Raw genomic sequence first — 143,534 nt, 5'->3', positions numbered from 1 at the left:
CTGCCTCGTCATTCCCCTTCTCCTACTCTCCTTTGTCTTTCTCTTGCATTCATCACAATCTAGCACATTAAATAATATATTCATTGATCTTATTTAATGTTTATTACCTGCCCTCCCCCAATAAAATGTGAGATCTGTTAGAGAAGGGATCATTGGTCATTTTGATCTCTGATGTGTCCCAAGTGCCTTAAATAGCACTTTTACATGGTGTTATGTACTAAATATAATGCATATTCTTTCAATGAGTAAACATGAAATGTCCCATGACTTCCCTTCTAATTCACACCAGGTGAGAACAGACAAGGTCTAACCAACTCCCCAAGCTTGACTTAGGAGGCAGATTAACAGGGTGTCATCTAGTCCAAAGTGGCAAACTCAACTCATGATGACTTAACAAGGGACGCCAGGGTGGCTCAGGTGGTGAAGCGTCTGACTTCAGCTCAGGTCATGATCTCAGGGTCCTGGAATCGAGCCCCACGTCCTGCTCAGCGGGGAGCCTGTGTCTCCTTCTCCCTCTGCCCCACCCTCCAGCTAATGCTCTCTCTGTGTCAAATAAATAAATAAAATCTTTTTAAAAAAAAAAAGATGACTTAACAAGAAAACCTCTTTGTTGGCTCATGTAACTGAAAAATCTAAGAGTAACTGGCTGAAGGCTTGGCTGGATTCAGATGAACAAATTGAGGCTGTCACCGCTAGATCCTGCCAGCGCTGGCTTGAACCTCAGTGAGGCTGTTCATGCGTGATCCCAACAACTTCAGGCCAACTCCCTCCTTGCTCAAGCCCACGAGGGAGTTACTCTTTAAATAACCCTAAAGTCCCTCGCAGGGCCTGGCTTAAATCAGGTGAACAGCATCCCCTAAGCCCCCACCCCGAGCCAATTGTCATGCTCAGGGAATGGAATACAGGCCTGGAGCGCTAGAGTCAGCTTGAACCACATGGAGTCAGATGGAGAACAAGCTGTGATCAGTAGGGGCCACAGCTGCTGAGCAGGCATGGGCTGCTGTCCACACCTATGCATAACAGCCCCCGGGCAGTCTGGTCAATCCCAGGGCTGAAAGCATGAACCTGAAGAATGACCCGTCTTGCCCAGAAAAAAAAAAAAAAAACCAGAGCTCCCCTCTCACCAACCCAGGCTCCATCCAGATAAGAGGTATATGAGATAGTCAAGATGTCAAATATCCCCTTAGGCAGAGTCTGGCCTCACTTGTGATGGGACTTTCTATGCATTCTCCTGACTTACCCTCCACCAGCCTCCAAAACCAGAACCCATTAAGTCGAAACTAAGGAGGGTCACAAACATCACCATCATGCAACATCATTCTAGAAGTGCAAGACCATGCAATCAGACATGAGAACAGAATACAGAGTTTAAACATTCAATAAGAGTTGATGGTATTCGTATATGATACCATTACAGACTTAGAACACTCAAGAGAACGGACTGAAGAAAAAAAAAAAAAAGGAAACACAGCAAGGTTATTCAGTGAGCTATAAAATTTATATCCAAAATTTATATCCCAAAATTCTGTCCTATAATTTGTTACAGGAAATAGAAACAATGCCAGCTAGATTATGCAATTAAAAAAAAACTATATCATTCACCAAAAAAAGGCCAAAATTTTTTTAGCTGGGAATAAACTATATGAAAAAGAAATTATTAACATGAAAGAAGGCTTGACTGATTGGACATATCTTATTCTTGAACACAATATTGATACAAAGTCTAAAGATGTTCTACCAGATTCCAGAGTAGCCCCCCAAAATTCGCATCCTCCCCGAAACCTCAGAATGTGACTTTATTTGGAAATAAGATCGTTGCGGTTATAGCTAGTGAAGATGAAGTCATGCTAGAGTAGGGTGGATCCTTAATATGAAACAACTGGTGTCCTCATAAGAAGAGGGCAAGAGACACAGAGATGCACCCAGTAAGAACACCATGTGACAGTCGAGGCAGAAATTGGAGTGATGTATCTACAAGTCAAGAAATGCCAGGAATTGCCAGTAACCACCAAAAACTAAGAGAAATACATGGAACAGATTCTCCTCTAGAGACTTGAGAAAGGACAGTGCCTGCTGACATCTTGGTATTGGACTTTGGGCCCCAGGACTGCAAGGGAATAAATTTCTGTTGTTCTGAGCCACATAGTTTGTAGTGATTGGTTAGCACCGTCCTAGGAAACTAACGCAAATATCCATTCTCCCGCATAGTAACTTGAAGCTTAACCCAATCCCAGTCAAGGTCCCAACAGGATCCGGTTAGGCTCCAGGTGGGGTTGGGTGTGCTTTCCTTTTTTTGGTTGTTTGTTGGTTGGTTTTTGTTTAGGGTAGTGTTGTGGGTTTTTTTAAGATTTTATTTATTTATTTGACACAGAGATAGAGCACAGGCGGGGGAGAGGGGGTAGCAGGCAGAGGGAGAAGCAGACTCCCTGCTCAGCAGGGAGCCCCATGCAGGACTTGATCCCAGGACCCTGGGATCATGACCTGAACTGAAGACAGACGCAGGGTAGTATTTTGCTTTATTTTTTCTTCACCTTGTTTTTGGAAGGGAAGATATTTAAAAGTCAGCCCAGGGATGTCTGGGTGGCTCAGATGGTTAAGTGTCTGCCTCCAGTTCAGATCAGGATCTCAGGGTCTCCAGACAAAGTCCCACATGGGGCTCCCTGTTCAATGGGAAGTCTGCCTCTCCCTCTGCCTGCGCTCCTCCCCCACTTGTGCTCTCTCTCTCAAATAAATAAATAAAATCTAAAAAAAATACAATAAAATGAATAAATTAACTAATAAAAGTGGGTCCACAGACACAAACTCACAAATACAGGGGTTAAACCGATGGCTGTCAGAGGAAAAGGGAGGGGGGATGGGAAAAGTGGATGGCGGGGTAGTGGGAGCGGCAGGCTTCCAGTTACAGAATGAATGGGTCACAGGAATGAAAGGTACAGCATAGGGGACATCATTAATGTAATACTGTTCTATGATGACAGATGGCAGCCACACTTGAAACACAGCAAGGACTGGACTCAGGTCCCCTCAACCCTGACCACAAGAACAGCAACAACAGAAGCTATAGCTCATGTCTGTTGGGTAGTACATTGCGCAGAAATGCAGAGGGATGGGGCTTACTGAGAGGAAGATGCTTACTACGAAGATTGGCAAAGCCTGGACCAAACCAGTGTATGCCCAGAGGGACCCCAGCACTGAACTTTCACCGACTTTCCCCTCATTATCATACTAAAACTCACACCCAGGGGTGGAGATTTTACATGCAAATGAAATACGATGTATGAAGAAGCATGTTCTGTCAACTGCACCTGCGCACCCACTTCCTGGGCTTCCCCGCCCCACCCCGCCCTTCATGCTTATACGTCACTCCTTTCCTGCCTCAATGCCTTTAAAACGTCCCCTCACAATTGTTTGGGGAGCCAGCGCAACGCCTTTGTCTCCCTTCAGCTGCACCTGTTGCTCCAATAAAACCTTGTCTGGGCTTCTATATTTGAGGTCCAGCCTAGTTACTACAGCTGCTGGGTCCAAGGACCCCAATCCAGTAATACACTTAAACTGAACACAGCATAACATAGACACGTTATAGAATATGGTGTCAAATCACTCTATTGCACACCTGAAACTAATGCGATATTGGCTATCAACTACACTTCCATTTTTAAATAAAATAACATAAAAGCTGGGGAGGCAGGGATGGGGGGGGAGTCAATCTATCAGAATAGAAATTAAGTTTTACCCAGGAAATTCTTGAAAAGCGAAAGTAACAAAGCAGGACCAACACAGGCTCTCAGGGATGTGAGGAACCTGTGTGGGATACCGCTACCAAGAGAGAGGGCGGGAGACAGAGGAGGAAAGGCATAAATAGTCCAAAGTACAGGTAGGATGTACATTTACAGTTCAGTCAGCAAATCCAGATCATTCAAGAAAAGGCACTGAGACACCTGGAAAGGGGACGAGCTAAAGATAATACAAACAAAAATTAATGCCTAGCAGAGCAGTACTCCTTTCGTTAAAATGAAGTCCTTATGGGTCAAACATTTAAAGATAAATGATTAAAACAGAAATGTCCAATTCAAGATGGTGAGCCATATTCATTTCATACCTCCTAGTTTCCAAAGAGTTAAGAAATGGCAGGAGAAAACAGCATTTTCAAATGTGTAAGTGCCCCCCAACAACAAAATAGAGAAAAGGAGACTGATGCTCTTGGTGGACCCTATAGGTTGAGGAATTTCTGGGAAACAAGAAGGCAAGGGGGCTCCCACTTGCAAGAGAAATCAGAACAGAACCATGACACAGTGAGGGGAGAATTTATTTTCTCTCCAAACCTCCAGGGTGCTTCTTGCAAGGGGATCCCCAACACTCAAATTTGTAGGAGACCCAAGTCCAAGGATTCTCAGAAGGGGTGCCAGGGTGGCTCATTTGGTTATGGATCTGATTCTTGATCTCAGCTCAGATCATGATCTCAGGGTCATGAGATTGAGCCCTGCATTACTTTAAAAAAAAAAAAAAAAGGATTCTCAGAGATAAAAGCCACTGTTCTAATAAGAAAAAAATACCACTAATCAAATAAAATTTTCTTGCCATCTTCTAAGCCATTTTCCACTTGCGAAGATTTTACAGAACTGAAGCACACTCAGGAATTTCTAAAACCCAAAGGCCTTTTGTCCAAACAAACTAATGGAGAAGACCTACTATGTCCTACGAGACACCAGGTAAACCACCGTAGGGCTCCCTGAGTATATACTCAAGCCCCACCATGTACTGCACACCACGTTATGCCCCCAGCTCTTTCCAAGAGGGAAATAAACAATCAGGGAGGATGCAGGGTTGCCCTGACACCCCACAAAAGACAGATCCAAGGACGCCAGACTGAAGTCAGACAAGGCCCAAATTCCCTTCTCCTCTCTTCCTACACACATACTTTTCAGAGAGTTTGTAAGCTTTTGATTAGCTCTCCTCCCAGACCTTCCCCCGCAAGGAGCATTTCTGCAAAAATGGAATCATCATCCTGACAACATCGCTGAGTCTGGCCGAGTCCTGCTGATGTTCCTGCAGGCTGGCGTGTGCTTTGAGTTGGTTCCAGAAGTTGTGAGGGATTTTTCACTTATTGCTTCCTCGGCCCCTTTCGGGCGACCTGCAGAAACAGAGCTAGCCTCCAGATGGGAGTCAAACACGCTGCCCTTTGCTGCACTGTTGGAGACGGGCTTTCCATGTTCTGGAGAAATGGGAGGCCAGACTCCCCTTCCCGGTCCTTGTCCCATGGGCAGCAGGCTAAGGAATACACACAGTTGGTCGCCACAGCAGAAACAGCCACAGCAGACAAACCTGGAGACGTCATCCCCCCTTGTTGTTAAAATTAAAGCAATATCAAAGTTTCATTTCACACCCACTGAGTTAGCAAAGGGAAGGAAGGTTGTGTGACAGGCCGGATTCCAGCAAGAGTGTAATGAGCCAGGCCCACTCCCACACACAGACCTATTGAGCCTAACCGTCCCCAAGGCCAGAGCCTGGGACTGGGATGCTCCCCATGTCCCTCATCTACTCAGGTCATCTCTGTTGCTTGCAACTGCAGAGTTCTGACTGCCACGGGGACCCAACACAGAGATGTTTGGTACATCCTTACAAAACCAGACACAGCCTCAGCTTATCACACAGGGTTTACTGAACTTTCTGATAATAACATTAATAATGGCATATTAGCACAACAGAAAGGAATGGGGCCTTAAAATGATAGAAAGACTAGCGACATCTGAGTGGCTCAGTTGGTGAAGCGTCTGCCTCCAGCTCAAGTCATGATCTCAGAGTCCTGGAATCCAGTCCTGCCATTGGGCTCCCTGCTCAGTGGGAAGCCTGCTTCTCCCTCTGCCTCTGTTGCTCTCCCTGCTCATACTCTCTCTCTCTCTAATAATAAAAAAAATATTTTAAAAAATAATAAAATAGGGATGGAGCAAGATGACAGAGGAGTAGGAGAGTTTTAAATATCATCAGGTCCAAAATGTTCAGCTAGATAGTTATCAAACCGTTCTGAACACCTACAAACTCAACAGGAGATGGAAGAGAAGAAGAGCAGCAATTCTAGGAAGAGAAGAGTGACAACTTTCTGGAAGGTAGGACGTGTGGAGAAGTGTGTCCAAGGCGATACTCGGGAAGATAGACTGCAGGGGGAGGGGCCGGCTCCCAGCAAGCGCTGGAGCAGCGGAGCACAAAATCAGAACTTTTAGAAGTCTGCTCCACTGAGGGACATCACTCCAAAGGCTAGGTGAGGGGTGGAACCCTTGGGGGGGCAATGTGGTCTCAGGACCCCTGGGGTCACAGAAAGACCAGGGGTGCCAAGTGTGGCAGAACTCCCAGGTTTCAGAGCAGGGAAGCCAGCGGCAAAGATGGAGTCAAGGGGGGGCTTTCACCTCAGAGTTACCTTAACCCGTGATCTGATGCAGAGTCAGGCCACTGCTCTTCAAGCAGAAACCCACAAGTAGCAGATCTGGGGAGACCGCCCTGGAAGAATGGAAGGAATCTGCTGGGTTTGGAGACTCCAAATGGGGCCATGTGCCAGAGACAGAAACACTTGGTCACAGGCTGGGTGGGCTTGGAGCAAGGCCAGAGACCAGGGAGACGGGAGTGATTGAGCTCTTTTCTCCGAGGGCGCACTGAGGAGTGGGGCCCTGAGCTCTCGGCTGGAGATTAGGAGGCCGCCATCTTCGTTCCATCCTCCAGAGCTCTACGAAAAGTGCTCAGGGAACAAAAGGTCCAAACCTGTTCAGATTGCTTAGCCCAGCCCCTGGCAAGGGTGGGGCAATTCCACCTCGGGCAAACACATTTGAGAATAACTGGCAGCACTCCCCTCCCCCAGAAGATCAGCAAGAACATCCAGCCAAGACCACGTTCACCGATCAATGAGAACTACAGAACTTTAGAGCTATTGGAATGTAGCGCATAGATTCAGGGCTTTTCCCTCCTGATTCTTAAGTCTTTCGAAGTTAAATTTTTTTAATTTTATTTTTTTCTTCTATTTTTAAAATTTTTCCTCTTTCTTATTTTAACTATTTTATCTTATCAATACCTTTTTAAAAAATCTTTTTTGATTTTCACTGTTATACTCATATTCTATCCTTCATTGTATTTAACCTTATTTTTTGTATACATATGGGTTTTTCTTTCTTTAAAATTTTAGGATACAGTTTTTTCTAACAGATTAAAATATGCCCTTAATCTAGCACATGACTTCGTTATACTCTCCAGCCAGATCATATTCTTTCCCCCTTTATTTTCTTTTTTCAACCAACTTCTTATCTTATCAATTTCTTTGTTAGAATCTTTTTTAATCTTCATCTTTACAGTCATATTCCATTATTCCATCCCTTCATTACATCCTTTCATCATGTTTACCCTTATTTTTGTATATATATAAGTTTTTCTTTCTTGATAATTTTGGGAGGCAGTTTGTTCTAACAGACCAAGATACACCCCAAGTCACATGTATAGCTCTGTTCTATTCACCACATATATTTTTTCCCTTCCCCCTTCTCCTTTCTTCTTCCCCCAGTTTTGGGTCTCTCCTGATTTGGTTAGTGTATATTTTTCTGGGGTCGTGGCTACACTGTTAGTGTTTTGTTCTTTCATTTATCTATTTTTTTTTTAGATTTTATTTATCCATTTGACAGACAGAGATCACAAGTAGGCAGAGAGGCAGGCAGAGAGAGAGGAGGAAGCAGGCTCCTCTCTGAGCAGAGAGCCTGATGATCCCAGGACCCTGAGCCAAAGGAAGAGGCTTTAACCCATGGAGCCACCCAGATGCCCCTCTCATTCATCTATTTTTATCTGGATAAAAATGACAAGGTGAAAAACTCACCTCAAAAAAAAAAAAAAAAAGAACAAGAGGCAGTACCAAAGGCTAGAGACCTAAGCAATATGGACATTAGTAACATGTCAGAACTAGAGTGCAGAATGACAATTATGAAGGTGCTAGCCAGGCTCAAAAAAAAGCATGGAAGATAATTAAGAATCCCTTTCTGGAGAAATAGAAGAACTACAATCAAACCAAGTTGAAATAAAAAAGCTGTTAATGAGGTGCGATAAAAAATGAAGGCTCTGGGCGCCTGGGTGGCTCAGCTGGTTAAGCAATTGCCTTCGGCTCAGGTCATGATCCCAGAGTCCCAGGATTGAGTCCTGCATCGGGCTCCCAGCTCCAGGGGGAGTCTGCTTCTCCCTCTGAACTTCTCTTCTCTCATGCTCTCTCTCACTGTCTCGCTCTCTTAAATAAATAAATAAATAAATAAATAAATGGAGGCTCTTACTGCTAGGATTACTGAGGCAGAAGAGACAATTAGTGATATAGAACACCAAATGATGGAGAGTAAAGAAGATGAGAAAAAGAGAGAGAAACAACTACTGGACCATGAGGGGAGAATTCAAGAGATGTGATACTGTAAGACAAAACAATATTAGAATAATTGGGATCCAAGAAGGAGAAGAAAGAGAGAGGGAGGCAGAGGGTATATTGGAGCAAATTATAGCAGAGCATTTCCCTAATTTGGCAAAGGGAACAGGTATCAAAATCCAGGAGGCACAGAGAACCCCCCTTAAAATCAATAAAATTAGTTCCACACCCTGTCATCTAATAGTAAAACTTACAAGTATCAGTGAAAAAGAGAAAATCCTGAAAGCAACTTGGGACAAGAGGCCTGTAACATACAATGGTAGAAATATTAGATTGGCAACAGATCTATCCACAGAGACCTTGCAGGCCAGAAAAGACTGACACGATATATTCAGAGCACTGAAAGAAAAATATGCAGCCCAGAATACTATACCCAACTAGGCTTTCACTGAAAATAGAAGGAGAGATAAAAAGCTTCCAGGACAAATAAAAACAAAAAGAATTTGCAAGCACCAAACCAGCTCTACAGGAAATATTGAAAGGGGTCCTCTAAGAGAAGAGAGAGGCTGAAATAACAGACCAGAAAGGAACAGACACAGTATACAGTAACAGTCACCTTACAGGCAATATGGCACTAAATTCACATCTTTTAATAATTACCCTGAATGTAAATGGGCTAAATCCCCCAATCAAAAGACATAAGGTATCAGAATGGATAAGAAAACAAGACCCATCGATATGCCACCGGCAGGAAACTCACTTTAGACCCAAAGACACCTCCAGATTTAAAGTGAGGGGGTGGAAAATCATTTACCATGCTAACGGACATCAAAAGAAAGCTGGGGTGGCAATCCTTATATCAGATAAATTAGATTTTGAGCCAGAGACTATTATAAGTGATGAGGAAAGACACTATATTATACTTAAAGGATTTTTCCTACAAGAAGATTTAACATTTTTAAATATCTACGCCCCTAACATGGGAGCAGCCAATTATATAAACCAATTAATAACAAAATCAAAGAAACATGTTGACAATAATACAATAATAGTAGGGGATTTTAACACCCCCCTCACTGAAATGGACAGATCATCTAAGCAAAAGATCAACAAGGAAATAAAGGCTTTATTTTTTTTTTAAAGATTTTATTCATTTATTTGACAGGCAGAGATCACAAGTAGGCAGAGAGGCAGGCAGAGAGAGAGAGAGAGAGAGGAGGAAGCAGGCTCCCCGCCAAGCAGGGAGCCCGATGTGGGACTCGATCCCAGGACCCCGAGATCATGACCTGAGCTGAAGGCAGCGGCTTAACCCACTGAGCCACCCAGGTGCCCCGAAATAAAGGCTTTAAATGACACAGTGGACCAGATGGACATCACAGATATATTCTGAACATTCCATTCCAAAGTAACAGAATACACATTCTTCTGTAGTGCACATAGAACATTCTCCAGAATAGATCACGTCCCGGATCACAAATCAAGTCTCAACTGGTACCAAAAGATTGGGATCATTCTGCGCATATCTTCAGACCACAATGCTCTGAAACTAGAACTCAACCAAAGAGGAAAGTTGGAAAGAACTCAAATACATGGAGGCTAAAGAGCATCCTACTAAAGAATGAATGGGTCAACCAGAAAATTAAAGAAGAATTGAAAAATATCATGGAAACAAGTGAAAATGAAAACACAACTGTTCAAAATCTTTGGAACACAGCAAAGGCAGTCCTGAGAGGAAAATATATAGCAATACAAGCCTTTCTCGAGAAACAAGAAAAGTGTCCAGTACACAACCTAACCCTACACCTAAAGGAGCTGGAGAAAGAACAGCAAAGAATGCATAAACCCAGCAGGAGAAGAGAAATAATAAAGATCAGAGCAGAAATCAATGAAATAGAAACCAAAAGAATAGTAGAACAAATCAACGAAACTAGGAGCTGGTTCTTTGAAAGAATTAACAAGATTGATAATCCCCCCGGCTAGACTTATCAAAAAGAAAAGAGAAAAGACCCAAATTAATAAAATCATGAATGAAAGAGGAGAGATCACAACCAAGACCAAAGAAATACAAACAATTATAAGAACATATTATGAGTCACTATATGCCAGCAAATTAGATAATCTGGAACAAATGGATGCATTTCTAGAGACATATAAACTACCAAAACTGAACGAGGAAGAAATAGAAAACTGAACCAGGAAGAAATAGAAAACCATTTAAAAAAGAAGAAGAAGAAAGAAAAAAACCTGAAATCTTGCCATTTGCGATGACATGGATAGAACTAGAGGGTATCATGCTAAGTGAAATAAGTCAGTCAGAGAAAGACAATTATCATATGGTCTCTCTGATATGAGGAATTTGAGAGGCAGGGCAGGGGGTCTTGTGGGGGTAGGGAGGGAAAAAAATGAAAAAAACGGGACTGGGGAGGGAGACAAACCATAAGAGATTCTTAATCTCTGGAAACAAATTGAGGGTTGCTGAGGTGTGGGAGAAGGGATGGGGTGGTTGGGTGATGGACACTGGGGAGGGTATGTGATATGGTGAGTGCTGTGAAATGTATAAGCCTGATGATTCACAGACCTGTACCCCTGGGGCAAATAATACATTATATGTAAATAAATAAATAATAAAATAATATTTATTCCTTTACAATCTTTCATTTCTACAACGCCCATATCAATCTTCCTCACCATGTTCTTTCATGTTCTCAATGGCCTCAACTACACCATCACTGGGGGCACCTTGCCACTCTGTGTCACAGCCTGCTTCCATGCCAGGCTGTGAGCTTTCCAAACATCAAGACCTCACCATTCCTGTCTGAGTGCCAGGTCACCAGGGTGGGGCTGGCTGGACTGTCACCAAATTGGATGAGTCTGTGTTGACTTCAAAGAAGAATGTCCTTGGGGCGCCTGGGTGGCTCAGTCATTAAGCATCTGCCTTTGGTTCAGGTCATGATCCCAGGGTCCTGGGATCGAACCTCACATCAAGCTCCTTGCTCAATGAAAGAAGCCTGCTTCTCTCTCTCCCACTCCCCCTGCTTGTGTTCCCTCTCTCACTGTCTCTCTCTGTCAAATAAATAAACAAAATCTTCAAAAAAGAAGAAGAAGAGGAAGAGGCAGAAGAAGGAGGAGGAGGAGGAGAGGAAAAATGTCCTTGGGGATACCTGGGTGCCTCAGTTGGTTAAGTGGCTGCCTTTGGCTCGGGTCATGATCCCAGAGTCCTGGGATTAAGTCCCACATTGGGCTCCTTGCTCCAAAGGGAGCCTGTTTCTCCCTCAGTCTGTCTGTGTGTGTTTCTCTCTCTCTGACAAATAAATAAATAAGATCTTTAAGAAAGAAAGAAAGAGAAGAAAAGAGAAGTGAAGTCCTGGTTTTCTCAGGCAGTGCCTGGGAGGCAGAGAGTGGGTGTGGAGAAAGCAGGCATGAAGGAAAGAACTGATAAGGGGGCACATTTCCACCTGTGCACGATGCCCCTTAAGCCTTCCCATGGAACATAGCCCATGCCCCCTACACTTCGTAAATTAGCTGCTCAGGAAACAGCACGTGTAAATTAGCCGCTCAGGAAACAGCACGTGGTTGGCTGGAGGGAACACCACCTTATTAGCTATTCATGAAGTGCCTTTATGTAGCCCTCTTTCTTTCTCCAGAGGTATTTGGCAGGAGGGACTAAACAGATAAGGTCTGAAAGTTAAAACCGGTTCCCACTCACGCTCTCCCGACGTCCTTTGGATGCTATCGCCAGCCATCGGGGTCTGTAATCAACACCCAGGGCTGAACAAAGCCTAGCCAGGCTGCCTCATCAGGGCTCGGGAGGTTTTATGGGATTCCTGTGCTAATTAAAATTCACTCTCCCAGACAGCTGTGATCTTTGGTGTCTTATGTACCTGAAAAATATATCCTGACATTTAAGCCATCCTCGCTGGGATGGTGCTAGGAGCAATCCTAAGCCACAAATTCCAATCAAATGAAAATGCGAGGTTCTGCATTGAGGCTCGGTTTGAAGGGCAAGGACACCCAAACTCCCAAGGTCTGTCATTAATCCATCAGCATCCAGAGGAACAGCCCCTTTCCCTTGTCCTTGGGATGACAAAGCCATCACAATCCTGCCTGCTCTTGAAATCTGAGGCAGTGACGAGAAACCACCTTTTTTGCTTTGGATGATTTGGGATACTATTATGGGCCAGTTGGCATCTGCCCAGCCTACAGCTCAGAAATGCTCCAGGCCACACAAGGTCAGGAAATTGGGTGAGCAGAGTCTCCAGCCCCAAGCCGGCGGTGGCATCTGGCCACCATCTCTGCCCCAGGTCTGGGGGTCCCCAGACAGGATCCAAGAACCATGCATTCTTGCCCAGGGTGGCTCTGAAGCGTGTCTGTAATGTGAGCCCCAAGTATACTTCCCCGTCATGCCTTTGCAGGTACCACGGTTCAACCAGAATGCCCCTCACCAGCCGCCCTTAAGCGAGGATCACCCTCCTCATGGTGTCTCCCTTCACCTGTACCCCACCAACCAAGGAAGATCGCCCACCTCCCTTCTGGGATCCCCTCATCTCTGGCGCACACAGCCATGGTGGGGTCTGCCTGGCCTGTCCCCACATGCAGGGAAGCTGGTGTGGGCTCAGGGATGGGACTGGGATGGGGAGTGCAAAGGGAGGTCTCCCCTGGAGGTTAGGAAGCCCCACCATGGGCATGTGGTCATAGCAGGCTCAGAGAACAGGAGGAGCCTCCACCAGGGAACACTGTCCAAGGAATCATTATCTTTGTTCTTTCTGCTTCCTCTAGGAGATGGCCAGAGAACACATCTTTTGTGGGGGACAGAGCCAAAGGACAAAGGGGACAGGAGGGCTGGACCAGGAATGGAGCAAGAGGTAACCACAGAGGACAGGGATCCTGCGACAGGTGCCTGAGACTGTTGGCGATGCTCAGTTGGCGATGCAACCCCAAGCTGCTTCCCTCTCCATGCTCTGGGTCCCATCTGTCATTTGGCCACTGAGGCATTGTGTCTTGTTAATATTACAAACGTGGGACACCTGGGTGGCTCAGCCCTTAAGCATCTGCGTTCGTCTCAGGTCATGATCCCAGGGTCCTGGGATCGATCCCCACATCAGACTCCCTGCTCTTGCTCGGCCGGAAGCCTGCTTCTCCTTCTCCCACTCCCCTTGCCTGCCTGTATTCCCTCTCTCACTGTGTCTCTCTGCCAAATAAATTTTTAAAATCTTCAAAAAAAAAAAAAAAACCCAGAAGCATGAGATGGGAACATCCCAAGCTGGATGCCCACATCTCTATTGCCCTGGGGCCCCGCAGGCATGTCTGGTGAGGGTGTGCAGGCAGGAGTGGTCGGAGGTGCCCCAGTTGGGTCAACCCCACCAGCTGTATACCTCAGGGACAGCAGGATGAAGCAGTCCAGCTTTTAGGGTGCTCTCTATCTAATATTCTCCTTAACTCTGGGCATTCTGACAGTCGGGAAATTCTGATGCCAGGAAATCCCCCAGCCCCAATCTCCTGTTTTACTCTCTTCCTACTCCTGCGTTTGGGGGCCACCCAAGGCTGTTGGAACCATGATATGCACAAGTCCCTGGCAAGACATTTGCTGGCTTGAACTCTAGGCACCCCATGTGTTTTATTGCTTCGGTAAATTGATTTCCTATCATTTTTTGGAACACGGAAACGCAATCGATTTTTTTGTGTATTGATTATATATCCAGTAACTCGTTAAACCACCTTATTAATTCCAGTTCTCTTCTCTGTTTGTAAATTGGGGAGGGGGATTCTATTTATATAATGATATCATATATCAGACAGTATCAGGTATCAGCCAATCATTGCTATTTTTCTAAGCAGAATCTCTATTTTTCTTTTTGTCTGCACTGTCTGGGACGTCTGGGGCCGTATTGAATGAAAACAGTGCCCTGGGTATCCAGCCTTATTCCTGATTGGCTAAGGATTACCTCTAGCCCATCACCCTTACGTGTAACTCTTGCTGCTGCCCGTTAGTACAGACCCTGTCTTACTCCTAATCTGCCAAGAGCTTAGGGTGTGTGTGTGGGTGTGGGTGTGTGTGTTTTCATCATGAGTGGCTTTTCAATTGTATATAATTATTTTTCTGCCACTATTCAGAATATCATCTGTAGTTTTCTCCCTCTGCCCATTGATGCTTTGGGTCCACTAGTGGACTTTCCAATGTCAGATTAACATTGAGTCCCTGACCTGAACTGTTGATATTCTTATCCATATCGCTTGGATTCACGGTGCTTATCCTCGACTTACAAGGTTTTGTGTTCGTGTTCAGAAGCAGATTGGCCCATAATCGATATTTCTCCTCATTTTCGTTTCTAGTTTTAGTATCTTGGTTATTTTAAGTATTATGAGATGTGCTGAAGAGTAATTCCTCTTTTATGAGCAGAACAGTTTAAGATGATAATGATCTAGGGGCACCTGACTGGCTCAGTCTGTGGAGCACAAAACCCTTGATCTCAGGGTTGTGAGTTCAAGCCCCACACTGGGTGTAGAGATTACTTAAAAAACAAAATCTTGAGGGGGGTGAGGGGTTGGGTGAGCCTGGTGGTGGGTATTAAGGAGAGCACGTATTGCATGGAGCACTGGGTGTGGGGCATAAGCAGTGATTTTTGGAACACTGGGAAAAAAAATAAAATTTAAAAAAATAAATAGAAATAAAATCTAAAAAAAAAAAGATGAATAGCTTAAGGTTTTTTTAAACTTACTTCAGTCTATTGTTTTCTGTATGAAAGATTATTTGCTAATGATTTAGTTCTTTTAAACATTACCGGACTATTCATTCAGGTTTTCTATTTCTCCTTAAGGCAGTCTGTTTAATTCTATTTTCTAGGTGTTTTTAGACGTTTTCGATAGAAGGGCATCAACTCATCCATATTATTTTCCTGCTATCATTTTCATCTTCGCTGTATCTTGCATATGCTGTCTTCTCATTCCTGAACTTTTGTGGGTACCTTCCCTTTCTCCAGCTTTACTGAGATATAATTCACAGTGCATAAAATTCACCATTTACCATACATAGTTCAGTGGTTTTCAGCATAGTCACACAGTCATGCAACCATCACCACCATCCAATTTTATTTTTTTTAAACATTTTATTTATTTATTTGACAGAGAGAGATCACAAGTAGGCAGAGCAGCAGGCAGAGAGAGAGGGGGAAGCAGGTTCCCTGCTGAGCAGAGAGCCTGATGCGGGGCTCGATCCCAGGACCTGGAGATCCCAACCTGAACTGAAGGCAGAGGCTTAACCCACTGAGCCACCCAGGTGCCCCAAACCACCATCCAATTTTAAAACAAGTTCAACATCTTTAAAAGAAACCCCATCCCCTTGGGGCACCTGGGTAGCTCAGTCCGTTAAGTGACTGCCTTCAACTCAGGTCATGATCCTGGGGTCCTGGGATTGAGTCCCACACCTGGCTCCCTGCTCAGTGGAGACCCTGCTTCTCTCTCTCCCACTGCCTGCTGCTCTGCCTACTTTGCTCTCTCCCTCTCTGTCAAATAAATAAATAAAATCTTAAAAAAAAAAAAATGAAAGAAACCCCATCCCCATTCCCCAAAAAGAAACCCCATCCCCATCAAAGTTATTCCCCATTCCCCATGCCCCCTTACTTAAGCATCTGACTCTTGATCTCAGCTCAGAGCTTTATCTCAGGGCTGAGAGTTCAAGCCCCACATTGGGCTCCACACTGGGTGTGGAGCCTACTTAAAAAATTTTTTAAAAAAAAGTCAAAATGACATTAACAGATATAAAATAGGCATCAAAATATACACAGAAAATTCTAACTCCTACCCCTCATCCATAAGCATTTTCTGTTTATTTTTTCTGTATTTCTTTCTGCAAATACCAGGAAATATTATATTTATTCCTGTTTTCCACCATTTCCTTATGGAAAGAAAATATAATTTGCACACCATTCTGCACCTTCTTTTCCACTTATGATATCCTACGGCACATCCTCCTTCCTTTTTACAGTGGTGGTTCATGTTTACATAAGCGGTTCCCTCTTGACAGGCCCTTGGCTCCTTTCCAGTCCTTTTGCCAATACGACAATATCATAGTGTACAACCTCACCCACAGGCCATGTCATACCCGTGCATATCTATCTGTACAACAGAGTCCCAATGGCAGGACAGCCGGGTCAAAAGATAAATGCATTCAAATTTTTCATAGGTGATGCCACGCTGCTCTCCGTAAGGGCTGTTTAATTCTGCATTCTCCACCACCAGAGTGAATTCCTCACCGCCACAACAACTATGTCCTTTCAAATGCTGGGTTGGTGCCAACCGGTTTGTGAAAAATGGTGTCTGGGTGATTTAATGTGGCTCTCTCTTAGGAGTGAGGTGGAGCAACCCTTGAAGTTTAAGGACCATCTGCATTCCTTTCTCTATGAACTACTTCCTCTGCCCATTTTTCTACTGAGCTTTTGGTCTTTTTCATTTTCAAGAAAAAGCTCTATTTAAGTTATCTATTGCTATGGACAATGTTGTGATTTATAATATGTATTTGGTCTTTGTTCCATTTCTGGCACACAGAATTCCCAAAATGTCCCTGAATTTCTTAAGAGATCAGCGAGCATAACAAAGGTGTCTTTTGTTATGTTAATGAGGTGGCTTTTGGCCCCCCCACCTAAGGATGGGGCTGGCTGCAGAGAGAAGCAGCCAGAGGTGAGAATGTTGGACCTTTCAGTCCCACCCCCTGACATCCAGGAAGGGAAGAGGGGTTGGAGATTGAAAACAATCTCACCAGTGGCCAACGACTTAATCAGTCGTGCCTTAAAAACTCAGAACTATGGGGTTCTGAGAACTTCCGGGTTGGTGACCTCATGGAGATTTGAAGAGAGGCGCTCCTGGAGAGCTTGCGGACTCTCCATTCCCCTTCCCCATACCTTGTCTGCTGTGTCTCTTCCACCTGGCTGTTCCTGAGTTCTATGCCTTCCTAACAAGCCAGTGTTTTAGGTAAGTGTTTCTCTGGGTTTTGTGAGCTATTCTAGCAAATTAAACACATCCACAGAGGGGATCGCTGGAACCTCCAATAGATAGCTAGTAGACCAGAAGCACAGGTGATAACCTGAATCTGTCACCAGCCCATGGTGGGGGGAGAGCAATCTTGCAGGACGAGGTCCCTAACCTGTAGGATCTGATGCTCTCTCCAGGGAAACAAGGTCACTTGTCGGGTCGAACTGTAGAACACCCAGCTGCTGTCAGAGAATTGCTTGCTTGGTGGTGTGGGGAAACCATTTATGTTGGAATTAGGGATCAGAACCCTTGATCTGTAACAACCCATTCCAAAGCTTAGTGGCTTAAAAAACAATGATTTATTGCTCCTCTGGATTCTGGGGTCGAATGGTCTCAGCTGGGTAGTTGTCCTGAGAGTGCAACCAGCTGGGCTTATTCTCCTGGCTGCATTCAACTGGCAGCTGGGCTGAGCTGGGCAGTCCAAGGAGACTTCACTCACATGACCATGTGTCTTGGTGCTCTCTGTGTGACCCCTTCAAGGAGCTAGCTTGGGCTTTTTCATGGTATGATCGTGCCAGGGGAAGTCAGCTTTCATGCTTGATGGCTACCTGTCAGGAAGGAGGACACAAGAAGCTGCCAGTCCCCTTAAAAACTAGATTCAGAAGTCATAGAACATCATGTCTATGTTCTATCAGTCATAGAGAATCACAGGCCAGGCCAGACTCAATGGATGGGAAAGAGACTCTACCCCTGGTTGGGAGAAGGGGTGTGGAGTACAAAGAAGGAAGAAATTAGTGGCGGCCATCTCAAGACCATCTGCCATCTAATCTCTTTTAGGCAATTTTTCCCTTTCTGAAATTAGTTAGAAATATTTTTGTCACTGTATCCTTTGCCTTTGGACTTTGTGTATGTGTATGTGTATGTGTATGTGTATAGTGGTTTTTAGCTTTTTATTTTGAAACCATTATGGAATCACAGGAAGTTGCAAGGAGCATATAGAGAGGTCCTCTTGTGACCGTCACCCAGATTCTCCCAAGGATCTCCTCTTACAGAACTACAGGATGACATCAACACCAGGAAAATTGGCATTGGTATGATATGTGTCATTTTATCGCACGTTGAGATTCATGGAACCACCAAGGCAAATCAGAACTTATCCATCACCACAGATGTCTCCCTCTAAAGCTCCTCCTTTGTAGTCATACCCACTGCCCTCTTCCCACCATACTGACCCCTGGCAACCACAAATCTGTCTTCCATCTTCACAGGGTTTGGCCTCCAAAAAGCTAGGTCCAATTCCTAATCCCCAGAACCATTGCTTATGACCTTATTTAGAAAAAGGAACTTTGCAATTGTAATGAAAGATCTTGGGCACCTGGGGGGCTCAGTCGATTAAGCGTCTGCCTTTGGCTCAGGTCATGATCCCAGGGCTCTGGAATCGAGTCCCACATTGCGCTCCCTGCTCAGCAGGGAGTCTGCTCCTCTCTCTTCTTCGGCTCTCCATACCCCGCCAGCTCATGCTTGCTCTCGCAGTCTCTCAAATAAATAAAGTAAAGATTTCAAGATGAGGTCATTCAGGAGTTAAGGTTAGCCCTAAATCTAAGGACAGCATCCTTTTTTAAAAACATATATATTTCACCCACTGGCACAAAAATAGACACATAGATCAATGGAACAGAATAGAAAGCCCAGAAATAAAACCATGTTTGTATAGTCAATTAATTTTGGACAAAAGAGGCAAGAATATGCGATGGGAAAAAGTCTCTTCAACAAATGATGTTGCGGAAACTGGACAGCCACATGCAAAAGAATGAAATTGGACCACCTTCTGATATCATGCACAAAAATGAACTCAAAATGGATTAAAGACCTAAATATGAGACCTGAAACCATAAAACTCCTAAAAGAAAACATGCATAGTAATCTCCTGGACATTGGAGTTAGCAAAATTTTTGTGGCTGTGTCTCTGGACTTGTCACTATGTTTTATTTTAGCTGCTCTGATAGACCATAGTGATATCTCATCACCTTCTTTATTTGCATTTCCATATTGCCTGTGGAAATACATCTTATCTTGTGCTTACTTGCCACCTGTGTATCCTCTTAAGTGAAATGTCTCCCCATCTCTTTTGCCCATTTCCTAACTAAATTGCTCACCACTGAACTTTGAGAGTATATGTTCTAGATACAAATCCTCTGTCAAATACATGGTTTTTAGAAATATTTTATCCCAGTCTATAGCTTGTCCTTTCGTTTTCTTAACAGATTCTTACAGAAAGCAAAGTTTTCAACTTGGTTGAAGTCCAATTTATCTGTCGTATTTTTTTTTAACAGATTGTGCTTTTAGTGCATGTTCAAGAAATCTTTACCAAAAACTATGTCCTGGAGATTTTCTCACGTTATCTTCTAAAATATGAATAGTTTTACACCTAACACTTAAGTCCTCAAGCCATCCTGAGTTAATTTGTATGTAAAGTATAAGATTTAGGTCAAACGGGACGCCTGGGTGGCGCAGTTGGTTGGACGACTGCCTCCGGCTCAGGGCGTGATCCTGGAGTCCCGGGATCGAGTCCCACATCAGGCTCCCAGCTCCATGGGGAGTCTGCTTCGCTCTCTGACCTTCTCCTTGCTCATGCTCTCTCTCACTGTCTCTCTCTCAAATAAATAAAATAAAATCTTAAAAAAAAAAAAAAAGATTTAGGTCAAAGGACGTTTTTTAACATAGGCATGTCCAATTATTCTAGCACCATGTGTTGAAAAAACTATTCTTCATTTAATTGCTTTTGCACCTTTATCAGAAATCAGTTGGCCCTACTTGTTAGGGGCTATTTCTGGATTCTGGATTCTGTTCCATTGATCCCTCCACCATTGATCACCTCCACCCAAGCACCGAATACTTTATTCTTCTTTTTCAAAATTGTTTCAGCTCTTATAGTTCCTCTTCCTTTCCATGTACATTTAAGGATAATCTTGTCTATAAAAAAATAAAATCTGGGGCGCCTGAGTAGCTCGGTCGGTAGAACATACAATTCTTAATGTCGGAGTTGTGAGTTCAAGCTCCACAATGGGTATAGAAATTATATCAGAAAAATAAAATCAAGGGGTGCCTAGGTGGCTCAGTTGGCTAAGCATCTGCCTTCAGCTCAGGTTATGATCTTGGGGTCCCAGGATCAAGCCTCTCATCAGGCTCCCTGCTTAGCAGGGAGTCTGCTTCTCTCTCTGCCTCTGTCCCTCCCCCGTCCTCCACTCCTGCTTGCGCGCTCTCTCTCTCTCTTTCTCAAGTAAATAAAATCTTGTTTTAAATTAAGATTAAAAACAAATAGCGGCGCCTGGGTGGCTCAGTGGGTTAAGCCGCTGCCTTCGGCTCAGGTCATGATCTCAGGGTCCTGGGATCGAGTCCCGCATCGGGCTCTCTGCTCAGCAGGGAGCCTGCTTCCTCCTCTCTCTCTGCCTGCCTCTCTGCCTACTTGTGATCTCTCTCTGTCAAATAAATAAATAAAATCTTTTTAAAAATAAATAAATAAATAAAAGTTTTTAGAAATCTGCTAAGATTTTGATAGCAATTCCGCCAAACCTATATATCAATTTGGGGAGAACTAATATCTTTACTCTGTTGAGTTCCATTTATTTAGATCTTCTTTGATGTCTTTCATTAGCACTGTGTAGTTTTCAGCACATAAATCCTGCATATGTTTTGTTAGATTTACACCTAAGTATTTATTTTTTTAAGGAATTATAAATGGTATTACATTTTAATTTCAGTGCCCATGTGTTCACTACTACGATATAGAAATACAATTGATTTTGTATCCTGTAGCCTTGCTGAAATCACTTTTTTTTTAAAGATTTTATTTATTTATTTGACAGAGAGAGATCACAAGTAGGCAGAGAGGCAGGCAGAGAAAGAGAGGAGGAAGCAGGCTTCCTGCTGAGCAGAGAGCCCGATGCGGGACTCGATCCCAGGACCCTGAGATCATGACCTGAGCCGAAGGCAGCGGCTTAACCCACTGAGCCACCCAGGCGCCCCTGAAATCACTTTTAGCTATGGGTTTTTGTAGATTCCTTGAGATTTTTTTATGTAAGCCCTCCATGTTGTCTACAAATAGAAAGTCTTTTTTTTTTTTTTAAGAAAAAAAGTATTTATTTATTTATTTATTTGACAGAGAGAGAGAGAGGGCACAGTAGGCACAATGAGAGGGAGAAGCAAGTTCTCTGCTGAGCAGAGAGCCTGAGTCAGGGCTCAATCCCAGGACCATGGAATCACGACCCAAACCAAAGGCAGATGCTCAACCAACTGAGCCACCCAGGCAAAGGCTTGTTTGTTCCTTTCCAATGGTACACATTTTCTTTATTTTCTTGAGTCACACAATAGCTAGGATTTCTAGTATTATGTTGAATAGCAATGCTGAGAAAGGATCTCAGGGGGAAAGCAATCTAATCTTTACCATTAAGTATGATGTCAGCTATAGAGTTTTTCAAGATGATCTTTATTGAGTTGAAGAAATTTTCTTCTTATTTCCAGTTACCTGAGAGTTTTTATCATGAGTAGATGTTCAAATTTGTCAAATGCTTTTCCTGTATCAATCAATATGCTCATGCGATTTTTCTTCTTTAGTTTGCTAATATGGCACGTTGCATTAATTGATTTTTTAAAGATTTTCTGTATTTGCTTGACACAGAGAGAGTGTGCATGTGCACAAGCAGGGGGAGTGGCAGGCAGAGGGAGAGGGAGAAGCACACTCCCCGCTGAGCAAGGAGCCTGATGAGGGGCTTGATCTCAGAACCCTGGTATCATGACCTGAGCCGAAGGCAGATGCTTAACCAACTGAGCCCCCCAGGCACCCCACATTAATTATTTTTTTAATCTTTTATTACTTTTCCTATTGGATCCAGAGTTTGGGTGTATTTTTATTTATTTATTTGACATACAGAGATCACAAATAGGCAGAGAGGCAGGCAGAGAGAGGGAGGGGGAGAAGCAGGCCCCCTTGCCCGTTGTGGGGCTCAATCCCAGGATCCTGAGATCATGACCTGAGCCAAAGGCAGAGACTTTAACCCACTGAGCCACCCAGGCGCTCCCATTAATTGGTTTTTGAATGTCGAACCAACCTTGCATCCTGGAACATACCCCACATCGTCATGGTATCTAATTGTTTCCATATATTGCCAAATCCTATTTGCTTTTTGTTTTAATAATTTTAAAAATATCTTATAATTTTATGAGTCAATTATACCTCAATAAACCTGAAATTAAGAAACATAAATGAATTTAAATTAGCAGGGAGAAAAGAATTTTGCATCTATATACATGTGGGATATCTACATTGTATCTAAATTTATGTTATGATAATGATACATTACATATAATATATATTACATATATACACATGTTATTCTGCAGATTTTTAATCTTTTGTCACTTGTCTGGCACTGTCTTTGTCTGGTTTTGTTATTAAGGAAATAGTGGCTTGACTAAATGAATGAGGAAGTGTTCTCTTCTATTTTCTGAAAGAGACTGTGTAAAATTGAAGTTAATTCTTCTTTAAATATTTGGTAGCATTCACCAGTGAAATTGTCTGGTGCTGAAGATTCCTTTCGGGAAAGTTTTTAAATTATGAATTTAATTTCCTTTATAGCAATAGAGCTATTTACATTAACTGTTTCATATTGGATGAGTTGTGGAATTTGTGTTTTCAAGGAATTGGTCCATTTCATCTAAGTTGTCAAATATTCCTGAAAGGAGTTCAGAGTATTTCCTTTTTGTTCTTTCCAATGTTTCTGCCTGGTCTGTCTTATTTCTGATATTAGGAATCCATGTCTTCTCTCTTTTTTCTTGGTCAGCTTTGCCAATCCTTTGTCCATTTTATCCACACGTTCCTAGCTTTTTGTTTCATTGACTTTTACTATCATTTTGTTTTCAATTTCATTCATTTCAGATCTTATCTTTATTATTTCCTTCCTCTGCTTGCTTTGCATTTAGTTTTCTCTTCTTTTTATAGGGTCTTAAGTGAGAACTTGATTATGGATTTAAGACATTCCCCCTCTCTTAATCTAAACATTTAGTGCTATAAGTTGCTTTTTCAGCATGGTTTTCACTGCATTCCATAAATTTTCATGTTATATTTTCATTCTCAATGTATTATTTTATTTCCCTTGAGATTTCTTGGGGCACCTGGGTAAATCAGTCAGTGAAGTGCTTGACTTGATTTTGGCTCAGGTCATGATCTCAGAGATGTGAGATCGAACCCCCATGTGGGGTTCCGTGCTGGGCATGGAGCCTACTTAAGATTCTCCCTCTCCCTCGCACACTCTCCACTCGCACACTCTCTCCTTAAAAAAAGAAAGAGAAAGAGAGGAAGGAAGGAAAGAAGGAAGGAAGGGAGGGGGGAAGGAAGGGAGGGAGGAAGGAAGGAAGATTTCTTCTCTCATCCATGGATTGTTGAGAACTGCTTCGTTTCTGAGCATTTGGAGATTTCCTGTTATATTTCTGTTAGTGATTTCTAGTTTGATCCCAGTATAGTTGGAGAACACACTCTGTATGATTTCAGTTCTTTAACATTTGTTGAGGTCTGTTTTATGGCACCTGATGAGGTCTACGTTCGTGTATGATCTGTTGGTGCTTGAGAAGAACGTGTGCTCCGCTCTGTTGAGTGGAATGTTGTGTACATGTCAAGTCGATCTTAGTACTGTTGATTTTTTTTTGATCTTGGTATTGATGAATTTCTGTCTAATTTGTCTTATTTATTGTTGAGGAGGGGTGTTGAAGTCTCCCACTAGAACTGTGGACTTGTCTATCTCTTCTTTCAATTTTTTTCCCAGTTTCTGCATATTTTATGGTTCTGTTATTTGATGCATACACATTTAAGCCACATATGTCTTCCTGGTAGGAAGGGACTCCTTGATATTGCTGGGTCGGGTTGGGAGTTCAGGCTCCTAACTAAGCCTCTGCAGATACCATCCAGCCCCAAAGAGGAGGGGTGCCTTATTAGTGCTCCCCACAGGTCGCCACGGACACATTGAGGGGATGGTCTCATTCCTGCTGAGTAGTGGTTAAATTCCTGATTGTCCAAGTCTCCTCTGACAGCACCCCAACAAGGAGGCAAGGGGGTGCCCTATTATCACTGAGTGGAGGTGGAGGTCCGGGATCCCACACAGTCTCCACTGACACAGCAGGGTGTGGAGGAGCATTGCTTTGTTTTCTCCCCTCTGGGATCCAAATCCTGGCTCCTCGCTTGGCCTTCTCCGACACCACCCAGTGATGAAGCCATAGATTGGGGTTCCTCATTAGCAAGTGTGGAAGTCTAGGCTCTTCACACAGGCTTTGATGATGAGAGGGTGTCATTTTCCCTGTGGAGTCTGGGTGACACAGAGTGGTTATTGTCTAAAAGTTTTCTGTCTTGGCAGGCTGTCTCTCTCCTGGTCCTTTGGCCACAGACAGCTGGCTTTGTTGAAGGCTTTTGTCGCTCTGCCCTTATCTCTCTACCTTTTATTTGTTTTCCAGGAGTTTTAGTGGTACTTAGGAGGAATAGGGAAAAGTGTATCTCCTCCATCTTTCCAGAAGCAGAATGTTTTCATTCTTAATATAATGAAATTTATCAGACCTACTTTATGGCTTTTCACTTTGACTGATGGAAAGGATGTCCCCATTTCAAGGTCATAAAGAAGTTTGCCATGGGATATTCTAGTAATTTTATTATTTCATTTTCTGAATTCAAGTCTTTGATCTATTTGAGACTTATCTTCTTCAGCATTGAGAGGTATGAATCCAACTTTATATTTTTCCAAATGGCTACCCATGTTTCCCAACAGTTGCTGCTATTTTATGTATAGATATATCTTTGTTGAGAATTATAAACTTCAGTATCATAAAATATTCTTCTTTGGCTCATTTAAGAATTTTTATCTATCTTTTCTATATTCAGAGTACTTCTCTATTTTTTTGCATTTAGCTATTATGCCTTGCTTATTCTTTAATTTTTAACTTCCCTGAATCTTTGTTTTACATTTGTCTCTAGTGTGCAACACAGACTTAGATTTTACTTTGTGATCTGATCTGAAAATCTCTTTTAAAAGAGGAGTTTACCGCATTTACATTTATTGATAGGAAATATGTGTCTTCTTAGTTCTATTATATAATGTACTTACCTATTATGTATACATGAAATTATTTTATTATTGTTCTAATTTTGGCAGGATTTGTATTTTTATTTTACTGATTACTAAATTTATGCATAAGGGGCGCCTGGCTGGCTCGGTTGGAGGAGCCTGTGATCCTTGATCTTGGGGTGGTGAGTTCAAACCCCACGTTGAGTGTAGAGATTACTTAAATTTAAAAAACAATAAAAAATAAATTAAAATTATCTATAAGATTATATGTTAAATCTTTTTCTTTCCCCCTGGCTCTGTAACTCCCCCAGGAGAGACTCATGAGTCAGTCAGTCACATGTCACTGGAGATGCTGGAGAACTGGAATGGGGTCTATTAGCCACAGCCAGACTAACAGGCCATAAACAGTGCTCATAGGTTAAATCTTTATAAAACAACTCTTGCCCTCTCCTTTTTCAAATGTTCATTATTTCCCTACTATGAACAGCGCTGGGAGAGGGGGGAGGGGGTGGTTCTGGCTCCCTCTTTCCTATTCCCTCCCTGTCCTCTACATCCCAATTTAGGACATTCATTTTCTTATTCTTTACCATGGCACACCTAATGCTTTCTTTATCTTTGTTTACCTTTGACTTAAGTGTGCTTAAGTTTGCTCGTTTTAAAAATATCTTTAACTCTTGGGGTGCCTGCATGGCTTGGTCAGTTAAGTGACTGTCTTCGGCTTAGGTCATGATCCCCACATCCTGGGATGGAGCCCTGCATCAGGCTCCCTGCTTAGCGGGGAAATGGGAGTGGGGGGTGGGTAAAAAGATGATGGGGATTAAGGAGAGCACTTGAGAGGAGCACTGGTGATGTCTAGAATGTTGAATCACTTTATTGTACACCTGAAAACAATATTACACTGTATGTTAACTAAACCTGAATCAAGATAAAAAGCTTAATTTAAAAATAAATAAAAAATAAATAAGTAAAATGTTCAAATACCTTTAACTGCATTGCATACAGGGCAACCCGCAAACTTTCTCTGCTTTCTACTTTCTTTTTTTTTTTAATTCCTGCTGTGCTTTTTTAAATTCTACTTTCCCCTTTCCACTCATTTCTTGTAAGATGTCAGGACAGAAGACCTTAGTATTAGCTCTGCAATTATTCCCATCCAGTGCTCACCATCAGACCTTTAGCCAAAATCTCCTGTCATCTCATGCTTCACGAAACTCGTCCTCGAATAGATTCTTAGGCAAGTGCTCAAGGAAACCCTGTGGTGGGTTACTGAATAACACTTGTCTCTAGCCCTCATCCAGTTGAACTTGGCTAGATAAGCCTTGGCTCACATTTTCTCTTATTGGCAATCTTGTGGCTGTTACTCCACTGTCTTCTGACTTCGTGTTGACTTTGAGCGACAGAAAAGTGTGATGCCAACTGATTTCCTTTCCCTCAAATAACATTTTTGCCTAACTGTGCAAGAGTCTTTATCTTGAAAAAGTCTTTTTCTATAGAAAAAGTCCAATCATTTTCTAAGATAGGTATCAGCATTGACATTCTACGTCAGTTTTCCCTGGAACGCATTGCGCTTTCTCAATGTATACAGTAAAATCTGTGTTTCCAGGGAGGCTTTTTTAAATAATTTTTTAAGTGTTTATTCTGACTCACTCCTTTGGATTCTTCCTTATAGAGTCCAATTATGTATCTATTTGGTTTCCCTTACCTGTTTCCTCTACCTATCAATTTCTATTAAAAGATAATTGATTGGAGTGCCTGGGTGGCTCAGTGGGTTAAAGCCTCTGCCTTCGGCTCAGGTCATGATCCCAGGGTCCTGGGATCGAGCCCCACATCGGGCTCTCTGCTCCGTGGGGAGACTGCTTCCTCCTCTCTCTCTGCCTGACTCTCTGCCTACTTGTGATCTCTGTCTGTCAAATAAATAAATAAAATCTTTAAAAAAATAAAATAAAGTCTTTAAAAATATATCTATTAAAAAAAGAATATAGCTTGGGTATACAGAGTGAAGCAGACATATAGCTTCACAATTTATCTATGTTCCAGCAAGTATCAGAATTTCCTTCTTTTTTAAAGATGATACTATTCCACTGTATGAATATACCTACGTTTTGTTGATCCATCCACCCATTGATGAACACTTGGGTTCCTCCCACCTTTTGGCTATTGTGAGTAATCTTTTGCTATGAACATGGGTGCACCTATATCTGTTCAAGTTCTTGCTTTGGATTCTTTGTGTTTATACTCAGAAGGGAAATAGCTGCATCAAATAATACTTCCATTTTTAATTTTTTGAAGAACCATCCTACCGAGTTCCACAGTGGCTGTACCATTTTATATTCCCACCAGCAATGCACAAGGGTTCCATTCCTTCCAACACATTGTTTTCTGGTCTTTTGATCATAGCCATCCTAATGGATGTGAAGTGGTACCGCATTGTGATTTTTATTTGCATTTCCCTAGGATTACTGATATTAAACATCTTTTCATGTGCTTACTGGTCATTTACCTATGTTCTTCAGAGAAATGTCTATTCAAACCCTTTGCCTAATTTTGAATTGAGTTGTGTTTGATTTTTCTGTTATTAGGTTTTAGAAGTTCTCCATATATTCTGGATATCAGTCCTTTATCAGATAGGGGATTTGCAAATATTTCCTCCCATTCCATGGACTACCTTTTCATTTTGTTGATACTATCCTTTGATGTAGGCAGGTTTTTAATTTTGATGGAAATCTAATTTGTCCATTTTTTTTCTTTTGTTCTCTGTTCCTTTGGTGTCATATCCAAAAAAAATCATTGCTAAATCCAATGTCATGAAATTTCCCCTGTGGCTTCATCTGAGAGTTTTATAATTTTAGTTCTTACTTTAGGTCTATTACCCATTTTGACTTAATTTTTGCATATGGTGCTAGATAAGAGTCCACCTTCATTCTTTTGCATGTGAACATTAAGTTTTCTGAGCACCATTTCATAGTACCATTGCAAAGATGTCCCCTCCCCCATTGAATGGCAACACTGTCAAAAACAATTTTTAAGAGTGAAATTAATAATAAAAATATAAAATAAACATAAAATATTTTATTTAACTCACTGATTAATGATGAAATGAATAAGACATTATTCATTTCAATTCAAAGAAGAATTCAAAGAACAGAGACCTATATAGAACATAAAATGAATGTACAAAGAGATATGAAATTGACTTTTTTGCAGTCAAATGCTCTACCACTGAGCTATACCCCCTGAAATTGACTTTTTTGGGTGGGTTATGTATCAGTTTCCTATTGCTGCTATGACAAGTTACCACGACTTTACTGGCCTAAGACAACAGATACATTATCTTAGAGTTCTAACAGTCAGAAGTTTAAAATGTGTTGGCAGGCCTGTGTAGGAACCTCTTGGAAATGCTTGGGGAGAATCCATCCCCTGCCCTTTTCAATTTCTAGAGGCTGCCCTCATTCTTTTGCCTGTGACTGAGCATTTCTACAACCTCACTTCTGTGGTCATAGCTCCTTTCCTAATTCTGACCTTCCTGATCATAGGGACCCTCATGATTACATTGGGCCCTCCTAGATAATTCAAGATAATCTCCTCCTCTCAATACCCTTGATTTAATCACAGCTGCACAATCTCTTTTGCCATGTGAAGTAATGTATTCACAGATTACAGAGATTAGAACTCAGATATCTTGGGAGGACCCTTGATTTTGCCCACCACAATGGGGGAGGGGGCAGTGGTTCCTTCCATCAGAAAGAATTAATTTGCAAAGAAAATTTATCACTTGCATTGCTATAGGTTTCCTGCAGTTTACAAGATCATAAAATAGCACAAAGACAGTGAAAGGAGCAGGACCAGGAAAAAACAATCCAGAAGGTGGTGCTTAGTTTTTCATTACATTCCCGAGTCTTCCATCAAAGACACTCAATAATCTTTTGGATCCATTTCAAAGTCTTTCACAGTTCATCCTGGTATCTTTTTTTTTTTTAAATTTATTTGACAGACAGAGATTACAAGTAGGCAGAGAGGCAGTCAGAGAGAGGAGGAAGCAGGCTCCCCGCCGAGCAGAGAGCCCGATGCGGGGCTCGATCCCAGGACCCTGAGATCATGACCCGAGCTGAAGGCAGCGGCTTTAACCCACCGAGCCACCCAGGTGCCCCCATCCTGGTATCTTTAATTCATTTCATCCCTTTATTTCTGTGTCATGTTCTTTTTGCATTTCTAACCTCTATATGTCTTATTGTGCTTCCTGCTCCATCCTCTTTTGGGCTTCCTTTAGTTTAGAATTCATTTTTTTTTTTAAGATTTATTTGAGAGAGAGAACACACGTATGTGCAGGGGGAGGGGCCGAGGGAGAGGGAGAGGGAATCTCCAGCAGACTCCCCGCTGAGCAAAGAGATCAACATGGGGCTCAATCTCAGGACCCTGAGAGCATAACCTGAGCTGAAATCAAGAATCAGATGCTTATCTGACTGAGCCAGTCAGGGGCCCCTGTTCATTGCTGAAATTGTTTTGTTTTGTTTTGTTTTCTTCTATTTCCTAACCTCTCCTAGTCCCTAATGTCCACCCACTATCCATCCATCTCTTCCTCTTGTCTGGCTATTTCTATCCCAAGGTCCTAAATTATTTCTGCTTTGTGGTCATCGTCAGACCTTCAACTACCTAATGCATTATTATTATCATTATTATTACTACGTTGGAAGATTAGGGTGCAATTACCCCCCCAAAAAAAAAATTTTTCTGATGCATTTTCTTCATCTGCAGAAAAATTCTGTTATTTCTTTTCAGGATTTTTCCTCTGGTGTTCTATATGAATGTGCAATTATACCTATTATGTTACTTATACTTTAAGTGTATTCTATGATCTCAAACCAGCTATTAGCAGGGGAATCCCGGGCATTGGTGGTGTTGCGAGACATGCCTCCAGGCCTCCCTCTTCTGCGGCTATGAAGGGTGGTTTCCTCCACTATAGCCCTGCTGAGCCCAGCCACCAGACTGGAAGGGCTCCTCCCAAGCTCACGAATGCATGAAAATTAAACATACTCCTAGATGACCAACAGGTCCAAAAAGGAATCAAAAGGGAAATCAGGAAATACTCTGAGATGACTGAAGATGAAGACACGATGTACCAACCCTTATGGGAGAGCAGTTAAAATGGTATTTAGAGGGAGATCTATGCAGCAAATGCCTATATTCAGAAAAAGGAAAGATCTCAAATCAATAACCTAACATTCTACCTTAAGACACTAGAATAAACAAGCAAAGTAAGACGAAAAGAGGGTCCTTTCCCAAGCCTTGAACCCCTTCAGCATCCTGGCCCCCTGGTGCCCCCTCAGGTTGCTGGACCTACCTTTCAGGGATGCATTCTCTCCCCAAAGGGGTTCCTTCTAGATGGACCACTTCTGAGCCCCCTCCAGGCCCTTCTCTCCCCTCCTCCCACTGATTTTCAGTCCTATTCACAGCAGTATTTCCTCAGGGAGGGGCCCTCACCTTCCAGGACCTGCCGGTTAGACTCCGCCCCACTCCCCCTTCTGGTCCTGCTGCCCCACTATGACAGCTCTGGGCTGCTGTTAACAAGTAACTCAGTCTTGACCATAGCTCAGGCGATGAGGGTACGAGAAGCTCTCCCAGTGTAAGGGACTTGGCTGGCGGGGGGGTGGGCTGTCCTAGGCTGCACTCACGTGGCTTTCTCACCAAGTACAGAGGATGCTGCCCCTTGCATGCTCAGTACCACCTTATTTTCTGGGGTTTTTGAACCAGGATGCAAAATATTGCAGTCCAGTTTGAATGCTAACCGTCCAGAACTACCATCAGACCCCACAAGTAAAAGCACAGACCTCAACAAGCTTTCTCTGGCTTCAGACACAAGCTGCAAGTTCAGGGGTCCCCAGGCCATCTGCACTTCTGGCCAGATGGTTACAAATTGGGGAGTTCCCACAATCCCCTTAGTTTCAGTAATTCACTCAAGTGCCTCATGGAACTCGGGAAAGTACGAGACTTATAGTTTTATTATAAAGGATACGAATCAGGGGGCGCTTGAGTGGCTCAGTCAGTTAGGTGTCTGCCTTTGGCTCAGGTCATGATCTTAGGGTCCCGGAATGAGCCCCACCTCGGCGGGGCAGGGGAGGGGTTCCAGCTCAGCGGAGAGTCTGCTTCTCCCTCTGCCTGCCGCTCTCCCGGCTTATGCTCTCTCTCTCTCAAAAAAATAAATATAATCTTAAAAAAAAATTTTTGTAAAAAGACCCAGGCAAATGAAGAGACACATAAGGCAAAGTCTGGGAAAGACCCTTTCCCAGACATGGAAAGAGCTTCCATGTCTTCTTCCCAAGCATCAGGACAAAACACCTTCCCTGCACGTAAAGGCATTCACCAACCAAGAATCACCTGAGTTTTTATCCAGGTTTCATGACGTAGACATGGTTGCTTGGACCATTGACCATGTGATTAAATTTAATCTCCACCCCCTCTTCTATCCCGGGGTGGTGCACCTGGGCTGACATCCCCCCGGCTCAAAGCCCTAAGCCTCTAATCACATGGTTGGTCTTCCTGAGTCATCCCGTTAGCATAAACTCAGGTATGGCCCAAGGGCCACCGTGAACAACAGCTCTCCTGCCACTCAGAAAATTCCCAGCACTTAGAAGCTTCATCCTAGGAACCCAAGAACAAAAGCAGACAAATTCTTTATTATAGCACATAAGGACTTTCGGGTAAGTGTGCCCAGAACAGTGGGAGGCTAAAACCTGTCATCAGAGCAGCCAAAGAGACCAAGAAAGAAGGGCCCCAGAAAAAAGAGGATGGCAGACAGGAGGGCTGTTTCCATAAAGAGCTCCCAAGAGAGCTTTCTTGAGACTTGTTCCTCTGGCCTCAGAAGACAAGCCAGAAACGGGCAATTCCGGGTCCAGGAGACAAGTTACTCGTTGGGGAGAATGTTGTTCCTATTTAAAGGGAAGCTCTGAACCTTGTTGCAGGGAAAGGACCAGGTGACCCCCAAGGGTCCCAGAAAATCACAACAGACCTCAACACGCACACACACAGGTGCAGTTAACATAGAGTCTGTGTCACTGCCCCTCGAGGTTTGGTATGTCATGGGTGGTGGGTGGGATGGAGGAGTAGCAGGGAGCCCACCTTCATATACCACAGGATGCAGCATCAAATCGACTCCCAGACATAGTCTGAAAAAGCTGTCTGGGAAGAGCTCACTGCTCATCTTTCCTCCTCACATCTCCTGCCATGGGCTTGGTCTACTTGGTTCTTTTCCATAGCACCAGCCCCTTTGCCTCAATTTCCCATACGCAACCCCCAAATGAGACTCCAGGACAACCCTACTCAGCCAGAAACCCACTAAGGCAAATGTTGAGCAAAGTGCCAGGGACCCCTGGCCTCGGTACTCCACGGCCCAGAGCCAAAGCTTTGACCTCTCCTTCCTCGATATCCCCTGAGACTCCTGTTGGCAGAGCCCTCACTGGAAAGGGGGGCAGGGGTGAGGCAATTCCTCCTGCTTTAGCAGCCAAACCAAGCTTGTCATCGGTCCCTCTGATGCTGACCACTTCTGTCTTCCTGGGCGCTTTGTCTGGACTCGCCCTGCACAGGCTCTCAGGGATTCCGAAAGACAAAACCTGTCTTCTCTCTCCTTATTCCCTGTCTGTCCTATCCCCTGTATGTGGCGTCCCCAGAAGCTGCCCTTCTCTTTCTGTGCCCATGACTTTCACACTGTCCTTAGGTACTCCTGAGACCCATGGCTTCCCATCCCACCCAAACAGTAGACACCCCCACTGCCTATTCCCCGCTCAAGACCTCCTCCCTTCTTCGGATGGAGACTTTTACCCATGGTTGAATTTGGGATGGGAGGAACACATTTTCTACTTAATTCATCCATGACTACTTGAATATTTCACAATTCTGGGACTTTCCCACTATGATGGTCAGTTTTTTGTTCGTTATTTTTTTTTTAAGATTTTATTTATTTATTTGATAGAGAGGTATCACAAGTAGGCAGAGAGGCAGGCAAGGAGAGAGGGAGAAGCGGGCTCCCCGCTGAGCAGAGAGCCCGATGTGGGACTCGATCCTAGGACCCTGAGATCATGATCTGAGCAGAAGGCAGAGGCTCAACCCACTGAGGCACCCCACTTGTTTTTGTTTCTGTTTTTTTTTAAAGATTTTTATTATCTATTTGAGAAAGAGTGAGCGCAAACAGGGGGAGGGGCAGAGGGAGAGGGAGAAGCAGACCTCCTGCTGAGCAGGGAGCCCGATGAGGGGCTCAATCCCAGGACCCTGGGGTTAGGACCCGAAGCAAAGTCAGACGCCCAACAGACGGAGCCACCCCGGCGTCCCTAGGGATGGGTAGCTTTATGCGTCAACTTGGCTAAGTTGTGGTATCCGCTTATTCAACCCCCCCACCAGTCTAGATGTTGCTTTGAGGGTATTCTGTAGACATGATTCATTCCTACAACCAGTCAATGTTAAGGAAGGGAAATTATCCTCAATAATCTGGACGGGCCTTAAAAGCACAACTTTCCCTGAGTCGGGAGAAATCCGGCCCATGGTCTCCAGGGTCAGCTTCTCCCTGATGCTTCCAGCCTGCCCATCCCTACGGCTTCTCCTGCAGATTTCAGACCAGCCTGGGCAGCCTAGAATCATGTAAGCGTTGCAATAAATAGATCAATCTCCTCTCTCTCTCTCTCTGTTTTCTTTTTTTAAAGATTTTATTTATTTATTTGCGAGAGAGAGACAGTGAGAGAGAGCATGAGCGAGGAGAAGGTCAGAGAGCGAAGCAGACTCCCCATGAAGCTGGGAGCCCGATGTGGGACTCGATCCCGGGACTCCAGGATCACGCCCTGAGCCGAAGGCAGTCGTCCAACCAACTGAGCCACCCAGGCGTCCCTCTCTCTCTGTTTTCATGTATAGGCTGATTCTGTTTCCCCGGGAGGCCCTGGCTGATATTCTACCTAACACCATTCATAAACTCAAGATGCCTCCCTCATCGTGCCCACCTCCCAGGGCTCTCCCACCAGGTCCTCATCCTGGGGTACCGCATGGCCTGCCTTGCATCTGCCCATACCAGAAACCTACGGGTCTCCTCCCTCCTGCTCCCAGTCAGCTGACCCATCCTTGAGGGGAGGGGTATCTCTCGAATCCGCACCCAGCCCTTCAGCCTGTGTCCCTATCTCTTCTCCTTCTGGCTTCAGCTCAACTATCTCACGGGGCTCCCTGTCCCTGTGACAGCTTTGTCTTCCCCATCCCACCCGCCAGCCACAGGGTCTCTGAGAAGCCCCCTTCCCCTGTTTAAAGGCCTCCCCCATAGGCAGCATGGCGTCCACCCCCTCCTCCCAGGCTGGTGTGCTCTGCCCGTCTCTCCTCACTCTCACTCCAGCAGCTTCATCCCTAGTTCTGGGCCTGGAATGGGCTTCCCTCTCTCCTCACCTCTGAACCTTGGCTTCAATTTTCCCTCCTCGCCAGTTGTCCAGCTACGTCACCGGTGCAAGGCCAGGTCCTCGGGCCTCAGCTTGCCCCTGGCTGGCTGCTTGCTTTCTCGAATCACCAGCAAACTGAGCTTCCCTCAGAGCCTCCTCCCAGGCCGAAAAAATGCAATTAAGTCCTCAGAAACACTGGCTCAAGAACTAATAGGACGAATGATTTACCCAAGCTTCCCTTCTTCCCTTGTCTTTTTCCTAGTCAGAATGCAAACCAAAGCAATGCGTTTAATTAGTTTGGGGGTTTACCAAAGGGAATTTCCTTGTCTCCGTTCATGACTTAACTGCAGATGATTAGGACAAAGACCATTTCGCCCCTTAAGAAAACGAAATCAATCTTCTTTGACTCCCATGCAGGTTTGAGTGGAGTCTCTCTCTGTTTGTTTCCCAGTGGTCCGGGATACTCCAATCTGTTTGGTGGTTCTTCACGATGTCCAAGAAGAACACGTGACCTCAAGCACCGGGTTCCAACAGCCCCCATCCCTGATGCCTTTGTGACCGTAGCAGATGGAATTTGCTTAGAGCAGCTTCCCTTCCCAAGACAGAGTCCTTGTCCCTGACCTTGAGCCTTTGCCTCCATCCCTGCTGGGGGTTTCCTCTACACATTGACTCCATAGAGAGATCTCTGGTCCTCCACAATCCCCCAGAGGACAGAGCCCAGGGCCTGGTGTCCAATGGGGTCCCTTGTCTGAGGAGCTGGCCAGTCCCAACCTCACAGGAACACCAGCCCCAGCCTGCTGAAGCAGGCAGCACCAGCTGAGAAAAAACACAGATGAACTTGTTCCCCCGTTAGACTTCCTTCTCCACTGGAGATCTGTCCTTTCCCTCCCCTGGCCCTCAATCCCTGGGATCCTGTGATAACGTGTCCTCACTAGAAAACCAGGGACAATGACTAAATCAGCATCTCTGGGCTACAGCAAGGCACAGTCACCTGCACTTAATTAAATAAAGAGATCAGACAAGCGAAGACAGGCAGACCCTGAATTCTAAGAGCCTGGTGCCCATCGCATCAGTAAGGACGATCCCAGGGTCCTTTGGGGAGCGAGCCTCTCTTTCCACCACGGAAGGGTCCTCCCACCACCCTTTGCCCAAAGCTCAGCCTCATCCCCGAGTTCTAGGTTCGCTTCAGAGAGAGAGAGAGTGAAAGAGACGTGCTGTCCCCAGTACTTTTCCACCCTGGCATTCTGAATTCCTGCTCTTCAATCCACTTGGAGACAAAGTCACACTTTTTATAGGCTCAGAACTTGAAGGTCTTCTCACACAGAGACTCATAAAGGGGGGGGTAACAAAAGACATTCGAAAGCTCCAGGAGCCAAGAGGAGCAAAGGGGGCGGCTGCCAACAGCAAAGCAGGTGAGCCAGCACCGAGCTGAGCCAGCGAGCCACCTGGCTGCCTGTCCCCGCGGCCAACTGCCATGGAAACCGCACACAGCATCGCGGCTCCCAGCACCCTTGAGGAGGCAGGCCACGGGGTTTGGCAAGGCCACTCTGTGGGTAGAAAACAGCTAAGCAAAACCTCAGGAGGCTGGCCTTCCTGTCTCGGGTCTGACACCTGCTCTTCTCGGCACTCTGGGACCAGGGGTGGCCTCTCCCTCGAAGGCGGGAAATAATATCACAAGATTGGGGGAGAAGAAACCTTGATTCAAAGACTCCAGCCACTTGGGGAGCTTGAAGTTACTCAGTGTTTCAATTACGGTGTGTTGAATGGTGATGATGAGGACAGCTCTTGAGAAGCCCAGTGGGAAAGTGGCCCCTCACGGCTTCCAGGCAGAGCACATAATAGGGACATGACCCCTCCATGGCTCCTTGTCCGTCCATGTGATGCGACAGACAACAACCAAACGGCAGTATTACACATTTATTCCCACAGCAGGTCTGTGCTCAGAATCAAAAGTCCAGCCTCTAGTCTCCTCCTCATCCAGCACAGGCCCCTAAAATTAACATCTGCCTGGACACGGCTTGCCCTGTCTCCTCCCTCCACTGGGAAACCTCCAGCGGCTGCCCATGGCCTGCGGGAAAAATCCAAACCTCTTGGTGTATAGCCACCCAAGTTCTCCACAATCTGTTCCCTATCTTCCCTCCCACTGCTCAGCAGCTTGGACCTGGCCCCCAGCCACCCGGTGCTCCAACAGCATCCCTTCAACAGTCTGGGTTCCCTTCACCCGTTCCTCACCAGGTGCTCCAGGAAGCAAGAAAAACACACTGTCTACTTAGGGGCAGCTTTCCTTGTGCTAATGCGAACCTGGATAAGACCTGGAAGCAGAGGTAACGCCGCGAGGAGAAGGTTCCTTGGGACCCAAAGACAAGGGAGGATTAGAAAGAGGTGCTCTCGGGCGCCTGGGTGGCTCAGTGGGTTAAGCCGCTGCCTTTGGCTCAGGTCATGATCTCAGGGTCCTGGGATCGAGTCCCGCATCGGGCTCTCTGCTCAGCGGGGAGCCTGCTTCCTCCTCCTCTCTCTCTCTGCCTGCCTCTCTGCCTACTTGTGATCTCTGTCTGTCAAATAAATAAAATTATAAAAAAAAAAAAAGAAAGAGGTGCTCTCAGACATGACTGGAAAGGATAAGGTGGTTTAACCGCTGCAAGGGGACAGCTGACAAAATCTGCCAAAATTATAGATGCTACTATGCTCTGAGGCAGCAATCTTCCTTCTGGAAATCGATTCTGCAAACACCCCAGCCTGCATACAAATGGAAGACGTACAAGATTATTCATTGGGGCATTCGTTGTAATGGCAAAAGATTGGAGACATCCCAAGAGGACCTCAATAAGGAGCTGGTTAATGTCCGATGACATCCACCTAGGGGACTCGAAGGAGCCATGAGAGGCAGCAAAGGATGTCTCTGTGGGCCCACATGAAAAGATCTCCAGGGGGCGCCTGGGCGGCTTAGTCGTTGAGTGCCTGGCTTCCGCTCAGGTCATGGGTCCAGGGTCCTGGGTTCAAGCCCCACATCGGGCTCCCTGCTCAATGGGAAGTCTGCTTCTCCCTCTACCACTCCCCCAGCTTGTGTTCCCTCTCTCTCTGTGTCTCTCTCTGTCAAATAAATAAATAAAATCATTTAAAAAGAAGAAAGAAAGAAAAAGAAAAGATCTCCAGGATATATTGGCACATACATAGCATGGCACCCTTTTTAGGACAGGAAAATTAAAATACATATTCATATACGATTGCATAAGGAAACATTAGAAGTAGAAACAAGAATCTAATACCCAGAGGGTGTGAGCCGAGTTGAAACAGCAGATGAGAATAACTCCTCATTATCTCTTGATTCTTGAACCCTGTAACTTACCTCCCATTCAAAAATTAAAAGTGGTTGGAAAAGGATTATTCCTTCATAAACATGAAACATCTTTAAGTCCAATAACTACCACAATACATAAAGCTGGGGTCCACTGTGACCCATGGAATCTACATCATTTGCCTTTTCTTCCCTGGAGTGAGTGTCCTTGAGGGAAAGCATTTTGTCCTTTTCATCTTTGTGCTTCCAGGAGTGAGTGCATAGTAGGCATTCAGCAAAGAGCTCTTGACTAGATGGCTGCTGTTTTGTGGAAACTGACAGCCACAGAGGAAAAAAAAATGACAAGGCGTCGGGGCACATGATCAGGACTGTTCACTTTATTTAACAAGAATCACCATAGTGATGAGAGGCAAGTGAGAAGAATGGTAGCGTGGTTGCTAACGGCAGCAGCTCCAGGCCGACGGGCCCTGTGAGGCAAAGCCTGGACCATATCTGAACGAGGGGCTCATTGCCGGCTGGAACTTTATGCTTTGGGGGGATTTTATTGTAAAGTTTTATTCATTTTAACAGCAAATGCTGAAAATGTTTAAATATGCATTATCCCTTAAAATGTGTAGCTAAAATACAGAAGACTTGGTTTTCTTGCCATTTTTTCTTTGCTGATTGAAAAAAAAAAACAGGAAATGAAATCTGGTTTATATATAATTTGTCACACATGTAATATATCCAACTTTGTAAGCACTCCAAGTTTTCATTAACTCTGCTGAAATATATTTACATTAAGAAATCTCTCAGCCCTAATGTCGTTAGTTTCAAACTTCCAAACTTAGTTGTTTTGCTAAAAATGCAGATCAGAGCCAGATGGAGGACTGAGCACCCCCATTTGACCTCCCTCCTAACCAAAATCCCATTAAATAACAGAAAATTCTTGCTTAATTAGAAAAGGCAGAAAAGAGAAGGAAAAGGAGAGGGAAAAAAAATTCGTAATGGCATGGGAAAATAAGAGCACCATCATTGAAACATAGTGTTTGCCCCAAGCTAAATCTGAAGGTGTGAATACTTTGTCCAGAGAGGCAAAGCAGAGACTACCCCAGTGACGACTGATCGTCCACGAAGGACAGGTCACCTCTACACTCTCAGAAGAGTAGACACCACCCTACACCAATAGTCATCAGAAGCAGGTATGATCAATAGAATAAGCAAGCCAGCAGGGATTTCTTGATACAAGGATGGCAGATGACCAAGAATCACCCGACATTTGAGAAAATCAACACCACGGTAGAGTAACATCAAACATAACCTAGAAGAATTACAACCAAAGGAAATCAATAGAGAAAATAAAGGTATTCTAATAACTATAATTTCTGTCTCCAGGGAGATAGAAGACTATATTTCATCCATAAAAAATTAATTGTAATTAATCAAAACCAAAGACTAACTTCCAACACTCAATAGTTGGGGTGAATGTCAACCCCAACACAGGTAAGGAGAAATTCATAACATGGAAAATCAAGTAAAGAATTCCCCTTGGCCTGGGGTGCCTGGGTGGCTTAGTGGGTTAAAGCCTCTGCCTTTGGCTCAGGTCCTGATCATCCTGGGTCCTCTCTACTCAGCGGGGAGCCTGCTTCCTCCTCTCTCTCTGCCTGCCTCTCCACCTACTTGTGATCTCTGTCTGTCAAATAAATAAATAAAATCTTAAAAAAAAATAATAATTCCCCTCGGCCTTAGTATGAAACAACAAAGAAATAAAAAACTGTGAGTTGAAAGTCATGAGACGTGGAGGGTAGGCCCAGAAATTCCAATATCTGTATGACAGAAGTTCCAAAGGGGGAAAACAGATAAAATGAGAGTGAAGAAGTACCCAAAGAAAGAATGGGATGGTGAGTGGGGATTCAGAGTTGAAGAAAGACACCAGCCTTCAGACCAATAGGGTTCACTGAATACCAAGTGCAGTGAATGAAAAGTGAAATAAAATTTCAGAAATCTAGACACATCGTGGTAAGGGTTTGGGACACCAGGGATGCCTGGATGGCTCAGTCGTTATAAGTCTCTGCCTTCAGCTCAGGTCATGATCTCAGGGTCTCAGGATCAAGCCCCATGTCAGGCTCCCTGCTCACTGGGGATTCTGCTTCTCCCTCTGTTTCTCCCTTCTGCTCATGCTTTCTTTCTCTCAAATGAATATATAAAATCTTAAAAATAAAGAGTCTGGAATACCATAGATGAGAGGAAAATCCTAGTAACTTCCCAAGACAGAAAATAGATTATCACAAGAGAATGAAAATCAGCTTGACATTGGACATCTCTATCATCAGCCAACCCTGAGCGCTGGAAGATAGTAGAGCAAGTCCTTTAACACTCTGAAAGGCAAAAACAAAACAGAAAACAAATAAACAAAAAACATATTTAACCTAGGATCTAATATCCAGCCAAACTAGCATTCAAGTGAAAATCAAAATAAAGATGTTTTTGAGCGTGGGTAGGTTCATACAACCTGTCACCTGCCCTTAAGAATAGTGGAAGATAGAGGATCCAAGAAATAACAGGGAGGAAAATAGAGTTGATGTATAAGTTTTTTCTTTTTTAAGTTTCATTTTAGTCTGGAATTAAAATCTTAAACATGCTCAATGTGGTAGGGATAATGGGAGCAGCAGGGGAGAAAAGAAGCAAAACCGTGCTCAAGGTCCACACCCTACTGTCCCACTGCAAGAACGGATTTTTTTCGCAAATCACCCCGTTAGAAGTGCCCTACTTCTGAAAATAACTTAATTTGGGATTTTTACTAAACCGCACTTCTTCACTAAATAATTGGACTGGAAAGCCAGTTTCGCTCTTCTAAGTTAATGAAGGTATAAATTTTTGCCTTTGAATTTACTCGAGGGCAAGGGTAAGGTGGGAGCTCATCTTAGAGATCCCTTTCAATTATCACATATCATCTTCAGCACCCTCCAAGCTGCAGGACATCAGGTCATGCATGCAGAGAGCCCCCTGGGGTGGAAGAGAGAACACATATGATCAGGAACCAAGCAGAAAAAGCTGAACCTTGACAGGGTCTCTTAAAAAGACTATCGAGTTGATGTAACATGAAAAATAAGAATTCTTCATATATCAACATATTGAGTTAAACATCAATCTCTTTCATCCATTCGAATCCAATCAAGAAATTTCTTTGAGGGGCGCCTGGGTGGCTCAGTGGGTTGAACCGCTGCCTTTGGCTCGGGTCGTGGTCTCGGGGTCCTGGGATCAAGTCCCGAGTCGGGCTCTCTGCTCAGCGGGGGAGCCTGCTTCCCTTCCTCTCTCTCTGCCTGCCTCTCTGCCTACTTGTGATCTCTCTCTGTCAAATAAATAAATAAATAAAATCTTTAAAAAAAAAAAAAGAAATTTCTTTGAGACAAGAAATAACAAGTGTTGGTGAGCAGGTAGAAAAAAGAGAACCCTCGTGTGCTGTCGGGGGGAATGCAAATTAGCACTGCCATTGTGCAAAACAGTTTGGAGACTCCTCAAAAATTTAGAAATAGAAATACCATATGATCCAGCAATTACGTTTTGGGGGATTATCTGAAGAAAAGAAAAACACTGATTTGCAAAGACATAGGTACCCTCCTGTGTTCATTGCACATGATCTACAACAAACAAGATATGGAAACAACCTAAGTGTTCAATCAGTGAATGAATGGCTAAAGAAAAAGTGGTTAGGGGCACCTGGGTGGCTCAGTGGGTTAAGCCGCTGCCTTCGGCTCAGGTCATGATCCCAGGGTCCTGGGATCGAGCCCCGCATCGGGCTCTCTGCTCACCAGGGAGCCTGCTTCCTCCTCTCTCTCTCTGCCTGCCTCTCTGCCTACTTGTGATCTCTCTCCGTCAAATAAATAAATAAAATCTTTAAAAAAAAGAAAAAGAAAGAAAAAGTGGTTATATAGAGACACACTGAAATATTACTCAGCCATAAAAAAAGAATGAAATCCTGTCATTTGGGACAACATGGGAGGACCTTGAGGGCATACACTAAATGAAATAAGTCCAGCAGAGAAAGGTAAATGCCATATGATCTCACTTATATGAGGAATCTACAAATGAAAAAAAATTAAAATTGAGTCTGTAGATACAGAGAACAGACTGGTGGTTGTCAGAGGCAGGGAAGGTCGGGCGGGGGCAGTTAGCCAAATGGTTGAAGGCGGTCCAAAGATACAAACTTGTAGTTATAAAATAAGTAAGTTCTGGGATATCTGGGTGGCTCAGTTGGTTAAGTGACTGCGTTCGGCTCAGGTTATGATCCTGGAGTCCCAGGAGAGAGCGTTGGGCTCTCTGCTCAGTGGGGAGTCTGCTGCTCCCTCTGACCCTCTGACCCTCTCCCCTCTCGTGCTCTTTCTCATTCTCTCTCAAATAAATAAATGAAATCTTTTTAAAAATAAATAAAATAAAATAAGTAAGTTCTGGGATGTAAGGTACAGCGTCGTGTGACTCTAGTTAATAATACCCTATCATGTATTTGAAAGTTGCTAAGAGAGTAAATTTTCTTTTTTTTTCTTTTCTTAAAAGTTCTCATCATAAGAGGAAAACACACACACAATGTGTGGTGAACGGTGTTAACAGACTCACCATGTTGATTATTTTGCAGTGTATGCAAATATCAAATGATTATGTTGTAGACTTGGAATTGATATAATGTACCTCATTATATCATTATACCTCATTTTTTTAAAAAGAGGGGAAAAGAATCCTCTTTTTAATTTATAACAATGGAAAGCGGAAGTAGGAGTCTGAATTACTGGTCCTGACTCTTCAATCCTCCCTACACCCACATCCTTGCCACACCCTCACTGTGGGGTGGGATGTACTTTCTCATCCCTTGACCCAGCCAATACAGCAGATACAATACAAGCAAAAATCTGAAATGTGTTTGTGTGGTCAAGGGTGCCCTCTCCCAGTTCCCTGCCATCACCCAGTGACGAGCATGTCCCTGCCAATCCTCAGACGAGAATGAAAGACATGAGGAGCCTGTCCTACCCCAGCATGGAGCAGAGCCACACCGGCCAACCTACAAACACACAAGTAGGAAATAAATAGTCGTAATTGTATGTTATTGACAGTTGGGGATGATTTGTTAGCCAGCAAAACTGTGGTGATAGCTAGCTGATACTTGGAAGGACAGGGGGCAGCTGTCACTGTCACAGATACGAGGAGTAATTCCTGAGTCGCTGCCTTATTAACATGGCTTCCCTCGCTGGTAGGTAGAAAATTCCACTCTAGTAAAAGTCACTGCTTCCCGGGAATGCTGTGATGACGTGAGCACTCCTATATGCTGTTGGAGAACGGCTAAACAGGGGCTTTGTAAAGAGCAATTTGGGGATAGCTATCAAGATTCTAAAGAATGTCGGGCTCCTGGGTGGCTCAGTTAAGTGGCCAATTCCTGATTTCAGCTCAGGTCTCCATCTCAGGGCATGAGTTCAAGTCCCACGTGGGGCTCCACCCCAGCATGGAGCCTACTTAAAAAAAAATGTTTTTTAAAAAGATTCTAAAAACTGCTCACATCTACTGACCCAGTTGATTTCATTTCCAAATATTGATCCTAAAAAGGGGAGAAGCAATAAAGCTTCTTAAAACACGATGGCGCCTGTGGGTTAAGCCGCTGCCTTCGGCTCAGGTCATGATCTCAGGGTCCTGAGATCGAGTCCCACATCGGGCTCTCTGCTCAGCAGGGGGCCTGCTTCCCTTCCTCTCTCTCTGCCTACTTCTCTGCCTACTTGTAATCTCTGTCTGTCAAATAAATAAATAAAATCTTTAAAAAAAAAAAAAAAAAACACGATGGCAATGTGGTCTCCAGTAGAAAGAAGCATTGACTGCACACTTACCCTTTGATGGCTTTCACATGCAGTTCTCATTCAATGCTCACAACCTCCTTGTTCGCAGACAAGGATCGAGAGACTGAATCACCTTCCCGAGGCCCTTCAAATACAGACCTCTGACTCCAGGGCCCACGGTCTTAACCTCCATGCTCCGCTACCTAAAATGGCCAAAAGAAGATCCGTGATTCATTCACATTCTGGAATGTTATGCAGCCATTTAAAAATAAAGTACAGAATCGCTAAGCATGATACGCTCTAGTTCCATCCATGTTGTCGCAAATGGCAAGATTTCGTTTCTTTTGATGGCTGCATAGTATTCCATTGTGTATATATACCACATCTTCTTGATCCATTCATCTGTTGATGGACATCTAGGTTCTTTCCATAGTTTGGCTATTGTGGACATTGCTGCTATAAACATTCGGGTGCATGTGCCCCTTTGGATCACTACGTTTGTATCTTTAGGGTGAAAAAATAATGAATACTGTTTTTCTGAAAATAAATAAATTGGAAAAAAAAAAGGAATGGAAAAAAGAAAAATTCCTTTATTCTTTACTTTATCTTCCAGTTATATAACATGCAGATAGCATTTGACAATTAAAACATCTTTATATCTTTTCATTTAAAAAAAATAAAAAATAAAATAAAGTACAGAATCGTTTTTAAATGCTTCAAAATAGATGATATAAAGCTATACAGAAAAAAAAAAAAACCTAGAACACAAATTAACCATCCAAAATCTTTCTTGGAAGAAGGCAGAGGAGAAATACATTGATAAGTGAAAACAAAATAAGCATATATACAATTATGTACACGTGCAAATTAAAACTACAAGGTATTACTACACACCCACTAAGAAGCTCACATTTAAATGACTTGACAAGTACCTGGGTGGCTCAGTTGGTTAAGCATCTGCTTTCGGCTCAGGTCATGGTCCTGGGATCCAGAGGTCAAGAGCCCCCCCAACCCCCCCATCATGGGCGGGCTCCTTGCTCAGCAGAGAGACTGCTTCTCCCTCTCCCTCTGCCTACCCCTACATACCCCGACTTGTGCTCTCCCTCTCTCTCTGTCAAATAAATAGATAAAATATTTTAAAATTTTAAAATAAAATAAAATAGTAAAATAATAAGGCTGTGGAACACCTACATTGTTAGTGGGAGTGTAAATTGATTCTTTGGCAGTTTCTCATAATGTTAAATGTTATGACCCGGCAATTCCCCCCCTAGGGAATGACCCAAGGGAAATGAAAACATGTATCCACACAAGTCTTTGGACCAGAATGTTGATTACAAATTGAAACAACTGGAATGCTCAGCAAGGAACAACAAACCATGGTGTGTTCCTCATTGGAACACCATTCACCAATTTTTTATTATTTTAATTTATTTTATTTTATTAGTGTTCAGTGATTCATTATTTGCATATAACACCCAGTGCTCATTACAACCTGTATCCTCCTTAATACCCACCACCGGACTACCTCATGCCCTCACTCCCTTCCCCTCTGAAACCCTCAGATTGTTTCCTGGAGTCCACAGTTTCTCACAGTTCATCCACCCCTCTGATTTCCTCTCCTTCGGTTTTCCCTTCCTTCCCCTAATGTGCTCCTTGCTATTCCTTATGTTCCACATATGAGTGAAACCACATGATAATTGTCTTTCTCTGATAGACTTATTTCACTTAGCATAATCCCCTCCAGTTCCAACCATGTTGATGCAAAAGTTGGGTATTCATCCTTTCTGATGGCTGAGTAATACTCCATTGTATATATGGACCGCATCTTCTTTATCCATTCATCTGTTGAAGGGCATCTCAGCTCCTTCAAAAGTTTGGTTGTGCACACTGGTGCAACCACTTCAGAAAACAGCATGGAGTTTCCTCAAAAAGTTAAAAATAGAGCTACCCTATGACCCAGAAATGGCACTACTGGGTATTTACCCCAAAGATACAGATGCAATGAAAAGAAGGGGCACATGCACCCCAATGTTCATAGCAGGAGTGTCCACAATAACTGCTCAACAATTTAAAAAGGAATGGTTTACTGAGAAGCACAAAACCAAGGAAGAACCTCCAAAAAGTGTTTTTTAGCCAAAGAAGCCAGATTCAAAAGAGTACATAATTTAAGATATGTTAATATGAAGTTGAAAACCAGAAAGAAAACACACACACACACACACACACACACCCCTTAATATTCCGGAAGAGAACTCTGCATAGTGGTTTCTTGGGGAGGGAAAGCAGATAGAGTGGAAAGAGAAAGGATAGAATTTTCTGGCGGTGATGACAATGTTCTGTATCTAGATCGTGGTGTATGTATCAGATACATAAGTATTTGTCAAAAATCATTGAACCCTACACTGAAGATCAGTGCATTTCGCTGAACTGTACCTCAATTTTTTTAAAAGATTTTATTTATGTATTTGACAGAAAGAAAGAGAGAGAGCAGGAGGGGGAGTGGAAGAGAGGAGCAAGGAACCTGATGTGGGACTCAATCACAGAACCCCGGGATCATGACCTGAGCCAAAGTCAGAGGCTTAACTGACTGAGCCATTGAAGAACCCCTGTTTCTCAATTTTTAAATGCCTATCGGGGCACCTGGGTGGCTCAGTGAGTTAAGCCTCTGCCTTTGGCTCAGGTCATGATCCCAGGGTCCTGGGATCAAGCCCTGCATCAGGCTCTCTGCTGAGCAGGAAGCCTGCTTCTCTTCCTCTCTCTCTGCCTGCCTCTCTGCCTGCTTGTGATCTCTGTCTGTCAAATAAATAAATAAAATCTTTAAAAATAAAAAAAGTAAAAAAATAAAAAACAAATGCCTATCAGTGGAATTGGATACAGTGTCCAGCTAAGCTGAGGGGCAGATAAGCCGATCTGTGGAGCTGGGCAACCCCCAAGACCCAGTGGGCTCTGGGCAGACCAAGCTCTGTGCTCTCACGGACATTCTGGAATGTTCTTCTTGGAGCGTGGGATCTAGCTACATCTCTAGATTTTCTGAGGGCCCACCCACACCCTGGGGAAGAACTTCAGCTGTGCGCACGAGCACAGTCAAACCTGTCCGCCAGATGGTGGGGATGGAGGCCAAGGAAGGCAGGTGAGCAGCAGGGACAGTGAGGCATCAACTGGACAACCAAAGCAGCAGGAGGCTGGCCCAAACCCACCTGGGAAGCTCCTCCTGGAGGAGGAGGAGGAGGCCCTGGGAAGGCAGGGCAGAGAGCCCCCACACTGGGTGCCCTATGCAAGGACTCCCTTCCCACCTTGGCTCGCCAAGGGTCTTATGCAACTCCACGGTCCATTCTGAGAGCTGAATGTGGACCACGAAGGCTTCCTCAGCGCTCTCACAGGAGAGAGATGCACGCGGAGGTCTTGGGTCACTGCAACAGAACTGGCCGTGCCACAGGTGTTAAAGCAGTGGACACCATGGGGACCCACACAGAGCTTTAAAATAGCGTCAGTAGGGTGGCAGGTGGGGACAGAGGCCTTGACCCAGGAAGGCAGGGCGAGCAGAGGTCAAGGCATGAGAGGGGGACGAGAGGTGCCCTCCATACCCCAGGGAGGCGAGAAGGGACCAAGGAGGGAGGACTGAGGGCTGCCGCATGGTGGGGAGGGGCACCTGGACACATACCTTAGCCAGAGCCCTCAAGGTAACAACACAGAGGCAACTGGGATTACTCAGGTAGAGTTCCTGGAAAGCCCTGGAAAAGATAGTAGAAAGAGGCAACCCCGCCGCAGAAGCCTGGGCTGCAGCTCCAGCAGGTGAATGCGTGGTGCCTTAGAGTGGCCCAGTTCACATACAGACTGCACAAGACCGCATTCGGACCCACAGGCTGGTCCAACCTGGGACTCCACGCTTGTATTCAGAAGGCATCAGCGGCGGAGAAAGAGGTGCAGAAACACAACTGAGAGAAAACACGACAAAATGTCAGTAGCAACCGTCTTTAATCTCCTAGCAGTAAGATCACAAGTGATTTTTCCCTTCTCAATACCTGTTGGTTCTTTATAACTTTATAATTTAAAAATATTGAAATGTGGGGCACCTGGGTGGCTCAGTTGGTGAAGCATCTGCCTTCAGCTCAGGTCACAATCTCAGGGTCCCAGGACTGAGCCCCACATGGGGCTCCTTGCTCAGCAGGAAGTCTGCTTCTCTCTCTCCCTCTGCCCCTCCCCCCTGCTCATGCTCTCGATCTCTCTCAGATAAATAAACAAATAATACTTAATTTAAAAATAAGTAAATAGGGCGACTGGATGGCTTAGTCGTTAAGTGTCTGCTTTCGGACAGGGTCCCTGGGTCCTGGGATCGAGTCCCAAATCAGGCTCCCTGCTCTGCAGGCAGCCTACTTCTCCCTCTACTGTTCCTTCTGCTTGTGTTCCTTCTCTTGCTATCTCTCTCTGTCAAATAAATAAATGAAATCTTTAAAAATAAATAAAGATAAGTAAATAAATAAAAACATTGAAATGTATCTGTGGACACATGATCACATATAGAACCACGATGGTCAAACATTTTGCTTCATATAGTCTAGTACATCTATTTACATAGACATCCTAGAGGCATACACTCATACACATACACATCCGCCTCTTGAAAAAGGATTGCAAATCCCCTAAAAATCTTCTATTTATGTGAGTTACAACTATCACTTCTAACTGTATTAGATATTAAAACAGAGGCGATTCCCAATTATTTATTCTTAAATGGCAGTTAAAAAACCCACTGCATGTTAACATAAGTAGCCTTTCCGTGAAAAATAATGGTGTCTTTGGACACCGGAGTGAGGAAGGTGGCATTCTGCTAGCACTTGCGAATCTCTTTAATGCCCAGCTTTAGTGAGACCACTGGATTCTCAGATCCGCTCCATCCTTCAACCTGCTACAATGTCACAGGGAATGTGGTCTCCGGAAAATTCCACTGCACTCTCAAGGGAGAAAGAATGAAAAAGGCAAATGACATCGTCGCGTTGTTATGAAAATAGTTTTGGCCACACTTTGAGAACTGCTAGTATAGAGTGTAATCACATCTTTGGAAAAACAGCCTGAAAAATATCTGAACAAAAGTGTCATGGTGCCCCCTCGTGATCACCTCTGATTATTGCAACTATGGTTACCAACATTGAGTGTATGCGCGTCTGGGTGACTTTTGGAGATGCAGAAGGCCCCAGGTTTCCACAAGCCGTAAGTGGTGGGCCCAACCCTCCGACCCGGGTCTTCTGATCACCGTGGCATTCAATCACCTGTACTGAGATTGCCTCTAGTTTAGAAAAATCCTCAGTATGGTATGATCAAACAATATGTTAAAAGGCAGACAGATTTCTGAATAAAAATAATAAAACATCCACTCTGCTCCATTACACTTGGTGTGTGTGCATATGCTTAGGCTACATGCAGATTTGGAAAGACATGGACTGTCACCTACGGGGCACCAACGAGACGCCCAGCCACGTGCAAGACATTTTCACGTTCAAATATAGACCGAACACATACACGTTCTCAATCTAAAAAGGCAGGTGCACGAAATGCAACTGTTTTTCAACACTCAATTTTAATTTCTAATTCCAATTCCTGTAAGCATAATCTAGTCCTTCCCAGGAACACTCTGCTCCATTCATGGTCACTCAGCACTTCGGGTGGCATCATCCTACCCCATCCTCACCCTTGTCCTTGGGTGGAGCCAGGATTCCGGGAGAGGGATGTCGCTCCCAGTCCGCTCCAGTCTCCTGCACCTGTGCCCACCAGCATCCACTGAAATCCAGCCCACCCCCCAGCCACGGCCACCTGCTGGAAGGGGATACTCTCTGCATACTTTTGTCAACACTGTGAGGACTCCTGAGGTTCTCAAGAGAGAGAGATCCAGGGACACGCAGCTGCTCTGCCCTCCGCAGCCCCTGGGGTCCTTCGACCTTCTGGCCCACCTGCTCTCCAGGCCAAGGGCCCTTCTCAGCACATCCACAGCCCAGCCCTGGGGGTTCTCCAGCCAGCGAGCCCATCTCCCAGATCCTACATCAACCTCCATTCCTCCCCACTCTGTTCCTCATGCAGAAAAAGTCTTAGACAGGAGTGCCTCGGTAGCTCAGTCTGTTAAGCGTCTGCCTTCAGCTCAGGTCATGGTCTCAGGGTCCTAGGATGGAGTCCCGCATTGGGCTCCCTGCTCAATGGGGGATCTGTTCCTCCCTCTGCCTCTGCCCTTCTCCCTCCAACCCCCGTTCATTCTCTCTTTCTTTCTCTCTCTCTCTCAGATAAATAAAATCTTCAAAGAAAAAAAAAAACATACATACATTTACACAGAGTCCTTCAGGATCTGCCCCTCAAGAGTCAAACCCACGTCAAAAAGATCTTGATTTTCAAACTAATGTTCCCTTGGCTGTGAGCTCCTAAAAGCCATTTAGAAACTTGCTGGATTTTTATCCTCCCTGAGTCTAAGATCTCAGGGTCCTCCCTTGGCTGGGCCCAGGAAGAGCCCTGAGAAAGCCTGGGACCACACTGGTGTGAAGGACCCTGTGCCTTGGAGGGGGACACAGGCTCCTGGAGGGGCCGACTTCAGAAAAGAACCAAAAGATAGCATTGAGAGAAGCAGTTGTGATGAGAACCCTGAATGAGATAGATGTACCAATATAGATGGGTATGATCGGGTAGATACACATACAGACATACACATGTCGATCAGAGACAGATTAGATATAAACGTGAAACAACTACATCCCAAAATCGTTGTTTTTTCTTCTTGTTTCTTGGTACTATGTTCTTGACTCTCCGTAAGAGTTCTCCCTACAGAGGTGCCTGGGTGGCTCAGTCAATTAAACATCTGCCTTGAACTCAGGTCGTGATCTCTGGGTGGTGGGCTCCTTACTCTGTGTGGGGGTGGGGGTGTCTGTTTCTTCTTCTCCGTCTGCCCCTCCCCCAACTCAGGCACACGCGCAAGCACTCTCCCTCTCTCTCAAATAAAATCTCTAAAAAAAGAGTTCTCGTTATAATTACTTTCTAAATTTTTATTACCATTTTACCTTTTTCATTTACTTATACACTTTTACATATTTTTATATTTATAGTCTATTTGTATTTCTTTTTATTACAGTTATATATTTTATACACACCGACCCATACATAATAGACATAAGCATACAGTCAGGTTATAAAATTCAGTAGAGGTGGTTAAAAAAAATAATAATAACTGGATGTTGCTAATAACATAACTCATGATCCAAAAGGTCAAAAACAAGAGCTGGGGTGCCTGGGTGGCTCAGTCATTAGACGTATGTCTTCGGCTCAGGTCACGATCCTGGGGTCCTGGAATCAGCCCCGCATCGGGCTCTCTGCACGGTGGGAGGCCTACTTCTCCCTCTCCCACTCCCCCTGCTTGTGTTCCCTCTCTCGCTGTGTCTCTCTCTGTCAAATAAATAAAATCTTCCCAAAAAATTAATTAAAAAAAAAAAAACAAGAGCTAACATTATCCCCATTATCATCCCTGGCACATGCCTTACATTCTCGCCCCCTTGCTTCCTTGAACTCTCTTGATGAAACCCAACTGGGTAAAATCCAACTCTCCCGCAGAAGGGGACTGGGAAAATCACAAGCCACAAGGAACTCACGGGCCTTACTTCTGTCCCTGACCGTGAGCCTGATGAGCTTCCAGAGGCACTTCCTGCCCAGCCCACACCATGCTTCCCTCTTCTGTCCACTACCCCATGTGCAGAAGACCGTTTCCCGTTTCCTCCACCCTCCCCCAGAATCTGGCCTACCTTCTCTACCTCCCACCTGCTACCGGACATCCCCAGCGGGTCCCTCCTCTCCTCTTCAAGGCTCAGCTCGACAACTCTTTCCCTCTCTCCTACATCATCAGTTCTCACTCTATAAGATTATCTTCAACAGCATATAAAAAGGGTGTTATCTCTCCCAACCCAGAAGAACAAATGAGAACATTCCTGGTGGGGCTCCTGGGTGGCTCAGTGGGTTGGGCGTCTGCCTTCAGCTGGGGTGGTGATCTTGGGGTCCTAGATCAAGCCCCGCATCGGGCTCTCTGCTCAGCAGTGAATCAGCCTCTCCCTCTGCCTCTGTGATCCCTCTCCCTCTGTGATCGCTTTCACTCTCTCTAAAATAAATAAAATCTTTAAAAGAAGAAGAAAGAAAGAAAACACCCTTGGCTTGCACCTACTTCCCCCTGCCAGTATCCACCCCATTTCTGGTTTATACTCATCTCTCATCCCTCCCCACTCACCATCTCTCTTTACCTCACTTCAGCCAGACTTTTCGCACACAGAGCTGACCAATTGCTCTTCCCAAGGTTACAGATCATTTTCACCTAGATCCCACGGCCAGTCCTCAGTCACCACCCACTGCCCCATCTTGGCCACTCTTTTCTCCTTGTAACATTTTCCTCTTTGGGTTCATACTATTTCCTGGTCCTCCTTCTGCCTACCGAAACATTCCTTCCCTGGATCCTTTGCTGGCTCCTCCTCTTCTCCATGACTTTCTTTTCCCCTGGGAACTGCTCATCCAGAGCTCCTCCCAGCCCTTCCCGGCAAGGGGAAGACAATATGGGATTGACTCTTGCTGATGAGCCATGAGCAGAAGACACAGGTCACTTCCCAGCAAAGCCTGCCTGCCGCATGACTCTCCAGCTGTCTTTTCTCCTGCTGCAGCAGCATGGAGAAATCTTCATGTTGGCATGCGGGACCAAAACACCAAAGCAGCCTGATCACTGAGTCACTCTATGAAAGACAGATGTCCTGGACATGAGCCCAGATTGGCGTCAGGCTTCCTATGATTGAGCAATAGGCTTTCATGTGTCTGGCCACTGGGATTTGGGGACTATTTGTTACCGAGACAGAACCCTAACCTTTCCTGACCAATACAGTCACCTTATCCAGGATTACAGCTTTTGATACCATGTGTATGCTCATAATGCGCAGGTTTATAGGTCCAGTCAAACTACTAGACTCCAGAGTCTACTAGTCTACTTGACTTGAGCCTAGACTCCAGGCTCAAATACACAACTACTTACTCAACACCCCATCTGAGGTGTGAAACATCTCACACGTAATGGATCCAAAACTGAATTCTTGGTTTTACCCCCATAGCATTTCTCATTTCGGCTGGTGGCAACTCTACCAGACCACAGTTGTCCGAAGGACCAACTTCCACTTTCTCCACCCTGACCCCAGCTATTAGTATAGCTCTCCTCCTAGGAGGGCTCCTACCTCTACCTTTCCTATCTATTTCTGCACACTCTATAGCTGCACAATCTCGTCCTAGCAGCTTCTTGAAAAAGAGCCTTTTACAACTAGGTCAAATCAAGTCATCCTTCATTCTTGAAACCCTATAACAGCCCCCCATTTTAGGTAGAGTAAAACCAAAGTCTTTACTGTATCTTCAAGACCCTACAGGGTCTAGATCTGTTAGTTGTCAGAATCCCCACACTCACTCTGGGCCAGTCACACCAGCTTCCTTGCTCTTCATCCAAAACGTAGGGCATGCTCCTTTCTGAGGACCTTTCTTCTAGAACATTCCTCCTCCAGGTTCTGAAAATGTCATCCCTCACCTTATTTTCTTAAATCTCACTTTCCCAAGAAGCCTACCCTGAACACCTACTTAAAATGACAAAAGGTTCCTGGGCACCTGGGTGGCTCAGTTGGTTAAGCATCTGCCTTTGGCTCAGGTCATGATCCCAGGGTCCTGGGATCAAGCCCCTGCATCAGTCTCCCTGCTCAGCAGGAAGCCTGCTTCTCCTTTTCCCTCTGTCTGTCACTCCCCCTGCTTGTGCACTCACTCTCTCTTCGATAAATAAATAAAATATTAAAAAAGAAGAAGAAAGAAAAGAAAAGGACCAGGAAAGGGAGGTGGATGGAGGGAGAGAAACTAAGAAAGTTTAGAAAGTAAACAATGTATTGCTAAATAACTTAGTAGAAAGCAAATTACGAAATATTTAAAACTGAACTGAAGAGATGTCAAAATTTGTGGGTGCAACTAACAGTACTTGAAAGAAAATGTGTATCTCTACAGACACTTATTGAGAAATAATTAAAAATAAATGAAATAAGCATTCAACCAAAAAAAAAAAAAAACTGGAAGAAGAACAACATACCAAAACCAAGGAAACAAGAAAGGGAAACATAACAAAGAGAATTACAGAGAAAAACATAATAATAGGATATGGACATTGGGGAGGGTATGTGCTATGGTGAGTGCTGTGAAGGGTGCAAACCTGGCGATTCACAGACCTGTACCCCTGGGGCTCATAATACATTATATATTAATAAAAAATCAAAAAAATTTTAAAAACATACTAGGAAAGACTAGTAAAGATGACAGATACTCATAAATTATAAAATGCTAATAACTTTTTTCTTTTTTTTCCAATTTATTTATTTTCAGAAAAACAGTATTCATTATTTTTTTCACCACACCCAGTGCTCCATGCAAGCCGTGCCCTCTATAATACCCACCACCTGGTACCCCAACCTCCCACCCCCCCGCCACTTCAAACCCCTCAGATTGTTTTTCAGAGTCCATAGTCTCTCATGGTTCACCTCCCCTTCCAGTTTACCCAAATTCCCTTCTTCTCTCTAACACCCCTTGTCCTCCATGCTATTTGTTATGCTCCACAAATAAGTGAAACCATATGATAATTGACTGTCTCTGCTTCACTTATTTCACTCAGCATAATCTCTTCCAATCCCGTCCATGTTGCTACAAAAGTTGGATATTCGTCCTTTCTGATGGAGGCATAATACTCCATAGTGTATATGGACCACATCTTCCTTATCCATTCATCCGTTGAAGGGCATCTTGGTTCTTCCCACAGTTTGGCGACCGTGGCCATTGCTGCTATAAACATTGGGGTACAGATGGCCCTTCTTTCCACGACATCTGTGTCTTTGGGGTAAATACCCAGGAGTTAAAATGCTAATAACTTTTAAACCTAAACAAAATGAGACATTCACAGACAAAACTTAAAAGACCAAAATTGTACAAGAAGGAAAGATAATTTGACTAGATTAATAACTGTGTCTTCATTGAGACGGTGGTCAAAGATCTCCCTCCCACCCAAGACTAGACAAAAAGAAAAAAGCCTGGCCCTGGTCCAGTTATTGTACATGTGAATCCTTCCAGACTTTCAAGCAAGAATGAGTTCTCTTATACAAGCCGTGCTCTCGAACTGCACCCAGTATCCACAAGCCCGCAGCGGCTAGCAGCCCTTGAAATGTGGTCAACAGGACTGGGAAAGCAAATTTTTATTTTTAGTTTACCTTCATTAATTTTAAGTTTAACTGAACAATCAATACTGATTTCCACTACTGGGGAAAAAAAATTTTAAGATTTTATTTATTTCTCTGACACAGAGAGAGGGAGAGAGGGGAAAAAAACACGAGTGGGGGGAGGGGCAGAAAGAGAAGTAGAAGCAGGCTCCCCACTGAGCAGGGACAATGAGCTTTATCTAAGGACCCCAGGATCATGACCTGACCCACCCAGGCTCTGCTGGGAAAGATTTTTGATGCTGTTCAGTCCAGTACTTCCTAAGCCTATTCAGTCACGAAGTAAGTTATAATTCACTACTTTTGGTGTGCAGTTCTGTGAGTTTTGATAATATGCATTAGACTGTGTAACCGACATCATGTTTGGGACATAAAATAGTTCTCTAGGGGCACCTGGATGGCTCAGGGGGTTAAAGCCTCTGCCTTCGGCTCAGGTCATGATCCCAGGGTCCTGGGATCAAGCCCACATTGGGCTCTTCGCTCCGCAGGGGGCCTGCTTCCTCCTCCCTCTCTGCCTGCCTTTCTGCCTACTTATGATCTCTGTCTGTCAAATAAATAAATAAAATCTTTAAAAAAAAAAAATAGTTCTCTAGCTCCACAAGTGTCCCTCATACCTCTCCTTTTTAGCCAAATCTTCCCTCCACCCCTCACCCCTGTCAGCAAACGATCTATTCTCTGTCCCCAGAGCTTTGCCTTTTCCAGGATGTCATTATAAACGGAATCCTAAGTATGCAATTTATGGGTGTATTTACTTGAAAATTTTTCCAGATGTTTGAAACAACTCGGGGATGCAGATCTACTTTTTCAACTGTAAATTTAAGAAATATAAATACACATGATGTATTTCCTGTGAAAACAACCAAATTAATGACATTGGTGCACACTAGCATGAACCAACACAAAATTAATTTAAATAAGATACCAGACACAATGGCAAACATATATGCAAATATAAAAATTATTTATAGATTAACCCGTTTGCACAAGGCCACTGTGGAGAGACTTCAACACTCTTTTAAAGGACATAAAAGTGGGCGCCTGGGTGACTCAGTTGGTTAAGTGTCTGCCTTCAGCTCAGTTTATGATCCTGGGGTCCTGGGATCGAGTGTCGTGTTGGGCTCCTTCCTTGGCAAGGAGTCTACTTCTCCCCTTGCTTGTGCCCTCTCTCTCTCTGACAAATAAATAAATGAATCTCTGGACTCCTGGCCTCACAGCCAACTTGCCCGTGGGCTCTTACCCCAAACAGGACACCAAAGGCTTTGAGGACTGAATGATGTGTTAGCCAAGCGACCAGGACCCAGGCCTCTTTAATATATGAAGAACCGGGCCGTTGCGATCAATTTTCAAAAGAAATGGCAAATAATGCCCCAACTTCACAATGACCCAGCTGTTGGATTATTAGAGCTTAAAGCAGTTCTGATTCTTATCCTAGGCACATGGTAGAACTGCATGTCCAACCCCCGTGCAGTGAGGCATGGCCACATGTCCACTCTGGTCAACAAAATGTGAGCAGAAGAGTCTGGGTGACTTCCAAGAGGAAGCCTGTAGGAGCAGCAATCATTATTCCCCTTGTCCCTTCCCTCTGCTGGGATGATAAAGAAGTTCCACAGGATGGGGGCTCTGCTGGCTCAGTCTCTAAGTGGGGAGAAAGGGGGGTGGGGAACTCTGGCAATGAAGGTAGCTGCGCGGTGTGATCACGAAATAAATTTAGTAAACCTCTGATGTTTAAAGTCACTGACACACGGGTGCGGATCTGAGCCCTGAGAATACAGCAGTGACCTACAGGGACAAGTTTCCTCTGAGCTCCATTCCAGGAATGGGGAGGCAACCATACTAAACAAAACTGGAACTGGAAAATGTCAGGAACTGGTAAGAACCATGGAGGAAATTAAACCGGGTGAAGTGACCAAGGAGGGGAGGCTGGGAGGGGCACATATTTTAGAGCAGTTAGGGACCATGTCTTTGGAAATATGAATTGAACTTGAATGTGAAAGATGTTGATTTAAAAAAAAAAATGGGGGGGCACCTGGGTGGCTCAGTGAGTTAAGCCACTGCCTTCGGCTCAGGTCATGATCTCAGGGTCCTGGGATGGAGCCTTGCATCGGGCTCTCTGCTCAGCAGGGAGCCTGCTTCCCCCTCTTTCTCTGCCTGCCTCTCTGCCTACTTGTGATCTTTCTCTCTGTCAAATAAATAAATAAAATCTTTAAAAAAAAAAAAAAAAAGTCCATCAGAGGGCGCCTGGGTGGCTCAGTAGGTTAAGCATCTGCTTTCAACTCAGGTCATGATCCCCATGTCTTGGGATGGGGTCCAGTGTCTAGCTCCCTGCTCAGGGGTGGGGGTGGGGGGAGCCTGTTTCTCCCTCTGCCTCTGCCTGCTGCTCCCCTCTGCTTGTTCTCCCTCTTTCTCCCACTGTCTGTCAAATAAATAAATAAATATCTGGGGGGAAAAAAGTTGATTGGTCTAAGACTAGGAGAATCTTTTCTTTAAAATCAATCTTTTCTTTTAAATCAATCTTTTTTTTTAAATCAACAGGAGAAAATCATTCCAAGCAAAGAGGGGGAAATATATGGAAAGAATACATGTGGTGTGTTTAAGAAACAGAAAGAAATCATGTGGGACTTAACAAATCTACAGATTTGCCTGGGTAGCTCAGTCGGTTAAATGGCTGCCTCTGGCTCTAGTCATGATCCCCGCATCTAGGGATCAATTCCCACATCTGGCTCCCGTCTGCTTCTCCCTCTGCCTCTGCCGGCCACTCCCCCTGCTTGTGTGCTCTCTCTCTGTCAAATAAATTTGTAAAATCTTTAAAGAAAGAAAGAAATCTACAGATGATGATATGACATAGGGTAAGAAAGATTGGCAGGGGTCAGATCACACAGGACCTTGTAGGCTGTGATGGCTATATGGGTGAGAGAATGATATGAAGGGATACAGATGGATGGGAGGACGGATGGAGGGAAGGAAATTGTCAAATCCTGGACAGTTAGAAACACAAGTCCACTTTGGACCACAAGGTGGAGCCAAACATTGATATTTGTTACTTAGTTGTTTCAGTCTTTGGCAGAAATTTAAAAGCCTTCAGGATATTCCTGCCTGGAAAGCAGGAGGGTTTCAACTTCCCTTAAACCAGAGCAGAGTTTCTTGACTAGTGAGGCTACTGGCCTATTAGCTGTGCAGAGATACTGATGCTCTTGGCCCTGGGGTGACCTAATAAAGTCTGAGGAAGCCAAGTTCCCCAAGTGTTACTTCTGTCCATTCAGAAAGCTGTGTAATACAGTAATCATTATCATGTTCTAGGCGGGTCAGTATGCAAAAAAAAAAAAAGTTTAGGAGGTGCAACCTTACAGAATGTTGTATGCTTCATGTCTCATCATTCAGAAGAGTTATCTGGCTTTTTTTTTTTTAAGAGTTTATGTATTAATTTGTCAGAGGAGAAAGAGAGCACAAGCAGGGGGAGCAGCGGGCAGAGAGAGAGGGAGAGACAGGTTCCCGCTAAGCAGGGAGTCCAATGCGGGGCTTGATCCCAGGACCCTGAGATCATGACCTGAGCCCAAGGCAGATGCTTAACCGACTGAGCCACCCTAGTATCCCGAGTGATTTGGCTTTAACTGGCCATTCCTGGCAGCAAAGTACCAACTATGTCCAGATACTAAAGATTCTGAAATGCCAAAGTGTGAAATGTGTGCATGGGAGATACAGGGACTCTCAGCTGTTGGGCCAACATATAAAACCAACGAAACCTTGAGATTCCACCTCTCTGGATACTGTTCTGGGATCAGGCAAGTCACCAAACCCATCTGGGATGCTGCCTAACTCAATTTAAAGTGCACACCAAGGAGAGAATGAGCCATCAGCAAGTATGACGTGCAGATGAGACAAAGTCTCCTGTAACGGGAAGCAAGGAGAGAGCTGCAAGCAGGAAGATGAAAGGATCAGTGCTGGGTCTTTGGAAGTTCTCAGGCTAAAGTGTCTAGAACAGAAGGGAGGAAGGAAAAGTCCCGAGACACAAGCTGTCCTGGAGAGTGTCTGCAAAATGAGGCGAAAGGCCACACAGGCAGGGGCAGCGATCGGGCAAAGGGCAGGGCCAGAAGTCAGAGACTGAGTCTGAGAAGTGTAGTGAGAAACCTTTGGACGATTAGAAAGGAGAATGCGGCTGGCAATGTCCAGAGGGTAGAATCACACTCAGGAGGAAGCAGCAAGCAGGTGAAACTCAAGGCATAGAAAAGGTCCGGGGGTGCCTGGGTGGCTCAGTGGGTTAAAGCCTCTGCCTTCAGCTCAGATCATGGTCTCAGAGTCCTGGGATCAAGTCCAGCATTGGGCTCTCTGCTGAGCAGGAAGCCTGCTTCCCCCCCTCTCTCTGCTTGCCTCTCTGCCTACTTGTGATCTCTTTCTGTCAAATAAATAAATAAAATCTTTTTTTAAAAAAATAACATTTAAAAAAGAGAAGAAAATAAAAGAAAAGCGGGTCCAGGGGTGCCTGGGTGGTTCAGTCGGTTAAGCATCTGCCTTCGGCTCAGGTCATGATCCCAGGGTTCTGAGATGGAGCCCCACACTGAGCTCCCTGCTCACTGGGGAGCCTGCTTCTCCCTCTGCCTGCCACTCCCCGTTCATGCATTCTCTCTCTCTCTCTCTCTCTCTCTGTCAAATGAATAAGTGAAATCTTTAAAAGGAAAAAGGCAAATGGGTCCGAAGAAGATTGGAGAGAAGGACAGGGAGGATATAGGGGAGTAGGGGAGAATACAGGGAGGGAGGATTGGACTACATATTTGGGGGTGGGACTTCCTAATTATTATAGCATATTTCAAGCACATGAAAAGTTATAGAAAATGACAAACACGGTACGGTGTCTTTTAAATTCTACTATTTGTACAGAAAATAAGCATACACCAAGAGTGCTCCAAATCACAGATCTCTCTTACCAAGTTTTCTCCAAAGGTGACCTCATATACAGTAAAATTAGAAAGAATTCAGAACTGTCATGTCTGTTGCTAGACTTGACATAGTTACATGCAAACTCAGTCGCCTACCCAATTAGGCCCATCACACCTTTTAGAAAATACATATTTTATAATGCCACACTGTCTACTGTGAAAGCTGTTCATAGATAATAAACCTATCAAACACCCAAAAGTTCAAAAAATTAACTATCATATAAAGGAGAAATAAGTCTCTAAAATGCATTTCAATATGTAAATAAGTCACCACTAACACTGAAAGAAATAAGGTAGCCAGACACTTGTACCTAAAATCCCCATTACTGTGACAAACAGCACAGGTATTGTCTCAATACCAAAAGCAACAATGTTGTAGGCGATGTGATCTTCTGAAATGGATAATAGCTCTTCGGTTCTGAACATATCATTGTCACTGCATTCTGGGAGGTTCAGAGTACATTTACGGTAGTCATTTTGCTCACCAGTATTCCCTGCGCTCCTTTAACTGGTAGGATGGAACTTTTGAACTCTCTTGAAGTTAAAGGAGCAGGTACTTACTCTGGCCAGTGAAAAGTATGTAAGTGGGGATGCCTAGACAGCTCATTCGGTTAAGCATCTGCCTTTGGCTCAGGTCATGATCCCCAGGTCCTGGGATCGAGTTCCACATCAGGCTTTTTGCTCAGCAGGGAGCCTGCTTCCTCCTCTGCCCGTTGCACCCACCCCTTGTGTTCTCTCTCTCTCTCTCTCTCTGACAAATAAATAAATACAATATTAAAAAAGAAAGAAAGAAAGAAATGTATATAAGTGAACATCGTCACATCAGGGTTGTGGCACTTAGTGGTGATGCAAAATTCTGCTCCAAATGATAGAACCTGCGATGGCCTGGGTCCCCAAGAGGAGGACGATGAGAAGGAAACTTCCGATAAATTAAACCACTGAGATTTGGGGGGTTCTTTGTTACTGCAGCAAAACCTAGTCTGATATAATGTTAAAACTATTTTTCTGGGGCACCTGGGTGGCTCAGTCAGGTCTGCATCTGCATTTGGCTCAGGTCATGATCCTGGGGCCTTAGGATAGATAGAGCCCCACCTTGGGCTCCCTGCTCAGCAGGGAGCCTGCTTTTCCCTCTCCCTCTGCCCCTTCCCCGTTTGTGTTCTCTCTCTCTCTCAAATAAATTAATAAAATTGGTTTTTTTAAAACTACTTTTCTAAAAGGAGTTTATATTTCTATACAAAGTGGAATATGATCCAGGCTCTGGCCATTATAAATGAGCTCTTCACCTACAAGAATGTCCACTGGCACTGAAAAGTCATGAAAGATCTGGGTCCGCTGCTTGGTAATTTCAGGGCATCTAACTCCCCTGCTCACTGCATTTCAGTAGAGACTGGCAGCAAACCCTCCATCGCGGTGACAGCTCAAACACCATCCCACAGCTCCCCTACTACCTCAGCACCCCACTCTCCGCATAGAAAACATCTGGCCTTCAAGGACCAGACAGTTCATAAACAGGGAGTGGAGTGGAGACAGCTGGACCAAAATGCCTGGAGAACCAGGGAGCTTCTAAAGGGACCGCCATTGCCCACTTCACCAATTTGTTGACACACAGAATAGACTCTGAGTTGCCAAAGCTTCCACTCTTTCAAGAGGGCCAAAATCCAGATTTTCATGCCAAATCTTCCGATTTCTAAATATCTGCAACAATTTTTTTTTTTTTTTAAAGATTTGAACACTATGGGGGCACCTGGTTGGCTCAGTGGGTTAAAGCCTTTGCCTTGGGCTCAGGTCCTGATCCTGGGGTCCTGTAATCCAGCCCCGCATCCAGCTCTCTGCTTAGGGGAAAGCCTTCCTCCTCCTCTCTCTCTCTCTCTGCCTGCCTCTCTGCCTACTTGTGACCTCTGTCTGTCAAATAAATAAATAAAATCTTTAAAAAAAAAAAAAAAGATTTAAACGCTCTGGGAGCCAAACATAACAGTTCTCCTAGTTCTATGAGGACCCTGCGTGGCACTTTGCAATGGAAGTGTCTAATGCAAATGAAATGTGAGCTTCCAGTTAGATTCTGTTCTTTTCCAAGTGAGGAAACAGACGGGCAGTGCTTGCCAGCAAAGTGGACCGTGCTGGGTGGAAACGACCCGTGGCGGTAACAGTCCTCACGTTGCTAACGTCTGCCATGCGCTCCTTCCTGCAAAATCTAACTTCATCATGAAGTAGGTTCCCTTATTATCCCCATTTAACTAATTCATAGAATTCGGACCTTCTGATTCCCAGTCCTGCCAACCTGTCGTGTCTGTAGGGGTTTTTTTTTTGTTGTTTGCTTTCTTTTCTTTTCTTTTCTTTTTTTTTTTTTTTTGATCTCAGGGTCCTGGGATCCAGCCTCACGTCTGGCTCTCTGCTCAGCGGGGAGTCTGCTTCCCTCTCTCTCTCTCTAACTGCTTCTCTGCCTACTTGTGATCTCTGTCAAATAAATAAATAAAATCTTTAAATAAAAAGTAAACTAATTAAAATATATATATTTTTTAATCCTGATTTCTGCCTCGCCTGTCCCAGTTCCCTCAGCCGCCCTTCTAGGGCTTGCTCTGAAGCGTGCTGCCGGAAAGAGGCGAAGTAGAAAAAGCACATCATGAAATTAAAATCAAAAAGAGGAAATTGAGTCACGCCGAAACTAAAGCCTAGGGGGCTGTGTTCCAAGCCAGGCTGCGGGCAACCCCGGTGGGGGGGAAGCGGGCAAGCCCAAGAGTAATTTTCTGGACACGAGTCTTCCCTACTGGTGGGAATATGGGTGTGTCTTATGTTACGATTTGTTGTTATGACTTTCCTGAACCTTTTGGAGGCTAAAGAAAGGAGGGGATAGAGTGGTGAAGAGGAAAGGAGAACTTTGCGAACAGGGGAAAAAAAAAAACTCTTCCCGCCCACGCCGAACCCGCCGCCCGCCCGCGCGCCCACCCGCGCGCCCGCCCGCGCGCCCGCCCGCGCCGAGTCCTCCGCCCGTCGCGGCCACGTGACGCGGCTAACATGGCCGACGGGGAAGACGGCTGCCCGGCGGGGCGGGAGCCGGGACCCGAGCCGGGAGAAGAGTTCGAGATCGTGGACCGGAGCCAGCTGCCCAGCCCTGGCGAACTGCGCAGCGCAGCTAAGCCGCGGACTGGGCCGGAGGGGTGGTCGGCGCCCATCCTGACCCTGGCGCGAAAGGCCACCGGCAACCTGTCGGCGAGTTGCGGGAGCGCGCTGCGCGCGGCCGCGGGGCTAGGCGGCGCGGACAGCGGCACGGACGGCGCGGCGCGCGCAGGTAGGCTGCGGCCGGGCACGCCCCGCGCGCGTCCGCGGGACAGGTGGCCGTTTGGTTGTGGGAGCCCGACTGGCGAGGTCATCGAACCTTCGCAGCCTGTCAGACGAGTTGCTCAGAACCAACCTGTTAGCACGCGTCCGTACTCGTGCGCTTTTCGTCCAAGCCGAGTCAGGGTAAATGCGCGGGTTTGCACGGGCTGAGATTGGGGCGGTTCCCCTAGCCGACCCTTGTAATTGGGTGCCCCAGACAATGTCCTGACTCCTGGTGGGGGACTTGAAGTAAGGGTAGGAGTTTAAAAGTCCTCAAGAACTGAATGCAGTTCCGCTGTCTGCCGCGAATCTCCAGATGCCAGGTCGGCTCGCGCCTGGGCTGTCCCCGCCCACCCAGGAGTGCAAGCTCCGAGGTGGAAGTCAGGAGGCGGTGGTTCCAGGCGAGCGGAGCCGCCAAGTCTTTTGGGTGAGGCGCGCCAGTCACCGCGTTTCTCAGGATGTGCAGTAGTTTTTTGATTCACCCGTGAGCTCTTCTAGTTCTTTTCAGCCCTTGTTACCTGGAATAGAGTTTCAGCATGTTAGAAGAATGGAAATAATGGAAATACTAAATGATGATATTAAGAGTGTGACTTGGAAAGCCCTGTAAAGCCAGATACTGAGAGCTGTGCTCACCAATAGAGTAGCCACGACACGCATGTGATGTTCAAATGTTAAAATTTAAAATTCCGGGGCGCCTGGGTGGCTCAGTCCTTAATCTTCTGCCTGCCTTTGGGCTCAGGTCATGATCCCAGTCTTCTGGGATCCAGCCCTGCATCAGACTCCCTGCTCCGCAGGAAGCCTGGTTCTCCCTCTCCCACTTCTCCTCCTTGTATTACCTCTCTCGAAGTCTCTCTCTCTCTGTGTCAAATAAATAAAGTCTTTAAAAAAAAAAATGAAAAATTCAGTTCCGTCTTCATAGAGTGCTGTGGGGCAGAGGTGATGGAAGACTGTAGTGCTAAGAACCATAATGTGTCTTTGAGGTTTCTTGATTCCCTCCCACCAGTGTCTTTGCTGCCTAGAAGTCCTCGCTGACACAGCATTGTGAATTGTGAGAATTTCGGTGGTGAAGATGGAGTAGTGAGTGGAGAAAGGTTTACACACGGACTTGTTTTGAGATTCTGGCAGTGGCAAGTAGGACTAGCAGGCAGTGAGGCAGCCTGTACACACAGAATTCTAGTTTCCACTGTTTCACTGCCTTTGCACACACCTGTGGGTGTTTGATTGAGAACCAGCCATTGGCGGCGAGTCCCGAAAGTCAAGGCATAGGGTGAAGTAGAGGCCTCCGAGATTGTGTAGCAAGCAAATAATGTGAGCTGTTCACTGAAAAATGCCATGCTAGTGCCTAAAATAGCACCAGCACAGAATAATTAATAATAAATATTTGTTCACCTACTAGATGCCAGGTATTAGTCTTAGATCTGTGCCTGCATTAATTCATTTAACCTTCAGAATAACCCTGGGTGGTAGCAGGACTGGCTTCCTGCTATGCATCAGTGCAGGCTTTGATCCAGGTGGTCACCTGGGTACTCAGAGGTGCTGTACACTTTATCCTTGTTATCTTCGTTGGTTTTTGTTTTGTTTTAAGATTTTATTTATTTGATAGAGATATAGTGAGAGAGGGAACACAAGCAAGGGGATTGGGAGAGCGAGAAGCGGGCTTCCCGCCGAGAAGGGAGCCCGATGTAGGGCTCGATCCCAGGAGGATCAGGACCTGAGCTGGAGGCAGATGCTTAACAACTGAGCCACCCAGGCGTCTCAAGGGCATTCTCCCATTTTAGAATTATTCAGATATATATTTCCTTCCCATCAGACAGGGGGTATGTGTTATGCCTTTCTCTGTTCTTCTTCCTTGGGAAACTTGATTCTCCATATGTCCAAGTGGCCCTCCACAGCCAGTGCAGCTCGTTTCACAATGAACCACAGTAATGTTTTCCCAGTTATGTTGCTGAACTCACGTTAGCCCCTGAGATGCTAAGTGAAAATTCCTGACAGGAAAGTGTTAAAGTTTTCCTCCTTGTCCACAGAGGGGAATATTGTATTGTAAGATCCTTCAAGACACCAAAGGGCTACTCAAAAATAAAACTCAGATTTATCAAGAATCTCCTTACTCCTCTATAATTGAGAACCCAACAACAACAACAACAACAAAAAACCCTATGGCCCACTCCCCATCCAGTGTACTCACTCTCTGTACCTCTATATGTAAAGGTGACAACAAGCTGTGAGCTGTTTGTGTCTGGTCATTGCATCTTATATAATTTTCTTTTTTTAAAGACTTTATTAATTTATTTGAGAGAGAGAAAGAGTGAACGTGAGAGGGGAGAAGGTCAGAGGAAGAAGCAGACTCCCTGTGGAGCCGGAAGCCCAACTCAGGACTTGATACCAGGACTCCAGGATCATGACCCGAACCGAAGGCAGCGGGTCAATCAACTGAGCCACCAAGGTGCTCCTGGTCATTTTAGATGCTGCACAGTGTAAAAGCATTAAAGCAAATTTTGGGACACCTGGGCAGCTCAGATGGTTAAGTGTCTGCTTTTGGCTCAGGTCATGATCCCGGGGTCCTGGGATCGAGTCCCACATCAGGCTTCCTGCTCCTCGGAGAGCCTGCTTCTCCCTCTGCCTGCTACTCCCCTTGCTCATGCATACTCTCTCTCTTTCTGACAAAAAAATAAAATCTTTTAAAAAAATAACATTAAAAAAAAGCAATTTTTTTTTTTTTTTTTTAGCTAGTGAGCAGGCTTTACATAGAAATTCAGACATCCAGCTTCTGAAAACTCTGCATCGGACACTGTTGACCAGCATTCCCTCTCACCAGAGGGTGATACTTAGCAGGGTTGCTCCCTGGATATTCATGGGGCCCTGGTACCCTCCAGCTCATCCTCCCACAATAGCCCTCATTTCTGTTCCAGGCCTGGCCCCTGCACAACAGTCAAGATTGAGATCCCTGGATAGACCATTTGTTTGGCAATTTAGGAATTATAGAACTTGGTGATGTCCTGTGTGTGTTCTGATGTGCTGGGCTATTTTTTTTTTTTTTTTTAAGATCTTGTTTATTTGAGAGAGAGATGTGAGAGAGCTAGCAAGTGGGGAGGAGAGGGAGAAGCAGGTTCCCCGCTGAGCAAGGAGCCTGATGCGGGACTCAATCCCACGACCCGGGGATCTTGACCTGAGCCAGAGGCAGACCCTTAATGACTATGCCACCTAGGCGCCCCATGCTGAGCTATTATTAATGAAGCTTAGAGAGGTGAATAGCTTGGCCAAAGTCACAAAGCCAGTAAACTTGAGAGATGGAATGGCTCAAAGATCCATTCCATAGCTCTCTAAATTGAGCATGGATGGGAACAGGTGAGTCATGGAGCAGAGGGATGTGTGGGATGACTGCAGTACACAGCCATGTACCCAGGAACGGTGATAGTGATGTGGGGAACAAAGAAAAATTAAATTTCCTTCCTACCTGAAGCCCATAGACAAGTCCTTGAAACAGGTCCAGTGACATTCTTCTAGGAACTCTGCTGTCTCAATGTTGATACTCTGCTAAGGACAAAAGACTGTCTTAACCCAACCCCCTGTCCTGTAAGTCTACTTTAAAATACAAAAATTCCTTTGGAAGCTTCGTTTTTGTCTACCCGCTCCCACCCCCACCCAAGATACGTGTTGGCAATCATCCTCCCAAGCATATAGCCCATGATATACATCTGAAGAGTCTCATGACTAAGATGGTAATAAATGACCTTTTCCCAAAAACAGCTAGCCCACTCAAGGTCCTGGAAACCTTGCTTCTAAAATTCCTTACAAACTTACACTATCCCTAATCCCCTCCCAACTTAAAAGTGTAGAAAACCCCAGTGCCCATGGGTTCTGTTCCCATGTTTTAATAAAACCACCATTTTGCATCAAAGATGGATCAGGAATTCTTTCCTGGCCATTGACTCTGAACCCCAACGTCTTTCCTACATCAATAGAAGCCACTGCCACCTACTTCTGGTGACCTAAAACACTAGTCTTCATGTTTTTTGCTCACATGACCCCCTACAAGAAGTCATCAGCTTTTAAGGTTAACATAAAATTCTTCATCATAATTTTAAAGTTTGTTTTCTGGTATACTGTAAATATTAGCTTTTTATTTTTTTTTATTTTTTTATTATTTTTTTAATATTAGCTTTTTAAAATAAAAGCATTACATCATTTTTTAAGTTGTATGTAAATACCTAAATGATTTGGTAAGTACTACCATCCATCTTAAATATAAATAAGTTATTTGAAAACTTTACTTTTTTTTTTAAGATTTTATTTATTTGACAGACAGATCACAAGTAGCAGAGAGGCAGGCAGAGAGAGAGGGGAAAGCAGGCTCCCCGCCGAGCAGAGAGCCCGACTCGGGGCTCGATCCCAGGACCCTGGGATCATGACCCAAGCCGAAGGCAGAGGCTTTAACCCACTGAGCCACCCAGGCGCCCCTAAAAAAGATTTTTCTTTTGCGTAATCTCTACACCCAGTGTGCAACTCAAACCAAACCCAAGATCCAGTCGCATGCTCTACCAACTGAGCCAGCCAGGCGCCCCTTTAAACTGTACATTTTCCCTTACTCCTTGAAAAAAAAAGTAAAATTCAATAAACTTTTTTTGTAACTAAAGCTCTATCTTATAAAATTTTTCTTGTGGAATGAATTATTAAAATAAGAAATACAAAGTTGACATAAGGATATAACTTTTATACATAAATACTATAAACTTTTCTTGTTATTGTTTCTCTTAATGGGCTGCTTTGGTTTTTTCGTTAGCATATATCCAGAGATGAACATATATGATTTAAAGATAAAATGTGATGGGACTCAGTATCAATTTTATTCCCATTTTTTGTTTGTTTTTTTTCCTTTTTAATTTTTTATTTTTTATAAACATATATTTTTATCTCCCGGGGTACAGGTATGTGAATCACCAGGTTTACACACTTCACAGCACTCACCATAGCACATACCCTCCCCAATGTCCATAACCCCACCCCCTTTCCCCCAACCCCCCTCCCCCCAGCAACCCTCTGTTTTGTGAGATTAAGAGTCACTTATTTGTCTCCCTCCCAATCCCATCTTGTTTCATTTATTCTTCTCCTACCCCCTTAACCCCCCACGTTGCATCTCCACTTCCTCATATCAGGGAGATCATATGATAGTTGTCTTTCTCTGCTTGACTTACTTTGCTAAGCATGATACCCTCTAATTCCATCCACGTCGTCGCAAATGGCAAGATTTCATTTCTTTTGATGGCTGCATAGTATTCCATTGTGTATATATACCGCATCTTCATTATCCATTCATCTGTTGATGCACATCTAGGTTCTTTCCGTAGTTTGGCTATTATAGACATTGCTGCTATAAACATTCGGGTGCACGTGCCCCTTTGGATCACTACGTTTGTATCTTTAGGGTAAATACCCAGTAGTGCAATTGCTGGGTCATAGGGTAGTTCTATTTTCAACATTTTGAGGAACCTCCATGTTCCAGAGAGGTTGCACCAGCTTGCATTCCCACCAACAGTGTAGGAGGGTTCCCCTTTCTCCACATCCTCGCCAGCATCTGTCATTTCCTGACTTGTTAATTTTAGCCATTTTGACTGGTGTGAGGTGATATCTCATTGTGGTTTTGATTTGTATTTCCCTGATGCTGAGTGATATGGAGCACTTTTTCATGTGTCTGTTGGCCATCTGGATGTCTTCTTTGCAGAAATGTCTGTTCATGGCTTCTGCCCATTTCTTGATTGGATTATTTGTTATTTGGGTGTTGAGTTTGCTAAGTTCTTTATAGATTTTGGACACTAGTCCTTTATCTGATAACGTTTGCAAATATCTTCTCCCATTCTGTCAGTTGTCTTTTGGTTTTGTTAACTGTTTCCTTTGCTGTGCAAAAGCTTTTGATCTTGATAAAATCCCAATAGTTCATTTTTGCCCTTGCTTCCCTTGCCTTTGGCGATGTTCCTAGGAAGATGTTGCTGCAGCTGAGGTCGAAGAGGTTGCTGCCTGTGTTCTCCTCAAGGATTTTGGTGGATTCCTTTCTCACATTGAGGCCCTTCATCCATTTTAATCTATTTTCGTGTGTGGTGTAAGGAAATGGTCCAATTTCATTTTTCTGCATGTGGCTGTCCAATTTTCCCAACACCTGGTTTGTTTTTTTTTAATAGAGAATCCTGGTTCATATAAACAGGAAATAGAAATGGATAGTTTTGTTTTAGTAACGTTGTCAAGCTTTTGAATCCCTTCCAAGTTATATGCCCCAAGTCACATTGATCTATTGTCAAAAATTATTTTTTGTTCCTTTATTTTTGTTTAAAACAAATGAAAATCACCTGACTTTCAAAAAGATGCTACCCAATCATATTAAATTTCCCAGCCTCAAAATGTCCCCCCGAAAAAGCCTTTACCAAGACTTATCAAATGGAAATTATACTTGTAATTCTTTCAGTAGCTACCCTTTTTAACACAGAACACTCAGAACAGTTGGCGACACGTGAATGTTGCTTATTTCATTTGCCAACACAGTATTTTTTGACAAAAGGATTTAATTTATGTGTACTTCAAATCCATTTTCTTAAAAAACATGGAGCTGTAATTTATTAGAGCCCATCTAATTTATGGAACACATCCTTCAAGTTAATGGTGCATCTCAGGGAGGAGTATTGAGATGGGCTGATTAATTACATATATCTGTGGGAGAAAAAAGTGTTTAATTTTCTGAATTCAGGCTAGCCAGCAGAGAGCTAGAAACCGTCCCCCTGCTTCAAGACCAGCTTTCCTTAACTAAGTACAATAAAGCAACAAGAGGTTGGAAGGCTTTCATGTTTTGGGTGACTTGAATCATCAAAGGAGGCTTAATCTCCACTTGGCTGTGTGGGACTCCCTGGACCCCAAGTGGGTGTGATGTGGTTTTGAGTAGCGTCGTTGGTGAGGCCTGGAGCCAACAGCCATGAAAGAATTCTTGAGATGCCTTTGGTGCAAAAAGGTGATCTTTCATGGGACAGGACAGGTAGGCTGAAAGAGCTGCGGCACTGGGGCTGTGCGGAGTGGCTGAAACATATGTGGGGTGGGGGCGGGGGAGGACAAAGGGAGGTGTCCAAAAGGACTAACATATGCTAAAGAAGACTCGGGATACTGCAGGCCTTGCTATTGTCAAACTAAGGTTGCTTTTCCCTGTAGGAAAGCATTGGTGTTGAGACAGTTGGGAGTTTCCCGGAGGAGTGTTAGACTGTGCCTGCCTCTAGTGTTTGTCAGTGGGGCTACGGGTAATGAGGAAATTTAATTTTATTTACATTCCCTTTTGCCTTTGTTTCCCACATTGCCACGGAGGAGAGGGTGATGTTAGGGCTCCAGGAAATTGAGTCTTTGGGTCTCTGGATATTAGGCTGTTAGTAACAGGATGCTTTTGTCTTGTAAATATCTAGGACAGTGGTAAACTGATCGAGGAGACCCCTGTCCTATAAAGGATGTGATCTTTATCAGTTAACCATTTTTTTTCCCTTTCCTTAGTTTTAGGGCAGCCAGGAGTGTCTGAGGAATGCCGCACACACCGTGGGGTCGGGGAGGGGGGGTAGCCTGCTGGGGAAAGGGTATGAGCTTGTGTCCTGTCCTCGGCTTGCCTTCTGCGCCGTCATCAGGCACATCAAGAGGAAGATGTGGGATAGGGAGTGAATCTGTAACCAGGCTGCAGGAATGCAAGAGCACCTTGGGGGTGGGGGGCAGCGGTCCCAAACAGACCAGGTTCAGCCACTGGCGGAGAGAGGAGGGGTGGTGAGCCAAGAAACGAATTTACTGCCGTGAGGGGGAGTAGCATCTCAAAGGTGGGCTACAAAGTGCTGAAAATACTCTAGATTTCTGTAAGGAAAATGTGGGGGCAGAGGTCGGTGAGTACAAGCCGGTGGGCAGTAAAGCCGCGTCCATCCTTGTCTTGGGGTCAGTCACACACGAAGTCTTGCTGGCTCAGAACAGTCCATATGGTAGTTTGGTTCCCATCAGGGGACGCCTGGCCCGCAGGCTCTTGCAGGGACGTAAGAGATAAGCTGGAAGGAACTTAATTAGAAAGTACAAAATGAGGTGAAAATAGAGTTGGCTGAAGCCCTGTTTCAGAGGGTGAAACCTCGGGGGCTGGAAACGCATCTCCCGCAAACATTTGGGCTTGCTGGGCGCCGCGAAATCCTGGCTCCGCATAATCCTGGATCTGCAGAGCGGTGGTTTGCAGACCTGGGTGTGGTGGCTTCTTGAGCAGTCAATCTTTGCAGATTGCAGGTCTTTATTGGTCCGTTTAGGGTTTCTCCCTCCTCGTGATGAGGCTTTTACAATTTTTCTTTTCTATGCCGATCCTCCCGCTCATTAATGCTTTCAAATTTATACGTTTAATATACAGGATTCTAAATTTAAAAATAATGATACCGCCCCTACCCCTTTAATCAACCCATTTTCCTCTGATGAAATGTTCCCAACTTTTCTTTCCCAGTAGCTGTCTTTGTGGGTGTCTGAGACTTTTTAGAATTTTTAGTCCCAGGCTGTCTCAGGTCTCAGTAATGTTTACTTAACACCTTTATTATCAGTTCACCATAATACAGTACTTCTCGATTCAGCTCTCCATGTGTGCCCTCTTTTAAACTATCTTTATGGTCGTATTAATCAATGACCGTGAAATCAAACAGCTATAAGCAAAGGATTAGTATCAATATTAATTTATACAGAATATACAGATCACAAGGATTCATCGAATCCAAGGAGACAATAAACATGAAAAGCCACTACGATCCCCACCCCACCACCACCACCATCTGGCCGGCCAATGTTTCAGACTAGACGTTGGGCGGGTGCGGAGGGGCGTGCGCGGGATGGTTTTTTCCGCCAGGACGCGGTTAATCGCGTGGAGTATGCATTTTTCATTTCTAGGCTGGCAGCTTTCTGGCATGAGGGGGACACGTGGCAAACATTTGTCATGGGTATCTGATGCCGACGGCCCACAAACTTTTTACTCTCAAAACCAAGACAGCGTTAATAGGAGTTGAAATGGAAACGTAGCTGAGTTCTGATTGTCGCGGTTTCACATACCACAAAAAAGCATCGAACTCGCATTGCCCACCCACTGTGGGCTAAAGCTAGGCAGTGAGAATTTGAGTTTGGAGCTCAGGGGCAGAGGCTTTCCCAAACGCACTTGGGTTGACACCGTCGGACAAAGGAACAGGCTCAGAAAGCCGTCTAGGGAGGCTCCGCAGAAGGCCACCCGCGCCGAGAACGCAAAATGGCGCCCGTGAGCTTCGTGGGCGTGGCCTCTGACTGAGTCCGTCCAATCGGAATGGCCAGGGGAGGAACACTTGGGGGCGGGGCTTCCTGGAGTATGCCCCCTTCCATTGGTCGAAAAGGTGTGGAAAACGCCAATCGCGACGAGTCTTAGTAGAGCCGTCGCCCTGGCAACGCGCGGAGCCGCCTGGGAGAGGTCTCCCGAGACTGACCCGCGGCTCAGGCTGCTCAGGCTGCACAGGTGCAGCCGTGACCTCCTGGGTTCAGAGGCCGGTTGACTACGAAGTCCATTTATCTGTCCAACCACACGTCCGCGCTCGGAGCTGATCGCCTGGCCCCGCGCCAGGCGGATCTTCCAGCCTCCTCACCCCGGATCACCCTCAGTCCACTGACTAGGCTGTCCCTGTTTGTGCCCCCACAGCTTCCAGGTGCCAGATGATGGAGGAGCGTGCCAACTTGATGCACATGATGAAACTTAGCGTCAAAGTCTTGCTGCAGTCCGCCCTGAGCCTGGGCCGCAGCCTGGATGCGGACCATGCCCCCTTGCAGCAGTTCTTCGTAGTGATGGAGCACTGCCTCAAACACGGGCTGAAAGGTGAGCTTGAGGGGGCCTTCGGGGCGGGGGAGTTCGGGCCAGCTGTTTGCTCCACATGTATTCATCAGTGCCGAGCTTTGTTCTGGGTGCTGTGGTAACGGCGGGGTCAAAACAGACGGGGAGGGGGGGGTCCCAGCTCGCCAGACCCGACCTGGAGAGCGGCACTGGCCAGGGGAAATGCCACGCAAGGTACTTGTGCAATTTTTAGTGTTTTGATAGCCACGTTAAAAAAAAAAAAAAAAAAGGACGGGGCGCTTGGGTGGCTCAGTGGGTTAAAGCCTCTGCCTTCTGCACAGGTCATGATCTCGGGGTCCTGAGATCGAGCCCCACATCGGGGCTCTCTGCTCAGCGGGGAGCCTGCTTCCTCCTCTCTCTCTCTCTCTCTCTCTCTCTCTCTCTCTGCCTGCCTCTCTGCCTACTTGTGACCTCTGTCTACTTGTGATCTGTCTGTCAAATAAATAAATAAAAATCTTTGTTAAATAGAAAAAGAAAGGAAAAGTAAAAAGAAACAGGTGAAATAAATTTTTAGAACACATTTTATTGACCCCAGTATATCCAAAATATTATGATTTTTAACAAAGTCAGTGATTAAAAGCCTTATTGATGAGGTATTTTACATTCTTCTTTATTCTACTAAGGCTTAAAAATCCACCAGGTGTTTTATACCACATCTCAGTTGTACTGGCTACATTTCAGGTGCTTAAGAGCACACTGTACTCAGTGACTCTAGGGGACTGCACAGGTCTAGGGGACCAGACAGACGATGAACACAGAAAGGAAATTACAAAATGCCACAAATTCAAGGAAGCAGCAAGCGTTTCAGCTAGAGTGAGAGGTGAGGTCTTACTGGGGAGGTGAACTGTGAGCTGAGACCTAAAGGAGAAAAAGTTAGCTGTGCCAAGATTTGGGGCAAGAGCATTCCTTAGTGGGGGAAGAAACAGATAGGCAGAAGCCCCGGGTGAGACGAGGCTTGGTTTGAGGAAGATGCCAGTGGGCTCAGAGTGCGAATGGGAGGAGATGAGGTCAGGGAAATGGATTGGGGGGCAGGAGAAGGTTGGGTCATGTAGGCTTTTGCAGGTCACGTGAGGTGGTGGATTGTGTTGTAGGTGTATCTGGAGGATTTTAAGCAAAGTGAAAAATATGGCCTGACTTAACATTTTTAAGAGAACTTCCTTTTTTAAAAAAAATTTTTTAATTTATTTGACAGCACAATTAGGAGGAACAGCAGATGGATAGGGAGAAACAGGCTCCCCTCTGAGCAGGGAGTTCGATCCCGGGCTCAATCCCAGGACCCTTAGATCATGACCTGAGCTCAAGGCTGGCACTTAACCAACTGAGCTACCTTTAGAAGAACTTCCATGTGTGTGAAGAGATTGTGAGGGAGTGGAGGGTGACGAGGTGTCCCTCTTAGGAGCAAGGAGACCCATTAGCAGCTTATTGGCAGCAATTCAGATGAGGGATGCTGGTGATGATTTGAAATCCAGCATTGATGTTGACATCAGGTAGGAGGGAGAAAGGGGAAGGATTTCTACTGTATATATATATATATATATATATATATATATATATATATAATCTCGTATATATGTGTGTAAATTTGTTTGTTTGTTTGATTTCATAGGCAATAAATACTTAGAGTAAGCATATATAGTCAGGGTATCACAGAAACCCTGTCACCAGAGAAAGGGAGAGCTCATTTGTTACCTGACATCTCTGAGTCCCCAGGACTAAATCGGGCTTAAGCAGTAGAGCTGTGTGCATTGTCCATTTGGCTTTTGGGAGAGAAACTGTGGGTGCCTGAGGACATTTTGCAACCCGCTCTTGTGAATAACACTTTTGTTTTCCCTTTTAGTTAAGAAGAGCTTTATTGGCCAAAATAAATCTTTCTTCGGTCCTTTGGAGCTGGTGGAGAAACTTTGCCCAGAAGCATCGGATATAGCCACTAGCGTCAGAAACCTGCCAGAATTAAAGTGAGTGAGAAGTAGCTAACACTGATTTAATGTTTATTTGTTTTTTCTTTTTTTTTTTTTTTTTAAGATTTTATTTGTTATTTATTTGGCAGACAGAGATCACAAGTAGGCAGAGAGGCAGGCAGAGAGAGAGGAAGGGAAGCAGGCTTGCTGCCAAGCAGAGAGCCCGATGCGGGGCTCAATCCCAGGACCCTGGAATCATGACCTGAAGGCAGAGGCTTTAACCCACTGAGCCATCCAGGCGTCCTGATTTAATGTTTTTAAAAACAAAACAAAACAAAACAAAAAAACCCAGCTCCCTCATATTTACCCATTTCTCAATTCCTTGCTGCTGAAACTTTTTCTAATTTAGAACAAATTGTAATATGAGCCACACTCCATTTAAACTTTAGTCTCAGCTCTGCTGCTCATTATCCTCAAGATGTTGAGCAAGATTTGTTCCTCCCTAAGCCTCAGTTTCCTTATCTTTAAGATGGGGACCATGATTCCTGTAGATCACACTTAGGTCATGTAGTTTGAAAAGGTGTTATGAGGTAGCTGGCTGGCTCAGTTAGGAGAACACGCGACTCTTGATCTCAGGTCATGAATTCAAGCCCCATGTTAGGCATAGAGATTACCTTAAAAGAGAGAGAGAGGGAGAAAAGTTACTGTTACCTGAGAAGCAGTTACAAAAGTAAAAGGGTCATCATCAGGCCCCTGGAATCTGAGTTTTGGATGCATCTGGGTGGTTTTCAGAATATAGTTCAGGCCAGATTTTAGCTTCTGGGATATGGGACATTTGTGAAAAGGTGAGACAAATCATTTACCATATCTGAGTTCGCCCTTGGGATCCCCATGCATAGGCTCAAAATTTAAAAACTTGACAGAATACAAACAAGGCATCATCATGAAGTCGAAATTTAAAAGGGGACCTAGAGATCCCTAGGCCCATTCAAATGAGCACTGTGCAGTCTCCCGCAGGGGGATACCACTGTCCAGTCTCAGATGCTTCTCCTGGGGAGGCAGCCTGTTCTGTTTTCAGATAATAATCTCCAGCATTTACCAGGGGCCTGCCCTGTCCCAGGCATTGTGCTAAGGACATTTCAGGATCTCATTGAATTCCTCACAACAAAGCCTCCAGGAAAGCTGTTGAGCATGGTTGAGCAGCTAAGTAACCTGCCCAAGGCCCCTTGGCAAGTGAATGGTGGAGCCACGAAGAGAACACAGGTCTGTGGGATTCTAGAAGCCTCTAAGTCCCATTGACTTCCATTGCTGCAGAGCCCCATGCGGTCTTCTCAAGGTGAAATTGAAGCCTCAGTTCCTGTCCCTAATTCAGCCCTTGAGCCTAGCCCACAGAAGATGAAAGCCTTTTGCACCATGACAACTTTCAGATACTATTTGATGAGCTCTCAGGCGCTTTCCACGTCTGCTTTGTTTCAGCAGCTCCGTCTGTGGTCCTGCTGCCCACCCCTTCCATCCAGCTCCCTCCTTCTGAGTGAGGCCGGGGCGTTGGGGGGGGGGGTTGATGGAGTCCCGCTGCAGAGTCCCAGTGCGTTCAGATTGCCAGACTGGGGCTGTCCCTTCTCCCACACTCAGACCTCTGTTTCCAGTTCAGCATGAGAGGCAGGTTTGAGTCTTGTATTAACAAAGAGCTCACTGTCTGCCAAACCCACTACCTCTGTTCCCTTCTTAACTCTTTGGCTATAAAGAGGTGACAGGCTGTCCGAAATCCTCCCCCGTCTTCCCAAGACGGAAAGACACAATAGTTCCCTTCTCTTGATGCCTGCAGAGAAGTAGCCTCACCAGGGGCTGTGTTGGGAAGGACTTTTCTTTTTTCCTATTTCATTAAATAGTTACAAAAGTTCTAAAATTTGGGGGGTGGAAGCGTAGTTTGAAACTTGGCAGGGTGCGTTTGTATCCTGAGGAGTCTCCCTCAAGTTCAGTTTCCCCTAATTGAAATGAAAATATCTTACATAGTATGACCCCGTCACCCAAGGTTTTTCACAGTTTTCAAGTCATGGGTGGTGTTTATTTGTTTGTTGTTGTTTTAAGATTTTTATTTATTTATTTGAGAGAGAGCACCAGTTGGGGAAGGTGGAGGGCGAGGCGGAGGACAAACACACCCCCTCTGAGCAGGGAGCCCAACGAGGGGCTCGATCTGAGGACCCTGGGACCATGACCCGAGCCGAAGGCAGGCACTTAATCTACTGAGCCACCCACGTGTCCCCACAACATCATTTTTGAAATGGCCACATAGCATTCCTTTATGGAGCTCATCTTCTTAACTCCCCTTTGGGCCTTGTGCTTTTCTTCAGTTTTTCATTATCTGAGGAGCGTGGCAGACTTTCTCCACACATACATTTTTATGTGCATTCTGAATTATTTCCTTACCACACATTATTAGATCTAGAGTTTTGATACCCTGATCAAATCACTGGCTGGAAGTGTGGTGCATCATCATTGCCAACAGTCAGTATCTTTTTTTTTTCTTTACTTCCTTTCCTTTTTACTCCGATTTAAGCTCATTTATTTGGGAGTGGGGAGGGGAGGACTTCAAAGCCTTTTGTACTGATGGAGTTGGATTAACCCTTATGGGCCTGGCTCCTGGAAGCGGCCCCCACAGCTTTCTTTGGTGCAGATACTGATTACAGGAGCGCCTCGACTACTTTCTCGGAGGTCACAGATGCTGTCACTCTGCCTGGAACAGAATCTTTCTTTCCTCAAGCAGTGTTAGGTCCACAGCTGGGAGGCTTTTGGGTTTCTTCTGATGCTTAGAGCAGGCCTTTCCCAAATTACCTCTTTGAGACTGGCTGCACAACAGCATGAACATACTAAATGCTAGTGAAGTGTACGTGTAAGAAGGTGAATTTTTATGTTCTGTGTATTTTGCCACTATTAAAAATAAAGTTTCACCTTTGAACTAATGCCCAGGGACATGAGACTTCAACACATCAACAAACACTATGTTCCAAATATTAATTTTTTTTTAAGATTTTATTTATTTATTTGACAGAGACACACAGTGAGAGAGGGAACACAAGCAGAGGGAATGGGAGAGGGAGAAGCAGGCTTCCCAGCAGAGCAGGGAGCCCAATGAAGGGCTCAATTCTAGGACCCTGGGATCATGACCTGAGCTGAAGGTAGACGCTTAACAACTGAGCCACTCAGGCACCCCTAAATATTAATCTTTTGAAGAAATGTTTATGCAGTATACTAATCAGCTATTCCTGGCGCCATGTGCAATTTTATGAATCTGTGCCATGTTTTATCTAATTGTATTTATTCCAGAAATCAGATTTTTTTTTGTGGCTTGAGAGTTTTTTTCTCTCCTCAAAACAAACCAAAAATACATGTCCGTGATACAAAATTCGAACTGTACCCAGAGGTTTGCAGAAAGCTATTTTCTGGGCCTTCCCAGACTTTGCTGCATCCGGGCCCCAAAACTGCTATTCCCACAGTGTTCCCTGTGTTCACATGCATGTACATGCAGGAATACGTGTCTCTCTTCAGCTAAATTGGGGGCTTGGGGGGTTTTGATGTCATGCTTTAACAGTTTGCTGCTTCACTGAATTCCAGGACGGCTGTGGGAAGAGGCAGAGCCTGGCTGTATCTTGCACTCATGCAGAAGAAACTGGCAGATTATCTGAAAGTGCTCATAGACAATAAACATCTCTTAAGGTATTTTACCTCCTGTCTTTGCTTGTCTTTTGCTCTGTAAGTACTTAGAACATCGTTCTGGAAATGATTTGGAATTAAAACAGGAGTATATGATGTACACTGTTTTTATTTGAGTTATTGTTCATCATAAACATCCTGTGGCTTGGTTTTGGGGTTTTTCTTTTTAAGATTTTAATTGTAATTTTTTTATTTTTTAAGATTTTTAAAAAGATTTTATTAATTTATTTGACAGGGAGAGACAAAGCAAAAGAGGGAACATAAGCAGGGGGAGTGGGAGAGGGAGAAGCAGGCTGCCTGCTGAGTAGGGATCCCTGACGCAGGGCTGGATCCCAGGACACTGGAAGCATGATCTGAGCTGAAGGCAGACGCTTAATGACTAAGCCACCAGGTGTCCCCTGTGGCTTAGTTTTTAAAAAGTATTTCATTTTTCGAACTTGGGTATCTGAAAGTCATTTTGAATGAAGATTCCTACTGCTTTTCATTTGGAAAAGCCTTTTCAAAGATAATTCTTCAGAAATACCTAAGATTAAGAAGCAGACAACCCACTCTATTAAACTTCAATGATACAGTATGTATTAGATTTATTGATAATAGGGGGAAAATGCCATTAAAACTAGAGGCAGTGGACAATTTTAAAGTATAAAAACCTGCCTTTTATAAGAGAGAATACCTTTGTTACCTATTTTAGGATTCCATATCCATCTTATAAAATTTTCTATCTCTTAGCATCAATAACAACTAACTGGCTGTCCCTGAAGTTGATGACTGGTTCATTTTTGATACTCACATGTAAGCACAAATAATCCTCACAAAGGAATTTTTTCCTAGAACCTAGGAATTTGGAAGGGGAGACTCTCCCTAGAGTTAGCGTGTTTTGTCTGACTGAGTTAAAAACATTTGTTACAGTATGGCCTGCCACTCAGAATTTTTCATTGTTTGCAAGTCATGGCTTATTGCACATATCTTTACATGATAAATAGGGATTTCAAATACTTTGTGTACTTTGTGCTTTCAGTACAATTACACTGAGTAACTTTGAGGTGCAGATTTTGTTCTGATGAACTAACTTTTTTTAATTGAAGTAGAGTTGATACATAATGTTACGGTAGTTTCAGGCATGCAACAGAGTGATTCCATAAGTCTACACTATTGTGTTGTGCTCACAAGTGCACTACCGTCTGTCGCCATACCAAGTTCTGACAGTACCATTGGCTATATTCCCCGTTCCGTACCTTTCATCTGCATGACCTCATACCCTAATTCTTTTTTTTTTTTTTTAAAGATTTTATTTATTTATTTGACAGAGAGAAATCACAAGTAGATGGAGAGGCAGGCAGAGAGGGGGGGGGTGGGAAGCAGGCTCCCTGCTGAGCAGAGAGCCCGATGCGGGACTCGATCCCAGGACCCTGAGATCATGACCTGAGCCGAAGGCAGCGGCTTAACCCACTGAGCCACCCAGGCGCCCCTCATACCCTAATTCTTAAGTCACCGAGTTCTCATGCGTACACACACACACACACACACACACACAGAGTGGGTAAATGAGCACATCCTTGGTGACCAGGAGCAGTAGTAGATGGGGAATGGAGTCCCCCTGCGAAGGGCGGAGGCGACTGGGAGGTAAGGAAGTAAACCAGCCAGTGTGGCTCCGCGGGATACAGGGAAGAAGGAGGGGTTTTATTCTTGGAAGTGAGGGGCTGTGGGATTCCCGCTTCCTGCTGGCATAGTAGTACACTGCAGTGTGGAAGAAGGCGCCAGTGGGGACAGGCGGGGCAGAGTGATGGTTAGAAGCACGGGAGCCAAGAGGAGATGGGGGGGATGGGGTCCGGGGTCTAGGCAGAGGAGTCAGCCTTGGACTAGAGGCGGGAGGAGCGCATCCTCAACCACAGGAAGAGAAGAGGGGCCAGAGAAAAAAGAGCAGCACTTGAAGCGGGGACAAGAAATGGCACCAGAGAGTTGCTGGGTACCTGGTGAAGCTGGCAGCCTGACCCATCCACTGAGGGGTGGAAGGGGAGGGCGGGTCGGGGAGAAGGGGTGGTGAGCCTCCCTTCCTGACCAGCCGGCCGCCTGTTGTGTCAATCTGTTGCAGTGAGTTCTACGAGCCCGAAGCATTAATGATGGAGGAAGAAGGGATGGTGATTGTCGGTCTGCTGGTGGGACTCAATGTTCTTGATGCCAATCTCTGCTTAAAAGGAGAAGACTTGGATTCTCAGGTAGGATGGGAATCTTGGCTCTAGGTGGAATTCCTTCTTTGGGCCTGGGATTTTACACAGGTCTGTGTATGCGTGGCCAACCTTCTTGGGGGCAAATGGCAGAGGGTGTTTGCTCCAGGGCTGTGCTGGGTGTTGTGCTGGGGTGGGGTCTGGGCCAGGGCACAGAGACCTACTAAGTTAGAGGCCAGCCTCAGTTTTCAGGCCATTCATACCATGCTAACGGCCATGCTTTTGTCCCTGGAGCTTTGAGATGCTGTTAGAGGTTTTTAAGCAGTGTGCTGGCATAATCAGGCCCGGGTTTGAAAAAGAGCAATCTAGCAACAATCCAGGAGATGAGTTAGACATGGCCAAGAGTGGAGACATCAAAAACGGAGCAGACAAGTCCCCAAGGTTGGGTGTGGACCAGAGGATAGAGTTGGGAGAGGCTGGGGAAGGGAGATGGTGCAGGGGGCATGAAATGAAAGCAGGCAGCAAGGAGCAGAGCAGGACCGCTCTCCTTTCTACCTGCCCAGGAGCGGGTGACCAGGACTGAGGCCTAAACTCCTAGCGGCAGGGACAGTGAGTGAGTGGTGGGGGAGACACATGTAGCTATGACTGGGCCACTGCCCGGCCTTCTTCCTGCCGCAAGTTCAAATTCAGATCTGTAGAATCTAAAGCTTCCCCTAATCATTACCTCCATACCCAAGCCACTCCTTCCTATTTTTCCCCCAGTGGTTTTGTTTTTGCATGTTGAAATGTTTCAAAAAATACAGAGAAGTGTTTTTGAAAAGAACCAGTGTCTCAGAATCCCAGTCCTCAGAGACAGCTGAATGATTTAATGTTACATTTTGATACCTATCCTTTCAACACATGAATAAAGGGGTGTGTGTGTGTGTGTGTGTATATAAAGGTGTGTGTGTTTATATTTTAGAGGTATTTGGATCTTTCTTTCTTTCTTTTAACCAAAATACGATTATTCCAGGCACACCCATTTTGTAATTTTTTATTTGACACTGTGTCCCACGTGGCTCTCAATGTCAGTAGAGATATGTGCTATTTAAATGGCTACACAGTAGAAGCATACTTCAGAGAGACTGTGTGGCTTGGGTTCCATACCACTGCAATTGATCAAATATCTCAGTAGAGCGAGTCATGATCTTCTTTGGTTTCCCAGTGCATATAAAAGTTATGTTTACACCATACTGTAGCCTATCAAGTGTGGGATAGCACCATATCTTTAAAAAAAATCAATGTGTAAATAAATAATAAAAATAAATTAAGCTAAGTAAATTAAACAAAAAGTCAATGTAAAGTATTTTTTAAAGATTCTATTTATTTATTTGAGGGAGTACAAGCAGGGTAGAAGGTCAGAGGAAGAGGAAGAAGCAGAATCCCTGCAGAGCAGGGAGCCCAAAGCAGGGCTGGGATCATGACCTGAGCTGAAGACAGACACTTAACTGACTGAGCCATCCAGGTGCCCCATATCTTAATTTTAAATTACTTTCTTGCTAAAAAAATTCTAACCATCATCTGAGCTTCCAGCAAAAGTCCTAATGAATGATCACAGATCATCGTAACAAATGTAGTAATAGGAAAAGTTTGAAATCCAAACTTTTGGTGATGACCAAAATGTGACACAGAGGGAAGAAAATGCTGTTCGGAAAACGGTTCTGATAGGCCTATTCAACACATGGCTGCCATAGACCTACCCCTTATAAACATGCAGTGTCTGGGAAGTGCAGACACTTCCCAGGTAATAAAACAATGTATGCCTGGATTCATTTGATGAGCGTACCATAATTTATTTAACCAGGGCCATATTAACTGAGGTTGATTTCCGTATTACAACAGTACTATAAACACCCTCATGCCTCTTCACACTGTTGTCCATTAATTTCCTTAGGATAAATTATGGAATTTCTGTGTTAAAGTAAACATCCTACATCAGTGTGACGATGTTATGATGAGCACCTTGATCTTTTTCAATCTCACAGACCAAAACAGCTCCTCTCAAATTTCCATTTTTTTAAAGCATGTTTAGTTTTGGTGGTTTGTTTTGTTTTGTTTTGTTTGAAGATTCATCTTAGAAAGAGAGAGAGTGCATGCATTGGAGGAGAGGGAGAGAATCTCAAGTAGACTCCCCACTGAGCGTGGAGCCCCACATGGGGCTGGACCTCACAACCCTGAGATCGTGACTTGAGCCGAAATCAAGAGTCAGTTGAAGGGTGTCAGTTAAGCATCTGCCTTCAGTCATGATCTCAGGGTCCTGGGATCAAGCCCTGTGTTGGACTCTCCATTCAATGAGGAGTCTGCTTTTCCCCCTCTCTCTCTACCATTCCCTCTGTTCATGTGAGTGCGTACATGTGTGCTCTCTCTCAAATAAAATATTTTTTTAATTTAATTTTAAAAAGTCACTTAACTAATTGAGCCACCTAGGCACCCCTATTTATTTTTTAAAGTAGGCTTCATGCCCAACATGGGGCTTTAACTCAAGATCTTAGGATCAAGAGTCACATGCTCTACCATCTGATTTAGCCAGGTGCCCCACCAGATTTACCTTTTTGAAAACTCTGGAGGTCAAGTATTTTTTGCATGTTTTATTTGCCATTGGTGGTTCCATTTTTGTGACTCCCCCTTCCTGTTCCTCCCATTTTTCTGAGTCTTCCATTTTTTCTACTTTATTATAGATTAATAAAGAATATAATTTATTATAGATTCTACTTTATTATAGATTAATGATATTAACTGTCAGAATTTTGGTTCAATTTTTTTTCTGGTTTCTTTCAGCTGTTTTCCCTGCAAGGAAAGAAAGGGCTTTTTTGCAGTCAAATTTATTTCTTTTCCCCAAAGATTGTTTTTACATAATCTCTGCTCCAACCGTGGGGCTGGAATTCAGAGCCCTGAGATCAAGAGTTACATGCTCTACTGACTGGGCCAGCAGTCACATTTAATGGACTCTTTCTTTCTTCTTTCTTTCTTTCTTTCTTTCTTTCTTTCTTTCTTTCTTTTTCAAAGATTTTATTTATTTATTTGAGAGAGAATGAGTGAGAGAGAGCATGAGAGAGGAGAAAGTGAGAGGGAGAAGCAGACTCCCCAAGTAGCTGGGAGCCCGATGCGGGACTTGATCCTGGAAGTCTGGGATCGTGACCTGAGCCAAAGGCAGTCACTCAACCAACTGAGCCACCCAGGCGCCCCTAATGGACTTTTTCTTTATCCCTTCTAAGGTATTGTGCTTAGAAAGTCCTTCCGCATCTAAAAATTGACCTACTTTTTAAAATCAACTGTATTTTTTACATTTAAGTAATGCCTGTCATTTATTTTGACATAGTGTGAAATGGGAGTCTGGGTTTCATTTATAAACACTAAACCAGTTTTCTCAGTATCATGTATCAAGTACATTTTTCTACTAATCTGAGATTTCACCTTTATTATGTGTGAACTATCCCTAATCCACTGAGGTTTATTTCTAAATTCAAAGGCCTAGTCTTTGATTCTCTTTATCTTATGTCAGTAACAGTCCTTTTTTGTGTTTAAGATTTTATTCATTTATTTGACAGAGGGAGTAAACACAAGCACAGGGGGAGGGGGAGGGCAGAGGGAGAGGATGCCCCACTGAGCAGGGAACCTGACTTGGGGCTGGATCCCAGGACCCTGACATCAGAACTTGAGCTGAAGGCAGACACTTGACCGAACCACCTACCCTTCCCTGTAGTGTTATTTATTGTTAATTACCATCATTTAAGAGACAGTCTGAGGGAACCTAGGAAGAGTCCTCTGAAATGACAGTTGTCAGCTGTTTCATTCATTTTTTAGTTTAGTTTTTTTTTTTTTTTAAGATTTTATTTATTTATTAGATCACAAGTAGGCAGAGAGAGCGGGGGAGCAGGTTCCCCGCTGAGCAGAGAGCCCAATGCGGGGCTCGATCCCAGAATCCTGGGATCATGACCTGAGCCGAAGGCAGAGGCTTTAACCCACTGAGCCACCGAGGCACTCCTCATTTTTTAGTTTTAAATAGAATTTCCATATGTTGGGGCGCGTGGGTGGCTCAGTGGGTTAAAGCCTCTGCCTTCCACTCAGGTCATGATCCCGGCGTCCTGGGATCGAGCCACACATCGGGCTCTCTGTTTGGCAGGGAGCCTTCTCTCCCTGCCCCCGCCCCCCCGCCTGCCTCTCTGCCTACTTGTGATCTCTGTCTGTGAAATAAATAAAGTCTTAAAAAAAAAGAATTTCCATATGTGTGTCTGTGCCCAGGGTAGAATTTTTTTTTTTTTAATTCTAGTAGACATGTAGCATTATATTAGTTTCAGGTGGACAGTGTAGTGACTCGAGGCTTCTGTACATTTCCGTGCTCTGTTCTTCAGCTCAGTGCCTCTCATATGCCACCAGGAGGTGTGAAGGCTTGCTGCTGGTGTCTGAGGGATCCTCTTATGTTTAGAAAGTACTGTTCCAGTCTAATTTATTTCCCATTTTTATTAAAAATGAGCATGCAGTGCCATCACATACCCTTTTTTGGGCATCTTTTGAAACATCTTATCTTTTATCCCATAAATATAATGGAATTCATACATAGGTTTGTGATATTACCTGTTGTGATATTACCTCTGCATTCCTAAAATAAACCCAAAGTGGCCATCGCGCATTATTCTTCTAGCATACGCCTAGATTTCACAGGTCTTTGTCCCCTCACGGTGTCAGAATTGTGTTAATCTCATAAAATAAGGCGGCTAATGTTCTTTTCTCGTTTTCTGTAACTGTTTATTAGAGCAGGATTTTTTTTTTTTTTTATTTGAAGGTTTCTTCCTGGTATGACCTCTTCAGCTTTATGCTTTTCTTTTGGTCATGGTTTTTTGTTTTTGTTTTTGTTTTTTTAAAGATTTTATTTATTTATTTGATAGATGGAGATCACAAGTAGGCAGAGAAGCAGGCAGAGAGAGAGGAGGAAGCAGGCTCCCTGCCAGGCAGAGAGCCCGATGCGGGACTCGATCCCAGGACTCCGGGATCACGACCTGGGTGGAAGGCAGAGGCTCTAACCCACTGAGCCACCCAGGGGCCCTGGTCATAGTTCTTTGACCACTTTAATTTTTTACTTAGCTCTTGGTCTGTGTACTGGTTTCCTATGGCTTGGAATGATTTTTTAGTCACATATTTTTCCAAAAGTCATTTATTTCATTCAGATCTATTAGTTATATGAGAGTATTCCTTTATAGTGTCTTAAAATCTCACTTTCTCATTTGCAATATTGTGTACTTGCCAGTAAATACCAATCATACTTGATAGAGATTTGTCTACTGTGTTGAGTTTGAAGAATCAGCTCTTGCTTTTATTGATCACTTTTGCTTGGGAGAGGGCTTTATTTGCTTTTTGATCCATTAATGTCTTTTTTTTTTTTTTTTAAGATTTTATTTATCCATTAATGTCTATTTGAGTGTTAACTCTCTCTCCTTTCCTTCTTTCTTTCTTTTTTTCTTTTTTAAGATTTTATTTATTTGACAGAGAGAGAGAACATGAGCAGCGGGGTGGAGCAAGGGGAGAGGGAGAAGCAGACTCCCCACTGAGCAAGATCCTGATGCGGGACTCGATCCCAGGACCCTGGAATCATGACCTGAACCAAAGTTAGATTTTAACCGACTGAGACCCTGGAATCATGACCTGAACCAAAGTTAGATTTTAACCGACTGAGACACCCTTGCATCCCTCTCTTTCTTTCTATTGTTGGGTGTGTGTGTGTTTTTGCAGTTGAAAATGTATTTCTTTTTTATTTAATTTTATTATTTAGGGGTTTTGTTGTTGTTGTTGTTGTTTTAAAGATTTTATTTATTTATTTGACAGAGAGAGATCACAAGCAGGCAGAGAGGCAGGCAGAGAGAGAGGAGGAAGCAGGCTCCCTGCTGAACAGAGAGCCCGATGCGGGTCTCGATCCCAGGACTCTGAGACCACGACCTGAGCCGAAGGCAGCAGCTTAACCCACTGAGCCACCCAGGCGCCCCTTATTTAGTTTTTTTAAGATTTTATTTTTGAGTAATCTCTACACCCAGTATGGGGTTTGAACTCACAACCCAAGATCAAGAGTTGCTTGCTCCGCCCACTGAGCCAGCTAGGCGGCCTTTATTTCTTTTTATTATTAATTTTATTGTAAAAGAAATGTGCGCTTGTTGAAAAAAGTTTATATAGAAGCATATCAAATGAAAAGTAAAATTCAAACTCCTTTCTCCCTTCCCCTGTCAATCTCACTCATCCCCACAGAGAACGGTAAAAACTGAGGGGAAAGTCTTTCTAGAACCAGTTCTCCCTTTTTCTCTGCATTTATGTTTACATAGGTTTTGTTTCAAAGTGAATCCTTTTGCTCCTATTTCTGGGTAAGGAATCCCCAGCCCGGTAACTGCAGTCATCACTGTATCTCCGGCTGGGAGTTGACAGGGCTGAAAGAGGCAGGCACTTCTTGACTGAGGGCTCTGTGATTGCAGTCGGGTTGGTGACAGGGCAGCAACCACTGAGGCTTCCTGTCTTGCTTGTCTGTCTTCTGGGCTGAGAAGGGACTCATTGAGCTGGGACTGGAACAGCAGAGCCCTCTCAGGCACCTCTGTCTTCATATGGTCTTCTCCACTTGGTCTCCAGGGTGGCCAGAATTCCTCCGTGGAAGCTCAGAGGTATATACCCCTATAGGGAGAGCCAGGAAGAAGCTTGTGTTGCCTTCATTAATGTGGCTGCAGAAATCATGACCACGTTTCCGCCGCTTTTGACTGAAGACAGACACTGAGGCTGCCCAGGGTCAAGCATCGGGAATATGGATTGGTAGGAGGTGCGACAGAGAAGTTATAGAAGCCCTCCCACATGGCTCTAGCTTTAACATAAATGGTGTTACTATAGGGACGCCTGGGTGGCTGAGTCGGTTGAACATCTGACTCCTGGTTTCAGCTCAGGTCATGATCTCAGGGTCGTGGAATCAAGCCCTACTTGGGCTCCATGCTCAGGACGGAGTCTGCTTGAGATTCTCTCCCATGCGCACGTGTTCTCTCTCCTAAATAAATAAATCTTTTTTTTTTTTTTTTTTTTAATGGTGTTATGGTGCACCTGGGTGGCTCAGTCGGTTAAGCGTCTGCCTTCAGCTCAGGTCATGATCCCAGGATCCTAAGATCAAGCCCCACATTCCATCAGGCTCCTTGCTCAGCAGGGAGTCTGCTTCTCCCTCTCTCTGCCTTTTCCCCATTCGTGCTTGCGCTCTCTCTCAAATAAATAAAATCTTCTTTAAAAATTAAAATAAAAAATGGTGTTACTATAAAGAGTTAATACTGTACCTATCACTCTAGGACTTAACATTTTCTCCTGAAGCATTCTTCATGTCGCTATACATCCCTCCCTGGCGTTCTTTGTTATGGTTGTGTAAGGATCTGTGATAAGGCTCTTACATGAATGAAAAGTAGCTACTGATGGACCCAGTTTTCCCGTTTTTCAAATAAGAGTGGTTTCATTTACTCACACTGGAGTGGACAGTGGCAGACCAGGCTCTCATTCTCTCCAAGTGCTTTATTTCTGGACAAAGCCCTTAGCATCCAGATGGAGGGGTTTGGTTCCTCCCTTGTTCTCCACAGCAGCAGAGAATGTCCCCTAGAAAATGAAATAGGACCATTTCACCCACAATTTAGGGATGGAAGGAGGCAGGATATCAGTTAAGGTTACCTACCACTTTGGTCTAGCAACCCAGGCCTCTCTTTTGTTGTTGTTACTGATCTTTGTCAGCAACTTGATTGTCGAATAAATACACAAAACTAACCTTGACGAGAGAGGAAAACTTCAGAAAATTCCCTTAAATTCTGATTTTTTAAAAAATGTATTTATTGGGGCGCCTGGGTGGCTCAGTGGGTTAAAACCTCTGCCTTCTGCTCAGGTCATGATCCCAGGGTCCTGGGATCGAGCCCCACATCTAGCTCTCTGCTCAGCGGGGAGCCTACTTCCTCCTCTCTCTCTGCCTACTTGTGATCTCTGTCTATCAAATAAATAAATAAATCTTTTTTTAAAAATGTATTTATTTATTGGGGCTCCTGGGTGGCTCAGTGGGTAAAGCCTCTGCCTTCTGCTCAGGTCATGGTCTCAGGGTCCTGGGATCTAGTCCCACATCAGGCTCTCTGCTCAGCAGGGAGCCTGCTTCTCCCTCTTTCTCTGCCTGCCTCTCTGCCTACCTGTGATCTCTGTCTGTCAAATAAATAAATAAATAAAAATGTGTTTTTTTATTTAGAGAGCAGGAGGGGCAGAGAGAGAGAGACTCTCAAGCAGACTCCCTGCTGAGCGTGGAGCCCAGTGCAGGGCTCGATCCCACCCTGAGATCATGACCTGAGCCAAAATCAAGAGTCGGTTGCCTAACCGACTGAGCCACGCTGATGCACTCCCCTCCCCCAAATTCTGGTTTTTTACTATGTTTTTCTTCTAGAAGGGGGTAGGGTTATTTTTCTCTTGGTTTGTGGGTTCCATCGGTTGCTTTTATAGAGCAGGTTAGGCCAACTAGATGTTTGTAGGAAAGAGACAGGAACGTAAATACCCTGAATTTTAAAGATAAAAGGTTTGTGGAGAATGGGACAAGTCTCTCTTATTTAAACTTGTGCTTTTCATGTCATTCAGGTTGGCGTGATTGATTTTTCCCTCTACCTTAAGGATGTGCAGGAGCTTGATGGTGGCAAAGAGTAAGTACCGCCCTGTGTGCTGCTGCTGCTCTTCATGGTTTCGTGAAATTCTGCAGACAAGGCTACATTGGCGTTGGCTTTGTGTGCCATTTTCATTCTCATCGGGTGTCTTAGTTACAGAAGTAATACAGTAATATTCCCTCGTACAAGGAACTGAGCTCTGCAGAATAGAGAAGACAAGTGAAATGTGCCCATTCACATCCCCACCTCAGTGCCCTGCCTGCCCCTCCCTCAGTGGGGAGACCCTGCTCAGGTCTCCTCCCACGGCTTTTCCAAACGCTGCAGACATATCTGTTGGTTGTGTAACTTGCCTTATGGTTTGATTGAATATAAGTGGGACAGTACTATTATATAGACATAAGTTCCCTTGGGACTTGTTCTTTGATCCTGCTGTCTCAGATGTCTCCTCGTGCCACCCATAGCTCTCCTTCATGCTGGTTAACGAGAACATTCTTTTAAAGGAGGTTTTCTGGGACAGAAGAGAAGTAAACAAAGCAAACACTATGTATAACATGCTGCCATTTGAGTTATGATAAAGAATATACATCCATATTTACATGCTGTACTTCCCCACACATGGACTCTTCTAGAGTAGCATATGGACCGGCTAACATGGGCTGCCTGGCGGGGAAGAGGCTGGGAGGCAGGCACGGGGGGTAGTTTCTCTGTAAGCCTTTAGGTTGTGTTTGAATATTTTACCACCTATCTTTCAAATGTGTTCTGAGAAGGGTTCTCACGGTCTATGTGCCCTAGCAGCACACCATACCTGTCAGTGGGAACCCCATTAATGTTTCAGGGGTACATGGATTCACCCACTTGAGACTTAAACAAAAATAGATTCTTGGGGCTCCTGGCTGGTTCAGTCAGTAGAGCATGCAACTCGGTCTCAGAGTTGCAAGTTTGAGCCTCAGGTTGGGTATAAGATTACTTAAAAATAAAATTTATATATACCTATATAGTTAATGTAAAGAAATGGAAATAAACTGATTAATCAGTAAGGGGATAATTGAATAAATTATGGAACATTCAAAATATTCCACTCTGTGATATATTACACAGACAGAACAAATTTCACCTACTGGATATAGTAGACTTAAAGGGATTTCCACAAGGTATTCCTGAGTGAGAAAAGTATGATACTGACAGGTGTATACAGTTGACCCCTGAACAACACGGGTTCAAACTGCATAAGTCTACTTATACATAGATTTTTTTTTTCAATAAATACATTACAGTTCTTTAAATGTGTTTTCCTTCTGATTTTCTTTTTTTTTTTTAAGATTTATTTACTTATTTTAGAGAAGGGGAGGAGGGGCAGAAGGAGAGGGAGAGAGAGAGAATCTCAAGCAGACTCTGCATGGAGCACGGAGTCTGGCGTGGGGCTCGGTCTCTCAAACCTGAGATCAGACCTGAGCCTAAACCAAGAATCGGCTGCTTAACCAGCTGTGCCATCCAGGCCCCCCCAACCTTATGATTTTCTTTAACTTATTTCTTTGTAAGACTAAAGTGTATAATATATATAACACTTGAAATACGTGTTGATTACCTAATTGGTAAGGCTTCCAGTCAGTAGTAGGCTATTAGTAAAGTTTCTGAGGAGTCAGAAGTTAACGTGCCATTTTTCAACTGCATATAAGGGTTAGGGCCCTAACCTTTGCATTATTCAAGGATCAACCATATATCATGTTTGTAGACAAACCTAAGAAATCCCTAATATATTTTTATGTTTCAATTACATACCCTAACTATACGTAGGTACCTATGTGTAGGTACCTATATGTATGACACACAGGGATATTAGGATCATATGTATATAGGCTCAGCAGACTATTCACACGGGTTACCTGCACACCTATGTGAAGGGCAGAACAGGTAAAAGAAACAACTGACCATTCTGAACAATCCAGCACCTGTGACATGCGCCTGTGTGAACATACATATATATGTAAAGAAGCTGGGGTTTGGAGGAAAGTGTAACTTAAAAATGGAGAAGTTTGGGGGGTTTTTTGTTTGTTTATTTTTAAGCCAGACTGGTCAGCTTTATGTGTTAAAAGGGCTCTTGTGTGCTTTCTTGAGCCACCCACTTTCCCTTCAGCATGACAGGGGCCACTTCATCGGCCACCTCGAGGGAGGGCACCTTGTGCCAGATGGCCTCTCCTTTTCCCAGATGCCCAGCCTGCCAGGGAAAGAGGGGGTCTGCCAGAGGTCTGCTCATGTTTGTGCATCTCCCAAGACCCGCTGTCCCTGCCACACCCCAACCCTTGGCCAGCTTTGCTCTCTGTTTATTCCGGGATTGGGACCAGGCAGACGTTATTATGGAGGTCTGACTGTCCCTAGGTTTCCTGATGACTTTGGTACTCCTTCAAGGTGATCAGCATGTTGGGGGATGGTTATAAAGTATTAGCCACAAATAAAAAGAATGTCTCTCTTTTTATGCTCTTTTTAAAAGGCACGAAAGAATTACTGATGTCCTTGATCAAAAAAATTACGTGGAAGAACTTAACCGGCACTTAAGGTAGGACTCGCTCCTTTCTCCAGTGTTACAGTTCGGTCTCAATACCCAATAATTGTTTCATGGAACATTTCTGAACTGCCATATATTCATTACTGACGCTTTTGCCAAACCAAGAAAGAAGGTTATCACGCTTATGTACACAGAGTGGAGAAGTATGATTTCTCGATAAGGAGCTTTGGGAATTCTTGGGTTCTTGCGGTTAGACAATGTAGAAAGCAACCAAATTATACCTTGAATCTCTACCCCTCGCCCCTCAGCCACCTGGTTGGAAGTCACAGCCACGGGAAGCCCTGTTCCAGCTGGCAGTCAGCACACATCCCTCTGGGGTGCCAGGGCAGGATAAAAGGGTTGAAAAAACCTTCAGGGCTAGACTTTTGATGGTAATTCGGTAGCAAAAAGCAGGCATCTTGTACTTTGATTTTTTTTTTTTTTTTTTTTTTTCATTTTAATTGGAAAGCTGCTGCTGTGTTTCCTGAAGCACTAGCCAGTGGCGGTGGTGGTGGTGGGGAGCAGGCAGATTCTCAGTCAGGGGTTTGGGAGACCTGTTGTACTCTGTATCTCTGAATCCCCTCTGAGGGTGTGTGGTACATGTTGGCCCCACTTCACGGGAGCGGCCCCTCTGGCCCCAAGCGCCAGTGAGACAGCTGAAGGAGCTGGCACAGTGTTGCCATATGGGGAAACTGCTCCAGGTTCTCCTTAGGTGTGATGTTGGCTGCTATTGCGAGACATTCTTGATCGATTCTTATTTATTGAGCATTTTTATAAGGAACAGGTGTCAGATTTTATCGAGTGCCCTCTGCTTCATTGAGGCAATCATGACTTTTATCCCTTAACCTGTTGATGGGATGTATTTATTAGTAGAAATTTTCATATTGAGCCATTTCTATATCACAGGGATAAACCCTACTTGATTGTAGTTGTATTTTGTTTTACTTTTTAAAGATTTTTTTCATTTGAGAGAGGGCATGAGCAGGGGGAGGGGCAAAGGGAGAGGGAGAATCAGACACCTGGCTGAGCAGGACTTGATCCCAGGACCCTGGGGCCCTGACCTGAGCTGGAGGTAGACATTTAACCATATGAGCCACCCAAGCACACCCTGAATTGTAGATTTAATAATCATTTTTTAATATGTAAACTGATCTAATCGTTCTCCGGTTTTTTCCTCTCCAGTGTGGTGTCAGGGTTAAGCAGCTTCACAAAATGAATTAGTTCTGGTTCATGAGCATTCTTTGCTCCTTGAAAACATGAAGCTTGGGATGCCTAGCTGGCTGGCTCAGTCAGTGGAAGATGGGACTCTCGATCCCAGGGTTTTGAGTTCAAGCCCTTTGTTGGGCGTAGGAATTACTTTAAAAAAAAAAAAAAAAAAAAGGGAAAGAAAATGTGAAGCTCAAAGCCTTTGTTGAGGCAGTACTTTGCTTTTCAGCTTTTCAATTTTTCCTAAGTTGTTTAGATTTTTTCCTTCTGAGGATATCTCTCTTTTGGTCATCTATATTTTCTAAGAAATGTATAAATTTTAGTGACATTTTCTAAGTTAGATAGTTGGAATAGAACTGAAAGTGGTATACTTTCAAAATTTGTAGTTCTCAAGGAGCCTGTGTGGCTCAGTTGGTTAAGCATCTGATGCCTGATCTTGGATCAAGTCTCAATCTCAAGTCCTGACTTCAAGCCCCACACTGTGTTTCACCCTGGGTGTGGCACCCACTTAAAACAAAAACAAAAACCTTGTAATTACCTCCATATCTTTTGTTTGTGTTCCCTTTTTCTGCTTTGGGTCATTGTATAATTTTCTCACCATGTTGCCATTCCCCACCCTCCCACCCCTCGCAATCCTTGAACCTTGGTTCGCAAGTCTCCCAGGGTTTGTTTCTTTGTCCTTGCCTCAGTGGCAAAAGGCACCAGTTAGGGGCAGCAGGGCCTGGAGCCAGACCACCTAGGTTCAGATCCCGCTGCCCCACCAGTGGGGAATGAACATGAGTGAGTTTTCCAGTGTAAAGTTATGGTTTCCTCATCTATGAAACAGGTAACAGTGGGAGTTACTCACAGAATTATGGGGAGGGTCACATGAGTTGATGCACTGCAATGCTTAAAACAAGCAGGGCCTGGCACATGGTCCAGAGAGGAAGTTACTATGCTTGTTATTGTTGCCATTATTTTTATTGTTTATCACATTTACATCAGTTTGACATGTTTTTCAGTAGGGAGGTAGTACAGATTACTTAGAGCATTTGAAAAATGAAGGAAAGTATAAAAACAATTTAAAAACCTCATTTGATCCTATAACCCCAGAGTACCAATATCTTGTTATAGGTAATGATCTAGATAAATGACCACTGGCACATTTTGGTTCCCATCTATCCTGTTAGGGAAAAAAAAATCTGTTTCCTTTCCAGCTGGCTAAAAAAGAAATGGATAGCCTATTTTGGGGGAAAGACAGTGAAGCCTTTTCAGTAAATGTATACACACGCACACATACATACATATTTAGAATTCTCGTCTCAGTTCATTGGAAACCCTCGGCTTTCCATCCACTACACAGGAAACCTAGGAATCTGTTATTGTTCACAGGCTGGGGAGACAACCTTTATAAGCTCACTGTGTTGTTTTCTCTAGCTGCACAGTTGGGGATCTTCAAAGCAAGATAGATGGCTTGGAAAAGACGAATTCAAAACTTCAAGAAGAGGTTTGTAACTTTTGAAGTTCTTAGAACAAAGTGGCCCGAGGTGCAGAGATGGTATGGTTGGTGTATCTGACCAGAGCTTCTCGCTGGTCGGAATGGGATTGCTAAGCTCGGGTTGAGCTGCACGGGGGGTCCGCGTTCTCAGAGTTCTGCATCCTCAGAATGTCTGTGTTCAGCCCTGCCGGCGCTTCCCATAGCCAAGGCAGCCAATCATGAGCCAGTTCTAAGTGACTTAGGTTTCACCACTGCACAGTGCACCCGGGGAAGACCAGGCCTCCTTGGGAAAGCCCAGCTCCTAAGGTGAAGATGCTTTTCTCTTCCTCTTTACCCACCTTCCTCTGATGTAGTCTGTCCCCCTGCTGCCCAGAAGGCACAGACCATTATGAGGTAAAAGTAACCCTCGCCCACCCCTTCTGTGTTTCGGCCTCTCAGGAGTATGGAACCAGTCTCCCCACAGTGTGGTCTTTCTCTGCTTTCTCACTAGGAAGAGAGAGAATGAAAGGACAGGAAGAAGGAGGGCTGAGGCCGAGGAAGAAAGCTTGCTGCCAGCTGCCCGGCAGTCTCCTTGGTGGACACATCTTGTCTCCTGTTAGCAGGAGGGGGGTTGCTCAGCCTTTCTGAGGCTTTCCACAGGTAGCGGTCCCTGGCTGCTCGGGCCTCCCCACCAGGTCTCCCTGGGGAGGAAGAGGGCTGTGATAGGGGCCAGGGCGTGACCCCCCCCACCTCGGTGTGGAGGCAGGTTACGGCCAAAAGAAAGACACAGAGCATGCTTTTGTATGGAGCTCCCAGTTTAAGTCTCACTTTAAACTGACTGTTCTCTCCCACGGGCCAGCCCTGAAAAGCTTTAAGGAAAGGAGGTCAGATTTGTGTGAGAGAAGGAAATTTAGAGGTGGCCTTCATAGATGGGCTTCCCAGGAGCAGCTTCACCACACTTAGAATTGGAGGACCCACGTTTCCCTGGGGTGGGTGGGCCTCTGGGCCTCAGTTTAGGTAGGCAGGTCTTTGGACTCACAGTTCTCATCTCCAGATTGGATGATAACCCATACCTCACAGTGCTGTAGAAATTAGATTAATATTCTGTAAATTTGCCTAATACAACACTTGGCGTGTGGAGACATCAGTTGATTTTAGATCAAACAGATTGATTCTTTGCTCTCCCTGGCTAGGTGGCATACTTTCAGTGAAGGTCTAATTTTAGCTTTTGAAACTAAACAACTAGGTTATTTTTTTCTTCAAAGGCCAACCGTTTTAATAGAAAACCTGCTTTAGAGAAAAGTCCCTTTTCAGGGTGTGCTCTCTGTCTTCAGAGAGCGGATGGGAATTAGCATCTGGCTTTTGCCTGCCTCTTCCCCTTGTAGCAACTAGCACCTCCTAGAGCCATGAAGTTCCTTATTTGGGTGCAGCAGTTCATGGTTAGAAGCCCCAGTCATGGGTTCCTAGACCTCTTTGACTTAGATGCTTTTGAGGAAGGTGAGCAAGGAGTTGGGTGCTTCGGGCCCTCCCCCGCTTTGGTGAGTGATGCCAAGAGCACCGCCAAGTGTCCCTCTTCTTTCCCCTTCCCCAGCCTGCCCTTATCTGGCCAGGCTGTGTTGGGAGGCTGGATAAGGAGAGGTTGGTGGGTGTGCTCACACCTCTGCCTGCCTCTCCCTAGGCATCCTGTTCCAATACACTTTGCCCTAAACTATGGGAACTCACTCAAGGACAGGAAGAGGCTCTCCAGGGCCTGTCTTCTGATTCCTCCCCCAGAAGGCTTTCACTCTCCCTCCGGGGATCAAATATCCTTTTGCTTAATGGCTGGCAAAACTGAAAAGAACCAAGAATCAGAACAAAAGCCCACAATCCCTTTGCTAAGTGAGAGCTACTGTGACCACTTTCATCATTGGTGTTTATGTAGGCCCCAAATTTTCCTAGGCGTTTTTCACCTAGGGGATTTTTTTTTTTTTTTTTTTAATTAGAGGTGAGAACACCCTCCATAACCCACGTTTTTCCCCTCCCGCTGTTCTTCCCTAAGTATGTTCTCAGGTCGTTAAAAGCCTCTGCAGACATTCTAGGAACTACGTGTTCGTCTGATGCCCCCACTGCCATTCCTTAAACCACTTCTCCAGGGTTGGACATTCAAGCGTCTGCCAGTTTGTGTCCGCGAATGTTTGCCTTGAACTAGTTTGCTCTCGTGTTTTCAAAACTATGTCCGTGCGTTACCTATTCAAAACCCAGAACTGAAACGAGAAACAAGCTATCAGATACGTGGAAATCCATCGTCACCGGCGAAGGTGCCGGACGTCAGCTTTTTAAAATTGAGCGGTAAGAGTAGTGCTGATGTCGAGAAACATAAACCTCTTTCTTTACCAGCTTTCAGCTGCGACAGACCGGATCTGTTCGCTTCAAGAAGAGCAGCAACAATTGAGAGAACAAAACGAGTTAATTCGCGAAAGAAGTGAGAAGAGCGTGGAGGTGAGATGAGACGCTGGCCTCGCTGGGGGGGCGGCGGGGGGGCACGACGCACGCACGCACGCAGGCCGCACGCACGCACGCTCGCGCGTATGCGTCCCTGAAGGACCTCGAGCCCCCTGTGCGGCAGTGACGCAGGCCGCTCCTAGTGCACCGCTGCGGCGTTTGGTGCCGCTGCGCCCGCCCTCCCCCTCGCGGGTCCCCGGGGCCACTGTGGGATGCCACCCCGGCGCCGCAGATGCTTGCTCCTCCCTGTGATAGAGAACCCCTTTCCTGTGCTGCAGAGCTGCTGGCCGGCAGCTGTCCTACCTGATGACCTGAGAGCACGGAGAGACCGTATCTGGTTCATCTCCAAATCCTCCGGTGCTGAAGAACGTGCCGGGTAAGGAAAGTCCGCGCTGAATGGGGGCCTTTCCCACTGAGAACAACAGCTCTGCTTTAAAGAAAATTAAATAGAAATTGTTTTCCGAATCCAGCTTTCAAAAGTCTGGTGACTTGCTTCCGTCCTTCAAGTTAAAATGTATTTTTGGAATATCTTTTAACCTTTTTCTATTATGCCTAAAAAATAGAAATTATCCTACATCTTTAAAAATTGTGACATTAAAAATACTTTTTTTTTCTCTTAGTTTAAGTAGGCTCCATGCCCAGGGTGGGGCTTTGAACTCATGACCCTGAGATGAAGGGTCATGAACACTCTAGGGACTGAGCCAGCTGGGCATCCCAATGGTATATTTTAAAATAGTTTGTAGTTAGCTCACTTCCATAAACAAACCATTCCTTTTGTTATCCACAGATAACAAAACAAGACACCAAAGTTGAGCTGGAAACTTACAAGCAAACTCGGCAAGGTCTGGATGAAATGTATAGCGATGTGTGGAAGCAGCTGAAAGAAGAGAAGAAAGTCCGTTTGGTGAGTATGCAGGACAGGTGTGTTGAGAAGGTATTCCCTGGTAGCCCGCCAGGTTCTTTGTTGGTGTGTTTCAAACACGTTCCTTGATCTACTTTTAAAAACAAATGCGTTTTGGGGGGCATCTGGGTGGTTCACTGTTAAGTGCTTGCCTTCAGTTCAGGTCATGATATCAGAGTCCTGGGATGGAGTCCCTCATCAGTCTTCTTGCTCAGCTGAGAGCCTGCTTCTCCCTCTTCCTCTCATACTCTCCCTGCTTGTGTTCTCACCCTGTCAAATAAATAAAATCTTTTTTAAAAAAAAAATTTTTTTAAAGGGTTACTACTAAGCTCTGAGTTTTTTCCATCCCTATAAACCTTTGTCAGGGTTCACCATGAGATCAGATTCATGGTTGCTTTGCCAGTACAACTCCCTCACCCACAACCTCTGGTCTTTTCTTTCTACCCAATCTGCATGCCAGTGACCAGTGTTTTGGGTTTTTTTGTGTTAAGTAGGCTCTACACCCATCGTAGAGCTTGAACTTACAACCCTGAGATCAAGAGTCGAGGGTGCCAGCCAGGCACCCAGGCACCCCAGCCAGTGTTTTTTTTATTAGACCCAGCTTTGGGGCCTGCTTTGTTTCTTTGCTTCTTTGCACCAATGTGGAGACGTGTCCTGAGTTATCCAAGATGGAACTGGTTCAATATGGTCATACCCCTGTTGCCATACTCTAGCATCCCATTCCAAAAACTCATATGGCAATGTCACATTGCTGAGCAGACATTCTTTCAGTCTCCGCGTTCTGGGTCTTCAGGCTTAAAGAACATGGTTGCTGCAATGTGAGGCTGAGTGCCACCTACCAGCTTTCTGACACACAGAGCCAGTATTCATTATACAATGAGAAAAAGGGAAAAACTTAATCTAGTCCTTTCCAGACCAACTCTGCTGAATCTTGCTAACCTATTCTGACTTCGGTTTTTTTATTTCTGGCACTGCCCAGGATACAGCCCCAGGTAAACACATCTCTGCGGCTGTTTCAGTAATACTTTCCTTATTAATACCTTCTTAAGGAACTAGAAAAAGAACTGGAGTTACAGATTGGAATGAAGACAGAAATGGAAATTGCCATGAAGCTGCTTGAAAAGGACACCCACGAGAAGCAGGACACCCTGGTCGCCCTCCGCCAGCAGCTGGAAGAAGTCAAAGCGATTAATTTACAGATGTTCCACAAAGTTCAGGTGGGAGTTAGCTTTGTGTCCCACAGCCTGGTTTCCTGCTGCTTGTTGCAGGCTGCCTCTCAGTCTGTCCCCATTCTTCATTCAGGAGAGAGAGGACACATCTGTGAGGCACTCACATGAGGCAGGCCTAGACCCTAGACCCTGTCACAAGTTCCTGTGCTTATTTTATTTGAGCCTCCCAGCAGTCCACGAGAAAAATGTATAACATGGGGGAAATGTAAGTAACGAAGCAGAACCCCCGACTGCATCACATGCCGGGGCTGTCCCAGCCCCTAAGTAGAGCTGACAACGCAACTGTGCCTTCTGAATCCAAACCCGGTCTCGACCTATTGTTCCCTTCGCTGTCTCCCCAGTGTCTGTCGCCTCTGCTTCAGTGACTAACTCCCTGTCCCCAGGGGTTGGAGAAATGGAGTATGGAGTGATAGAAGTTAGTATTGTCTTTTCAAACTTTGCTGTGACACTCATCTTGCTGAGTCTCCAGCTGCACAGCTTGCCGTGTCTCCTGTCATGTTGGAGTGGTCCAGGGGAGCTAGCCCAGAAAGAAACGGTCATGCCACAGTTTGAAGCTAGCATCTGAGGACGCATAGCTTGGGCACCTGGGTGGCTCAGTTAGTTAAGTGTCAACCTTAAGCTCAAATCAGGGCCCTCGGATCGAGTTCCCCATCGGGGCTCTCTGCTCAGTGGGGAGTCTGCTTTTCCCTCTCCCTCTACCCCTCCCCCTGCTCCTGTGTGCGCTCTCTCCCAGTCTCCATCGTGAAGAAAAACTCTTTAAAATAAAAAATCACAAAGCTTTCTTGCCAAGAAGCTATGGCAGCACCCAAGACCTTCTCAAAACTTTTCTTTTGAAATTCTGTTTTCTGTTTTTAATGCCCAGACTGTCCCACTTCCTCTTCCTTAGCTGTCATGCATCTGTGTGAGAAATGGCGTGAGGGCGGACATGCGTGTTCTTTTGTCCGGCTGTTTTTAAACTGTTGTGTAACCGACATTATCATAATAGCAGCAGTTAGAAATTAAAGTGTAGAGAGAAAGTGGAAAATAGCCTCACTGTTTTCCTTCCCAACACATTCTCTTTTTTAATTTGTTCGTGTTTTCTTCTGCTTTGGGTCCATCTGTAAACGTAATCTTAATGCATGTTGGGGGAAGCCATCCTGCCATAATAACTTAGCAGATCCTAAAACAGAGCATTGCAGACCAGCACTTTTGCTCCCCACGGTCCCTCAGGGACCCAGGCCACTCTGATCGGTGCCATTCTTGCCAGTGGAAGGGGAGAGAAAAACAAAAGTCCAGAGGCAGGATTTCCTCCCAGACAGTGAGAGAGAAGTTAAACATATTACGTTCGATTCCACAGCAAAGGGCGACGTGAGGCGGCATGGCCAGTCGTGGCGGCGAGAGGAGCCTGGGGCTGGCGTTTCTGGGCTGCCAGCCCAACGAAGGGGAACGTATGGGTTAATAGATGGGGTTGTCTCTACCCCATCAGCCCCACCGATCTCCTGGAAGTCCGGTTCAGTCCCAGAGTTATTGTCCGCAGCTCCTGCGTGTTGGGTAGCAAGAGTTCTCATTGTCCGCAGCTCCTGCGTGTTGGGTAGCACTCTCCACGGAGCCCATAAGGCCTGTTTAAACCACAAGACCAACTGTCTTTCATGTTAACCCATCCCGCCCAGCATAAAATGGGGGAGACAAAACAGGATTGCCAAATGCCTGTTTGCAAAGGGAAACGAGGGACACGCAAGGCAGACCCCAGCCGGCCATGGCGCTCACTACGTCTCTGGGCAGGAGCCATGAAGGCTAGCCAAGGTGCCAGAGGCGTTAGCGTCTCTGGCTACCCTTCCTCTGTGGATTAAAGAACTTGTCTGCGGACTTCCATGGTCCCTGAGAGGTCTGCCGTCCCCGTGGCCTTGGGAAGCGGGCTCTTGGGGTTAGGGACCTCCTAGTGGGAGCATACCTGTTGTGGCCAGCTCCTTCCTGGTGTCAGTTTGCTGACCTGGAGATTTTCTTAAGGATCAAAAGGTTGCAGATGTTCTTCAGGCCTGACTGGTTTTATTTGACAATGCAGTCCCCTCGGTCATTGTGTTGTGTGTGTGTTTGTCCTTAGTCTGTGTGTCAGTGCCCACAGTTCACTGTCCCATTTACTAAACGCAGTTCTCGTGCCTGCCTCAGACTCTCCCACCCACCCCCTCACATCAGTGGCCAGCCAGCTGCCCAGCAGCCGGCAGAGGGCTTTCCCGCACCCCCGACCTCTGCTGCAGGATGCCGTGGGGCCTTCGGGGCTCATTGCCAGTTTCTCTCACTTCCTTCTGGGCGCAGAAGCAGCAGATGGCTTTCCTAACCTGGTCGGGCCCCTGCCCTTGCACTCTGCTCCTGTGCCCACAGTCCCCTCGGTCACGGCCCCCACAGCAGCACTCCGGCTCTTTACAGCCATAGCCCCCGGGGCCCTGGCGTGGTTGGTGTGGTTCCACATCCAGTCTTGGGCAAGTAATTCTGCTTATTGTTCGCCATGATTGTCACCTCTGCTCTGACGGAGCCCAGCCCTGGACTGCCTAGTCCTTGCTACATACAGGACTTTTCTTGGCACAGGGGCTTCAAGAGTGCCCCTCTGTGTGGGGTCCAATGTCATAAAACGCCCCTTGTTTTTTTTTCTCCTCATGCCTGCTCCCATCCTTGTTCCTCTGGGCCCACATTGTAAAGTGTTTATTTTTATATGTGTTTATTTTAAAGTGTTTTATTTTTATTTGTCATTCCAAAATGCATATCATCTTGGTCTTGTGCATGACTCTCTTCTCTTTTCTTTTTTCCCCCCTCAGAGGTCCGCATAGCCGGGGGTGTACCTGGTTTGGGCTTCGAAATGGTTAGTCCTGGTGTTTGGGGTCATCCCTCCCCTGTGGGGGACACTGTTCCTGCCACTCCACCAGCACACAGCACAAACACCCCCATGGCGGCTGGTTTACACATCCTCCCGCACCTCCCCGGGGATTCAGGAGAGTCTCTCTGCCAGACAGAAGCTGGAGTACCTGCTGGACAGACCCTCCTTTTGTGTCCTTGATTTGTGGAAGCCCAGCCACTTCTCTTTCCAGGAGGGCTGCACCAGCACACCAGCACACGCTGCCCCCTTCAGTGCTGTCTGCTGACATCTGTATTCTGAGTGCGCTTGTTTTATGTGCACTGGCTGGCCTAGTGAGTGTCAGCAACATCCCTTCGTATGTTTGTTAGCCTTTCGTGTTTCCTGTCCTTGCCTGTTCATATTTTTGTCCTCTTTTTTAAGATTTTATTTGTTTATTATAGAAAGCACAAGCAGCAGGAGAGGGAGAAGCAGACTCCCCGCTGAGCAGGGAGCCCGATACAGGTCTCGATCCCAGGACCCTGATACCATGACCCCAGCTGAAGGCAGACGCTTAACCAACTGAGCCACCCAGGCCCGCCGTCCTTGTTTTCTTTTTTAAATTGAAGTACAGTTGGCATTAGTTGCGGGTGTACAACATTAGTGAATGTTACACAGAGCTCATCACAAGTGCAGGCACCATCTGTCACCATACAATGTGATTACAGTATTGTTGACTTTATTACCTATGATATATTTTTCATTCCGGTGACTGACTTAATTTTTAAGTGGAAATTTTACGTCCTAATCCCCTTCACCTATTTCTTCCATCTGCCGCTGCTCTAGTTTGTTCTCTGTATTCTTGAGTCTTTTTCTGGTTTGCTTTGTGTTCTGGATTTCACATATAAGTGAAATCAGATAGTTTTTGTCTTTCACTTTGTGACTTATTTCACTTAGCATGTTACCCTCTAGATCCATCGGTGTCATTGCAGATGGCAAGATCCCATTCTTTTCTGTGGCTAAGTAATACTCCATTGTGTGTATACCCCACATCTTCTTCATCCATTCATCTGTCGATGGACACTTGGGCTGCTTCCATATCTTGGCCCTTTGGAAATAATGCTGTAGTAAATATAGGGGTGCACATATCTTTTTGAATTCATATTTTCACTTGCTTCAGTGAAATTACTGGATCATAAAATATTTCTATTTTTACTTTTTTTTTTTTTTTTAAGGAACCTCCAGTCTATCAGTCTATTTTCCACAGTGGCTGCACCAATGTACATTCCCCCCAACTGTGCAATGAGACAGGCACAAGAACTGTGTTTAATAAATGAAGCAATAAACTGGTCACATGGGTTGAGGGGAGATAAGCCAGAGACAATGACTGAGGGAACTTTATTATCAAAGAATCCATGAGTCAGGCCAGAAGAAATCTGTGACTGATCCTTAATGCAGCCTCCAGACCAGCAAACTGAGACCATGTCTTCTACCAGCACTTGTTATTTCCTGTCTTTCCCACACTAGCCTTTGTCACCAGTGTCCACCGACACCTCACTGTGGTTTTGATTTCCATTTCCCTGCTGGCGAGTGACGAGCATCTTTTCACAGGTCTGTTGGCCATCTGGATGTCTTCCATAGGAAAACGCCTATTCAAGTCCTCTGTCCATCTTTAATCAGAGTACTTTTTGCTGTGGTTTATTGTAGGAGTTCTGTGTATATTTTGGATACTAACCCCTTATCAGACATCTCATTTACAAATGTCTTCTCCCATTCCGGAGTTACCATTTCATTTTGTTGATGGTTTCCTTCAGTATGCAAAAATTTTTAAGTTTGATATTGTCCCAATAGTTTATTTTTACTTTTGTTTCCCTTGCCAGAAACACGTTGCTAAGGCCAGTGTCCCAGGAGATTGCAATCTGTGCTTTCTTTTAGGATTTTTATGGTTTTGGGTCTCATTTAGGTCTTTAATCCATATTGAGTTTATTTGTATGTGTGGTGTATGAAAGTGGTCCAGTTTCATTCTTTTCCATGTGGCTGTCCAGTTTTCTCAACACCATTTGTTGAAGAGACTGTCTTTTCCCCGTTATGTATTCTTGCCTCCTTGTGGTAGATTAATGGACCATATGAGCTTAGGTTTACTTCTGGGCTCTCATCCTTTTTCATCAGTCTAGGTATCTGTTTTTGTACGAATACCATGTTAATTCTTCCAGTCTGTGAGCATGGTCTTTCTGTCATCTTCGGTTTTTTTCATTCATATCCTGATAGTCTTCACAGGATAGGTCTTTCACCCCCTTGGCAAAATTTATTTTTAGATTTTTGTTTGTTCGTTTTTGATTTTTTTTTAAAGGATTTTATTTATTTATTTGACAGAAATCACAATAAGCAGAGAGGCAGGCAGAGAGAAAAGAGGAAGCCAAGCAGAGAGCCCGATGTGGGGGTCAATCCCAGGACCCTGGGATCATGACCTGAGCTGAAGGCAGAGGCTTTAACCCACTGAGCCACCCAGGCACCCCAATATTTTATTATTTCTGATGCAGTTATAAATGGGGTTGGTTTTTTTCTTAATTTTTCTTTTGCGCTACATTGTTATTAGTGTGTAGAAATACAACAGACTTCTGTATAATAATTTTGTATCTGTAACCTTACTGAATTCGTTTATCTGTTTTAAAATTTTTTTGGTAAAGTCTTTCAGGTTTTCTGTCTAAAGTATCATGTATTTGCAAATAGTGAAAATTTTACTTCTTTCTTACAAACTTGGATTCCTTTTATTTCTTTTTGTTGTCTGATTACTGTGGCTAGGACGTCCAGCTCTATGTTGAATAAAAGTGGGGAGAGTGGACATCCTTTTCTTTTTCCTGATCATGAAGGAAAAGCTCTCAGTGTTTCCACATTGTATCTGATGCTAACTGTGCGTCTATCATATATGGCCTTTATGATGTTGAGGTCGATTCCCTCTGAACCCACTTTGTTGAGAGTTCTTACCACGAATGGATGTTATATTTTGTCAAGTATTTTTTCTGCATCTATTAAGATGATCATACGGTTTTTATCCTTCATCTTGTTAATATGTTGTATCACATTGATTGATTTGCAGATGTTGGGCCAGCTCTGCATCATGGAATAAATCCCATTTGACTCTGGTGAGTGATCCTCTTGGATCATTGCATTCAGTTCACCAGTATTTTGTTGAGGATTCTTGCATCAGTCTTCATCGGGGACGTTGACCTGTAGTTTTCTCTGTAGTGCTTTTGTTCTGGTTTTGGTATCAGGGTCCTGCTGGCCTTGTAGAATGAATTTGAAAGTTTTCCTTCCTCTTCTGTTTTTTGGAATAGTTTGAGAAGATTAAGTATTAACTCTGTTTAAATAAATATTTGGTAGAATTCCCCTGTAAAGCCATGTGGTTGTGGACTTTTGTTCATTGGGAGTTTTTTTTATTACAAATTTAGTTTCACCACTAGAAACTGGTTATTTCTTCCTGGTTTAGTCTTGGAAGATCATAGGATTTGGGGAATTTACCCTTTTCTTTTAGATTGTTCAGTGTGTTAGCATATGATTTTTCATAGCATATCCTATAGTCCTTCATATTTCTGTGGTGTCGATTGTTACTTTTCCTCTCATTTCTGAACAGATTTATTTGAGTCCTCTTTTGCTTTTTCTTCCTTTCTTTTTTTTTTTAAGATTTTATTTATTTGATAGAGATCACAAGTAGGCGGGGGGCGCAGGCTCCCCGCTGAGCAGAGATCCCGAGACATAGGGTTCCATCCAGGGCCCCAGGATCATGACCTGAGCCGAAGGCAGAGGATACTTAACCTACTGAGTCACCCAGGTGCCCCTCTTTTTTTTTTTTTTTTTTTTTTTTTTGTTAAGATTTTACTTATTTATGACAGATAACAGGAAGGGAACACAAGCACAGGGGAGCTGGAGAGGGAGAAGCAGGCTCCCCACCAAGCAGGGAGCCTGACTGAGCCACCCAGGTGCCCCAAGAGTCCTCTTTTTCTTGATGAGTCTGAGTAAAAGTTTATCAGTTTTGTTTATCTTTTCAAACAACAGTTCTTGTTTCCATGTGTTCTTTTCTACTGTTTTTTAAGTCTATTTCATTTATATCTACTCTTTCTTCCTTCCTTGAACTGATTCTGGACCTTTGCTTTTCTTTTTCTAGCTGCTTTAGATATAAGGTTAGATTGTTTCTTTAAGACTTTTCTTTTCTGTAGGGAGGTATCCCTAAACTTCTTTCTTAGAACTGCTTGCTGTGTCCCAGAGATTTTGGACCATTGTGTTTCCCTTTTTATTTGTCTCCAGGTACTTTTTAAAATTTCTCCTTCAACGTTTTGGCTGACCAATTTGTTGTTTAGTAGCATGTTGTTTAGCTTCCACATGTTTGTGTTTCTTCTCTGTGTGTGTTGTTGTTCTTTTCCCTTGTAATTGACTTCAAGTTACATACAGTTGTGGTGAGTAAAGATGCTTGATAAGATTTCAGTTTTCTTAAATTTATTGAGATGCCTTTTGTGGCCTAACATGTGATCTGTCCTGGAAAACGTCCCATGTGTACAAGGAGGGAATGCATATTCTGCTGCTTTAGGATGGAATGTTCTGTGTGGATCTCTTAAGTCCATCTCCTCCACTGTGTCACTCAAAGCCTCTGTTTCCTTATAGATTTTATGCTTGGATGTAAATGGGGTATTACAGTCCCCTACTGTTGTATCATTGTCAATTTCTGTCTTAATGTTTGTTAATAGCTGCCATATGTATTTAGGTGCTCTGGTGTTGTTGCACAGATATTTATAATTGTTACTTTTTTTTGCTGGATTGATCCCTTTATCATTATATAATACCGTTTTGTCTGACATAGGTACTGCTACCGCAGTTTTGGGGTTTTTTTGTTTGCCTCCATTTGCCTGCAGTGTTTTCCTGTCCCTTCCTTCACTTTCAGTCTGTATGTTTTTAGGTCTGAAATGAGTCTCTTGGAGGCAGCATATAAATGGATTTTGTTTTTTTAATCCATCTGCTACCCTGTGTCTTTTGATTGGAGCATTTAGGCCATTTAACATTTAAAGTTACTACTGACAGAATGCCTGGGTGGTTCAGTCAGTTGAGCAGCTGGCTCTTGGTTTCAGTTCAGGTCATGATCTCAGGGTCATGAGATCAATCCCTGCAATGGGTCTGCTGGAGAGTCTTTCCCTCTCCCTCTCTCTCCACTCCTACCCCCTGCTTGCATGCATGCACTCAAGCACATGTTCTCTCTCCCTCAAATAAAATATTTTAAAGTTACTACAGATGGGGCACTTGGGTGGCTCAGTTGGTTGTGTCCAACTCTTGATTTCTGCTCAGGCCATGATCTCAGGGTCATGAGATGGAGCCCCAAGTCACTCTCCCTGCTCAGCAGAGAGTCTCCGTCTCTCCCTCCACCTCTCCTCGTTTGCACATTTGCACACACATACATGCACACATGCTCCCTCTCTCTCAAACAAATAAAACTTAATAAATAAAGGGGTGCGTGGATGGCTCAGTTGGTAAAGCACCTGCCGTCAGCTCAGGTCATGATCCCGGGATCCTGAGATCAAGCCCCATGTCAGGCATCCCTGCTAGTACGGAATCTGCTTCTCCCCCTGCCCGTCACTTCTCATTCTGCTCATGCACATGCACTCTGTTTCTCTCTCAAATAAGTAAAATCTTAAATAAATAAATAAAATTTAAAATAAAGTTATTATTGACAGGTATGTGTACTTACTGCCTTTTTGTTCATTGTCTGGTTGTTTTATAGTTCTTCTCTGTTCCTTCTCTTGCTCTCTTCCCTTGTGATTGATAGCTTTCTGTAGTGTTGTGCTTAGGTTCCTTTCTTTTTACTTTCTGTATGTATATCTTTTGTAGGTTTTTGATTTGTGGTTACCATGAGATTCATGTATAACATTCTGAGTATATAACAGTTTATATTACGTTGATGGTCTGTTAAATTTGAACACATTGTAAAAGCACTACAGTTTGGGGCACCTGGACGACTCAGTTGGCTCAGCATCTGCCTTTGGCTCAGGTCACAATCCCTGGGTCCTAGGATTGGGCCCCACATTGGGCTTCCTGCTTAGTGGGGAGCCTGCATCTCCCTCTTCCTCTGCCTCTCTCCCTGCTTGTGCTCTTTCTCTCTCTGTGTCAAAGAAATAAGCAAAATATTTAAAAATAAATATATAAATAAAGGTACTACATTTTTACTTCTTTTTATATATATGGTATAATATTTTATATCTTTTTATTTTGTGTATTCCTTAACTGCTTTTTTAATATAATTGTACTGTTTTGTCTTTTACTCTTTTTACTAGTATTATAAGTAATTGATCTCCTACCTTTATTTTATGTTTGCTTTTGCCAGTAAAGTATTTCCATTTCATAATTGTCTTAGTGTAGTTATGGCCTCCTCTTTTCCACTAAAGAATATTTCTTGTGAGACTGGTTTCTTGTGAGACTGGTTTAGGGATGATGAACTCCTTTCACTTCAGTTTGTCTGGAAAACTCCTTCTCTCTCACGCCAGATAGAGTACTCTTGGTATAGGATTCTGCCTTTCAGTGCTTTGGATGCATCATGCCACTCCCTTCTGGCCTGCAGTTTCTGCTGAAAAATCCACTGATGGCCTCATGTGGTTTCCCTTGTATGTAACTATTTGCCTTTCTTTTGCTGCTTTTAAGATATCTCTCTGTCATCTTTGCCATTTTAACTATTATGCATCATGGTGTGGACCTCTATTTCTTGAGCTTGTTTGGGGCTCTCTTCCTTCCCCCAGGTTAGGTTAGGAAAGTTTTCAGCTGTTATTTCTTCAGATGAGTTTTCTGCCCCCTTCTCTCCCTCTTTTCCCTCTGGGATATCTACACTGTGGATGTTAGCATGCTTGATGCTGTCCCAAATGTTCCTTGACCTAACCTCTTTTTTAAATTTTTTTTTTTTGTGGGGGGGATTCTTTTTTCTTTTTGCTATTGAGCTTGGGTGCTTTCCATTTTCCATCTGTCTTCCAGATCTCTGATCCAGACCTTTTGCATCCTTTAATCTGCTGTTTCCTCTCTCTAAGTGTATTTTTTATTTCAGTTCTTATGTTCTTCAACTCTTACTCTTTTCTATAATTTCTCTTTGTTGAAGTTCTAGCTGAGTTCATCCACTCTTTTGTCAAGTCCAGTGAACATCTTTATGACCATGACTTTGAACTCTTTCTCAGGAGGATCACTTACCTTCATTTCATTTAGTTCTTTCTATAAATTTTGTCTTATTCTTTCATTTGGAATATATTCCTTTGTTTCCTCATTTTGCTTGACTTTCTGTGCTTGTTTCTGTGTATTAGGCAGAGCAGCTACCTCTCCCAGTCTTAAAGGAGTGAGTAGCCTGTGTAGGACTGTGCCCTCTGTAGTCTGCATATGCCTGGTGTCTTCAGCTGGAGCTGTAGCAGGCACATGCTGGGGTTCCCAGGGCACTTCATGGGAGTCTGGAGTTGAGGGGGACAGGGGCCAGGGGGTCCCAAGGTATTCCATAAAGCAGAGGGTTCCTGGCAGAACAGCTGGAGAAGGGGGTGCAGGCTAGTGGGTCCCAGGGTGTTCTGCATAGTGGAAGCCCTGGTGGGATGGCTGGAACTTATGTGGGTACAGGCCGGGGGTCCCAAGGTGCTCCACATGTGGTAGAGGGCCTGGCGGGATACCTGAAGTGGGCACAGACTTGGGGTGGGCAGCGGGTGTCCTGGCAGATTGTGTAGAGCTGAAGCAGGTGTGGGCCTGGAGTGTCCCAAGGTGCTCTGCACCCATGCTGTGTGGGCAAGACAGCTAGAGCTGTAGCAGGCACCATGCAGGGTTTCCCAGTGTGTGCTGCACTGGGTCCACCTTGGTGGGACATCTGGAGCTTGGGTGGGCTCAGATGGGAGGGCTGCCTCAAGGGAATGCCTGGGGCTGATGAAAGCTAGGGAACTGAGGTTCACTGAGGTATCAGGCCGGCTAGAATGGCCAGACCGTGCTCCTGTCTGTGCTGTCAAGGTGGAGGGGGTCCATCAACAGTGGTCTTCACCAGCACCTCCCTACCAGGCAAGCATTCCAGCAACTACCCCCACGCCTGGCAAATGCACTCGGTGTAGTTCACCCACAGTCTAGTTGCCGTTTTAAACTACAGCTTCTTCCCATGCCCCAGGGCAGACACATCTTCACACAGGCCCCACAGTGCCATCCCATCCTGTGCACATGCAGCAGCCCCGGTGGGTTCCCATCCTCACTGTCTCTCCACCTCTCCTACCCATCTCTGGGTGGTCCCTCTGCTGGGGTGAAGACTGCCCTCAGTTCTTAGGGGAGAGTCACTACAGGTGCAAATGTGGGTTTGGTATGTCTGTGGAGGAGGAGAGTTCAGGGTCTTCCAATGTCACCATCTTAGACCCTCTCTTTGTCTTGCCTTGTCTGTGTGAGATAACAGTAATTACATGTATAGCATGAATACTAGGCCCTTATTGGTTCACCTATGGTAGATCTCCTCTCTTCTCTGGAATCCTTTTTTTTTTTTTAAGATTTTATTTATTTATTTGTCAGAAAGAGAACACAGGCAGGCAGAGTAGCAGGCAAAAAGGGAAGCAGGATCCCCGCTGAGCAAGGAGCCCAATGCAGGACTCATCCCAGGACCCTGGGATCATGACCTGAGCCAAAGGCAGATGCTTAACCAACTGAGCCACCCAGGTGTCCCTTTTCTCTGGAATCCTTAAGTCCTTATTTTTGGTGTAGTCATATGTGCTGACTTTTCACATTATGGGCTGTGGTTTGGGGATTTTAAGAAACCCTTTCTCAAGCTTAGGTGGCAAAGACATTCTACGCTAGTTTTATAAACCTGACACAGGTTTTCAATGTCTAGAGTTAAATTTCTTTTACAACCTTACCAATGGATCTAGGTGTGGCTTTCTCCATCTAGTTCACCACTTCAAAACTAGTCCACTCTTCTTACTCTCGTATGTGGTGCCACTTTGATCCTAGATCGTTTGTCCATAAGGTGGACCTGTGTCTGAGGTCTGTTCTCTGCGTCTATTTGAGTTATCTAATCAAAACAGCTTTGTAGTGTGTTTTACGTCTAGTCTATTAGTTAGCTATAACAAAGTACCACAGACTGAGTGGCTTGCCAGAGCTTCATTGTCTCGAAGTCTGGAGGCCAGGCGACTGCAGCTGGGTGTCAGCACAGGGTTGTGGGGAAGATGGTAGCATGTCTGTCTCCTAGCTCCCAGTGGTTGCTGGCCACCGCTGGCACTCCTTCACTTGCTGTGCTCCCCGTGTGCATGACTGTGTCCACATTTCCTCTTCTCATAAGGACACAAGTGATACTGTATTAAGGGCCCACCCTAACCTCATCTTAAGTAATTATGTCTGCAGCGGCCCAGTTCCCAAATACAGTCACACGGCATGCTATTGGGGGCTAGGCCTTCCACATTCGGATTTGGGAGGGATGGAACTCAACCCATTACAGAGGTCAAGCCTGCCCTCCTTGCCCCCTGTTTTGTCCCCTCTTTTTAAGATCGACTTATCTGTTTGTAAACCTTTATTCTTGTTGAAAATTTTAGAACAGTTCATAAGGTTCCTTTTAGAAATCAAGCTGAGGGGAGCCTGGGTGGTTTAGTTGGTTGAGCATCTGACTTGATTTTGGCTCAGGTCATGATTTCAGGGTCACAGGGATCAAGTCCCATGCTTGGCAGGGAGTCTGCTTCGGATTCTCTCTCCCTCCCTCTGCCCCTCCCCCACTGGCACACACACACTTTCGCGCTCTCTAAAATAAAAGTTTTTAATAAAAATTAAAAATAAACGGGTGCATGGGTGGCTCAGTGGGTTAAAGCCTCTGCCTTTGGCTCAGTTCATGATCCCAGGGTCCTGGGATCAACCCCCCATCGGGCTCTCTGCTCAGCAAGGAGCCTGCTTCTCCCCCACCCCTCTCTCTGCCTGCCTCTCTGCCTGCTTGTGATCTCTGTCTGTCAAATAAATAATCTTTTTTTTTTTTTTAAATAAAATTAAAAATAAAAACGCAGCTGGACCAAGCTGGGATCAGGCCCCAGACAGGGGCAATATGAGCAGCGGGGGAAGGCCAGACAGGAGCAGAGGCTGGGATCCGGGTGGGAGGTCCCAGGCCTCCCATGTTGATCCATGTCTTCTGTTTTATTAAAACAAAACAAAACACAAATGGATTTCCTAAATGGGGGTTACATTGGATTTATAGGTTAACTTGAGAAAAAGTTTACCTCTGTAGCATATAAAGTCATTCCATCCAAGAGAATGGGGTGGATCTTCATTTAGTCAAATAATTCCTTTTTCTCTTTTTTTGTCCTTTTTACTGGGTAAGAGTCTTACATTTTCTCCAGGTGAGTTCCTGTATAGTAGTCCTTGTTGCTCATGTGACCAGTGCCTTATTTTGGCTTCATCATCTGGTTAGGTATGACTGGTATAGAAAAGAGCATGTGTGTTTGCAGGCCTGATCTTCTGTTAGCTGCCTTGCACACCACTGGGGCTGACAGTTCCTCACTTGATCCTCCTGCCTTTAGGTATAATTGATCACATCATTGGCAAATAGAGTTTAATCTCTTTACCCTCAATTTTTGTTCCTTAGTGCATTGGCCAGGCTTTCTAAGACTACATTACACAGTGGCAGAAACAGTGAGCATACTTGTGATCCTGCTTTTAAAAGAATTGCATCTAAGTTTCTCCATTTGCTATGTGCTTGCTCCATGTTTGCTGTGTGATCCTCAACGAGTTAAGGAACATAACTTCTGTTTCTTGATTGCTTAGAAATTTTATCATGAATGAGTGTTGAATTTATTAAATGCTTTTTTCCCCTATATTGTATCTGTTTTGTTGTTGTTGTTGTTTTTAAGATTTTATTTATTTATTTGAGACAAAGAGCACAAGCAGGGGGAATGGCAGAGGGAGAGGGAAGCAGACTCCTACTGAGCAGGGAGCCCGATGCAGGGCTGGATTGCAAGACCCTGGAATCATGACCCAAGCCGAAGGCAGATGCTTAACTGACTGAGCCACCTAGGTGCCCCACTGTATCTACTTTGATAATCATATTCTTTTTTTTTTTCCTTTTATTTGTGTTGTAGTTTATATTGACTAACATTCCTGGAATCCTACTTGATTACGACATATTTAAATATATTCTTGATGCTGTTAGCTAATATTTTATAGAATACATTAGTTTATATTTGAGATGGACTTCTAGTTACCTTTCCTCTTACTAACCTTATTTGCCTTCAGAATCAAGGGTGGGCTGGCACTGTGAGCTTTCGTGCTGTCTCAAAGCTCTCTTTCTCTGGAGTAATTCATACAAGGTAGCAAGGGTCTAGTCTCAAAAAGTTTTGAGAACCCACTGATGTTATAGGATTCACTGGGGTCTGAGGCTTTGGGAGCAGGGGGTCTTTGATGAGCATTTCGGGTTATTAAATGCTCGCTGACCTACTTGTGCATTCTCTCTCTTCTCAGGAGAATTTGGTGTATTTTTCCCAAAATGCATCTTGTTTAGATTCTCAAATGTTTTAGCTCATGGTTGTTGATAATGTTCTTTTACAATGTTTTTAAAACTCTTTTGTGCAAGGTTTCCTTACTTGCATTTTCTGTTATCTTTATTCTTGCCGGAAGTGTGTCTTCTCTAGTAATTAAGAGAACCACCTTTTTTCCCTGATACTCTGCACTGTTGATCCATGTCTTCTGTTGATTTCCAGCCTTCCTTTTATTATATTCTTTCTGGTTTCTTTGGGTTTTCTTTTTTTTACGATTTTATTTTTTTATTTGATAGAGATACAGTGAGAGAAAGAACACAAGCAGGGGGAGTGGGAGAGGGAGAAGCAGGCTCCCTGCTGAGCCAGAAGCCCAAAGCAGGACTCCATCCCAGGACCCCGGGATCATGACCTGAGCCAAAGGCAGACGCTCAGCCACTGAGCAACCCAGGAGAGCTTTCTTTGGGTTTTCTCTCTAGTTCCTTTTTGGCTGTTGAAATGCATGCTTAGCTCATCTGTGTTAGCTTCCCCCCTAAAAATAAAAAATGTCATTTGGGGATACCTGGCAGGCTCAGTAGAACATGTGACTCCTGATCTCAGGGTCATGCCAGGGGGAAGAATTTACTTAAAAAATAAAAATAAATAACAGAAATGCTATTTAAAGTTAAAAATTACCTGCAGATGCTAATTTGGATGTCGTCCTCAAATTCTAACAAAAATATCATCTAAGAAGCACATTTTTCACATCTTCGCATCTCTAAAATCTAGGTACACCTCACAGTCAATGCCTGACATGTTCCAGGTAACAGGTTTTTCTTTCTTAATGGTGTAGAAAGTTAAGACACACCTTACGTGTGTCTTCAGTACCATACAGTATTGCATAGTGTTTTCATTAGCTTTTACTTCTGAGTATTTCATAATCCTTCCTTTGGTTTATGTTTTCAGCTCAGTAGCTTTAGTGATACACCATTTAGTTTTGTTAAGATACGAGTTGATTTTAGTCATTCTTTCGTTGTTAATGTCTAATTGTATCACGTTACTGTCCAAGAATACGTTTTCTTGGGAATTTATTAGGACTTCCTTCTGTCTTTAGCCTTTCTGTACCCTTTTCTTTTAAAAGAGTCTCTTGTAACAGGGACGCCTGGGTGGCGCAGTTGGTTAAACGACTGCCTCCGGCTCAGGGCGTGATCCTGGAGTCCCGGGATCGAGTCCCACATCAGGCTCCCAGCTCCATGGGGAGTCTGCTTCTCCCTCTGACCTTCTCCTCGCTCATGCTCTCTCTCACTGTCTCTCTCTCTCAAATAAATAAAATAAAATCTAAAAAAATAAAAAATAAAAAAAAATAAAAGAGTCTCTTGTAGTCACACAGGAACATGGTGCTTTTTGCCCTGCCTGGTCCCTCAGTACCTGCAGGGCTTAAACCCTGGATTCAGAAGTCACATTGTCGCAGGTGTGAACATGCTGCCCCAGCATGTGCGCCAGTCTCCCCACCCGGCGTTTTCTCTGGCCCTCCCTTTGCCTAGAGAAGGGCGGCTAGCGACCCCTGCCAGGGCTGGAGAACTCACATGTGCGCTGGGCATGTGGGAACAGCTCAGTGACACTGTCAGATCCCACTCTGAAGTTCCTTTTTGAAAAGGAACGCAGAGGGGCATCTGGGTGGCTCAGTGGGTTAAGCCTCTGCCTTCAGCTCAGGTCATGATCCCAGGGTCCTGTCTGCTCAGCAGGGAGCCTGCTTCCCCCATCCCCCGCCTGCCTCTCTGCCTACTTATGATCTCTACCTCTCTGTGTCAAATAAATAAAATCTTTTAAAAAAAAAAAGGAACATGGACCTTTCATAGAGGAGAGCTCACTACTTCCTTCTGCTCCTTTCTTTCTGTTGATAAAACGGGGCACTTCAAGCCAGTTTGTCTTCCAGGGCTGTGGGGGAAGAGCAGCAACTAATGAAATACTCCTAAAAGTGCTGTGAAAGTACAGGGTGAAATCACACCTGCTCATAATCCTGAGCAGGTAAGGCAGTGAGGGAGTGGCAGAGTGTGACCCCTTTTCCTTGCCTTGGCAGAGTGCAGAGAGCTGTTTACAGCAGAAGGATGAAGCCATCACATCTTTCGAAGAAAAAAACAACCAAGTTATGTCCAGCATGAAACAGATGGAAGAAAGGTAATCAGTCCCCCTGACAGATACTCCCTAGAAGGTAGGGATATTCTCTGGACCTGGAACCTCTCTCAGAAGTACAGACAGCTTGGGGTGATGGTCCTTTGGGATCCTAGTCTTGCTGAAAGGGGCTGATTCCCAGCGCTAAGTGTGTATTCCCGTAATAAATTTTGGGTTTCTGTATCATATCGTAGGTGGGATCATACCAATACAGTGAGGTCCTTATCACAGTCACATTTCCACATCAGTCAGTAGTAGATCACAAGAGTCTGAAAACAGACTCACATGAATATGGCAACTGATTTTCTTACAAAGGTGCAAAGGCAGTTCAGCAGAGCAAGGAAAGTCTTTTTAATAAATGATGTTGGAACAGTCAGACATTCATAAGCAAAAAAATATGAATCTCTATACCTCATGCCTTATACAAAAATTAACTGGAAATGCATCATAGGTCTAAATGGAAAACTTAAAATTTTGAACTTTTAGAAGAAAATGTCGGAGAAAATGTTTGTGGCCTTGGGTTAGTCAAAGAGATCTTAGACATGACATGAAAGCCTAGGGTCCATGGGAGAAAAATTTGATAAATTGGACTTTATCAAAATGTGAAACCTTTGTTCTGTGAAAGACACGGTTAAGAGAATAAAAAGACCTATTACAGTTTGGGAGAAAACTTTTGCAGATGACATAACTGAGAAAGTACTTGTATCCAGAATGTATAAAGAGCTCTCAGAACTCAACAAACAATCCAGTTTAAAAATGGACAAAAGGCTTGAACAGACACCTCCCCAAAAAGGACATACAGATGGCAAACCAGCACACAAAAACGTTCCGTATCCCCAGCCAGGGGATGTGCGTGTTACAGTCACAGTGGGGGCTGCTGTGCACCTACTAGAACAGCTAAGTATCTCTTCAGCAACAGCACTGAATGCCGATGGGACTCCAGAGTGAACAGAACGCCCCTGCAGTACCGACGGGACTACCAAATGGTACAGCCGCCCTGGAGAACAGTCTCTTAAAGCTAGACATCCCCTTACCAGAGGACCCCACAGGCCCTCTCCTAGGTGTGTGCCCGAGAAGAGTGAAGGCTGATGTTCACACAGAGGTTTAGATCAGGTCTGTTCATTGAATTACCAAAACTAGAAGCGAATTGGATGTCTTCCATCGCTGAAGGAAGAACAACCTGGCACCCTATACCATGGAGTAGTACTCGGCCATCCGAAGGAATGAGCCACCGACACAAACCTGGAGTGACCTCAGAGACCGTGCTGAGCGAAAGAAGCCAGGCTCAAGAGGTTGTATGAGGCATAATTCCATTTCTAGGACGTTCTTGAACAGACGAAGCCGTGGTATCAGAGAGCACCACAGTGGTTGCCAGGGTTTAGGGGTATCAGAGAGCACCACAGTGGTTGCCAGGGTTTAGGGGTGATTCCAGAGGGCAGCACTAGGGAGCTTTCCTGCTAACGGCGCTGTTGGCGCTGTTGTCCCCAGATCGCTCCTGACCACTGTGGTGGTTACACGAGTCTCTCCGTGCGCTAAAACCTCGGAACAGTTTTACTGTGTGTGTATTTCAGACCCCAGCCACAAGAATGTGTGCTGTCCTCAGCCTCGAGGGTAGCTCCTTTCTCACGCAGACCTGGTTCTTGGGGTGCAGGTTACAGCTCTCAGAGAGGGCGCGTCGCGGGGCGGAGGAGCGGAGCCACAAGCTGCAGCAGGAGCTGGGCGGCCGGACGTGCGCGCTGCAGCAGCAGCTCTCCCAGCTGCATGAGCAGTGGTAGGCGGGGCCAGGCCTGGGGGTGCGGAGGGGCAACTCCCTTTTGGGCACAGGCCTGGTCCCTCCCGAGCTTACCCCTACAGAGGCTGGAATCGGGGGGTGTGTCAGGCCCCGTGAAGAGAAATGCCAGTGTCCCCCGTTTTTAAGTGAGAGTGCTGGTTCAGGGGGTTCGGGAACGTCCCGGGCCACTCAGCTGGTGAGAGGAGTGCGGGAGCTTTCTGCTGCCCCCACTCCCGGCCCTCCAGTGGGAGCTGCCCCTGGGTTGGAAAAAGTAGAAGACATTTTGCAGTCTCTCTCCTCAGGTCTCCAGCTTGGTAGAGGATCCCCCTGCTGTGGTCCTAAGTGTTTTGAGACCCTTCTCCTTTGTCTGCTCACGTGCTGTCGAGTGCATGCCCGCTGCTCCCCCTGATGGGGTCCTGGTCTTCCCTCTGGAGGGGCAGGTGGCCCTGCCAGAGAGGGAGCATGAGTTCCCTGCTCCCGTGACAGGTTTAGGTGCATGTGTGGCACTTCTGATTCCCGTCAATGCCCCATTTCCCGGGCAGAGAACTGGGTTGGACATTGTGCATTTTCCACACACCTCTCCCATTAAGACTAACTCGAGTTCATTTTGGGAAAACAGCTCGAGTCTAGAGAAAGAGTTGAAATCAGAAAAAGAACAGAGACAGGCTCTTCAGCGAGAATTACAGCAGGAGAAAGACACTTCTTCTCTACTCCGAGCAGAACTACAGCAAGTGGAAGGATTAAAAAAGGTAAGGCAGCTGTCGTGGGAGGGAAAGAGCTGCTGGCGTCTCCAGGAGCCCCGGGCCGCATGGAGGCCCCTCAGCACAGCCAAAGCCACCCTGTGGAGCCTCTGCTTAAGGCAGATGGTGTGTGCACACCAGCCACTCAGGGAGCAGTGCAATGGGGAGAATAAAACAGGGAGACACCCCGCAGTGGCGGCAGTGGCCCGGGAACCATGCCAGGGAGACCGAGTCGAGGGACGAGCTCTCCAGCTCTGCGGAGAGGCGAGCAAAGGATGGCTCAGGCAGACTGCAGGAAGCATGAGGGTCTGTCACGGTGAAGGAGCAAAGAGCAGGGCTGTGAGGCTGAGTCGTGGCAGACACAGGAGGAAGGCATTAGGAGCTGCCGCCTCGGGTGGGCAGACTGATCGCGGACCCCCGAAGACATGCAAAGGGATTTGGATCTTCTCCGGAACTCAGAAGGAAGCTGGCGGAGCCGGTTCATTTTAGGACGGTCCACCAGCTCCTGGGGATGGGGGCGGCTCACAAGAGGGGAGCAGTAAGCACGAGCGCTTTCCGAGTGCCAGTCCAAACCTTCCCTCAGAGTGGCTTGGCCACTCTGCCCAGGATCGGGTATCCTGGTTCCCGGAGCCATCCAGTCCTGGTCCTGGGCCACCCCTGGGAAGCCAAGTAAACCAAAAGCCTCCCTCTCCCCTAGACGAGACCCGAGTCTCGTCTCTCCCTGGAGTCACCTCAGTCCTCTGGGGAAGGCGAGGCCTGGAACCGGTGGCAAAGCTTCAGAGAGTGCAATGGGGTTGGGGACCCAGAGTGGCATCTTGGTCTGCTCGCAGAACAGGCCTCCCGGGGAACCCAGGCAGGCTACAAGGTCTCCCCTGAAGGCAGGAGGTGCCCACAGTGCTGGTGGGAGCCGGCTAAGGCCTGGGCTGCCCCGGGTGTGTCTGGCCTCCGCAGCTTCTCCCGGCAGGACCGGCACACGATCCACACACCTGTGGAGGCTCCTTGGAGATTACGTAGTGTTGAACATGGTGGTGGGTACTGTTGCGTGGTCTGAATGGGTGCACAAAGAGCCTTTGATCCCACATGATTAGACGTGTGGGAACATGTCTATTAGCCCCTCCCGGGGGAGCCCAGTGGGCCAGGGGTGGAGACCACTGGGGAGGGGAGACATTCCTCAAGAGGAATGTCAGTCTATGAGAGGGGAGGAAAAATGGAGGGCAGAAGAGGACTTCTACAAAGTTCTGCATCTTGCCGCCTTTATTCCACTTTAAAATTCCACTTTGGTCAACAAATTGAATTATACACACACACCCCACCCCGCCTCCGCCCTGAAGTACACACGAGAAACGACACATGTGACATGGTCAGGGTGCCCTTGTGCTCCTGTGTCTCCAGGCTCTGGGGCAGAAGGCTTACGGGGCAGTTGGGAGAGATGCGCCCACCACTCAGGCCTAAGCCCTGTTGCTACCCGTCATCAGCCCTAAACCCCAAATCACTGTCATGGGTCTTTGTCAGGGCCCTCGCCAGCTTGTGTTCTCAAGGGTCATTGGCCCCAGATTACAGTGTTTATCAGCATGCGAGCTTCACTTCCCACACACGCTCCTGGTCTCAGTGCATGAGCTCCCACATCCTGGCCTTCATCAGCCTCGTTCATTCATTCTCAAGAAGTTTCAGCCAGCCCTTTCCAAAACGTTTATTCAAATGAGCCTTCACCGTGCAGGTGTCCCCCACTTCCACATAAGGCTCTTCTGTGCGTGTTCTGAAGCTGTTCTCTGTTTACACAGCCTTTTAATAGCAACTCAGATGGGCAGGGGTTTTGTCGTCCTGTGCAGGTGACTGCTTTGCACGTAGCTGTTCTCCTGTCCCATGTCACTGTCCCTTCTGCAGGTGCCCATTCTGGAGAAACAGGCTAGTGAGAAGTAATCCATGAAATAACCCCAGCTTGAATGAGATTAACACAACAAAAACTGCTTTTTGCTCTTGAAAAACATTCTGACCTGCTTGTTGCTGCAATTACATGAGTGTGTCCGGCCTCTGGTTGGTTGATTTTAGGAGCTGCGGGAGCTCCAGGACGAGAAGGTGGAGTTACAGAAGGTTTGCGAGGAGCAGGAACAAGCCCTCCAGGAAATGGGCCTGCACCTCAGCCAGTAAGAAGCCCACCCCCCTCCCCTGCCACCTGCATCATGACCACGGGACCTGGCCCCTGCCCAGAATCACATCAGCCTGCCCAAACCAAGTTTTGCTGTCCGGGGTGGTGGGGGGTTGTGGTCAGGCAGGAGGCCGGCCAAGTGTTCAAGGGCCACGCCACGGGAAGTGAGGCCTTGGAGACACAGTGCCAGTTGAACTAATGAATTAGGAAGTCCCTTCTAGTGAGCCTTCCTGTTCACTAGATCAGCCTCTAGGACCTAGGCGAGTCGGGGGGGACGGCAGCAGGGTGCTCGCTGAGCCCACAGTCAGACGAGGGGGCTTCCACCTGCTGTAGTGGAAGTAGTCACCACCTCCCCTTCTGGATATTTGTGCCCACCAGCATCTGTCTGTCTATCCTGCTGGGTGCTGCTGAAGGAGCACAGACCTCGGTCCTTGTCTCTACTTTGACCTGACAGCCCTCCCCGGGGTTCCCGTCCTGCCAGGTTGCTCTGGCCAGTCCGATAGGTCACACTGCAGATTGTAGAATTTGCTCATTTGTTTGATGCTTGTGTTTTCAGAGCCACTGGGGAGCTTTATTCTCCTTAGGAGTTAGGAGTCCTGGTTGCAGAGGGACAGAGATCCAACTCAGACTGTCTCAAGGCAAAAAAAGCTATTGGGACTCAGTCTCTCCCTCCTCCTCTGCCGTCTTGTCTGTTGCTCCCTCACTGGTGGCTGGCCCCTAGCAGAGTCTGTTCTGTTCTGGCTTCTGCCCCAAACACAGTGACTGGAGAGATGGGGGTCCCGTGGGGCCTGTGACCAGAAGAGGTCCAGACACGGGACCCAACAGAGAAGTGGCTAGAAACACAATGCAGCAGCATGCATATCAGTCAGACTGGGCTGGGCTTATGTTGAGGACTGTGACGTGGGCGGGGATCCCCAACGGGCTTTCTTGGTGCTTCCTCCCTGCCTCCTGCTTTCTTCTCTCCATCTTGCAAGCCAGCACCAGGTGACAGAAGGACAGGGCTCTCCTCAGATCCCTCCACCAGCTAGACGCAGCTGCCCAGTTTCTCTCTCTGGGCAGCATCCAGATCCTTCCCAGGTTTTCTTCTCCAGGTACCTGCCTGCACATTCAGGCTGCCATCTCGACCTGGGGGTCCTCCAGTGTCTCCCCCCGGGCAGCTTCGAGTCCTGTCAGGCCGCAGGCCTGTCTCTGAGCTGCTTGGGGTGGACCAAAGGTCCCCATGCTCAGTTTCCCAGTCCTCACCTGGAAATCTCATCTGTGTCTCAGAGCCCTGCCACTTTGACCCTTCAGTTGATCCAGGGACAGTTTAGGCTGACATCACCCAGACTGCAAATAAATCAAGTTTTCATTTTCTCTGGTTTAATTCCGCCAGTGTAGACCATGCTCGGGCCTGTGTTCTAGGTGGACAAGTAAGGAATTGTTCTTCCCCTAACAAGAATGGAGCAAGAACAAGTGAGCCTGTCGTCAGAGCAGAACTGTTCTAGAAGGAGCAGTCAGCCCAAAAGGGGCCGGGGGAGCCCTGCAGATTCAGGTGCCTGCTGTAGGGGAGCCCCCGCAGCCCCTTTGGGCACATGTCCCACGCAGGAATGGTGGCCCAGAGAAGCCAGGAACCTGATTTTTAGGAAATTACTCCTAATATGTAAAGATTTTATTTAGCTATTTGACAGCAAAGGAGGGAACACAAGCAGAGGGATCGGCAGAGGGAGAGGGAGAAGCAGACTCTCCACTGAGCAGGGAGCCTGACACGGGGCTCCATCCCAGGACCTCGGGATCACGACCTAAGCCGAAGGCAGACACCTAACAAAGCCACCCAGGCATCCCTTCCAATTTTTAAATGGTTGTAACTACTTCAAAGTCTTTTTAAACCTTGCAGGCTCAACAGTCTGTCTTGGGACCCTGTTTGGTCCACAGGCTCCACCTCAGAGTACAGCAGACGTGAGCCAACATGATGAGGTGACTCTGCGATGGTAAAAGGCAGAAAGCATGTTCTGGAAGAGCTCCTGTGCAGGGCTGCTCTGTCCTGCTCCCGGTCACCCTCCCCAAGCCAGCTAGTCAGGCAGTGGCAGTGGGCTTGCCGATTTCGAGAGCCTCTCACAGCCATAAATCCTCTTTATCTTTTTTTTGATAAGGTCAAAGCTCAAGATGGAAGACATCAAAGAAGTGAACAAGGCGCTAAAGGTACTGGATTATTAACCCTGTCGGCCTCAGAACCCCTGCCCCGGGCTTAGAGAGCTCACGCTAATGCCCTGGGTGCCCAGGTTCTCCGGAGTCAGGGGAGGGTGTGCCTCAGAGGCATCCGAAAATGCTGCTCAGAGCCATGGGACCCGGGGACGGGTGACACTGACGGCGGCGGGGCCCAGCCGGGAGCCTTGGTGCTGATTCCGGCCTCTCGGCCCTAGTTGGGACAGTAGGCATAGGTCACAGGTGCCCAAGTGAAGGGAGCAAAAAGTGGCCGAAGAAACCCAGGGATTTTTAAGCAGGGAGCATGAGACCTCTCCCTGCAGGTGAGGGGCCCATTCGCGAGGGTGCCTGCCACCCAGGGAAAGCGGGAACATGTGGACTAGGTCACCCGGTGCGGGCGCCAGACTGGCCCGCTGGGGGTGCAAACAGGAGAGGAGGGGGTAGTTCAGAGAGGAGGGACAGCCACCTGCGACAGGAAAGTCCGCTCTCCGCTGGACTGGAGACCCTAGCACCCGCCCGGTCGGGGATGGTGGACTGTCCTAGCCACTTGCAGCGGCCTGGACGTGAACTTGGCTGCACTCACTTCCCCTGCCTTGTACCTGGAAAACTTGAACGGAACTGCTGTGAGCAGCATGTTTTCCATCCCTGCCCTGCCCGGATGTGTCAGACAGCGACAGCCAGCAGCACCACAGGGTGAGCTGTCGGGCTTTGCGCTGCAGCTTGTAAGGTCACTCTGTCACCAGGAAGGTGATGGCCACCAGATGCCAAGGAGCCAGAAAAGCTTATCAGGCCTTTGGCCCCTTTGGGCACCCAGTCTCTCCGGCTGAGTAAATGGCCCATCCTCTGTCCTTTAGAAAGCTCTCCAGAGCCTCCGGTCCCACCTCCCCACATTGTGCTGAGGGGTGGGGGCTTAGCATGTGGACCAGGGCCTCCCAGGCCCCCCCACCCCCGTATGCGATCTGCAGCACCAGAGCTCCAGCCCCTCCAAAGACCCTGATGATGGGCAATCAGAACATGGCTATGGGGCCATCAAGAGCCAAGCTGGAAAATGGAATTCTGTTGTGGTCTTTCCCCCCACAGGGCCATACCTGGCTGAAGGATGATGAAGCCACGCACTGTAAGCAGTGTGAAAAGGAGTTCTCCATCTCCCGGAGGAAGGTACATGGGGTGGCCCTGCACCAGCTCCCACACGGCCTCCCCTTCCACCCTTTCCCGTGGGACCAGGGCCACTGCATGACCATGGCACTCGCTGGTTTGCTGGCCCACATGGATGGCTTCCCAGCTTGTCCGTCCTTTCAAGGATGGGCAGATTTCTTTGGGAGTTGGAGCTGCTCACGTACAGAATATGAAGGTTCATTGTCAGCAACAGGACCAAAACTTGGTTAAATTAGGCAAAAACAATCCAGAGAGAACCTGTGGTTGACAGGTCTTGGGATAGGCATCCATGTGGCACCTAGAGCTCCCTGGCAACCTGGGCAGATCCCGTGCCCCAGGGCCTCGGCCTCTGCCTTCTGGTTCCAGAGCAGGAGGTCTTGCACCCGGCCTTGGGGCATTGATGGACCAGCTGGGCAGGACAGGAGCAGGACACGGATACCTAGCAAAATTGGAAACCTGTACAGCCCACAAAGTACCCTACCCCGCACCGTGTGGCTGTGCTTTCTCCCTGTCTGCGTCTCGTCAGGCCTCTCTGGAAAAGAAGGAAAACTCCGCTATCCTGGCCTGTGCCTCACAGAAGGTCCAGAGGTGGAAACCGCCTCCTGAGGCGGCCTCTGAGATCAGGCACGTGTGCCCAAGGCCTGCTGGAGGTTGGGGCCTCACAGTCCCCGCACCTGAATGTCCTGCCTGTTGGCTACTGGCCAGTTGGCAGAAGCTATGTGGATGCTTGCCTCCACCTGGTCTCTTCCATGCCCAAGGCTTCTGCACTGCCTGCACAAAACCAGCCTCGCCCAGCAGGAGGCACTGGCCACGGAAATTTGAGTTTCCAGCAGGCGCAGGGATGACAGGGAACGAAGCAGGGCTCTTCATGCAGCAGTTTGGGTAAGACGCATTTTAGGGCCTTAACCGCATGTCCTTTACCCACGCTCTACATGGAGGAGTTAAAGTCTAAAAGGACCCCTTCCCAATGGACCCCAGCTTCTTGGGGAAGGATTCTAAGGGTGTTAGGCAAACAGAGGCACCTGGCCCACTCTGACTGCCTTGTCTTGTGTCCTTCAGCACCACTGCCGCCACTGTGGCCACATCTTCTGCAACACGTGTTCCAGCAACGAGCTGGCCCTGCCCTCCTACCCCAGGCCCGTGCGCGTCTGCGACAGCTGCCACACCCTGCTTCTGCAGCGCTGCTCCTCCACTGGCTCCTGAGCGTAGGAGGGGTCCCCAGGAGCTGACGGGGACTGAGGGGGGTTGATCAAGTCTGCTGCCAGAGGGAATCGCAGGAAGGACTCCACTCCTCGCAGGGTCTGCCAGGGAGGCACGCACCCTTCCAGAACATCTGGATCGAAACTCTTCCTTCTCCCTTGGCCGCATCACCAGCTTTGGCTACCATGTAACTTCAGGATTTTGCTACTGTCATTTTTTCACTTTTCACACAGTGGAGTGGTTTTCCAGCAGTTGCACTAGTGTAGTGAGCACCCTGTGCCCCTCTTCCCACCCACCCCCCCACACTGTGCCTTCCCTGCTTCCAAGTCTGGCCATGTCACACCCTTGTGAATGCATCTCAAGATCTGCAATAAAATTCTTTATTTTTCACTCTGCTGCAGAAAATGTCAGTCTCTGCAGGAGGCCTCAGACCCACCCCATGTCCCCCATGTCAGGACAGGCCATTACCTCCACCAGTAGGCACAGAGGAAGTGAGCTTACCCCCACTTGGCTCAGAAGGTGTTCCTTTAGCCACAGGAAGCTGACCCAGAGGACGACAGAGCTTCGTCTAGCGCACTCCAGGTGGAGATACCTATGGGAAGCACCTGCCAGGCAGCCATTTTTCCAAGCAGTGCTGCAACAGGCACTGGTCAGCTGTGGAAACCGACTCCACGCATGCTCACCCCCACCTGATGGGTCCAGGTCTTGAATGTTCAGGCGAAGGAACCAAAACTAGTGCCATAGTGCTGTCCAGACTAGTCTGTCTGTCTGTGGAGCCTTGGTGAACTCCCCTTGCTCACTGCCGAGTGCCTCACCCCTTCGTGGGCTTTGACCCACCGCCTGGCTCAGGAAGGTTAGGTCCCAGGATCTGTAGGCCCAGCTCCAAAGCCATCTTCCTTCCGGGCTGGTTTCCCCATCGAAACAGGAAGAACATGGCATTAAGAGCAGCTGCCAGAGGCCCCCTCTCCCCTTCCGTCACTTCCTCTAAGCAGCTTTTTAAATCTCATCCAGGACCCAGCTTTTCCAAAAATGCTTCAACGTGCTGCTGCACTGCCCCCAGCCGGTCTAGCAGTAGAAGTCAGTACCTTGTTTTCAGTGCACCCAATTTGGATTCCAACTTGCTGGGGAGCCTTAGGCAGGTCACTTCACCTCTGGGCCTTAGCGCTCATCTGCACACAGAAAAGCAAGCAGGAGACACCTAACTCCTAGACTGTTCAACTCCGTAAGTGGGATGTTTCCACCACTGCACTCAGTGCTCAGTGCTCTTCCCTGTATCATAACCAGTTTTCTTTTCCCCTCCCTTCCCCACCCACAAGCAACAGATGGCCAACACGTATCCCTCTGCCACGAGGAACCAAGTATTTATTTAGCTGCTTGAAACAGAACTTTTCTCCTTACACATCAAACATGCCCCTGGACTTTGGAATCCTCAGGCTGTGGTCTGACAACACTTCTGAGTACCGACGAACCACAGATGGCCTGGGCAGTGCTGCTCAAGTGGGCATGCACAGGGCCATTACCCAGGGACAGGGATCACGTAGAACGTGAACTCCCAGCATCATCTGGAGGTTCTGGTCCCGGCTAGCAAGCACCCAGGAGGTTCTGAGACAGGTCCACAGAGCACGAGGTTCCGGTGCACCAGAATGGCCCAAGACTCACTCTGCAGAAGCCGCATGGTTCTGCTCTGTCTTCCTCCCCACGCATCTAGTTAAGTACCTTCTCTTCCACCAACAGGCCTTTTCTCAACACAGATATTAAAGAAGCTGAAGGACCCAGGGAAGGAACCCTCCTGGGGCCTTCTCAACATGCAACATGTGTCAGTTCCACAGACCCTGAGCAACGCTGCCAAGATCCCAGGGGCAGTTCTAGGTGGAGAAGACAGCTGAAGACCAAACGCTCAGATGTGCCTCCCAAAACAGGTGCTCTAAACCAGGACACATGCCAAATCTAACCCTCCTGTACCCCAGCCCCACTGCAGGCCTTTCCCCTCCACCACGCAGGAGAGCAGTGCCCCCAGGTCTGCAGGGCCCGTGGCACATGCTTCTGCAACACTGCCATGTACAGATGCGTAGAAATCTCACCCAAGATCAAAGGGGAGAATCTTCGAGTACTGTCCGAGTGAAAAACGGATTTAGATCCTCAATTTGGCTTATTAAGCTTCAGTCTTTAGTGGAAGATCTACTGAAGGGACTTTGGACCTTTTTAAAGGTGCTTAATGCCAGCTACTCAGAGGTCTACCAAAACAAATGGATTTCAATTACTGAATTCACCTAATCCTTGTTCAGAAATGCAACTTGGTAGTCTACCTCAGACGCTGTAAGGAATGAATTCTGCCCGAAGTAGACCTGTTCTTTAGTAAAAATAGGACCAAAAGACTCCATTTGAAAGCCATTTATAAGCTAGCTCCTAGAACCCTCCCCCATGCTCCATGTAAGCAAAACTTCAGAGGCACCACTGGAATGGGAAGATCACCTACCTAGTGAGTTCCCCCCACCTTGCCTCTGGCACTGCCTTCTCGGCCAGGCCTGCCACGGGCCTCTGGGGACATGCAGATCATGCAGTATAATAGTGCCACCTCTCCCTGGGTTTTGTGCAAGCGCTTAGCAGTCAAAAGGACTTTGGGTTAGGTCCTGTGCAGCCAGGCCAAACACACAGCCCTTCCACAAGGGCCCCTAAAATCTACGTTTACCTTCAGTCGCACTGGAGGGAAGAGGAGTCGGCCGACATCTACACAACAGCCTCGGCTGCCGAGCCTCTCTGCCACAGCCAGAGACGTGGGCCACTGTCACCTATGCCCCAGGCAGGAAGAGAGCACCAAGAAACAGTCCACATGACACTGAAGCACAGACAAGACAAAGTGCAGTTTTTAAAAGGAAGATTTATTTGACAAGTTTCACTTAGCGCAATACACCTAAAAGGAAATCACGATACAAGGAAAGGTTTAAATCAAGGCCTCAGAATTTCATACAAACACCAAGACCAAAATCCTAACGTATGGTGTTGCGTCTCAAAGTCCCCCATTAACTTAAAAAAAAAAAAAAAAAAAAAAAAAAAAAAAAAAACTTCAACTTACGTGCCTTAGAGGTTATTAAATGAAACTAGAATTAACAAACATGCCAAATGTGTTCACTTTTAATTGTAGACACAGCTCCTATATTGAGTTTTACAAAAAAAGCATGTCTTTCAACATGCATCCCAACAGTGTTCAATGTAATGTAGAAGAGCAACATTTAACATAATTCAACTGCTTTAACCTAAATACACTTGCTGCTTAAGTACATCCTACAATAGAACTAGAGAAAAAGCTGAAAATTGTTTAACAGTTATAGTTTACTCAGTTGTTACATCCTAGATGTGTTCAAAAATACTGAACCTTAACTCTTTTAAAACAATCCTGATTTCCACTTAGAGTAAGCATCAATCACAAGCTTGTATTGCAAAACTGTTAAACTTTGTTTCTTTTAAAAAAAACGGTGACCAAGAGTCAGTGATCAGGATCAGTTACATTCCCCATCCACCACTCATACTGGACATGCTAGACATCCCTCCCATTCCGTTCACGCCCACAGATGCTCGGCTTCCGCTACTGTAGTAGCTGCTGTTCACTGCTCCTTGGCTGCCTGCAGAGAGAGCAATGTGACAAGTCAGCAGAATCATCAGATCATCAGCCAAATAAAATATAGCATTCCAAGAAAAAGTTTAAAAAGTATACGAGTACAAATGGCTGCTGTCCAAGTGGCGAGAAGCATGTTTGGGAAAGGGGACTCCCGACTCCAAACAAGTCTCAATTAACCCCTTTTCTCTGCAGTACCAACTTGCCAGACTCTTGTGCTACCATTTAATTGGATGCTTCAGGATCAACATAGAAAATTAAGTTTAAAGGAAAACTAGTGTTTTTCAAAAATTGCAAAATTACTTCATGTTGTTTTTAAAGCTAAGCAAGGCATTTTAAAAAAAAATTTACCATAAACATTCACAATGTGTCCATCGAATGGCATATATATGAATAGGGAGGACAGGGGCAGTCTCTTGCTTTTCCTACTGATGGTGGGCAGGGAGTGAGACGACAAAAGTTGGGACTAAAGGCAACTCACTGTGCCCAAAATGGCAGCCTCCATGGAGTTAAGTCAGAGCCATTGACTGCTATAGAAATAGTGTTATTACAACATATCAGTATTTGCTATTGGGAATTTAAATTATATTTTTTGAGAAAATATTTACCTATGCAATGTTTGATTGAAAATCACTGGAGTTTTCCTGTAAAACTTGGTCTGCAAAAGGATTTTGTAGGGTAAGACTATAATACCAAAATCACCATTCTTTAGACCAATTGAAAAAAAAAAATAAAAATAAAAGCAATCCTAGGATAAAACTGACTAGTAAATACGGTCCTAAACCCAACCACCATTCTACTATTTAAAAGTCTCCCTCCATCTAAAATGGATTTAATGCTAATCAAAAGACAGAAAAAAAAAAAATCAACAGTTTAATTTTTTAATAAATGGAGGCAGATGTTTGCTGGCTCGACATTATTCCAAGTTGCAATGACTAATTTTAATATATAGAACACTTCCCCCTCCCAATGATTGGTGCTGAAAATTAAGCTATCAAGAACAAAAGTTAACATTTGGATCAAAAGCAAACATTAACCCAGTTTCGCCAAAAAGGTGCCTGCATATTCCCCAAACTAAAGAAACCTCCCTAAAACTTATTTCAAGTACATAAAAAAACACACTTACCATATCCACTCATGCTGCTCTGGCCACCATAGCCGCCTCCATAACCACCACTCAGCTGCTGACTGGCTGGGCCGCCGTAACTGGACTGGTTTGCTGTTAAGTTAAGAGAACATTAGGACCTTGTTCCATATGTAATGTGGTACCTGGTGGTACCGGGCTTGTTAATTCTAAATCTATGATTTTTCCAGTCTTGACCTGATATCACTACAACCCTCTGCCTCCTTCTGCCTATTGCCTACGACCAAACTACCTTTCTACCCATATGAACTAAACAAACATTTATAAACCAAAAGGCCAACAGTATGCACATCAGCAGGACTAAATCCACAATTCTCTTTAAGTAGAGGCATTTTGAGAACACCTTAGGATACTGCTTAAATGGATTTAGTGGGGTTTTCCCCCCATAATTTGATAGGTCATACACAGGCTATCACTGAATACCTAATTATGCCCAATTAACCATGCCCAAAACTTTACTGACCTTGTGCTTTTAACTAAATATTCATTTTAAACTTCTACTTCATACTTAAGACAATTCACTAGTTTCTGCAGTCCCCTCCCCCAAACTACTTAAAACTAGTTATCTAAACAGTTTTAACTGGAAAGAATTTAAATAAGCCAGACACAAAATTCAAATTGAAACCTCTTTGCTTAACTTAATTATGCTAAACTCATTAAAATATAAATTAACTTAACTTACATAATCGACTTATATAGATATAAACGTTTTGGTTTTTAAAAAAACTAACGATATTTACACAAGCCCATGCCTCCCATCATTTGGCTACCATAAGCACCACCGCTTGCTCCTGCTGTAGAATTCAAGAAGAGTTCTACATATCTGTGTTCTGAAATGAGAGAAAAGGCATACAAGGTTAGCTTAAAAAAAAGACACTAAAGTGATATTTACACAAACCCATGCCTCCTAGCATTTGGCTACCGTAAGCACCACCGCTTGCTCCTGCTGTAGAATTCAAGAAGAGTTCTACATATCTGTGTTCTGAAATGAGAAAAAAAAAAGTTTGAAAGTATTTGTTGGTGAAAGAGAAGAAGATAAGCACTTTAAGTTCTTAAACAATATGTGAATTTCAATACTTTTGGTAAAAAAAAAAAAAAAAGTTCTAGCTGCTTCTCAGCTGATTACACTGGTTTCAAAAACCAGCCTTCTGATATAAACATTCACATAAATTGCTTTAAGTTTGCCAATTAAGGATACACTTCAAAGACCAGGTTATCACAAACCCCTTTTCACAATCACACTAATTTCTAAAACCCACATGCTTTTTCAACACACACCAAAAAACTAATCCATTGTTGGAGAATGCATTTTTCTCATATATCCTTACATTTATCACAAACCTTGGTCCCTCAACCATCTGTTAGAGAGACCCCAAGATACTTAAAACCACACTTACGCATATTTGCTTTGTCTTTTGACATCGCTGCCACAGCATCTTCATGAGTCGCAAACTCGACATCTGCTTCACCAGTTACTCTGCCATCAGGACCAATTTCAATATGTACTCTCACAGGGTTGAGCGGTGAAAAAAACTAAACACAAGGTATTTCAGAGAACGAAGTCAAAGATCTACCATTACAAAAAAGCACAATTTATAACCAACTGTTTCACTTACTTAGATTAAGAACCACATTTTTACTGCTATCCTGAACCAGACAACTGGTAAATTTATCCTACACTTACATTATAAATGTCGTTCTCAGTAGCTCTGTAAGGTAATCCTCTCATGTGTACACAATGTCCTGTTGTGCTCTGGAAAGTAGAGCCACCATCCCCATATCTGTGATCAGACATTCCTGAAAAACAGTAATTGAGGTCTAGATTGACGAGAGTGTAAGCATCCTTCAGTTGAGAAATTCAATTCTTACCTTACCTCTTCCAAATCTATCCGACCCAAATCCATAGCCATCATTATAGCCATTATAATCATCATAGCCTCCATAACCTGAAAGACAGTAAGTACAATCAACCAAATGAAAACAGTTACAGGAGAACAGAGCTTATGATGCCTGCATGTCCTCACGTACCTCCACCATAAGCACCACGCCTCATCCGTTCAAAGCCAGCTCCTCTGCCAATGCTGTTATATCCTCTGCCAGCTCCAGGTCTGTCATAGGGACCTGGCCGCTGCATGGCCATAAGCTTTCGTGGTGGATCATAGTGAGTTCTAACTTCAGCTCGACTGCTCTTAAAGATTTCGATATACCTAAAGCATTGTTCATGAGGGAAGGGGATGGGGAAGGGAGAGAGAACATTAGTCCATTTCATACAGGTATTTAATTACACAAGAAAACAATGTAGTCATAGCCATGAAACTGACTAATATTTAAAGCCAGATTTCTTATATTTGCATAGGCAATGACCAGAAATTCACTCAATTGTAAGATTTAACGTAAAATTCATAGAGTAAAACTCACTCCTCGGAGGCAGAGAGCCCAACCTTAGGGGTAGAGAGGAGTACTAGAAATAAATGTCTTAGGAGGGAAAGAATTCCACTCAACTTTCAACATTTCAGGTCTTAAATCCATTGGCCGTATGTATAGCAAGTGGGCTAAAAAGCCAGCCTCCACCAACAGTCTAGCCCACACTACACATTTCCTTTCGCCAATAATACCCCAGGCCTATGCTTTTAGTAGGAATCAGCATAGGTAAGCGCATGCTTCAATGAAAAATAGTCACAAGCAAAGAGAATAAAACCTTTTGTGACAATTTCTTGAAAGCTATGCTTATTAATACATATGCAGAATATTTATACAGCAAGAAAAAGTTTGTTGCATTTCAACTTTAAAAACAAGATCAGAAAGTATCACATTTTCTTATGGTAATATTAATTTACTGGGTGGGTGTTATTACAGCTAAAGCCAGGTTTGCATTAACATTTGTTTAAAGCCATAGTCTCTCAACTCTACTGTTTAGAATTAGGAATCTTGCAATATTGTCAGGGAGATCAAATTAACTGGGGACAATTTTAAAACCTAAACTTTCATCTCAATGCATTATGGGACTTTACACAGGAAATTTGAAAATTGTGGCAAAATATTAATTGGGACTAGAAAATAGATTTCTTCCTTCTAAGCAGAGAGAATATGGATTTAACTGTTTACCATAAGAAAAGTGACAAATCCAACCAACCATCCATCCCCACCTGTGCCCTATTCTTTCCTTGTGTTTCTTTAGAGCCTTTTCAGCTATTTCCTGTGAAGCAAACTGCACGAAGGCCTCCCCCGTACTCCTCCCCTGGAAGTCCACCGGCAATGTTATCCCATTTGGCACGATTTCCAACCCTTCAACCCAAGGACAAATAACCCCAGTAGGGGGGCAATATTAACATCACAAGCCCAGAAATGATTCTTCTTATAGCTTTAAATAAACCAGAATTTTAACTTTAGGCGAATGGTATGTTTTCAACAAGTACTCTTTACAAATGCATTGTAGTAATATGAAGTTCCATTATTACAAAGTATAACTCAATTCTTAAAACACCCCATGGCATAGTATGTAAAAACAAACAAAAAAAAACAAACAAAAAACACTTGAAACACAGGATGCATTAAGAATTCAACAATTAACACTCTAATCTATGCAAAATAATGTTGAGAATTACACAAGAATTTAATCAAGTTTCAAGCATTAAAATACAACAGTTACTAAACTTAAAACACACCTTTTACCTCATTTTATATTTCAATGTTTTAAGTTAGTGGAACTTCAACTTTTAAAAAAAATTACACATTTAAACATTTTATATACAAATTGAAACATTGCTTTAAGTCATATAATTGACAAACATACAATCTAAACTTTTCAACAAACAACTGATCTACACAGCACAATCATGCACTCTTATGCTCTAACAGTAGTTATGATTCACTTCTGGAAATTCCGTCTATGAAAAATCCTTTCCGTGGATACATTCCCAAGCTTACAAAAAGGGCTTAAAGCACTTTCCTAGAAGATATGAAATTATGTTCATATTTAACGTTGACAGATAGCATTCAATTCTCACCAATTTAGACAAAAACAATCAGAACAGACTTGATTTCAAAAATTCTGGCAAAATATTAGGACTTGATACGTATCTAAGATTTTATCACATACTACACTGAACCATGAAAGGATTTGTTCTTAATTCCACTTTATCACATTAATATAGTTACTTAAAATAAGATTTAACATTCTGCTAAACATGCAATTTTATCAGCTCTTCAGCATAAAAACATTCAAATACTTTAGGCCCAGAATAATTTCAAAACACTTAATGTATTTCAGATACTTAGACTATATTCAAACTACTCCTACATTAGACTGATTTTAGTAAGTTCATATAATTCCCTGTCTAAACCAATCCTAAGTTTTTTTTCTCCCACAAAGAGAATCAGACCATTAGAGACATTTCTGGGCCCATGACCCAACGTGTCTTAAGACACAGGCACTTGCCAGAAGTAACAACCTGATACTAATCTAACGTTAAGGGATCTTACCTTTACCTTGAAGTACCTTGCTGAACAGCATTGTGAGGAAAGTAGTTAAGCTGTTGAGGACAATCCTCAAAGATCTACTCTGAACTACAAACACTAAATACAAGCAAAGTTAGCATTTTGGAAGTACTTAATTTCCACCTTTAAGATGGGCTTAAATTATTTGAAGGTCTCCAGGAAGAAGAAAACATTTAATTCATCTGCATATACTCATACCTGTTTAAGTATCTAAGCTAATGGACTTTAAGTCTATTAAATCACATGTTGCCAGAAGCTAGCCAGAACTCACTGCTCAGCATCAAACACAACTACATACCTGAGAAGAACTGAACAATTTCTTCCTTGCTACATCCAAAGGGGAGTCCTCTAAGCCGTACAAAGCCATCATTGGCCGTGTCGGGACTATTTGGACCAGTATGCTTCAACACCCAATCCATTTCAACGTTGTTTGACTTGAATACTGAAAAAGGTGCTTAGAATTAGTCAATTTTGGAAAGTTAGAGAAAAAAGTTCAGACTTCCTGGGTCTTTAGATAATCTAGGAAGAGCTGCCATAAACTCCCTTAGCTGACCATTTCCATGCGGTCAAATACCTAAAATTCAGAAGGGGTAAGATAGAGCTCTATGTGTTTAATATTTTATTTACTGTTACTAGGGCAACATAAATCAAACCTTCAACATATCTGTGTCCCATAGTTTCTCTGTCTTTTTTCAGGGCCAATTTGACTTCATCTTCTGATTCAAGTTCAACAAAAGCCTCGCCACTCGGTCTGCCTTCTCTGGTGTAGATGAAACGAATACCTTGAGCCCCATTTTGAATTTTGCAGTCTGGAAAGAAAACAACCGTTAATACAGAATTTAAAACTAAAAAACCACCTCTGGGTGATACAGATGAAACGCCTGTTCACCTCCCTGCTACAAAGCAAGCTACCACAAAGCCTAGACTGACTGTAGTACCAACTCCCAGGGCCCCTGTCCAGTACTTAAACACTTATCTTCCCCCAAACATTTATTCCCTGGACACCTTCCCATTGTATTGGATTTTCTTCACGCAATTTCTTATCAAAGTTATCTCCAAGTCCTCTCCATTGAACATCCAAGTCTGAATTTCATTTTGTGCCATTTTCTGAGTCTGGATTCAAGTTTTGGTCTGGGGCACTTGATGGTTTTACCTTACTAGCAGCAACATACAATCTCTCCTGCAAATCCAAATTACAGGGCCCATACTCACCTAAAAGGGGATCAATGTTAGCAAGCTAAAATGCTCCAAGCTGCACAGCTGAAGCCAAACCCAGTCTTGCTCACTGCAAGGTGGCTTCCAGTGTACCTGGTTCTCGTTTTACAGGTCGTTTTCTGTTACCAACGCTAAAGTCAGATTGTAAGTCAATCCTACAAGTGGTTTCCAAAACCACTAAGTTTCTACCAAATATAGCTGTATCAATCTAAACCCACACTAACAATGCGGACAAGGACATTTTGGTAAAAATTATTCAGGAAACCTGCACACTGGAAAGAAGCTACGTAGACAAGTGAACTTCCCTGGGCTGCAGTGTCCTCAACTGTGAGCCAGATCAAGAACTAGTGGAGCAAGAACTCTTCACAATTACCCTATCTGGATCAGGAAAATTTTTTGAAATTAGTAACATTTCAACTTTCTGAAGTCAAAAGCCCCGCTTCGGGTACATACCGAAATTGGAAAGTTGCTGTACTTTAAGGATTCGCAAAAGGTTATTAGCATTGTCTGCCCAGTTAACTGGACAATTTTCCCAAGATGGAGAAAAATCCCATTTATCCTTCAGAAAAGACAGCCGTAGGAAGACGGGGTGCTTACGGGTAGGCAAAGAGGACAAAAAATCCGCCGGAGAGGCCGCACTCCCCCCACCCCCAACAGGGCTCGGAGGGCGGGCGGGGCTTTCGCAATTTCCATTGCGTAACAGCGGTCGGCCAGGCGCGAGCCACCCAGCGGGAACGTCTGCCGCCCGCGCCCCGCCAGGGGGCGCCCCGAGCCCGGCCCGCCCGCCCCCCGGCCCTACCGCCCGCCCGCCGGCCGGCTCCGGCAGCGAACTCCCGCCTCCGCTTCAAACTCACCAGAGAAAAAACGCTGCACTTCATCTGCCGAGCAAGACCAGGGCAAGCCCCGGACCTTCACCACGAATCCCTCTCCGCCTTCGGTGCCCAACATCATCGTCTCCTAATGCGTCCTGGCGTCCACACAAACTGCAAGGCGGGGGACGAGCGTCAGACCGGGAAATGGGGCAAAATAGACTGGCCCCCGCCCTCGAGCCGCCCGCCCGCCCGCGGGGACGGCGAAGCCCCGAGCCCGTGCGAACGCCCGAACCACGGCGATACCAACACTCAACACCCCTCCGGCCAGCGGCCGGGCCCCCGAGGCCACTCTGGACACCAGGGGCCGCTGCCCCAAGCCGAGGGGGCCCTGGCCTAGCGCCAGCGTGGAGGCAAGGAAATGGCGGCGGCCGCTTCCGCTCCGCCTCCTCCGACATCTCACACAATAGAGTCGACGCGGCCTGCAGGCCTCGGCGGCCCCGCCGCTACTCAGCCTGCTCTTCCTGGCTCCAAGCGGCAGCCCGCACCTTGCCAGGGCCCCCCAGGCTCTACAGAGTTCTGGGGGCAGGCAATCCTCGCAAAAATGGCACCCTTAGGGGCCCCTGGGCGGCAAACACAGAGCTACAAACACTTACCTGAACACACGACTTCGGCGTGGCTGAGAAGAAATGGCCAACAAGCGCCTGCGCAACCTAAATAAGGCCCTTTGAACAAGCTCTGCGCACGCGCAGCTAGGTGCCCGCACCGCCCCCTTGAGTCACGCAGAGCTGAGACGCATGCGTAATTTCAGGAGCCGGGCCCCTCCAGCCGGCGCACTATTTTGCACATGCGTTTTGGGCTCATTCCCCTCCCACCTTTATAAACCCCGCTGGGCCTTTTTGCGCCTGCGCCAACCCGCGATTATTGAACTTGGAGCCTCCGCGGTTTAGGATTTAGTTTCATGCGCATGCGTCTTCTTTCAAAACCGTTCTGTCGCCTTACCCGCCAGAGTGGGGGAGGGGAATGGCGGCAATCAATTCCCCGCGGCGGCCGTATGTAAGGCAGTCCCGAGCTCTGGGTTGTGGTGAGGAGGACGTGTTCCCGCGCCTACCCTAGCCCATTACCCGCGCTTTGGGCGGACCTGAAGAGACAGCCGCTCCCGGCCCTGGCGCCGCCTGTACCCCATTTTTCCGCAGAGCCAGCCCCTGACCACTTGGGCCTCTCCGGGGGGGGGGGGCTGCAACACCAGGAGCACGTCCGAGCCGCGTATGCCTCCACTCCCCTTACCTGCCACCGTCGGGCCTGGGGCCCGGACCCGCGCGGGGTCCCCGTGCCTCAGTCCTGTACCCCGCTTTTGCCCTAACGAACTCGCACCCCGCGACTCCCGCTGCGGCGCCCCGGGGTAGGCTGGCCCTGAATGCCGCGGGGCGCTGGCACGAGAAGGGGTGGCCGGATGCCGCGTCCCGCTGCGCCTCGTGAGCGCCAGACTCCGCTCGCCGCAGCGGGTTCCCGCTCAATTCTTCCGAGTCGAACTCGGTACCGCCCGGTCCGTTTCCCGGGCGGAGACACTGGGAGGATGACCCCGGGTCTCCTCGTGTGCGCAAGTGGCACAAGATGAGTGAGGTTCGCGAGTCCCACCAGCACTGCGGAAAAACGACCCGCCTGTCCTCTCCCGCTCAGGCCTGATGGACATGGGCCCTAAAACAGCTTAACAATAAGGTAGCGTGGGACAGTTCTCGAGGGTCTCTCTGAATGCCGCCATGGAAACTTCCAGGCGCCGCGTGTCCCTACCGAAGTGCAACGGTCTGGAGTCCGAAAACAGTTCTGATGTCGGGGGAATAAAAAGGGATGATGATCCAAGATAGGATCCCAGAGGTAGGGAAGGGCCCGATCTTGAAAAGCTTTTCACCAGCTATTTAGGTCTGGGCAAGGGTGTTAACTCCCAAATGCAAAGGAGCACTAGGAGCTATTTGTAAAGGAACAGGCAGGGTTAATCATGCTGCCTGCCCTCGGATGAAAACAGAGCTAGAAGAAATCACCATGATATGGGACTCCCGAATCCCAAGCAGACTGCTTTGAGCTAGGACCCCAGCACGGATCGCTGCGTGATTCAAAAGTAAGGACAACACTTTTTGCTCCTGGATGGTCTCTCCAGGATATCACAAAGACACCTCCCAGAAGTTTCTTCTTCTTCTAATTTTTTGTTTTAATGAGGTATAATTAACATCCGGACGTGTCTTCTTAATAGGTCATAGCTCTTGAGAGTTCTGGTCTTAACTAAATGACCAAGGAATACTGGCTCGTGATCAGAGGAGGAAAAACCCTGACCCCCTTGGTAATGCATTAGAAAATCATGTTTTGACCTTTTAACAATATGGCCACACTCCTAAAATGGTATTTATCCTATTTTTTTATATAGTTTCGTGGGATTTTCTTCCATATAATGAGAATGGGGGCACCTGGCTGACTCAGTTGGTGGAGCATGTGAGTCTTGATCTTGGGCTTGTGGGTTTGAGCCCCACGTTGAGTTTAGAGATTACTTTAAAAACAAAAATCCTTGGGGTGCCTGGGTGGCTCAGGTCATGATCTCAGGGTCCTGGGATTGAGCCTTGCATCCGGCTCTTTTCTCAGCAGGCAGCCTGCGTCCTCCCTTGCTCTCTGCCTGCCTCTCTGCCTACTTGTGATCTCTCTGTCAAATAAATAATCTTTTTTTTTAAAATCCTTTAAAAAATGTAATTCTATGATTATCATAGAAAGGCTAGATCAAAGAAAAAGGCAAGATCATTTCTTAGGATAAATTTGCAGATATAAATTACTCAATAAAAAGGAACTAAGTCTTTTTGAAGGCCACTAACAAAGGTTACAGCACTTCACAACCCTCTCTGTGGTGTGTGAGGGTTCCATATCCCTTCTTTTACTGGTACTAAAATTTTCCTTTCCACTAATCTTTGCTAATGTGTTAAGCCACATCTCTAACTGGCATCTGCTTGAGTCCTAGCGAGGTAGAATAAATGTTAAACATGTATAGCCAACTCCCTGATATATAGACTGTCAGTTTGACTTCTTTTTTTTTTTTTTAAGATTACTTATTTATTTGACAGAGATCACAAGTAGGCAGAGAGGCAGGCAGGGGTTGGGGAGCAGCCTCCCCGCTGAGCAGAGAGCCCTATGCAGGGCTTGATCCCAGGACCCTGGGATCATGAACTGAGGGGGAGGCAGAGGCTTTAACCCACTGAGCCACCCAGGCACCCCTCAGTTTGACTTCTTTAGTGATCCTTTGGATTTTATTAAGTCTATCAGCCCTCAGCCACAGCTGCCCCAAATATTTTTCTGTTTGCTTCAGAAAAACAGAATAAAACCTGTTTTTCTTCTACCTTCTAGAAGATTCTATCTTCTACCTATTTTAATTATTTTTTTGAGACTTACTTATTCTAGAGATAAGGCATGAGTAAGGGGGCAGAGAGAGTGGGAAAAGGAATCTCAAGCAGACTCTGATGAGCAGAGCTGACTTGGGTCTCAATCTCATGATCCTGACTAAGATCATGACCTGAGCTGAAACCATGAGTTGGACAATTAACCAACTTCACCACCCAGGAGCCCCTGTTTTAATATTTAGAAACAAGGACGTTTTTAATTTTGATGAAGTCAAAGCCATGGATACTTTTTTTACCTTTTCTATTTTACTTTCTTTTATCTTTTTTCTTTAAATGTGACAGCTACATAATCTTTTTTAAAAGATTTTATTTATTATTCATTTGGGGGGACATAGAAAGAGAGAGAGAGAGAGAATCCCAAGCGGACTCTGCACTGAGCTAGGAGCCCAGCACAAGGCTCAATCCCACAACCCTGAGATCTTGCCCTGAGCTGAAATCAAGAGTTGGACACATAACCTGCTGAGCCACCCAGGTGCACTGACATTTAGTTAATCTTTATTGACCTTAACGAGGAACAAAATGTGTCGAAGTTCTGGATGAAAGCAGTCTTTCTCTCCTTTCCCCCCCCCTCCAAGTACTCTCTTTGATCTTTAAGCTTAGAAAGCCATTTCCTATGCAGAGATAAAGGATGTATTTATTCATCTCTTTCATCAATTTTAAAATAACATTTCTTCACAGTTTATCCTCTCTAAAATAGGGATGTGTCTTAAAAACCAGTGGCATGTTTTAATTGGCAGCATTTACCAAAATAATGCCTTAAAATTGGTGACATTTTAGTTTTGATGCAAACTGGTATATTCCACTTTTTAATTTTTGTGATGACACATTGTGGGCCATTAAAATTATGTTTTAGGGGTGTCTGGGTGGCTCAGCAGGTTAGGCCCTACCTTCTGCTCAGGTCATGATCCCTGGGTGGTGATCCCAGTGTCCTGGGATTGAGTCTCAAGTTGGGGTTCCTGCTCAGCAAGGAGCCTGCTTCTCCCTCTCCTTCTTCTACCCACCTTGATTGTGTACTCCCTCTCTCTCTCTCTCTCAAATAATACAATCTTTTAAAAAAAATAATAAAATTATGTACTTATAGATTTTTTTGCTATTGTAAAGTGATGTTTGTGATATAACTATGTGGGGAAAGGAGAAAACAATATTAACAAGTAGTATATAGACCATGTACAACTATCCTAATGTTACAATAAAACACCGTGACCACAGAAATACGAATAGAATGACAATCCAAAACCTTTTGCCACTGACTTTCAAAATAATCAATGTTAAAAAGAGTATTAAAGAGCTGGAAAGAATGCACGCAGGTGACATACACATACTTCGCCACCCAGGGGCCCACATGCATTGCATTGAGGTTGGAATGTAAATTGGTACAGTCTTTCTGGAGGGCTATCAGCAATATATTGTATATTCAAAATCTTAAAAATATACATCCCTTTTGGGGCACTTGGGTGGCTCAGTGGGTTAAGCCTCTGCCTTCAGTTGAGGTCATGATCTCAGGGTCCTGGGATGGAGCCCACATCAGACTCCCTGCTCAGCAGAGGACCTGCTTCCCTCTCCCCCTCTGTCTGCCTCTTTGCCTACTTGTGTTCTCTCTCTCTCTCTGTCAAATAAATAAAATCTTTTTAAATATATATGTATATATATATGTCCCTTTTGAGGGACACATCGCTGGCTCAGTCAGTAGAGCATGGGACCCTTGATCTTGGCGTGGTGAGTTTGAGCCCAGTGTTGGGCCTAGAGCTTGCTTTACTTTTTTTTTTAAATATTTTATTTATCTGTCAGCAGGATCACACAAGCAGGGTGAGCAGGGGGCGAGGGAGAAAGACACTCCCCACGCTGCAAGGAGCCCAATGCAGGATTTGATCCCAGGACCCTAAAATCATGACCTGAGAGAAAGGCAGATGCTCAACAAAATGAGCCACCCAGGCACCCCCGAAGAGCTTCCTTAAAAAAAAAATTACAAGAATGTTCATTGTAGCATGAAATAGGGAAATCTTAGGAAACAATTTAAATGGCTATTGTAGGGAATAAACTGTGGTACAGCTTTACTCTGCATTCTCGCCTGGGGTGATGTTTCCTCTGCAGGGGGCAAAAACTGGTTCTGGAGTTTGGGGGGGGGTGCTAATAACATTTGCACTATTACAATGGTTTATGGCCACCTAGAAAGAGATCTATGCTGTTAACATTTCATATGGGGAAGCATTAGGGGGGAAAACTGTCCAAAAAGTCTCCCTTGGGTAGCAACCATGAAAAAAATTTTTTTCAGAAAAACTGATCTGTATAATGGAATACTCCATGAAAGATCCCCCCGGGGCTCCAAGCACCCCGGAATGGACCCCTTCTCAGGAGGAGACCCCCGGACCCAAAAACCAAGCCGAGTCCACTGATCAGATGCAAACAGCACGAGGTTTATTGAGTTGACACAGGTACCTGCGGGCGATCAAGTCTTAGGAAGACTCGCGGGCCAGCCCTTTGTTCAGGGCCTTTTTATGGGGTTTGGGGAAGCAAAAGCATACGTACAGAAGCAGAAACATAGTTACAAGGTTCTTATTGGCTGGTTTGAATGTAAGGCATACTCGGTGTTTGTAGATTGGCTTTGAAGGACCCCGGCGCACGAAGAGAAAGGTGGGGAGGGGGAGTGAGGAGGGGGAGTTGGACCTTATTACTCAGCAGAGAAACATCCTGCCTACGTGACTAGGCCCACGTACCTAGGCGACCCCCTTGCCTATGTGACTATGCGCATAAAGTATCCTGTTGAAACAGGAGACCAGTATCACCCCCTAAAAGCCAAGTGGTTACAGAAAGGCAAGGGAGTGGTTAAACAATTAACTGGGGGAGGGGTCTAACAGGGGAAGGGCGAGCGATTACAGAAAAGCCAAGAAGCAGTTAGTTAATCAATGGCTGGGGGGGGGGTGTCTATATGCGGAGTCTTTCACCATAGTTATTAAAAATGGTGGGGGCGCTGGGTGGCTCAGTTGGTTAAGCCTCCAAATGTGACTGTTGATTTCTGCTCAGGTCATGCTCTGGGGTCATGATCATTTGGTTGTGGGATCTAGCACCACCCCACGCCGCCAAATCCGGCTGGGTGCTCAGCGGGAAGTCGGCTTGAGGTTCTCTCTCTCCCTCTGCCTCTCCCCGCTGCTCTCTCTTTCACAAAATAAGTAAAATTTTTAAAAATTTAACAGTCATAATAATATGATGGTGATGTAGGGGTATATTTTTGAAAAGCCGTTTACAATATTCGTTGAGTGAAACACAATTCATGGAACAATAATCGTATGGCTCAGTTTTTCTGGAATATGCATAATCACACACGTATAAATCCGAAACGCTCACAGGGTCTTTAGATGGCGCGGGCCTGGGTGAATGGCCCTGTTTTGTTTTGTTTCTCGGTATTTCCCACCGTTTTAATGCTCAACACCTGTTACTTGTGGCTAGAGCACTTCACAGTCCAATGCGTGGTAAGACAGAACGTCGGGGCAGGAGCTTCTCCCCGTCCTCGCAGCAGCTCAGCACCAGCAGCCTCCTGAACGGGCCCGGGGGCGGGCACCCGGTTTCGGAGAAGGAGACTGAACGTCGCGGCGGCCCAGTGGTTGGAGCCCGGGACTCGGCG

The 143,534-nt window shown here is 45.3% G+C and overlaps 2 protein-coding genes across 9 annotated transcripts; one reads left to right on the top strand and one right to left on the bottom strand.

Moving 5' to 3' along the window:
* The first annotated feature begins 63,183 nt into the window (after positions 1–63,183).
* On the top strand, positions 63,184–125,603 carry RUFY1 (RUN and FYVE domain containing 1). 2 transcript variants are annotated; one of them, XM_044262592.1, is made up of 18 exons: positions 63,184–63,427; positions 73,139–73,312; positions 75,165–75,282; positions 78,838–78,939; positions 81,029–81,152; positions 89,745–89,806; positions 92,256–92,321; positions 94,932–95,001; positions 97,348–97,449; positions 98,240–98,356; positions 99,403–99,570; positions 115,919–116,016; positions 117,662–117,781; positions 118,401–118,530; positions 120,571–120,665; positions 122,797–122,845; positions 123,929–124,006; positions 125,063–125,603. In XM_044262592.1, the coding sequence occupies exons 2-18, from the start codon at positions 73,153–73,155 to the stop codon at positions 125,204–125,206; spliced, it is 1,803 nt and encodes a 600-aa protein (XP_044118527.1). In that variant the 5' UTR covers positions 63,184–63,427; positions 73,139–73,152; the 3' UTR covers positions 125,207–125,603. The 2 variants fall into 2 exon arrangements, with proteins under 2 accessions (XP_044118527.1, XP_044118537.1); XM_044262602.1 differs by lacking the exon at positions 63,184–63,427 and having other exon boundaries at positions 72,934–73,312; positions 117,662–117,778.
* Positions 125,604–128,061: 2,458 nt separating this feature from the next.
* On the bottom strand, positions 128,062–137,239 carry HNRNPH1 (heterogeneous nuclear ribonucleoprotein H1). 7 transcript variants are annotated; one of them, XM_044262566.1, is made up of 14 exons: positions 137,138–137,239; positions 136,527–136,655; positions 135,111–135,266; positions 134,756–134,899; positions 133,107–133,245; positions 131,989–132,167; positions 131,835–131,906; positions 131,645–131,778; positions 131,358–131,493; positions 130,883–130,942; positions 130,701–130,790; positions 129,943–130,035; positions 129,425–129,474; positions 128,736–128,823 (listed from the first exon to the last, which is right to left on the bottom strand). In XM_044262566.1, the coding sequence occupies exons 2-13, from the start codon at positions 136,621–136,623 to the stop codon at positions 129,425–129,427; spliced, it is 1,350 nt and encodes a 449-aa protein (XP_044118501.1). In that variant the 5' UTR covers positions 136,624–136,655; positions 137,138–137,239; the 3' UTR covers positions 128,736–128,823. The 7 variants fall into 7 exon arrangements, with proteins under 7 accessions (XP_044118490.1, XP_044118495.1, XP_044118499.1 ...); XM_044262567.1 differs by having other exon boundaries at positions 130,731–130,790; XM_044262555.1 differs by lacking the exon at positions 129,425–129,474 and having other exon boundaries at positions 128,062–128,823.
* Positions 137,240–143,534: the final 6,295 nt, after the last annotated feature.

Source organism: Neovison vison, chromosome 1 (assembly GCF_020171115.1).
Source record: "Neovison vison isolate M4711 chromosome 1, ASM_NN_V1, whole genome shotgun sequence".
NCBI lineage: Eukaryota > Metazoa > Chordata > Mammalia > Carnivora > Mustelidae > Neogale > Neogale vison.
Note: the sequence above shows the minus strand (reverse complement) of the source record. Positions and strands in the feature narration are given on the sequence as shown.

Excerpts from the sequence above, each read along its gene's own strand:
- RUFY1 (XM_044262592.1), top strand. The coding sequence starts at position 73,153 with ATGATGGAGGAGCGTGCCAACTTGATGCACATGATGAAACTTAGCGTC. Across the intron at positions 97,450-98,239 it reads GAAGTGAGAAGAGCGTGGAG|ATAACAAAACAAGACACCAA; the intron begins GTGAGATGAGAC and ends TGTTATCCACAG. Across the intron at positions 98,357-99,402 it reads AAGAGAAGAAAGTCCGTTTG|GAACTAGAAAAAGAACTGGA; the intron begins GTGAGTATGCAG and ends TACCTTCTTAAG.
- HNRNPH1 (XM_044262555.1), bottom strand. The coding sequence starts at position 136,623 with ATGATGTTGGGCACCGAAGGCGGAGAGGGATTCGTGGTGAAGGTCCGG. Across the intron at positions 134,900-135,110 it reads GGGACACAGATATGTTGAAG|TATTCAAGTCAAACAACGTT; the intron begins GTTTGATTTATG and ends CACCTTTTTCAG. Across the intron at positions 132,168-133,106 it reads AAGGAAAGAATAGGGCACAG|GTATATCGAAATCTTTAAGA; the intron begins GTGGGGATGGAT and ends ACAATGCTTTAG.